The following is a 122,393-nucleotide window of genomic DNA, read 5'->3' on the forward strand; positions in this document are numbered from 1 at the left end:
TCGGCACATTCCCATCTGTGTGTGTGTGTGTGTGTGTGTGTGTGTGTGTGTGTGTGTGCACGCGCCTGCATCTGAGTCAGAGAATGTTTCCTGCACATTTTTTTGTGTGCACTTACTTGTACGGACATGAGTCTCCACATGCCTGTGTGCAAGAGAAGGTGTGTGTGTGTGTGTGTGTGTGTGTGTGTGTGTGTGTGTGTGTGTGTGTGTGTGTACACACAATGCGTTACATCACATGCTGTGTGTTTGCAGCGTTGAGCGCAGGTCTGTCTTCAGCATCCTCTCCATGTCACTCCAAGTCACTCTTTTAACTTCATCCAACATGTTCTGTTCGTCTTCTCCTCCGATTTCGAGAGAAGATGCCCCGCTCCTCTTTTCCATCAACACTGCAGTGTGTTTGTGTTTCGTGGGTGGCGGCAGGCTAACCTGAGGCCATGACAAATGTATACCAGTGTAAGGTGAGAGGAACATGTGGGAAGAAGACGTTCTGTGATATAGCACAGCCACCCTTACACCACGTGGGTAGCCTGAGTGTATATATATATCTGTGTGGCTCAACAGCTCCACCCGCAGGCTGTTGGTAGCAACACCCCGATGTTTTTGTCATTTAGCCCTCAGCCAAGGGGCCCATGTGTTGTGTTGTGTTGTGTTGTGTTGTGTTTAATTGGTTAGAAAGCTGCCCTTCAGTTCCTGAGTAGTAACATGTTTATGTTCTTTGTTCCAGAGCACAGCGTTGATCAGGTCCTCCCAGAGTCCATAGAGAAGAGAAGTGAGCCCAATTCATCTACCAGGTATTTACTATTTCCTTTTTATGTTGAAACACTAATACACAACTCAGTACCAGCCTCATAGCAATGGATATTAATCAAGGATGGATTATTTACTTGTTTAGTTGCTTCGTGTCTGTCTGCCTTTGTCTCAGATAGATAGGTCTATCTATCTATCTATCTATCTATCTATCTATCTATCTATCTATCTATCTATCTATCTATCTATCTATCTATCTATCTATCTATCTATCTATCTATCTATCTATCTATCTATCTATCTATCTATCTATCTATCGCCATGTATCTATCTAGCTATCTATCTATATGAAGTATATATGCATGTAGAGTAACGTATATATTTATTCACAGGTAATTTGCAACTCTGATATTGTTTTTTCATTGGGCAGATGTTGTGTTTGAATGCTCTTCTAAGTGGCCCTAGGAAATTGAAAATGTTGCCCATCAGAGGCAGTTACTCTCCATGAGTCCTCCATGAGGCTCCACATGAGTCCTTTGGACAGTGCTGGAATAGCAACACAGTCAGATGCACTACCACAAAAAAACGTCTGTTTTTCTAAGAGAATAATAAGAACAAGAAAACATGATAATTAGAATAACAACAGCACGGTAGTGGGAGACGTTGTTGTTGGAAGTGACGCTGCTGCTCTGCTGCAGTTCCACTAAAGGCCGCAGGGGGGCGGTGCAGGCTTTACAGTCATCACTGGTGATTGCCAGTGATTATAATCACTGGAAATATCACTGGTTCCACGGTGGAAAAGCCGTCACTTGGACAACATCAGTCACTCAGACCTCAACAGTTAATGGCTGAACCAAATGTGTGAAACGTCGTTTCCAGGCTTTCCTTGGGTTATTACCCATCATGCTGTATTCACGCTCTGTTACGAGGGCGTCCGTGGCCCCAGTAACATTATCTTCAGTAGCCGGTATGCAGGTACAAACCGCAGCTCACTTCTGTCTAATATAAGGTCACATAAAACTTGCCTGGCCGTAAGAGACGACAGCCGGGTCCAACAGAACGGGCTCGCCGAGCCGGGTGGCACATTCATAGACTAGTTGTTATGCCTGTGTGGTGGTTTCAGCACCGTGGTTTCTGGCCTTGGTTTTAGCATCAGTGGGTGGTCGTGGTCAGAGTATGTAGGAAATGGATGTTGCTGGCGGTGAAAGTGGTTGAAATCTACTCAAGTAAATTGTTTTCACTTAATCAGGGATTTGGCCAAAAGCATGGCAGCTGAAAGTCGTTTTGTACGCGTGTGCGTGTGTGTGTGTGTGTGTGTGTGTGTCTGACTTTCTGACCCTGATCTCACGGTTGCTTAATAGTTTTCTTTTCTTAGCTGACACAATTATCAAGTAAAAATAAAGTTCTTTAATCTATTTATGGAGCACCCTGACATTTTGAGCTTTAATTCCCTTTTGACAGACAGGGAAAATGTAAGCTCAGGAGAAAACGTTCGTCTGAGTTGGAATTTTTTTTTTTTGGTCCTTCGGGATGCTCAGCAAAATGATATGGTTAATTGATGTAATCACTCAGACTTATTAATTTTTCTTTCAAATCATTTGTGTCCTGGAGCTGATCCAGATGTGGATGCAGAGATCGTTGCCTAATAAATAAATATAAAACAGTTTTCTTCTGAAGCGTTGGCTTAACCGCTGATTTGTCACAGTGAGAAAGGGGATGTGACTGTAAAGTTGCTTTTTAATTGGGTTTAAATACCAGATGATAGATTAGACATTACAAAGGGAGCGACAGAAAACCAGCTACCTTGTGGGGACATATTATGGGTCCCCATGAGGAAAAGGGGTTTATTTAAGGGTTAGGATTTGGGTTTAGGGTTAAGGTTAGAATTAGGTTAAGGTAAGGGTAAGGGTAAGGGTTAAGGTTAGACATGTAGTAATGATGACTAAGGTTAGGGTTAAGGGTAGGGAATGAATGTAGACAATGAGGGGGTCCCCACAAGTATAGGGTGACATGGTGTGTGTGTGTGTGTGTGTGTGTGTCATTTGATTGCATTTGTTTGAGTGTGTAAAGAGAAGTAGTCTAGCACCCAACAGAAGTGCATGTGTGGGGGTCTTCGTTAAAGGCGAGACTGAGAGGTGACTTGGCGGCACGTCATTTTATGGCGTCGTTAGTGAAATTATCGAGTTTATTTTTATTTTTTTAAGCCCGTTGCAGTGTGATGGTATGGCTCTCAAACCGACAGGGGGGGTGAGAGTGCGAGAAAAGCCAGGGAGCCGTAAGAGACTGACGGGGAAAGGGGGTGGTGGGAGGAGACCGGAAGGGATCGTCGCCCGTTTATTTGACAGCCATTCATGCCACGCCTCCGCCACGGTCGACCGGCCGCCCCGCCCCGCCCCCACTCACTCACTCTGCCCCGCCCCCACTCACTCACTCAGCCCCGCCCCCACTCACTCACTTTGCCCCGCCCCCACTCACTCACTCTGCCCCGCCCTCCCTGCCCGCTTCCAAAGTTGTGAAGGGGAGGGTCCGCGTCTGCACTTAGCGCCGGGCTGCGAAGGTGGCTCTCGTCAGACCCTGCAGGCTCGCCTCGGGGACACGTCGCTTGTTTTCTCAACCCCCCTCCCCAAAAAACATGGCTTTGTTCTCGGACAGCTCGCGCACCACGGGGGCTTACTACTGCCTCATCCGGCGGAGGTTCAAGAGGAGGCGGAAGAAACGCTCCGAACGCAAAGGTACCCCCCCTCCCCCCTTAACCGCACATGTCTGAAGACTGCTTTGCTTCTTTAAAGCTTTGATTATGGATAAAAGAAAGAGAGAAAGAAAGAAAGAAAGAAGGGGGGGGGGTGACGGCGGCTTCAGTGATTTGCCTTGCAGACGGTTGTGTGAAATTGCTTTGCGTTGAAGTTGAAGCATTGTTGTTCCTGTTCTGTCAGACTGTGGGACGTGTGATGGACCCCAACAGGTTCTTACTGACCCAAACGGACTGATTCCGTCTTGCAGATGCACGTCTGTCATGTGGTCTTTGTATTGTGATCATCCTCCACCGCTTAAAAGTCAAGCTGCAGGAGACTGCAGGCAAATCTGTCACTTTGATGCCACCTGATATCATCTGTCGTTATACAGCAGTTAAAGCTAGCCTTGGTAGTCAGTGATTGATTAAGTGATTGGTTGATTGTTTGGTTGATTGATTGATTGGAAAACAGTTTGAAAAAGGATCCCATTGATTGCTTGAGGGTATACTTTTGAATACTGTGTTGCGCAGAGAATATTATATATCATCGGAGAGGCTTTAACTGTCCCCCATCATCACAATGAATAAACAGAGAGGGGTGGATCGACAGTCCCAGGAGGTTTTGCTGCTGGATTTGCAACCAAGTTTTTCTAAGGCTGTAACGAGAGACGGGGAAGGGGGTTAGGTTTTACTCTGGGCTTTGCTAACCTGTCATCAGATACCATCTTCTCATGACAACACCAATCACAGACCGGGTCTGAGAGCTTGGTGCAAAAAAAATAAAATAAATAAAAATCACTCAAAAATCGCTCTCAAGTCTCGTTTCAGTGATAAAATCGAAGGTGCCGACAACTTTTAATGCAAAGTGATTGATTTAGTTTGAGGTTTGTCATGCAAACCTCACATTCATTAACTGCCATCATCCAGCTTGCAAAACTAAGTCTTCACTCAGGTAAAATTACCTAAAATTACTCCGAAAGATGATCATTACACTACTAACACAGGTTTCTCAGTTTCGGATGAGCTTTAGACACGTCCAGATATGTTTTCACACATACGTATGAAGCAACAATCCAGATCTGATCCAATCCGGTGCTGTTGTGTCGAACAACAATGTGTGGCTGAATGTGAGTTGTAGTTGGTCAGATATGACACGCATCCTCTTTGACCAACAGCCTGGCATTGCCTTTACACTAAACAAACCACACTGAAGATTTCTATAAGTGCAATGATACTGATAAAAGCACAACCCACATGCAGTAAGCAGACATTAAAATAACAGCATCTTCTGCAACTTGGGCCAGTAATAAATAGTGTTATACTCCCATATGGAGACATTTACGACCATCAGTGCTTTCCACTTTGATATATTATTCGATATGCTACCGTCCTGCAACATAGCATATGGAGACGCAAACACGACGAAGGCATCGTTGCCGTTTTTGCAGACGTCTGTTGCACAGTGTTGAAAGATTAAAAGGGAAAGTTAGCACGCTCCCAGGATCACGTCTACAACCCAATTTGTGCAGCATTATAAATGCACGCTGCTAATGCCTGCAAAGTTTGCCAGAAAGCATGTTTAATGAACAAAGAATCGATATCGGTGTTAAATAAATGAGCGTCCTTAAAGCCATATGAGCCTTTGCATCCATCCGGAAAGACCCACAGCTTATCTCTTTCCATTTGTCTCTGCTGTATGTGAATAGACACAGCACCAAAGAAGAAGAAGAAAGAAGAAAGCCACTTTATTTGCTCGTTGTACAGGTTACAATGAATCTGTTCTCTGCATTTAACCCATCCTGTTGTATAGGAGCAGTGGGATGCTGCAGCGCCCGGGGACCAACTCCAGTTCTTCCTTCCATTGCCTTGCTCAGGGGCACAGGCAAGAGTATTAACCCTAACATGCATGTCTTTTTGATGGTGGGAGGAAACCTGAGCACGCGGAGGAAACCCACTTAGACACGGGGAGAACATGCAAACGCCACACAGAAAGGACCTGGGACGGCCTGGGGTTCGAAACCAGGACCTTCTTGCTGTGAGGCAACAGTGCTAACCACTGGGCCACTGTGCCGTCAAGTCGTCTCACTCCCTTAATGTCAGTCAAGCTCAACAAGTGAGCGAGTAGAAGGCATGAAATTAACATGCAGCAATGAAGAGATAATGTTTTCCAATCAGAGATGTAAGAGAAACTGAACAGTAATAATAACGGATAGTGAGCAAGACTTATACTAAGACATATCACTGTGTTGTGGAGGGCCGCAGGGGCTGCATCTGTCATGAGAAGGACCCAGTCAGGTTCCCCCTTCTGCTCCACGCATTCCCATTTGCCAGCCGCAACTCCACATAATCCCCTGGATTAAACGGATTAAACAGACCCGACAGCATTTCGGAGGAAAAAAAATGGATCCGACAGTCAACTGGCGGAGAGGCAACAGCAGGGCTGTCATGTGCGTTGCTAAAGATGCACTTAGATTCAGGTTCAGACGAGGCCACCGATTTTCTTGTATGCGCCAAATTCATCGGGAAATGGTTTGGATGTTGTGTCACAGTCACATGTTGCTGCAGTCGAGGGGAAAGAAGCCCGTCATGTGACATTATGTGAAGAGCATTTGTCTAGTTTTTATTGAACCACATGAGTTTGTAGTCCATTAGTAAGATTGCTATTGTGTTTTGCATGCTGTAATCCACATTAGCATGGCCGTGTGTAGCAAAAGGTTCCTAGCAGCGTTTACTGCTGGAGGTTAAATCAGTTGTGTCAGACCAGAAGATTGACTGGTGTCAGATGGGGCTTCCTGTGTTTTTAAAAGTATATGAGATGTTTTAGAAGATGCTCATTTGGACATGCTGTCAGACACTAAGAAGACTGAAACTAGGTCAGGTCAGTTTTCCCTCCTTTGGTCCAGCGGTGTACCCCCAAATAAATTGCCTGTTGTGTCTGTAGCGTCTAGATCCGACTGTGTGCTCGCCTCTTTGAGACTATGACAAGTCTAGATGGGGAACCATTTGGGTCTATTGATAAGAGCACCGTCTGTTTTATTAGATCTCCCATTTAGACTTCAGGTACCATAATGTGCACAAATATTCAGGTTGTCATCCACTACACCTTTTGCTTCAGGAAAACCAGACTGATAATAATGCTAACAACATCATCACTGGTAATGCTAATAATTTTAATGCTAATTCTAGTAATATTGATGAGATGACCAACACCGGGTGGCACGATGGCGCAGTGGTTAGCGCGGTCGCCTCACAGCAAGAAGGTCCTGGGTTCGAGCCCTGGGGTACTCCAACCTTGGGGGTCATCCCAGGTCGTCCTCTGTGTGGAGTTTGCATGTTCTCCCCGTGTCTGTGTGGGTTTCCTCCGGGTGCTCTGGTTTCCTCCCACAGTCCAAAGACATGTAGGTCAGGTGAATCAGCCGTACTAAATTGTCCCTAGGTGTGAATGTGTGTGTCTGTCTCGGCCCTGTGATGGCCTGGCAGCCTGTCCAGGGTGTCTCCCCGCCTGCCGCCCAATGACTGCTGGGATAGGCTCCAGCATCCCCGTGACCTTTAGAGCAGGATAAGCAGTTTGTATTATAGATGGATGGATGACCGATACCATTACCACTCTTCATCTGATATTGTTGCTGTCCGTGACCAGGCGTCAAAGTGCATGGAAGTTGACCACCCCTAAAATTGTCCTTTGACCACCAGTTAAACCGTCCCTCCTCCACATCTAATGACCTTAATCGTGAGCTTAAACCACTGCCTGGATTTACACAACACAACTTTTTGTGCAGTTTCAGACCCGAAGTATTCAAATCCGGTAGATGTAACATGATATTTGTAACTTTAATTTTGGGTTGTTTTCAGTGAAAAGTGTCCTAGTCTGAGCATTTGTTTTGCTGGTTCGATATCGTTGAGTTCCCCAGTCAGAGGCCTGGCGATACGCCGCCGCCGAAGTCATCTTCATCTTTATTTGTTGGGTTTGTGCACAGGTGCAAATGACCGCCAAATATTTTCACTGGCGGAAAAACTGAAGTGCACTTGATCCTCACATTGATTCAGATTTTCTCCATCCCAACAAAAAGCCAACTCAGCAGTCCCATCCACTAATATGCCCCCGACCCCCCCCCCACCCCCAATCTCTTCATTCTCTCCTGCTGGGAATATTCAATTCAGCCTGACTGTAATTCATGAAAAGCAGGGTAAACAATATTACCGAGGGACGTGTGGCCACTGTTCATACTTTGCACACGGCGGCGGGTAGAAAAACCCATCATCTCCGCTGTAGCCCTGCTTAGCGAGGTGCTGTGAGATGAACCCAAGTGTGAGTTTAATCTACTGGGAGCCAAAGTGAATTTCAGACAAGGTATAAGCGGATGTGCTCCGCCATGCGTGCACGCCACGCCACGCCACGCCGCGCCGCGTCCGGGAGATGTGTCCGTCGGCCCGTCGCCTCGCCAGCGGATGTCTGCCTGGCAAACAGCCTCTGCGTTGCGTGTGATTGGTGGGGTTGATACCGCCTGACGGTATCAACCCCCCCCACCCCCCAGCCAAACCCTCCACCACCACCAACCTGCAACCCAGCCAGCCGGGGCTTTGCCTGAGGCTCCGCTGATAACCGAAGTTTTAACCTTAGTCTCCGTGCCGAACCCCTGAGGCTTGGGGGTAGGCACACACACACACACACACACACACACACACACACACACACACACACACACACACACACACACACACACACACACACATAAATACATTGCAGCTCCCTCCCCCATCCCCCCTCTCTGTCCATCAAACTGACCTCTGAGATCAGTACAGAGGAATAGGTGCCCCCCCCCCCAACACCATCCCCATCATCACCCCCAACCTACCTGTCTGTCAGCCTCTGGTCTCGTTATCCCGAGGCCGTGGGGTGTGAAATTCAACATCAGCCCCCGGCTTGTGTTGCTCCTGCAGCCCCCCCCCACTCTCACTTTCTCTGCCCCCCAACCATCGGAGGAGACAGCCGAACACCTGGCCCGGCCTTGACTGGGTGGAGGCGATACAGCGATAGCCATCTGTTGTGAGCGGAGAGGCCAACGATGCGAAGAGAATAGGGTGGAGGTTGAGCTGCCGAGCACAGCGGGCACCTGAAGTCTCTCATGCAAGTTCCCGCTGAGCCCATGACGAGGGGTGGGGGGTTACATAGCCTTAACACACCTGCCTCTCGGTATACACTAGCCAAAATCTGTCCTCCCAAGTTTACACGGGGGGGGGGGGGGGGGGCAGTCGTCTTCATTTCAATATAAATAGAAACGATGTGAACAAGTTGGTGAGGCTGCTTTTTGACGCCTGCATTTGCATCTTCATCAAACAGACTCCGTCAGGTTGTGCTCGGCAGCTCAGAGGTACCAAACATTGTAGATTCACAACGTTAATATGCTCTATCTGTGCACAGCATTCACGCCGTCTAATTAAGGAATTACTCACTTTAATAGGGAATTAGACGAGAAACCTGCTAAATGCTGGAAACCCCAAACGCAATAACAATCAGTCAAGTGTCGAGTCCTTTATTAAGCAGGGGTTCGAGTTTTAGTTGGTTGCAAAATTGAACATTTAAACTTTTCCGTCACTGATAGTTCAGTGGTGTAGTAATCAACTGTTGCCTAAATGAGGTCCCATAAATCTGGAGTTCATTTGTCTTGGACCTGGTGATAGTGGCTGACAAATGAATAAATAAAGCATAACCTATTAATTATTCACCTATTATGTTTAACTTAGCTCCCTTATGTCTTGCAGCCTCCATGTGCCTCCCAGTGGACGGAGGACAGCAATTGTATAGTCACTATTATGGCCTCTATAGTCCTGATCCGTGTAGAAATATCGGTGAAAAAGAGACAGATAGACCCCCCCCCCCCGCAAGGAGCAATTATAGCGTTTAACTCTCTTCGGCGTACGTTTTCCTTTTGTCTTCCAGTTGGCCTGCCACATGGAAAGACTTCACCAGCATGCAGTCAGCTGCAATTTTCCACGTCCGGGGAAGCCGGGGCCTCTTAGACATCTGAAAGGAACATGAGGGCATGTCCCAGGAGAAGGACACGGAACAGGGGGAGTGAATTGTGCGGTGCTTGCACGGTAGACGGCGTCGTCCTCAGCAGTTTACAAGGATAGATTTGGACAGACGGTTCCCGTTTTCAGATCGCTTGTTGGATGTGGAGTGTTACTGAACCTTTAAAATTCAAGGGAGTTTAAGAAGTGGTGTACTAGGTAGTTGTGCAACTGTAGTCAAATACAGCAGAAACTGCACTTAACTGGTAATATTTTATAGGTGTATACATCCATTCCTTTTTTTTCACTGTGCACGTGCTCAAAACCACATAGTCTATTAATGTAACATATTGTGTTGTTGACATGTGTTGCATTATTAATTATGACCATAGAAAGATTCAGGGGAGGCGTCCGGGTGGCATGGTGGTCTATTCTGTTGCCTACCAACATGGGGATCGCCGGTTCGAATCCCCATGTTACCTCCGGTTCGGTCGGGTGTCCCTACAGACACAATTGGCTGTGCCTGCAGGTGGGAAGCCGGATGTGGGTATGTGTCCTGGTCGCTATACTAGCACCTCCTCTGGTCGGTCGGGGCACTTGTTCGGGGGTGGGGGTGGGGATAGCGTGATCCTCCCACGCGCTACGTCCCCCTGGTGAAACTCCTCACTGTCCGGTGAAAAGAAGCGGCTAGTGACTCCACATGTATCGGAGGAGACGTGGTAGTCTGCAGCCCTCCCCGGATCGGCAGAGGGGGTGGAGCAGCGACTGGGACGGCTCGGAAGGGTGGGGTAGTTGGCTGGATACAACTGGGGGGGAAAAGGGGGGGGGGGATCTAAAAGAAACAAAAAAGGTTCGGGGGAGGACACACAGTGAGAGGTTTTGTTCTGGTGGACAGTTTATTCAGCACAATAAACACATTTAACAAGCAGCCAGAAAAGCAATCGGGCAAAGTTCAGTCAGCAAGTTGTCCAAAGTCTTCAGAAGACTTTGCAGCATTTCAGTGTGCAGCCTCTTGCCGTTTCAGACAATAGATAATCCCCAGCAGTCATTGGGCGGCAGGCGGGGAGACACCCTGGACAGCATGCATACTTAAGCCATCATTCAGTCTTTTGTAGTTGCTCATTCTAATAGTTAACTATCGGGTATGCAATGTCCATGTAAACAAATACTCACCGGGTGTTGTTTCACGTGTTTACGTTAGTAGCAAAGACAGAAAAACTACAGTTGTTGTTGCAAAGGATCGGACATGACCGGCCAAGATGGCTGAAGACCTTTAAGAACAGATATTAAAGCATCCATAAGTAAAATGCAGGTTCAACCACTTCTTTTTTTTTGGTTGTGGCGTCTTGGTTTCCTATCCAATCAATCTCTGGAGTTTGGGATGGTCCAACCTGAAGTCCATTATTTCCCCCGATCTGTCCGTCCCTCGGGCCGTGAGAACTACAAAATAAGGTGCAGCAGCCATTGTGGCCACTGTGGCGTCAGCTCAGCAGTAAACAGTTCCCACCCTTGTAAAACCCCCATGCCAAAGCATCCTATGGGCAATAGGGTGGCCCAGTGGCTAGCACTTTTACCTCACAGCAAGAAGGTCCTAGGTTCGAACCCAAGGCCGTCCCAGGTCCTTTCTGTGAGGAGTTTGCACGTTCTCCCCGTGTCTGTGTGGGTTTCCTCCCACCATCAAAAAGACATGCATGTTAGGGTTAATACTCCTGTCTGTGCCCCTGAGCAAGGCAATGGAAAGAAGAACTGGAGTTAGTCTCCGACTCCCCGGATGCTGCACCGCGGCTGCCCATCACTTCTAGTGTGTGTTGGGATGGGTTAAATGCAGAGGATAAAGCACGACCACCATCAAAGCTAACACAGGCAAGCTAATGTATTGCAAAGTACATCAACCTACATGGGAACATTGTTAGACTTCATCATTGGTTGTAAATGTGGTAGATCTTCATCACGTCGTCATCATGTTTCAACCCTTGCACTGTGTTCGTCCTACCCAGTCTAAAATTTCAACATTGTCTCCAACCACGATAAAGCTGCCAGTTGGTATGATATAGCCTGACTCCACGAGTAAGGAGCGGTTATGGGTGTGTGGGTGCACACATGACCTCTGTTGGTCTTGGTCTTGTTGATCAGACCGGTCGGGGTTAGCTCAGAACTAACATGAAACACTTAATGGTGCAAATTAATTTGGGTTGACAGAGCTTAGCATATAATTGATTTCATAGCTGAATTTTATGGGCTTTCGTTGCAAGGCTTCGTTTGCAGACGCTCTCCCTCCGTCACCACCGCTGTTGTTGAACCCGCGGTCTGAAAATAGATAATCCATTTCAGTATTTACCACAGGCAGCGTATCCCGTGACTTGCAGCAGCACGGTTCTGCAGGGGGGTAGCGGGGTCAGTGGCGGTAAAATGGTGGTCTGCGGGGTGTCCGGGTAGCGTAGCGGTCTATTCCGTTGCCTACCAACACGGGGATCGGCGGTTCGAATCCCCGTGTTACCCCCGGCTTGGTCGGGTGTCCTTACAGACACAATTGGCCGTGTCTGCAGGTGGGAAGCCGGATGTGGGTATATGTCCTGGTTGCTGCAGTAGCGCCCGCTCTGGTCGGTCGGGGCCCCTATTTGGGGGGGGGAGAATAACATGATCCTCCCACATGCTACGTCCCCTGGCGAAACTCCTCACTGTCGGGTGAAAAGAAGCGACTTTCGACTCCACATGAATCGGAGGAGGCATGTGGTGGTCTGCATCCCTCCCCCGGATCGGCAGAGGGGGTGGATCAGAGACCGGTACGACTCAGAGAAGAGTGGGGTAATTGGCTGGATACAACTGGGGAGAAAAAGGTGGTGGTGGTGTTGGGGGGGGGGTGGTCTGCTGGGAGGGAGGTCGTGGTGGTTGAGTGGACTTTCATAGGCGTGTTGAATTGATAAGGTGTCCGCCCGGCCCCCTGAGCCGCCACCACCAGGGCCACACAATAAATTAGACCCGTCATAAAGATTTCACAGGGTCCTTGTGAAAATGCTAGGAAGATGGCCGACCCGCCAATTGTCCTTGAGAAACAGAGGAGCATTTTATTTTTCTGCCGAGCTGAGCAGCGGTGGCACAGCTGACCTATAGTGATGAGCCGTACTACTATCTCGGGAGTTTCGCTTGCACTTAGGTGGAAATTGAATTAGAAATCGAATGTGTCGCTTTCTCATGCAAGCTGTGGCCCGCTGGTTATTCATATGTATTTCCCTGTGCATATTGTAACTGATAAAAAAGTTTGGCAGATATGCTAAGTGGATTCATTCACTTAATTTCCACCCCGATCTGCGGCAAATGTCACATTTCCATTCACCGCAAAGTCCAGGAAAAGCAAATAAATTAATAAGTAAACTTCCCCAGACCTCCGGGTTAATAACCTTTCTATTTGTACCTGTCGCAGCCGAAAAGGTCAAGGAAGGAGCTTGTTGAATTCCCCGCCAGCGTCCCCGGTACGTCTCAACGCCTTTGTTCTCGCGCTCCCGGCCCCGTTTCGAACGCCGGGGCTTTATGCATTCGTTGACGAATCTCCAATTAGATTTACATTTTGGTGCAGCGCGGCGCCCCGGGCTTCATTATTCGATTTAGGCGAGTTTAATTACGGCATGTGCGCTCTATCAAGCGGTTATGACGGGCTGGAAAAACAAATTTGTGGTTTAACTTGTTTTTTTAAAAAGACGCCTTTACATCAAATCCGACTGTATGACACGGAGGCTTTCTTACCCACCCCACCCCACCCCCCGAAAACAACAACGCGGTCACTTTTCCCGGTCCGTTCCCGTGCACCGTTTCATCACTATTCCATATCAGTCTAGTACACCTTCGTCCATCAGCTCCTCTTGAAATGTCATGTCATGGGGAGAAAATGGAGTTGGTGCGTGGGACCCATGTAGTGCTGGTGGCAATGTTGGGGAAAGTGCTTTTCTTGCTTTTGCAAGGTGCTGGGTGGTGTATGTGTGTGTGTGTGTGTGTGTGTGTGTGTGTGTGGCATCTCATTCTTCTTCCCTCGCCTCTGGATCGATCCGTCTGCATTAGGGTGCTGAAAGAGTTCTCTTGACAGCTGTTTGCAGTTGTTTTCCCTCCCGGGCCGTGGTTAAAACCAGCCCTCCGGCATCAGAACAAGCCTCCGAGATCCATCCATCACTGTCGGCTCCGTCGCTGGTTACCGCTGACAGGCGGTGTCCGGACCCTCTCGCCCCCTCTCAGCGGCGTTTCCCCGAGGGCTGCGCGAGAGGCCGACACCGGCTGATGTCGCTGACGTGATGGAGGGGCGAGCGCCGGAGTCTTGAGATGTTCAGTGACCAAAGAATGGATGACATAATGTGTGTGTGTGTGTGTGGCCACACCAAAACAACCCCCCCTCCCCCTTCACCACCATCAACCAGCGACAGAAAGACATCAGGCTCCTTTTTGTGAAATTCATGAAGTCGCTGTTGCTTGATTTAGCAGCGCTGCTGTGGTTGTGTAGTCTTGTTCCGTGGTTTAACACTTCTTTCTTTCTTTTTCTTTTTTACCTCTGCAGGAGTCATCAGCAAAGCCATGACAGAAGGTATGTAGGCCACTGTCATGTTGTGTGTTTGTGTGGCGGTCTTTTTGTGTGAAGGCGCTCGGTGCCGAAGCGTGCCGGTGTCGGCACCTTGGAGCATGACCGGTGTGAACGTCAGCTGGAGGGTTGAAGCAGACAGCATCAATAGATTCTCATCTGTTTTGTCTTGGCTGTCTGATGTACTCATTCCAAACACGACATGGATGGCAGGCCACGGACTCCTTTAATATACATGCAACTCCACCCCCCCCCCCCCCCCGGCTTACTTGACTACTTATTCTCGGCAGTTTCATTTCATTGCAGATTTGTTGATGGACGCTTACAGATTTGCTTATAAAATACTGTTTATTTGGGCTTTTTGAATATAAAACATAACAACGAAATGTGGAGGATGAGCAGTCTCATTAATATCAAGCGGCACATTAGCGGGCATCCGGGTGGCGTGGCGGTCTATTCCGTTGCCTACCAATGCGGGGATCGCCGGTTCGAATCCTCGTGTTACCCCCGGCTTGGTCGGGCGTCCCTACAGACACAATTGGCCGTGTCTGCGGGTGGGAATCCGGACTTGGGTATGTGTCCTGGTTGGGGTGCCTGTTTGGGGGGGAGGGGGAACTGGGGGGGAATAGTGTGATCCTCCCACGCGCTACGTCCCCCTGGCGAAACTCCTCACTGTCAGGTGAAAAGAAGCGGCTGGCGACTCCACATGTATCGGGGGAGGCATGTGGTAGTCTGCAGCCCTCCCCGCATTGGCAGAGGGGGTGGAGCAGCGACCAGGACAGCTTGGGAGGTGGGGTAATTGGACGGATACAATTGGGAAGAAAAGGGGGCAGGGGGGACTGCAAATGAGCAAACTACATTTGAACAGTTAACAAAAGCAACTGTGAGATAAGAGTAATGTGCTTTACATAAAACATAAGGGGGGGAGGCCACCCACCCGTCACCCACATACATACAGCAAGTGGCAGCAAGTCACCCTGACTTGCATGTGAGCAGGATGGTAATATTCAACTTGTTTGTTTAAAATTCACTAAATAAAGTGAAACTTCAAAAAGTTTCACAAGTTTCTCTATTTTCTCCCATAGCGTAAATGACAAACCTTCCAGATAAGTGCGTTTTCTGCCATTTTTCACTTCCTTCCCCGGCTAATTTTCCTCTGCCATTATCTTTGCAACGGCGACCTAAGCCTCGTTCTCGCTCAAAACCCGGCTTTGCACAATAGAGCCAGTGAAACGCCGAGCCCGTTGTCCTGATAACATTGTCACGTATAATGTTTGGAGCGACACAGTTGAGTGGCAGCGGGGCAAGAGGCCATATCTACGCAAAGAGAAGCGATTATGGAGACCAAGCATGAGGCCTTCCCTGTCAATCCCATTGGTTTGGAGATGTGCTCTGTTCCACTGGCAGAGGAAAGCAGCTTAGCTGTTTCATTGTGTCTAATTAAGTTCTTGTCACTTGTAGCTGCGGCTACGAAAACACAGTGACGCATCGGCTCCTTTGTATCGGATTCCTCGCACAGGCAATAAACGCCACGCGACTGCTCTGGTCCGAATGCAGCATCCATAAAATGATACAGGAAGGTCCACACAGGCACTGCTTACCCTATGTAATATCATCAAGTCTGGAGCCGAGTCAAGACGGAGTAAAATTACTTTGAATTGATGGATGTCTCACAGCAAGAAGGTCCAGGGTTTGAGCCCCGATGTAGTCCAACCTTGGGGGTCGTCCACTGTGTGGAGTTTGCGTGTTCTCCCCGTGTCTGTGTGGGTTTCCTCCGGGTGCTCCGGTTTCCCCCCACAGTCCAAAGACATGTAGGTCAGGTGAATCGGCTGTACTAAATTTTCCCTAGGTGTGAATGTGTGTGTGTTGGCCCTGTGATGGCCTGGTGGCCTGTCCAGGATGTCTCCCCACCTGCCGCCCAATGACTGCTGGGATAGGCTCCAGCATCCCTGCGTCCCTATTTGGATAAGCAGCTTGGATAATGGGTGGATGGAAGTTTTCTTAAGTTTGTATCGGTGCAGCTGTCAGATTAAATTTAGTGATGCATAACATTTGGCTGTGTATTTGTGTGGGGGGGGTAATAAATAATTTCAGTTTGGTTAATCACACTCTGCAGTGTTGTTGAGGTTTGGATGAAAATTGAATTTTGCAGAAATTCAGCGATGCAAAAGGAGGGTGTGTTTCTTTCATTGCCAGTTAAAATCCCCAGGCCTGAGCTACAATACGTTTATGTCAGAGGAATCTCATGCAAAAAAAAGAAGTTTAGGAGCTGATGCTAACTGGGTGCACCACATTGATTGATTGATTGATTGATTGGGGTGCACCGCAGACATCTATTTCTCACTGATCAGTAACGTACAAGACCTGCCTATTTCTGCCGGTTTATCTTGATGAATGCTAAGTTGGACATTGCTCGCGGTGTGTATGAATTAGAAGATGTGGACCGGTCACTTTGCACAAATTAACAGGTTGTGCGTGGGGAGCGGGCAATGACCTGATATCCATTTAAACAACCAGAGGTGAGAGATCCTGCAGAGAACGGGGTTTTCCCCCCTCGGCACCTGATCTCATATCTTTTGCACCGGACGTGTGTTGTTCTTTTTGTTTCGCTGATCTTCTCTAATCTTCTCCCGGACCACGGTCGGTTTTGTAACATTAGATTTTCCTAGCCTCTTCAACAGTGCTTACATTTTTTTCCAGAGGGTCGATTTTCTTTTTAGATGGTTTTTTTCCCCTTCTGAGCTCTCCGTGGTTGAAAGCACAGACACAAAGCTCTTTTCATCGTCGGTTGTTGTTTTTCCACAGAATAACTCTCAAGTGTAGGAGGATTCTCCACAGCTGCAACTCTCACACACTTTGGCGTTTCTTATTTCAGATTTTTAGCAAATCGAACCCTAAGAGTTTGCATTCAGCTGAAGGCAATCCCTGCCGAGCTACATGATGCATTTTCTTTATTTTTTTTTACAACTTTATTGATCCCCGTGGGGCAATTCTTCCTCTGCATTTAACCCATCCTAGCTGTGTAACTGGGAGCAGTGGGCAGCTGCAGCGCCTGGGGACCAACTCCAGTTCTTCTTCCATTTCCTCGGTCAGGGGCACAGACAGGAGTATTAACCCTAACATGCATGTCTTTTTGATGGTGGGAGGAAACTGGAGCACCTGGAGAAAACCCACCGCAGACACGGGGAGAACATGCAAACTCCACACAGGAAGGACCTGGGATGACCTCCAAGGTTGGATGGACAACCCCCTGGTTTGAACCCAGGACCTCCTTGCTGTGAGGCGACGGCGCTAACCACCGGGCCACCGTGCCGCCCTATGTTATACTGAACATGCCTGCTTAGCTGTCATCATTGTTGAAGGGTCCTTCGCCACGTGGCAGGCTATTCAGCGGCTTTACGGCTAACATCTTAATGGACTTTTCCAGAACGGCATAACATGAATATAAACCACAAGTCAGTGTTATGAATACATAGTGAGGGAAGAGAGGAGAGGGGGTGGACGTGGAAGACTGTCTGATGAAGATGAAGAGTGACATTTACGTACAGATAGACCTGATGGTTTGTCTGGCACAGTTGAAACCAATCTCCAGTGTACCTGATCATGGAAAAATTAAGACTGTTCTGCAGATCACCTCACATGGTGATTAAAAACGTGCCGGGGTCAGATGAACTGAGATAGAGCAATATGCACGGTGCCTGATCCGAAAGCACCCGTGTTATCCACTTAACGTGGGCTGCTGATATGAGTTACACTGCCATCCATTTTCTTTCACATCACACTGCCAGTCCTTAACTTCTACTATACAAATGACTTTATTACCGCACCAGCAGCTATGGAGAATCTTAGCCATACCGGCACACCATGTTCATGGGCAGTCTTATATGACCCTGATGTGTGGCAAATCTCCCAGGACAAACATATATATCTCAGTGATTCATTGTCCTTGGACGTCAACATCATGGCGTAACAAATCTCATCTACTGTTTTGACCCCCCCCCCCCCACATACAGCTCTGTTACCCTGATAGTGAAACTGAAACGTGCAGTATACAACACGTCTTCCACGGCTGCAAATATTTATCTGAAAAGTCCTGGAAAATGTCCTTGAGAAGTTCTGGAAAATGATTTCCAAAAAAAAAAAAAAGTGGAGGGTGTTTTTGTCTGTGGTGCCCAGCCACTTTTCAATGTCACTCTATGCAGAGCCAAACTGAATGGGGTGCTGTCCATGGTGCTGAAATCTGCTCCGTTAACTTGCCACTCGTGAAAACTATTAAACAAGACAAGGTCAAAACCTAGTATATGGCTGGGCCGTGTACGGTCAGTGTTCGAGCTTGTGGCCAGTTTGTTACAGGGAAAGTCCGTGTTAGATGCTTTCCACTCGTATCTTGGGATGTTTGATTTGAAAGAGTACTTATCTGTTAACTTCCCCTCCTCTTTCATCTGTTTCTATCTGTGGATGTCTCTCGTTTTTCTAAGACTCGCTCTGTATTGAGTGTTTCGTCAGAGTGACTGTTATTTGGGGGGCTTTAACTGTGCCTCTCGATGCACGGAGAGCCGTTTTCTCTTCTTCTCTGCTCTTTGCCGGACTGTTACAGTGTGCAAACCGCTGTGGAAAGAGCAGCAAAATATTCCCCTCTTCGTGTTTCAGTAGTATACATTAGCAGCGATATATTCCTTTCGTTAGCATGCGATAAATGACGTGTGGCATGGGCTGGAACCGCTGTGCCGATTCATCTTGAAAGAGCAGTGGCCACGGCGTCCGGGTGGCGTGGCGGTCTATTCCGTTGCCTACCAACACGGGGATCGGTGGTTCAAATCCCCGTGTTACCTCCGGCTTGGTCGAGCGTCCCTACAGACACAATTGGCCGTGTCTGCGGGTGGGAAGCCGGATGTGGGTATGTGTCCTGGTGGCTGCGCTAGCGCCTCCTCTGGTCGGTCGGGGCGCCTGTTCGGGGGGGGGGGACTGAGGGGAATAGCGTGATCCTCCCACGCACTACATCCCCCTGGCAAAACTCCTCTGTCAGGTGAAAAGAAGCGGCTGGCGACTCCATTCACCGAATCATTCAGAGACTGCTTAGTCCTACTCACTGAACCGAAACACGGCCGAACGTCCGGTTCAGCTCGCCGACGAGCGACCTGAGAACGGTCGTTGGCAAAGGATGAGCCAGTGAGCTGGGAATTTTGTTGGATGAAGATACCGTTCGTTATAGCAGCTTTTAGTTCGCAAAAGTCCTACCCTATTATGTACAGCACGTATATTTTCGTGACAACTAATTATTAAATAAAATATTTGGTAGTACTTACCTGGAGACTTGAAGACATGAGAGGGAGGGGGCGGGCTCGAGCACCTCAGCGACTGTCTGTCACTCAGGGCTCGCGTTCTTATTCAATCTTTTTCTCATTCTGTATCTCCAATTTAACATCTATTTCAAGCTTTTCTGTAAAGCGGTTCAAATTACCCTCGAGGACGAAATGTGCCGTATAAATAAACTTGATTTGCCTTGTTGCTTTGGTTCGGCACTTTTCAAAACGTTGAGCCAACAGAGCAGACATTGGGGAAGGACTGAGGAGGCAAACCGAGGCACCTGGCTAGTGATACTTATTCAGTCCACAGTCCCCCTTATCCCTCCAAAGATAAGAGACCGGAGCTGGCCGGAGAAAAGTGACCCCCGCTCAGCCGGCCCGATCCCACATAATCCCCGACTCAGCCAGCCAGAGAGCCGAACCCTCGCCGCTGCTGCCACCGCCGCTGACAAAGTGGTGATAATTATCGCATAATTTCTCCTGGCCAGAGTTTGTTTATTTATGTCCACGGATGACATGCTGAGTGACAGTTTTCTGATTAGAGAGGAGGGGGAAATAACGTGCCTTATCGCCTCGAAAGGTGGTGTGAGGAGGGGTAGCTTAAGGCAGGTGGCGGGTCGGTGTGTGGGGGTGAATAAGGCGATGTCTCGTGTGACAGGTGAGCGGGGGAGGTGAGTGGTGGGGGGATTTGTTGGGGCAAGTTTATAGGAAATTATCCCCGTCTTAAACGTGCTCACTTTGACTCGTTCAAATTATCCAGCACATTTTTCCCCAAGACGCCATTTTGTCAGGATGAGGGAAGATGGCGTGGTAAGTGCATGTGTTCTTCGAGCCCGGTGAAACCACAACAGTAAGAGCCCTGCCAGCTTATACCGACGTCTCTCAGGTGTCCGAGGTCTTCACGTAAGCACATTCGCTTTCAAGTTATTTTTTTTACCCCCTTTTTCTCCCCAGTTGTATTTTTTGGCCAACTACCCCACTCTTCTGAGCCATCTCGGTCGCTGCTCCACCCCCTCTGCCAATCCGGGGAGGGCTGCGGACTACCACATGCCTCCTCCGATACATGTGGAGTCACCAGCCGCTTCTTTTCACCTGACAATGAGGAGTTTCGTCGGGGAGATGTAGCACGTGGGAGGATCACGCTATTCCCCCCCTGTTCCCCCTTCCCCCTGAACAGGCGCCCCAACCGACCAGAGGAGGCGCTAGTGCAGCAACCAGGACCACATACCCACATCCAGCTTCCCACCCGCAGACACGCCCGATTGTGTCTGTAGGGACGCCCGACCAAGCAGGAGGTAACACGGGGGATTCGAACCGGTGACCCCCGTGTTTTGTGGCAACGGAATAGACCACCACGCCACCCTAACGCCCCTCTGAAGTTATTTTTCAGGGGATTGTTGCAAAATGACAAAAGGACAAACAAAGTGTTTTCCCCCCCTCCGTCTCTTTATGCTGTCTGTTATTTGGATGCGTTCGCATCACACCTCTGCAGTTATTCCAAGTGATGCAGCCGGTGCATCTCTCCTGACGTGAGCACCCCCACCCATTTTTCCTGTGGTTTTGCTTATCAAATGCATCCACCTCAAAGAGTTGTCTCCGCAGGATCAGTGGGTGTATTCAGACAAATTGTGTGGGTCTGTTTGTGATGGAAGCGGCAAATATTTCCAACTCTCCTTTACGGAGGATTTCCTTATGTAATGTCAAATCAAACAAAAGCAGCGTAAAAATGTGCTTCCACGCTCCCATCATCTGCACATTAGAGAGAATGAGTGAATTAAAACGAGGGTCCCTTTGGACGATCTGTTGACAAATGAGGGTAAATGGGATGACGAAGTCACCAAAGATCGGTCTTGTCAGTCTTGGTGTTGTCAGCACAGAAGGGATTACGCCTCACCCCGAACTAAACGGATTGTGATAACGGATGTTGTCAGGCCAGGCTTTAAAGTTCTCCGACGTGAGTTTCGGAAAATGATATTTGTGGAAAATGGTTCGTTGTGCATTTCATTTCGAGGCACTTTGTCTCAAATGCTCACAAAAAAGGTTGGAGGTCCTCCTCACGTCACACATCCAACGTAGCTCTCCCCCTCCTGCATCATTAAAAACGAGGAAAAGAAAAGAGGAAAGCTGGTGTGTTAACCCCATCTGTCTTTTGGCCTATAGATTGAATAATACATCTCATTACACAGCTAGAAGAGAAACTGATATATGTAGGACTGCATTTGAAAAGTTCTGCAACATTGCCAATCCCCATCCTCCTCAGAGGTAAAACCGAGGCTCATCTTCATTATGCAACAGTAAGATACAGATGCAGATACATATATAGATATAGATATAAATACAGATGCAGATATATAGATATAAATACAGATGCAGATATATAGACACAAATATGGATGCAGATAGATATAGGAAATGTAGATTTATAGATGTAGCTATAGATAACTTTATTTTTCCATTAGTAACTGGTGTTACTAATGTGGGTATGTGGAAGGCGTATGCACAGGCAAATCAAACGCATACACAGGACAACCAGTGCAATAAAACAGTGACATAAATGGTAAATGAACTGCATTTATATAGCACTTTTCTAGTCTACCGACCATTCAAAGCGCTTTACAGTGTATGCCTCACATTCTCACACACACACACACACACACACACACACACACACATTCATACACTGATGGTGGAGGCTGCCATGCAAGGTGCCAACCTGCTCAGCAGGAGCAGTTAAGGGCTTCAGTGTCCTGCTCAAGGACACTTTGACATGCTCTCTGCAGGAGCAGAGGATCGAATCAGCGACCTTCTGATTACTAGATGACCTGCTCTACCTCCTGAGCCATGCCGCCCCACATAAGTGTAGTATGATAATAAATATCTTTTAAAAAAACCCTTAAAACACATCTTAAAAGACATAAAAGGGGTTTTCCCAAGTTGCCAGTCTAGGTTGAGTTCATGGTGGAGGATTGCAAAAAGCTATTGACAAAGGCTCGCTTAGTCCACGTTGTTAGTGATGAGAGACGCTTATACTGGTCATATTGTGTGTGTGTGTGTGTTTGTGTGTATTGTCCAAAACAATTTGCAACCCTGTATGATTCACATCAGTTAAGTTTACTTTTGTGTTAACTTCAGGTCGAGCCGGGGCGCGGCCACCTCGTAACCAGCAGAGGCTGCTCACCATAGACGGAGTTGAAGAGGAAACCATGAGTGAGTCACTTCCTACACTTCACGCTGAAACTAGTTTTTTTTTTTTTGTGTGCATAAACTGTGGGGTTTTGTGCTGTACACCATTGCATCAACTTGAACACTGTTTTTAAGGTCAGGTATGTTAGGCTAATGTCACATTTTGTTCATAGACTGTGATTAGAAAAAAAACATACCTTTAAACAAAGCTATTAAATACCTTTAAAAGTACCACTGTGCTTCTGGGTTTGGTTGGATGCATAGTAGAAAAGGAAATCCATCGCCTTAAGCTCGACTCTTTCTGGTACATGGTCTTACTCTCCTCGGTTGAGTATTGTCCTTGAAAATGTGGCGTTGAATTGTTCTTATCCCCCCCCCCCTCCCTTCAGCTCAGAAGGCAGGATCAGAGCTTAATCCCGGGGTCGGGGTGTATCTGCTGTGTTATTTCAGTCTGTTTTGATGACGGATTTCTAAACTTGACCCCATGCTCTCAAAAAGAAAGCTCCCTAAAGCCTCGAGGCTCAACCTCTGGATTTGGAGAGCAGGTCTATTCCAGCCTCAACCCACCTTACCCAAACTAAACCCCAACGTATTTTAAGGGAGAGAGAGAGAGAAAAAACCCCAGTATTAAGCATGTCTCTATGTAAGGTTAACATGTTGGACCATGCCACCAAAAAAAAAACAAAAATCCATTCATCTCTCAACATTCATAGATCAGCAAGTCCTTCCTCTGACAAAGCCCAAGTTTGTTTGGGAATTAAGAGGAAAAAGCCACAGTGCTTTGAAACTGGCGATTTATTTGGGAAAACGGCAATAACAAAAGCAACTAGATGACCAAGCATCAGGCGGAGAAGGCAGCCCCATTCTTTAAGCCCAAGCAGCTGGCTCTGACTCTGTCATAATTGACAGGAACCAGATAGTGAATTTGGCCAAGCGGTTTGGCTCGCCGCTGTCTTTACCCTGTTACTAACCGATGGACGGATGCCTTTTATACACTTCATTATTTGTGTTAGGACACCAGTAATCCCCTCCCGGTTCAGTGTAAACCAAACTGAACCCGGTCAGGAGGATGTGTGGATTATGCCTGACGGCATAGAGAGTTTCCGAATGACAGAAACAGTCAAGGTTGTCCAAAGGCTCTCAGATGCAACCGTACGCCTGATAAATCACGACACAATGAACCGCATCTTAGATTCCAGGTTACACGTTTGAATGCATTAGCAAATGACAGTTGTCCGCGTGATAATTGTGCATTATGTGACTCTCTGACACTTTTCCCTTTGTAGAGTTTCTCTGGACTTTTTAATTTTTTTTTAAGTGTATGGTTTTGGGGAATGTTATCTCCAGCCACGCTGCAGCAGTTAATGTTGCACTGGAGCCACGACAATACATTGCACTATTAAAGCTCTCTTTCTGTTTCCCTTTTTTCCTCCCTCTCCCTTCCCCAACAGGCTTATAATCACCCCACCACTGCCACCCCACCCTCCCCTTGTTGCTCAAGGCATTAACTGCTATTGTGTTTGCCTTGTTTGAATTTCCTCCCTCTTCCGCATGCTTGTTATTTATTTTGCAAACCGGCCTTCGACGACAAGCGATAGACACCACTGTCTGGCCACTGTGTGTACTCTGTCTCGGGCTGTGGCAACTCGCAGAGTGTATTGATTCTTGTGCGTGTATAGACCCTTTTACAGTTTGTAAACAACGATTGATGACGTACGTATGTGCGCACACGCAGTTTAGCAACGGAAGTATGGCGGAGTCTGATGTGTGTGCAAGGGCATTAACCACCGAAGATCGTGAGTGCTACCTACACAAATTGACTTTGACAAATGGTGAATACCTTCCAGATCCATGTGCTATTAGTTGAGTGGGTAGAAGACATTAGCATATGGCCCAATATTCAGTAGCCAGATATAGACATGTATTTGGTGGAGAAACCTAGCGTGTTGGAACAGTCGGTCCGGTAAATATACATGCAATGCCAAATAGCGCCACAGGGTGGCTCCTTCTTGTTTTGTTGCGACGCACCAGAGTAGAGCCGTTCTCGGTGCTGCTTCAACCGACGTCCACAAGAACGAGCTCCCACCTTAACAAGTTGGTGCAGGTTATAATTTTTATGTTTTACTGTTCATGTATGATCGGTGAACACAGTGCCTTGGAGACCTGGCATTGTATGGTCGATGTATGTACTACACAATAAAGTAGCAGTGTGGAAATCCCCATCTCGTCGTCTGTCGACTCTGGGCTAATCGGCGATCCCGGGGCTCTTGCTAATTAGCCACATCCTGCTAGCTCTCTCCACCTACACCAGCCCCATGTTACAGTGCACACCAGCCCCATGTTACAGTGCACACCAGCGATAAATTACGAGCACACAAGTCACTTGATGCTTACGACTACGTTATCTGTGGTCATGTACAGAACATCACCGTAACATCAGAAATCCTCCCCTGGCCAAAGGCAAGAGACCACTATGCATGAGGCTTGGGTTATAATGATCAAACCAGAAAACTACGCCCTAACAGCGACTATTCGTCTATGTAAACCAGACTTTTCCGTGAAATCAAACAGTAGACGGATAACTCTATCTGATATAAAATGGGTGCTACAAACACAAGCGTTTTTTATCCTCAGTGCGGTGTAATCAACACGTTTGATAGCTTGCAGCCATACAACAGTCGTGAAACGGTCGCGATCCTGTCGGAATCTGTAAAACTTGAGTCTGCAGTTGGAATATCGATTCTGACAACCCAACATTAAACAACCAGACATTTTGGTGCCGGTAACGGCTTTAATTCAATGTTTTAAGCTCGCTAACTCGTCTGGATGGCTGGGGCAAAACGTCACTTCCGTTGCCAACATGCGCGCGCGCATTTTTGATGACGTCGGCTGTAAAGGGATCTATATTTAAAATTATAGCGCTCATTGGTTATTGACGCACAAATATCTCATAAATAAATCATCTCATCTCATAACATCATAAATAAAGATTATTATTATTATATCTCAGTGTGCATAGGTTTAATGCGGTAGTGGAGCCCCACTACAGTACAGTGACTGCACGATTGTCAATTTATTGGCACACCAAAATCCCCCATCTGTCATCCACTTACTATGACACTATGACAACCCTGTAATCCTTGAGCAGTTTATACAGCATCATGTTGTTAATATGTGCCATGATTCATTGAAGCTTAGCTGCTGACTACGTATTTGAAACCATGACACTTGACCAAATGAATCTTAGATTACAGTGCAGCCTCCAACAGAGTCATTATTTCAAAGACTGAATCCATTTTTTGTTTTAAAGTGAAACCCTTGTTTGATACCCTCAACCCCCCAGCCCTCCCTTTTCCATCCCCACGACCTTCCTAAACCTGCATTTTATAGGATTACGTTTTGTCCTGAGCACCCAAAGGAGTAACCTATGGAGCTTTTGCTGGAGGATGTTATAAATGGAAATTTACATTAAGTTCCATCAGCTTTGTTAACAGGGCCTGATGATATGTGTTCCTATTGCACCGAGAGACTGTCCACAGCACGATGTCTCAAAACACCTTATTTAAGAATAGGGGATATATATATATAAATAACTGATCACCTATCTAACCCCAACAAATGAGCTGATTTAAACTGATATGATGTTACTTTGTTGATGTTAATGTAGCTCTCCATCATCCTCTTACTTTTGTAATGTTGGTATGAAAGTGTAAAATAATTATCATTTTAATAACCCAAATGAGTCTAAGCTGTTTACAATTTTCTGTTGGTAATGTAGTCGTGTTAATCAGGATTGTGTATTATTTTTGATGGAATTAATTAATGTCATAGGTTTAATGTTCCTAATTCATAATAACTACATTCGTACAAGTTAATGTCACAGTGTAATTAGATTATACATACCAAGGCCAGGATCAAAACACTGACAAAGGAACACACATCACTTGTTCAGTTGCAAAGAAAGATAAAGGAATCTTTAAATTTTACATTTACAAGATCCTGCAACGAAGGCGTTGTAAGTTACTCTTTCTGGGCACCGCAGGTTCATGCAGCACTGATGTTAAGGAAAACCGCAACTTGGACAACCTCTTCTCCAAAGAGGGGGCGGCAGCTGAGGCCACTCAGCTCCCCAACGGGAGTGCTGGGGGTGGGAGGAAGCGCCCCTTAGAGGAGGGCAATAATGGGCATGCACATTCCAAGTACAGGCCCAAGAAGCGTAAGAAAATCCCCGGGCCCATTCTGCCAAAGAATGCTCTCATGCAGCTGAATGAGATCAAGCCCGGGCTGCAGTACAAGCTGCTCTCGCAGACCGGGCCTGTCCACGCACCCGTCTTTGTGATGACTGTGGAGGTCAACGGGCAGCTGTTTGAGGGCTCGGGCCCGACCAAGAAGAAGGCCAAGCTGAATGCTGCGGAGAAGGCTCTGCGCTCTTTTGTCCAGTTCCCCAACGCATCCGAAGCCCACTTGGCCATGGGTCGGACGCTGTCTGTCCACACAGATTTCACCTCCGACCAGGCCGACTTCCCGGACATGCTCTTTAATGGCTTCGAAACGTCCCCTCCAGCAGACGACCCCTTTTACTTTGTTTCCAACAGCAACGGCTCGTTGGAAATAGAGTGCCCGTTGCTAGCCTCCCCCGTCTCCAGTTGCCTGGTCCAGGCACCACTACCTCCACCCCCATCTACCTTCATCTCCCCCATGAGCGGGAAGAACCCTGTCATGATCCTCAATGAGCTCCGCCCAGGCCTCAAGTACGATTTTGTGTCTGAGAGCGGTGAGAGCCACGCCAAGAACTTTGTCATGTCGGTGACTGTAGACACAAAGAACTTCCAGGGATCTGGGAGGAACAAGAAGCTGGCCAAGGCCCGCGCCGCCCAGGCTGCTCTCTCTGCTCTCTTTAACATGCAGCTGGATCAGGCGCCGTCGAGGCAGCCCATCCCGAGAGAAGGACTGCAGCTTCACTTACCGCAGGTAAGCATACTCCAGAAGGGGAGTTAAGGGGGGGATTATAAAAAATAAGGTTTGTCTAGTGTTGAGGTGAAATTGAGTTTTTCTTTAATTGAATTTTTCACTTTAGTGATACCGCATTATACCCCAAATCCAACGAATAATCAGTATCTAAAATATGCAAAAGCAAAATCCACCCTGATGGTACTGATACTTGCTTTCCTATTAAAGGGCACACCCATATGTACATAAATATCACCAAAATAAATACCAAAAACTGTCACTAATTACAGAATACATGAATATATACTACATACACTGTAAATTCAACAAAAAGTCTAGTTTACCTTCTTTTCCATTCTTTAAACGAGAAATTTGCCGTTTTAAACACCATGTTTAAACAGCCTCTCAATCGTCACACTTTCATCTGTCTATCCACTAATGTTCTCTTTTTTTTGCACAGCATCATACAATGAAGCTCTCAAGTCATGATATGAAGTATAGAAAAACATAAAACGCAACTAATTTTCAATGTCACCAAGGTCACATACAGGACAAACAGTACTCCCCATCAAATGCAGTTTTTCTACCCACTTCTATAGCTTACAGGGAAGGATGGGCACACCTCAGCTGAGCAGAAAGTGGCCCATCCCCTCTGCTTAGAAATGACGTTACACGAGATTGTACACCAGTCTCTCTTTGTCTGCATATATCTGTCAAGCTTTGGCTTTACACAGACCTCAAAAAGCCATTTCCTTTTTTATCATTATCCATCAGCTTCTCTCTAAATATTCTGACACTCCATCTTAGATAGTTCTTAAATGGATTTTGCTGCCAGCGAGGAGTATAATTTTCATGCTTTCACTACACTTAAAGGTGCTATGTGCAAGATTTCTAACATTAATATTCAATTCAATTCAATTCCCTTTATTGTCATTAAAAGCAATGTGCAGGCAAATGTTAAAAATGAAATGAACTAACCCAAATGAAATAATATAGCAGCAAACACCTATTTGCTATGTAAAGAGATGGTGGAGCAATGACGTCCTGTGCAGAGAATGAAGTCACACTCCCTTTGTGTGTGATGTAATCAGAGTTTCTCTGTTCTTTGTTTTGGAAGCCGGTCTGGCCGTGCATGCATGTCAGTAGTGCATACGAGGTAGCTAGCATTAGCAGCATAGCTAGCAAGCTATGCATTCAGGTGACTCAGCAGATCAAAGAAATAGCTCCTTACCCAGCTGAATACTTCACTAATGTTAATAAAATATCTATACTGTAAAAATCAACATTCAAACCAACAAAATAAAAGCCAAGAACGTGAAGGGAGAGGGTAGGTTTGTTATGGTATGGTCTGAGATGCGGGTGCTGAATATCATATATAGCATCTTTTAAATGTCTGTTTCAGCAGCTTTTTATGTGAGCAAATAGCATTATTTGAACAAACCATTCTGCCACCCATGCCAAGAGCAAGGTAGCCAATACTTGGGCAGCCATTATTTTCAATCAGTGGAAGGGGCGGGGCACAGGAGTTCAACCAGCCAATCAGAGTAGCAGCTCACGAATAATGCTGTTATTGTGTTTATGACTCCTCCAAACAGCCTGTTTGATTAAAGGTGTGTGTGGAGCACTGAAAACCCACAAAAAAGTCACAGAGGTGTTTTATAGACAGTCTATTTGTCTTGTTTTATAGACAGTTTGGTATTGTTAACTAATACCAATTTGTCAAGAAGCAAGAAATTACCCCCCCCCCATCTAAAAAACCATGCTTTTACTACTCAAATACTTCAGTCATTCAGTTTGGTTCCTGGATGTTGAGTTTTGTTGAAAGACCTGACCAAGATGGCGCACATGTCCAAAGTTAACATGCAAGTCAGATTCACAGCAAAGCCATTATCTCATGTTAAAGGAACGAATGCCGTCACTCAAGGGTTCGGTTAGCGATGAAATTCATTGCGGTGAGATGCAGTGGTGTTTTTTATGCAGTGGATGGTATGATGCGACTACCCCATCAAATTCCCCCAGAATGATGAAGGACTTCTCTATCGCAGTCATCTCATATGACAAACCTCTGACAGGGTCTGATTTGAGATGGAGAAGCCTTCAGGAAAGTGAAGCGTTAAATCCTGAAAGATTGCCGCTGGGAGTCTATTTACACATTACCTAATCCTTACCTGTAATCCTTGCGCACAAATAATAATAGGGTTCGAGCTATCTTAATTAACATCGGCTCCTGAGTGCTATTCAAACACAGCTATTGATTAAACAAATGTTTCTCTGTTTCATCTGTTTTAGTAGCAGATTTGTCAGTGTAGCAGAGCGATTTGTCGATTTGTCTTTCATTCTGTCATTCACACACGTGCAGCTTTTCTTAATTGAAATATTCAGTAGTAGTTTCAGTGAGGATAAAAAGGTCTCCCCAGTAGCCCCCTTAGTAACTCTTCACATTCCTACCTCTGCTTTACCATTTACTCATTTCAGGAGTCAGGGACACTTTGTCATGAAATATCGTTTCTCCCAGAACCACAGCAGTGCAACAGAAAGACAAAAACACATATCCAAAAACTACAAGAACACACATATCCAAACTAACACATATAGCCGAATTAAACAAAAACAAAAAATCCGAAGGGAACGAATGCCAGCCAGGATGACTGTTGGAACTGCCGGTTTACACGGGCTAGCAGTTAGCTTAGCCTTTAGCTTAGCATTTATATCAAGGGCAACATAAAAGCTGGTACTAACACTTTTCTTGTCATTTATGTTAGGCCATATTCATGTCCGATATCTTTACTTTTCACCTCAAATTTGAAATATAATGAAATCACAACACACAAAATAGCACCACATAATTAGTCGAGTCCTCCTCCAAAAATTTTTTTTTATACCGTCTCCCACCATCTTCCTTCCTCTAGTCAAGTCAGGTCAGGTTTATTTATTTATTTATTTATTTATTTGACATCTATGGTCACATAGGGAGAATTTTTGCTTGGTACGTTTAGTTACACACAACATATACACACAGAAGTGTAAATTGGGAAAGATAATAAGGTTGGAATTATATGTATAAGGTAATAGGTAAGGAATAAAAGTATAAGGTTAGATATACACAGCTAACATAAGTTTCAAACATAAAATTAAGTGTGACTGGGGCATCCAGGTAGCGTAGCGGTCTATTCCGTTGCCCACCAACACGGAGATTGCTGGTTTGAATCCCCCGTGTTACCTCCGGCTTGGTCGGGCGTCCCTACAGACACAATTGGCCCTGTCTGCGGGTGGAAAGCCGGATGTGGGTGTGTCCTGGTCGCTGCACTAGCACCTCCTCTGGTCGGTCAGGGCGCCTGTTCAGGGGGGAGGGAGAACTGGGGGGAATAGCATGATCCTCCCACGCACTATGTCCCGCTGGTGAAACTCCTTACTGTCAAGTGAAAAGAAGCGGCTGGCAACACCACATGTGTCGGAGGAGGCATGTAGTAGTCTGCAGCTCTCCTCGGATTGGCAGAGGGGGTGGAGCAGTGACCGGGGCGGCTCGGAAGAGTGGGGTGATTGGCCGGGTGCAATTGGGGAGAAAAGGGGGGGGTGCGTCCAGATATGTGTGAGTAATATTTGGAGGTGGAACAGGATAGGGCTGTGCTGTAAGTAGGCTATGATGAGATGAGGCATGTTGAACAATGTCGGACAGATCTGTAAATAAAATTGCACAGATCCCATCATACAGATCATTGCACGAGTAAGTTTTTGCACTTTGCTGGTGAAGGATTGCAAATTTGATGAAAAGTGTATAGGGCATGGCATTAAACAGTGGAAGTGAGCAACACAGGACACAATAGTGAATAATGTTAAATGACAATCTTGCTATATTATTATTAAATGCATCAGTATTAACTATTTATTGTTGTTTGTCCGTGGTGGCTGTCTCAGGTTCTTGCGGACGCCGTCTCCCGTGTCGTCGTGGACAAGTTTAGTGAGTTGACGGACAACTTCACATCCCCGCAGGCGAGAAGAAAAGTCCTGGCTGGTGTCGTGATGACAACAGGTACGAACAGCCAGTCTGCCTTTTGTTTTTCCTCTAATAAGTCATTACTTATCTCAGTTTGCAACAGTATTTTGAATTGAATTTTAATTTTGAGGTGATAAAACAGACACAGAATGATTTTACAAAGAAAACAGCATCAACATAGCTCAAATTAAATATTAACAAATGGAATTCTTAAAAACGTAATTAATTATATGTGCTGGTGAGAGATAAAAAGGGGCTCTACTAATATATTCAATTTCAAAGAAAACAACAACAAAGAAATAAGATCAGAGGCCTCAAATTTCAACCTAACTGCAAGTTTACCTGGAGTCAAATAACTAAGTTTTATTTGGTTTTTTTTTTCTTTAATAAAATCAGTCTCATTCCTCTCTTTACTTGATTTGTATGCCAGTTCAGACCCGATTTAGCTATCAGATCTGCAACTTAGAGTAAAATTAATACTAAAACCCTTGATATGCATAGTTATTATTCAATTTATTGAAACCTGTGGTAAAGTTGCGTCACCAGCCCTGTTAATTAATTATTCAATTAAGTTTCCTTTATTGATCCCTTTAGGGAAATTCAGTTACTGCAAATTAACCCATCCTAGCTGTGATCTGTGTAGCTAGGAGCAGTGGGCTGCCGCCTTCATGCTGCGCCCGGGGACCAACTTCAGTTCTTTTCCAATTGCCTTGTTCAGGGGCACAGACACGCATATAAACCCTAACATGCATGTTTCTTTTGATTATGTGACCATCTTCCCCATCACAAAAAAAAAGAAGGTTGAGTCTAATTTTTTATTTTTTTTGTAATTAAAGGTCCTCTGTGAGCTCGGGCTGCAGTATCTGCATGTAACGAAATAAAGATAAAATTTAAGCTTATGTTGAAAGATGGGAGAAATGTGTCAAAACGGGATGGCTGTTAAATATCATAAGACAATACATGCACTATACATGAATGTTCATAAATGTCTAAATGTGGATATAAGTATGAAGACTGTGTATATCATGTTATATTAAGTAGCTATGTTTATGCTGTATTGTTCATTTTGGTATGTCTTTTTTCTTTGTGATGTAGCCTATGGAGGTTTGGTTTTGTAATACAGAAAAAAAGATGTGAATTGTTACAGCCAATATAATTTTTCCCTATCCTACATGATATTAACTATTAATATGAGCAACTACAAATAAGAATCAGATGTGTGTGTGAATCTTTACAATTGCTGCTTTTAAAGGGAAGTTTGATCCCTGTTCTCGGACATGCAGGGAATCGTTGTGCCCCTACAAAACGTCTCCCTTTGTATTTTCTCACCAGGCACTGATGTGAAGGAGGCCCAGGTTATCTGTGTATCCACGGGGACGAAGTGCATAAACGGCGAGTACATGAGCGACCGTGGCCTGGCGCTCAATGACTGCCACGCCGAGATTGTGGCCCGCCGCTCGCTCATTAGGTACCTTTATTCCCAGCTGGAGCACTTCCTCAGGTGAGCAGGCATGTCATCACGGTTGGCGTTACTGAGATAGGCAAGGCCAATTTATTTGTACAGCACACTTCAGCAACAAGGCAATTTAAAGTGCTAAAACATGCAAGGCCAAAATGTAAAAGCAACACAAGGCAATAAAAAGACATTTAAAAAACAAATAAAAAGATAGAGTAAAAGTTACAGTGCAGTGTAAGATGATCATAAAAAGCATCAAATTGTATTTAATAAACAGTGCCAAACAGGAAAGTCTTCAGCTTTGATTTAAAAGGACTGAGATTTGCAGCAGAACTGCAGTTTTCTGGGAGTTTGTTGTAGATATGTGGTGCATAAAAACTGGTCTGGATGGTTCATAGTGTAACAAAAGATCAGAAATTTATTTTGGCCCTAAAACTATCCAGTGCTTTATAAACCAAGAGCAGACTTCTAAAATCAATTCTTTGACAGACAGGAAGCCAGTGTAAAGACCTCAGAACTGGAGTGATGTGATCCACTTTTTTGGTCTTAGTAAGGACTTGAGCAGCAGCGTTCTGAATCAGCTGCAGATGTTTGATCCAAATTGTTTTTTTCTTTTTTTTTTTTTTTTTAGAGAGACCTGTAAGGTTGCCATTACAGTAGTCAAGTCAACTGAAGATAAATGCATAGAAAAATTCATCCAAATCCTGCTGAGGCATAAATCATTTAATTCTTGATATATTCTTCAGGTGATGGTAAACTGACTTTGTAATTATCTTAATGTGGCTATATAAATTCAGGTCTGAGTCCATGACTACACCAAGATTTCTGGCTTGGTTTGTTGTTTTTAACATTACCGATTGTAGCTGTGCGCTGACTCTTAATCTTTCTACCTTGGCTCCAAAGAAAATTACTTCAGTTTTAACTTAATTTAATTGAAGAAATTTCTGGGACATCCAATCGTTGATTTGTTCAATTCACTTACTCAGTGCTTGTATGGGATTATAGTCCCCTGGTGATATGGTTATGTGAATGTGTGTGTCATCTGCATAATTATGGTAACAAGTTGCGTTATTTTCCATAATCTGAACTAGTGGAAACATATAGATGTTAAACAGAAGCGGCCCCAGAATTGAGCCTTGTGGAACTCCACATGTCATTTTTGTCCTTTCAGATTTGTAATTACCTATAGACACAAAGTAGTCCCTGTCCTTTAAGTAGGATTCAATCCAGTTTAGTGCTGTGCCAGAAAATCCCACCCAGTCTTCCAATCGGTCTAGCAATATGTTGTAGACGAGTGTGTCAAATGCAGCACTGAGATCCAATAATACCAGAACTGAGATTCTGCCACTGTCTGCATTTAAGTGGATGTCATTAAAGACCTTAACAAGAGCAGTCTCAGTGCTGTGGTGTGGTCAAATCCTGACTGGAAGACATTTAAACAAGTTGTTTAGTGCCAAGAATTTGTTCAGCTGCTGGAAAACAGCTTTTTTCAGTGGTTTTACTTAGAAACCTTGATCTGGCTCAATATGGACCTTTAATTGTTCATTAGTGAAGTGTCTAGATTGTTCTTTTTTAAGTCATACAAAGTCAACATCATAGAGCTTTCATTTTTCACAGAATAAATTTCCACAATTTCTGTATTAAGACCTTGTTAGACTGTTTGGTCAGAGATCATTTGCTATGACTTGCTGTGTGTATCTGCTCTCTCTATAAATGCATGTTTGATAAATATAAATATAACACATTTAACCACAAATCCAACCTGAGTGAAGACAAGAGTTTTTGTTCCGCGATATCCATACAGCAAACAAAATCCTGATCTAGAAAAGGTCATTTGACTTTTTCCCCATCTCTTGATATATGGCCAAATAATTACCTGTCAGCTCTCTATTTGACTCTATTCCTCCAGTAACAACAAAGAGGACCATCAGACGTCAGTCTTCACCAGGTGTGACAACAAAGCTGGATTTAAACTGAAGGAAAACGTCCAGTTCCACCTCTACATCAGCACATCGCCATGTGGGGATGCCCGCATCTTCTCACCACATGAAGCCGGAGTGGAGGGTTAGTGGAATATTTGTAAAAAAACAAACAAAAAAAAACACAGTTGGTGGATATTCAGTATGACTTAACTCGTGTGTAGTTTCATCAGATAATACATGTGGATATCTACAGAAGAAATGTTCATGTTTTTAATCAGGCTACACAGATCAATCAATCAATCATGCAATCCTTGTTTTTTTGCACATTTCATACAATTTGCTGCATTATAATGTTCTCCCCAAAACAACTTCTTAATATTTGCAAATATATATGGCCAATAAAGTTGATTCTGATGATTTACGGTAAAAAAAAAAAAGCAAAAAGAATTGAACATAAAATCCAATAACATAAAAGCATAAATTAGACTTAAGAATAAAATCAGAAAGCACAATGACAAAAACTGAACAGTAAAATGACCAAAAAACCAAAGAAGTAATGAGGAAGAAACTGTATTTAAAGTGCCTAGCAACTATCCAGCCATTATCCAAACTGCTTATCCTGCTCTCAGGGTCATAGGGATTCTGGAGCCTATCCCAGCAGTCATTGGGTGGCAGGCAGGGAGACACCCTGGACAGACTGCCAGGCCATCACAGGGCCCACACACACACACACACACACACACACACACACACACACACACACACACACACACACACACACATATACGTAGTTGCCTAGCAACTATTCCTATGTAAAGGCCAACGTGAAAAGATATGTTTAAGTCTTCTCTAGAAGGTATTGTCACTCTCACAGATGTTGCGGTCTTATTTTTGGGCAACTGAAAGTGCAACCAAAATATTAAATCATCGGACTAAGGTTGTTTTTGGCATTTCTTCTATCGAGGAAATCAAGCCTCATCAAATCTTAACTTACGTAAAATGGCCCATGTACTGACTTGGTGGTTTCTTTTCTTTCTTTTTTTTAACCCAGGACCTAATTTATGCACAGTTAGGCTATAGTATGAAATAGACTTTTGAATGACAACCAAATCTTCAGATGTTGTTCATTTTAAAGAACTTCAGGGTGTTAAACACCAAAGTCTGAAATCTGAATGCTGATACTTACATAGCTGGTATTATAATTCAACATGACCCTAACCCAGCCTGTTGATTTGATGTCTTTTTTAGTTTGCTCTTCCCTCATTGAATATCATTCAGTCATGTTTGAGCCATTGAGTGCATCAGTCCTCATGTGGCTGGTCGCTGCAAGTATAGCATGAAAAGTGCAGCGTATTGCATTGTAGGTCAATGGACAATCTTCAGAATGCCCATGTTTGCATTTGGTGTCCTGTCTATCTCAGACCAGGGAGACAGACATCCAAACAGGAAGGCCCGTGGGCAGCTACGCACTAAAATTGAGTCTGGGGAGGGAACGATCCCAGTACGCTCCAGTAACACCATTCAGACGTGGGACGGGGTTCTCCAGGGGGAGAGGCTGCTGACCATGTCCTGCAGTGACAAAATTGCCAGGTACGTATACCAGACACTTCTACTTCTGTTTGTTTGCTTTTGTTTTGCTTCGTTTTTTGTTTTGTTTTTTGCTTTCACTTTTTCCGCATAACATTTCCCTGTAGAAATGAGTGGCACACTGTTCAGAATCTCTAAGAGTGGAGAGGACTACTTCTGGCTTGGTCGGGTGTCCCTACAGACACAATTGGCTGTGTCTGCGGGTGGGAAACAGGATGTGGGTATGTGTCCTGATGGCCACACTAGTGCCTCCTCTGGTCGGTTGGGGCACCTGTTCAGGGGGGAGGAGGAACTGGGAGGGAATAGTATGATCCTCCCATGCACTATGTCCCCCTGGTGAAACTCCTCACTGTCAGGTGAAAAGAAGCGGCTGGCGACGCCACATGTATCGGAGGAAGCATGAGGTAGTCTGCAGCCCTCCCCGGATCAGCAGAGGGGGGTGGAGCAGTGACCAGGATGACTCGGAAGAGTGGGGTAATTGGCCAATTATCCAATATACAGATATTGGGTAATTGGCCAGATATTGGACCTCAGGAAGAGTAGCTGTTGCCTTGGTAACAGCTAATGGGGATCTAAATAAACATGAACATACAATTGGGGAGAAAAATACACACAAAAAAAAAGAGTGGCGAGGACTGGCTCAGTCCATGTACCCATTTAAACTGCTACAACCACCTTCGCAAAACTTTCCACAAGTCTACACATTTTCTTCAGGAAATGTACTGCCAGGGCCAAACAGCGGAATAAATAAAGCATAAAGGGGTTCATTATGGATGTGGGGTATTTTTTTGAGGGGAACCTCTGAGTACTCTTGTCTCATTTTGTTTGCGTGCCAGCAAGCTGAAGTAGCAAAACACTTGACAGACCATTTTGTTGCCTACTGACGTTTCCGTGTTGTGTTATTCTGTTATCAAACAAAATGCTTAAAGATTTCTGTGCGCTGCCAAGCGAGAGCTCCTAAACGGAACGTGTGACTCAAAAGAGCTGCAAATTTAGCTGTAACGTTTAGCTTCCTCCTCTGAAATGCAATTTAATACGGCTGCTTTTTGTTCAAGACCGTAGAGCCGTATTGGTTGCCTGGGGATGTTTTTGACACAAGTCAAATGAAATGATTTCTATTATGTGTGTTGGTGAAGAGACTTAATCATCTGGTTGCTGCGCTGCAGTCATTTGGTTTCTCTCCATCAGGAGCAGTGCTCCGGGAGTCACTTGGGTGCTAAAGCTTTGCTTGTGCTTTTCAAATACACGCCAGGGAGCCTTGAACTGCGTGGACCCCCCCTCCGACCCGAGTCGACTTTTGCGTTTTCAAGAGAGCCACGCTGAACAATAATGCTGATTTTTGAGCTTTGTTGTGCGCTCCCGTTGATTTACACATGTAATTGTTCAGCTCTCGTCGCACACTGCCACTGATGATCGTCCCTAACTGCAGGGTAGACTTTTACAGCAGACTATAACATGGCCCTCCAGCTGAAAGACAGTCTTGGTGTCTTGGCATCTTGTTTTTGATGAAATTTCAGTTCATATGCACCAAAATGAGCCAAACTAAAATCAACTGCAAAGGGGCGCTATACTGTTGTTTCACAGGCCTTACACAATTACTGGCATGCAAGACTTTAAAATTCTCACTCCAAGGGTGCTTGGGTGGCGTGGTGGTCTATTCCGTTGCACTACCAACACGGGGATCACCAGTTCGAATCCCCGTGTTACCTCCGGCTTGGTCAGCCCTCCCCGGATTGGCGGGGGTGGAGCAGCGGCTCCATGGCTCGGAAGAGTGGCTTAATTGGTCAAGTACAGTTGGGAGAAGAAAGGGGGGGGGATTCTCAATTCAAAATGATATAGCCTCAATTAATACATTACATGGGTAACATTATGTCCTTACTCCACATGGCCTGCTTTGTGGAAGGAACTTTAAAAGTGTCAAAGGGCATGCATATCCATGAATTATTCAGTCACAGGTGCAGGACTGAAACATGCACACTGTTATTTGCACCCATTAGTTACATTACTCATTTCACCATTGTAACATTTGGAGCTGCATACTCTACATCAGATGATGGATATGTCTGACGAAGAGTACGTAGCTCAAAACATTACTTTGCGGCCTGAGTACTTTCTTTTTCGTGGTTTTTCTCTGCCAGGTGGAACGTGGTGGGTTTCCAGGGCTCTCTAATGAGCTACTTCACTGAGCCTATCTACTTCTCCAGCATCATCCTGGGCAGCCTCTACCACTCCGACCACCTCTCCCGGGCCATGTACCAGAGGATTACAGAGATTGAGGACTTGCCGCAGTCATTCACCTTGAACCGACCACTTCTCAGCGGTGAGAGTCAGAGTGCACCTGCAGTAGACTTCTCCAGCCCAGTGATTTCCAGTGATTTGTACGGTCATTTCCGGCCAGACATTACCTGCAGAGTGGGGATTCTTTGACATTATTGGTCACAAATTTTCTGTATGTGTGATATACTTACCGGCTGAGGCAAAACTGACTCAGGGTTGGCAAGTTGAATCCTTTCTGCAATAACCATTGACATGAATGAATTGTACTCTTTCTTGTCGCTCATAATCGATGCAAACTAATTTTACATTTTGCCATTTCCTGCAGGAATAAGCAACGCAGAGGCTCGCCAGCCAGGGAAAGCGCCAAACTTCAGCGTGAATTGGACATTGGGAGACCAAGGACTCGAGGTGATCAACGCCACCACGGGAAAAGATGATCTGGGACGGCCCTCCAGACTCTGCAAACATGCTCTCTATAGCCGCTGGATTCGCCTACACAGCAAGGTACATGTAAATCAGACGGAAAACTCTGGCTGCATGTCCACTGGAGATGAAAAAAAGCATTATTTATATATTGTTATTATTTTCTGTGGAAAAGTCTTTTAGCTCTCTCATTGCTTTTTAGTCTCGAACCTTTTTAGCACTGCACACTGAAAGCGCTCTGGCTCTATCCAAAGTGCAGAACTCATCAATGTCAGTTGTAGTTCAACCAACCAATAGGGATGAAGGTGGGGTGGGACCAGAGAGGAAACAAAAGCTGAAGCCTTACAAAAGGAGGACAATAAATAGTACCTACAAATTATCAAAATATAAATGATAATAAATGGAGAAAGCATAGCGGAATAATAATTTTGTTGTGAAACGTCGCATTGTATAAATACTTTACTGTCCTACTAGAGGAGAGTTGTTTTCACCCTTTGTACAGAGCCTCACATACAGTAAATACTTGTACACATATACATACCACACAACATACATACAATAGGGAGACAACAATACATTAACACAAGAGTTTAGATGTTCAGTGAGCTTAAATCAATGAACTTCAATGGTGGAAAGAACAAAGTTCCTTTTAAAGCGGCCCGTCTCCAGGTGAGGGAAGTATACCTGAGACCAGATGGAAGCAGGTGAAGAATGTGTTAAGTGGGGTGAGTGGGATCCTGAGTTATGGTTGGTGCTCTGCGTATCATGGCTTTGCTATTGAGGTCTGATAGGTTGGGGTTGGGAAGGCCAAGCAGCAGCTTACAGCATCGTCTCCAAGCGCTCTAGTGTTGTTTCCCGAAAGTAAAGATCTCCGGTAGAGACGCCATAGCACTTTAATGAGGTTCAGAACAACGATAGCGGGGGGCATCCGGGTAACGTAGCGGTCTATTCTGTTGCCTACCAACACAGGGATCACTGGTTTGAATCCCCGTGTTACCTCCGGCTTAGTTGGGCGTCCCTACAGATACTATTGGCCATGTCTGTGGGTGGGAAGCCGGATGTGGGTATGTGTCCTGGTCACTGCACTAGCGCCTCTTCTGGTCGATCAGGGTGCCTGTTTGGGGGGGGGGGACTGGGGGGGAATAGAGTGATGATCCTCCTACATGCTATGCCCCCCTGGTGAAACTCCTCACTGTCAGGTGAAAAAGAAACGGCTGGCGACTCCACATGTCTCAGAGGAGGCATGTGGTAGTCTGCAGCCCTCCCCGGATCGGCAGATGGGGTGGCGCAGCGACCGGGGCCGCTCAGAAGAGTGGGGTAATTCGACGGGTGCAACTGGGGAGAAAAAGGGGGGAAATCCCCCCCCCCCCAAAAAATGATAGCGGAGCCAAGATCTCGTGCCCCCTCACTGCTGCTCAGAATCATGTTTGTACATCATGATGGAGTCGAAACTTGCACGCCGTTGTCATTGTGCTTTGTCGGATGGTAAAATGCGTCCTTAACTGTCTCTTTCTCTTCTGCCCACCTTAGCTTTGCTCAACTCTGAGGATCCAAACAGCCAAACCCAACTCATACCATGAGGCCAAGCAGGCAGCGGTAGAGTACCACTCAGCCAAGCAGGCGCTGATAAAGGCTTTCCACAAGGCCGGACTGGGAGCCTGGGTGAAGAAACCAATAGAGCAGGATCAGTTTGCCCCCACAAACTGAGTCACTTCCTTTTTTCTTTTCTTTTTTTTTGCGGGGGGGGCCGTATTTTAAATACTCCAGTATCAAACTGCTGGCTTCACCCTCCAGAACTGGATTAACACCTTGGAACGACTCAAATCTCCAGTAATTACAGTTGTGGAAATTTTTTTTCCTGATACTAGATTGTCTCGGAGATGGTCTCTGAGTCTGGGAATGTGTGTTACTGGGAAGAGAGGCACCAAATGCAAACTATACAGAATTCATGTTCCATGAATTTTGCATTCCACCTTGATTTTTACAGCCTCGTGCCACCTCTTTGCCAGCACCCATACTGTATAAAATGTCGCTTCAAACCAATTTTGATTTTAATTATTCTGTCAAATATGCAACTTTATAAGAAGGAAAAAACTGTAAATGTAAAAATAATCAGCGGGATGGAGAACGACGGTATTTTACATGTATGTAAGTTGGGTCATTTATTAATTTCACGAAATTCATGGGAAGCCAACAGTGCATACAAATTTTAATCTCATGTTGCATTGGATTATTTTCCTGTGTTGGATATATGTTGTAATAATTTGAGAATGTCCTCACGCAACTTTTAAGACGCAGAACTTTATTTTCACTGAAACTTTCACAGCGTGTTTGACGTAACAAAGGACACGGGCTTTTATCTTAGGTAAGGAGGAAGTCGAAAATATGTCATGTTTTCTAATTAAGAAAGCCCCCTAAAATCTACCCTGCCCCTTGTATGGTGAACTACTCTCACAGCACGCTAAAGAACGTGCTGCAATTGCAACGAGGTGTCTTATTTGCACACTGCAATGGCGAAAAATGGCTGAAAATGTGCAGCCGAGTTGTTAAAAGATAGTCATCCGTGGCTCCGTGGCTCTTTACCGTGCCAGCATAGCGATTACCCCTCCTGATGTCGCGCATAATAAGTACCCTTGAATCCCATTTTATGTATTTAAAACACGTTTTTCCCATATTTCCATGCATTTGAAACCGATGGTCGGTTTCGGTCGTTATGCCACTGTGTTGTTTATAAGGGTGGAGTCAGTTGAGACTGAAGAGGTCACTTAGATGAGTGATGAGATGTTTCCCTCCTCAGTAAACGTCGTGTCCAGAGGAGCTGATCCAACCTTCTGTGACGTTTTCCCATAGTTCACCTTGTTGCACTAGTAAAAGAAAGCCCCTATGCAATGAAACGAAGTCGACATTTCACGGTGTGTTGATGTTTCCTGTAGCTGGCGTCCGTTTGCAGTCGTCTGCAGTAGAGCCAAATGGCATCTGTGAGGCTGTTGAGCCGTGCCCGCACAACAGTACGCAGAATTCAGCCACAAACGGTGTTGATTGTTGTTGCAACCCATTTCTGTCTGTCACCATCTGCAACTACAACTCCTGGCATTGCTCGTTTCATTCTTCCCACCCATTAAAATCTCACCAAAGATGATGTCAACTCGCTGTCAAGCCATGTCTTTGTCTCCGAAGCATTTTGTTAACCTTGCAAGATTTTTCGCCCCATTCATTTTGGTGTGGTTACCATGTCGCACACATCACTACGAAGTAGTTTCTCTTTTTTTTAAATTAATTATCTGATTTAATTTCATGTTTCCCAAATGTTCTGGTGTAAGTGTTTGCTGATGTTTGTGATGCTGATGTTGGTTTGTGTATACATATAAGCACTGATGTTTGTAGATGTACATTTTAAATTCTCCTCTTTGGTGCCCTGTGTGTTGCTACATCTTTTATGAAAAACCCAACCTTTTTATACTCCTTTTTTTTTAAATTGTTATTTAACCTTAAGACCTCCGACTTCAGATTTGATCACACGTCGTGATCGTCACACTGTATTCGCACCCATTTCCTTTTCTCGTGCGCTGAAACGTTTTGAATGTCCTCTCTTCTGTCCGTCCTTAGTCGGTTCACCACAGCGTTTCTTAATTTGTGAGGATGTGCGAGTCTGTCCCGATCTTAACATACTTTGTTGTAGGTTGGCAACCCCGGGTTTTTATTATTTTTTTGGGGGGGGGGGGGTCAGCCTCTTATATTTTAACAAGATGGACCACTGGCGCTTTTTGAAAGGGGACCAATGATTGCCCCCCCACTGAACTTGGAAGTAAACTGGACATGAGTGAATGGGAAAGATGATGTCCTGTCAGTCTTCTCTGTCCGTGCGCTGGTGGTCGGTGTCCCTTCTGCAAGCCTGTATGAGTTCATGCACTTTTTGTTATCGACGTGCCCCATGCAGTATATTATGAATGTGGGGCCTAATGCATGAGCTTTCCCTGTGAAGCATGAAAAAATAAAAAGCATCAAATAAAATGAACATACAACAAACATGTAGAATATGAATGGCGTGGAATCTCTGACTTCGATTTAATAAAATGCTGATATAGCCATTTTGGTATGGTTGTCTTTTGTTTATGGATGGATGAGGTAATGGATGGATGTCTTTTATTTATTTATTTGCCCCGCCCCCTTTTCTCCCTAATTGTATCCGGCCAATTACCCCACTCTTTCGAGCCGTCCCGGTCGCCGCTCCACCCCCTCTGCCGATCCGGGGAGGGCTGCAGACTACCACATGCCTCCTCCGATACATGTGGAGTCACCAGCCGCTTCTTTTCACCCGACTGAGGAGTTTCGCCAGGGGGACGTAGTGCGTGGGAGGATCACGCTATTCTCATAGTGACCAGAGCGGGCGCTAGTGCACCTACCGGGACACATACCCACATCCGGCTTTCCACCCGCAGTCACGGCCTATTGTGTCTGTAGGGGCGCCCGACCAAGCCGGAGGTAACGCGGGGGATTCGAACCGGCGATCCACGTGTTGCTAGGCAACGGAACAGACCCGCCTCGCCACCGGGACGTCCGGTATGGCTGTCTTTGCCGGGCTGTTCGCGCTGACGTTTTGAAATGAGTATTCACGACCGGATCTGGAGGAGCTGTATTGAACCTGGGACGGCGCGTGCCGTCGACATGTTAAACGTCCCCCCCCCCCCCCCCCAGTAGCGAGGGGATAGCGAGGAGGTTTGCGACGCTTTCGTTGTAATAATGGCAGCAGGCTGCTTTTTATTTGCAGCTATCTGAAGCTTTCCTGGCCGCCGTCTCTACATGGGGTGTTAGGGGCCCATTACTTTGTGCCGTATCAGCCACCGGCACCTGTGCAACAGGAGCGGTCGAGATAATCTGGCTGTGGATTACCTGTCCTCGCTACATCCCCAGCAAAAAGCCAAACCCCTGCAAAAAAAGACACCTTTCACTAATATTTCTTTCCACATCAGTTGCTAGCCCTGTTCCCCCAAGCTAAAACCTTGGGGGAGCCTAAAACCACATGCAGCTTCTTTTGTGTGTGTGTGTGTGTGTGTGTGTGTGTGTGTGTGTGTGTGTGTGTGTGTGTGTGTGTGTGTGTGTGTGTGTGTGTGTGTGTGTGAATTCAGGGTCTTTGGGTTTTAGCAGACGGGTTTAAACTCACGAAAATAGTCAGAAGTCAAGTGGCTCCAAGGTGAAGTGGGATTACTGAAAAGACGTCTCTTTTTACTCTCCCCCCGCTTTTCCGGATTTATCTGCAAATTATGTTTCTTGGGTAAGTCTCTGAAAGGTGAAACTTCAAATGGACCTTGTCCTCCACAAAACCCAGGCAGTCCTTCACAGGCATCTCGATATAGTTTCTATCCCGGCCTTGGTATGCAAACGTGCCGTGCATCATAACCACACCTATGTCGTGTGCTCGGCTGTGGTGGGCGCCACAGTTCACTATTTCTTCCTACTTCTCGTGCAAGATTCTGCATATATTTGGTATATTTAACTGCTTATTTACCCCCCTTCAGCTGTGTCCTTGCACATTTTTGCGAGCACAGATAGCAAATTAGGGAAATTTCTCGTTTTTACCACTCAAGTCGTCGTGAGAGTATCAAAGCAAATGTATAAGTAAGCATGTGGACACAATTTCTACCACGACTCACTGGGTAAAGAAGATCACATCTCAGTTTTGTTCTTAGGCAGTATGGTGGCACACTGGTTAGCGCGGTCGCCTCACAGCAAGATGGTCCTGAGTTCGAGCCCCGGGGTAGTCCAACCTTAGGCGTCGTCTCGGGTCATCCTCTGTGTGGAGTTTGCATGTTCTCCCCGGTTTCCTCCCACAGTCCAAAGACATGTAGGTCAGGTGACTCGGCCATACTGAATTGTCTCTAGGTGTGAATGTGTGTGTATCGGCCCTGTGGTGGCCTGGCGGCCTGTCCAGGGTGTCTCCCCACCTGCTGCCCAGTGACTGCTGGGATAGGCCCCAGCATCCCCGTGACCCTGAGAGCAGGATAAGCGGTTTGGATAAAGGAATGGAGTTTTGTTCTTCATGGCACTGAATGCAAAAATAAATAAATAATGAATACACACCGGCCATTAAGTTAGTGTTGATGTGTTTGGTGTGTGTGTTAGCATCAACTCGTGTCATGTGAGAGGATGGCTGTATAATAAAAGCTGACAGAGAGAGGACAGGTTTTGTCATGGCCCTTGCTGTGATGGGGAAAAAAAGGTGAGTTTTATTGTCCCTTACTTGTGACTGCTTAGTTCTGAAATCACTTGCATGCTCATTCTGGATGCAGTTGGTATATGTGTTGCTTTTAAAAGCAGCAACTTCTTCCTGCCTGGAAATATCTCAAAACAAATTGCAGACCAATTCACATTACACTTGCATTAAGAAGACGGGGTTTTAGGATGTTTCAAGCAGAATGTCTTGGCTTGCACAGCCTGTTTTATGTTCAGGAGCATAGCAACTCTGAAAGGTTCATATTCTACCCATCATGTTAAATCTCTCCTCTGGGTAATATGGTCCTTCATGTAAATTAAAGATGCTTTGACTCAACTGGCAGTGCATTTCTTCCTGGCATACGGTTGAATAGGATTTAAACCTGGGAAGAGGTTATTATGCATCGCTTCTGCTTGCCTAACCCCAGGTGTTTCTTTTCTTGGCCTTTGCAGCCGGGTTGTAAAAATTGCAGCCTGAAAGAAAGGAAGATTGGCTATTCATGAAAAAGACTTCACGTCTTTGATGGCGTTTCAAATTTTATAAGCTGCAACTTTAGAGTATTTATCAACACATCCCACATTGCAGCAAATGACTTTGGTGTGTCTCAGTAAGGGAAATGGAACAGATAAGTGTACTGATCAGTGTTTTCTTCTTGAGAGCTTAGTCCATCAGTTTCAAAAGGGAGAATAGCCTGAATCCACTGAGGACAAAGATTGCTCCTTTGTCTCCTGTTTGCTTCCATCAGGCGTCCTGGCGGGTTTCCTGAGGTTGTTCATCCATTAGGACGTCCCTTCATTTGCCACGGCTCGTTTCCCCAGCAATCAAACCCCATTACCCACCTAATGGGCCACTGTGTAGACTCAATGTACATACAGTACGATGATAGTCTGCGGCTGGAAAAAAAACCAAAAACCATTGTTTCAATTAGTGTTTATTTGCTTTTCGTCTCCGAAACAGACATTTTCCAAACACAAGCACAACAAGCTTCAACGTCTGAGAATATTATAATGTGCACATCTGGTGGAGGAGACGTGAGACGTTGTCAAATTTGCTTCCCTGAATTTGAATGAGAATGTTTTTATGTCATAGAATTAGTGGAACTGAATGAGAGCTGCATTGTTTTTGACAAAGTTGGGCAGCAACAAGTGGCGAGCAATACTTTTACAAAAAATCTGCACAAACTTCACCGTCTCTACACAATGTCAACTAATAAACATCCATTTCCTTACAGCAAAGATGGTCACAGTTGGCAGACAAAATATTTTGCATCAGAAGCATTTTGTGCAGCGTTAAATGACGAGGAGCAGATGCGGAAGTTAAAGGCGGCGACAATTAAAGGCCTTGATGTCATTGTGTGTGTGTGAGAGAGAGAGAGAGAGAGAGAGAGAGAGAGAGAGAGAGAGAGAGAGAGAGAGAGAGAGAGAGAGAGAGAGCAAGAGCGAGAGGTCCTGGTAAAGTTTAAGCGTTTGTGATTGCCTGCATTTTGGTCTGTTGCTCTCTCATACACTGTCACGTGACTAATGACAGACTAATGACGTTCCTTGGCTGAAATCAATCAAAAGTCTGCTTCGCTCATTTATTAAACATACATTGCGGAGGTTTTGTCTCCCCCTTCTGGCAGCGAGAGTAATTACTTATCATCTTTCAGCGTTCTCCAGCGAGGCAAAGCTACATCAATGGTTATCCGTGTTTGTGCTCGCCGTCAATCGCTTCCTATTTTATGCTTTAATCCTTCCTCCGAACGCGGATGTTCTTCTTCTCTTATTTTTTTTCCTTTGGCGCATCAGAAACTGTTGTTGGACACTTCTCAAGTTTTTCCGCCATAGTTTCCAATACCGGAAACGTTCTGGCGGAAAGCCCTGAAGGGTAGCCAATCAGAGGCATGTGAACGCCTTCGTCACACGGAGGCCTTCCGCCCCTGGCAAAGCAGTCATTGGTGGACCGCGACCGGTGGACGATGACCGGCTACATGGCTCCTGCGACGGTTCGGGAAAAGTCAAGTCTTTGCTGAAAATGAGCTCGTGTTGATGGGTTATAACTGGCTCTGTCTCTGAAACGGCGGCGACCACCACTTCTTTTAGCTGAAGTTTCGCTAGCGGACGTTAGCCAGGAAAGTCGTTTAACATACCGAGAGGAAGGAAGCAAGGAAAGGGGCCAAGTAAGTCTGCTGCACACCACCGTTTAGGCGAAGCCGACACCTTTTTTTCTGGACTTACACCGAGAACGGTAATCTCTCCCATAAACCCTCCAAGAAGCCGAGCACGTATTTTGTTAAAAAGATATGTGGCTAGTTGGCGTAGCTAGCGGTCAACACCCACGGTCTGCCTGGATAGCTTTGCGGCTAGCACGCTAGCTAGCAGTTTTCGTAGACGTTGCGTTGTGTAAGTCGGGTGCGACGCTAGTTAGCTAACAGTTTCAATTCTCTTGGCGCCTCTGTGTCTGGGTCATTATATAAACACTACACTCAGTTTCTTTCTCCTTGAGCCGTTTGTACAACGAGGTGGCGTAAAATCAACATGGCCTCAGACGTGATTGAAAGTGAAGTGGTGCTGAAGGGTCTAAGTGACACAAGTCTGAACAATAATAGCCCAAATCTTGACAAACCCAGAAGGACTCCCGGGGATCTGGGGAATAGAGAGACGTCAAGTCCCTTATCCTCCGGAGTGTCGGGAGAGGGTGATGGGGAAGAATTGGACGAAATACAATATAGCGCCGTTTCAACGGTGGAAAATGGCAAAGAGGCACATGAGAGTCACACTAAAAAAGGAGGTTCGCCACAGGAAAGGACGACCCCAGAAAATGGACATAAACAACCACAGGCAAGGACCTCTTCTCCAGTGGGTTTTCCCCAGTCTCACCCAACCTCTGGACCCAATGGAAGGCCCCTGCCTGAGGAAGAGGAGTTTGATGAAGAGCTTTTTGTTGGACCTTCTTGTGAAAGAGAACCAGGCTATACAGTCAACCATGGAAAGAAAGCCAAAAAGAAGCTTTTAGCCCCAGACATCAGCCTGAACCTTGACTGCAGTGAGGGCTCACTTCTCTCTGATGAGCTGGACAAAAGCACAGAGCTGGACCTAGATGACATAGACACACCATCAGACAACAGGAGTGAGTTTGAATGGAAAGGCTATGTAGTCAACCATGGAAAGAAAGCCAAAAAGAAGCTTGCAGCTCCAGACATCAAGCTGAACCTTGACTGCAGTGAGGGCTCACTTCTCTCTGATGAGCTGGACGAAAGCACAGAGCTGGACCTAGATGACATAGACGCACCCTCAGATAACAGCATCGAGTTTGAATGGGAAGATGATTTACCCAAGCCAAAAACCACAGCGCTACTGCAGAAGGGTGTTGAGTCTGTCCAGGAGTACTCTGCCTTGGAGGAAAAGGAGGAGGGACGGCGCTGGAGGGTATTTCGTATCGGTGATCAAGAGCACAGAGTAGACATGAAGGCTATAGAGCCCTACAAGAGGGTTATCAGTCATGGAGGTTATTATGGAGATGGGTTAAATGCTATAATCGTATTTGCTGTGTGTTTTATGCCTGAGAGCAATCAACCAAATTACAGTTACATAATGGACAATCTCTTCAAGTATGTCACTGGCACTCTGGAGCTTTTGGTTGCTGAAAACTATATGATAGTGTATTTGAACGGTGCTACATCAAGAAAAAAGATGCCAACTGTCGGCTGGCTAAGGAAGTGTTATCAACAGATTGACAGAAGGTTACGGAAGAACTTGAAGTCACTGATAATTGTCTATCCCTCTTGGTTTATTCGCACCCTTTTGGCACTCACAAAACCCTTCATAAGCTCCAAATTTAGCCAGAAAATCAAATACGTGTATAGCCTGACAGACCTGGCAGAGTTGGTTCCTATGGCGTATGTGTCTATACCAGATTGTATTAAACAAATTGATCAGGGCATGCATGGCAAGGTGGAGATTGCAGCCGCCGCTGTTCCAGAGTCAATCTGCCAGCACTCTGGGGCGAACAGGAGGAAGATTTTGTAGAACCACAGCCACTCATAAACCTGTGTTATGTAATGAACCGAAATTGAAAAGTTCATATTTTCTAACATCACTTATCACTTTAATTGTCATCGATTGTATACTGTCCCTTTATACTGAAAATAAATAAATAGAAGCATTAAAAACAAAAAATAAAATAAAAAGCAATCATTGGTGGTTGACATAATACGCATCACTACTCATCACTTAAGTCACCCCAGACAGCAGATTTAAAACTCTGGTAAACTGTGAAATACAGAGATTTACCTGGCGGTTATACGCGTAATCAGCATTATGTGAACTCGTTTGGTAAGGGCTTGAACGTCACAGACATTTATTTCTATGTAAAGGTCCTGCACTCTAGCTTTAACAAGTGGATAGGGACGCCACCTTGTCTTAGTGATGTTGCATTGCATGGGAAAGGGGTCATGGAATCGCTGAGCCCGACTGAAGAGTTTAAATGTCTCTAGGTAACATCAGAGCGTAGGTTCACAGAGTCTAAAGATATGTTGGTAAAGACTGTTACACCAAATGTGTCAGCAGGGTGCAAATGAAAACGGAGAGAGGCAGTTCAACAGGATATTGTAGGGCAAGTGTAACATGGGAGAGGTGACAGGGTTGGGCAAAGGGAAACCATTATGGAGCAAGTCGCACATGGACATACACAACCAAGCGTGAAGGTGGCCAGCAGCAGCGACAATGGAGAGTTAAGGCGTGTGGGAGTGAATTTATCATCTGACTGGGGAAAAAAATTATACTGGCATTGGTTTTGTCAAACGAAAACAAATTAGGAGAGATACGTTTTGGAAGGTTTCAGAAGACGATTGGTGATCAGCATATCACCGTAATTGTTGAAACAGATCAACAGGAAATTGGCCAACATTTGTCTGATAGTGGTGGCATGTCGGGTGCAGCGCTGCACTGGCCTGTATTTTCTTTGCTGATGGATGTTGTGTTGACTAAGACAGTGACAAGAAATAATAGAAATGTGTCACAGAGTTGGTCGGCACACGTTTTTATTTATTTTTTTACATTTGGACCAGCTCTGCTTGTTATTCTTCATTTTCCCCTGCAGACTGCTGGCTGTGAGAGCAGTGATGGATGTGGGAGGAATGGAGCGCGTGCAGACCCTCTGTGTCTCTGACGAGGCAGAGGGGACCTGCTGTTGTAGAGATGAAACAATCTTGAAAAATTAAACCTGGCAAAAAAGATGTTTAGCCTCATTAATACCGAGAGATGCCTCATTGACATAGGCATTAGCAGACCCTTATCGGCTAATACGCTTCATGACCCTCCGAAGTCCCTCAGCCCCTGTTGCTGTGAGTGATTTATTAGCTTTTTTTTGTTCTTCTTCAAAATTCACTCTTATTATTTTAATTGTGCTTTGTCACTACTTTGCAATGCTTGTTTATTTCTCATCATTCTGCCTTTCATGTCCCCATGTTATCCATGGATTATGGCATAATACTGTTTCCAGAAATGATGGACTGGTCCCATCCTCCAGCAATAACCTCTCTAAGTCTCATGAGTCCCTCTCGGATGTGAACTCTCATAGATGTGAGACTGTCCTCCACCAGACTATGGGGACAAGGGGTGGGGGGAAAGTCTGTGGTCTCGGTTCTCATTCCACGATTTCTACCACGTCACCCCTCTCCATCACTACGTCCACTAGCTGCCCTTCACTGCTCACATCCGATTCGACAACCACAGTGGCTTCTTGCACGGCTGCGGTGGATCCATACCCCGGTTTGTATTTGGCCACCGCTGGAGTCACGCTATATCTGCTGCCATTGGCTAAAGTACGTCACATTAACTTTCCCCTCATCAAATCTCTCATTTCCTCTCCTCCGGTCTAATTAATCTCAAGATGTCTCCAGCTCTTATCTTATTTCGTTTTTTTTATCGCTTACATAATCGTTCTTCGGAGAAATGTTACGAGGGCACCGTGGTTTTGACCTCCACATTAATGGCTGCTTTTAATTAGCGGGTCAGTTTCGGCTTATCGTACTGTTAGTCTATTTGAAAATAATTTGATTGAGCTCATTTCTCCAACACACACACATCTAAATCTGCTTACACCACTTTTTAAAACAATCTGTCTGTGATGGTAATGACATGTCGATGATATGTTGGGGATAAAGATTAGTATTTTAAGGAACTAATCTATGCTAAGCAATAACAATACAGTGTGAGGTTCTAAACACATCACCTTGTTCAGAAGGACAATCTAAATACGAAGAAACCAGTGGTTTTTCGTAGTACCATCCAACAAGCACAGCTGGCTAGGCACCATCAGCAAGAGGAGAGATCACCTCACATAAATCTTACAGCCCAGGTCAATGGGGCCCACCGCTTCGTTCAAGGCCTAAATTACCATTTTAATTTTCTGCTCAGTAGAGCTGATGTATGCAGGGACACAGTGAGTAGCCAGGCTCTTCAGCCTGTTCTGTCCCAGTGCTATTATTAAATGACGATAACCTTTCCTTTCTGGATCCAGGAGCACCAGACTCTCTTGCAAGGATGCGTGCAAAAGTGCCCACGACACCGAAGTCGGAAGTCTCCACCGTGCAGAGAGACGTCCGAAGAGCTGCAGTGTGAGTTTTGAAGTCCCATTTTAAAATGCCGCTGCTAATTGATGATGTTGTGTTACTGCACAAAACATGGTTTCAGTTTTAGCGGCATTTCAAAATTAGGTATCCGTAAACATCGGACAACTGCTGGAATATTATTTGAACGTCACGTAAGATTACTTTGGTTTCCAAATCTGGGGGCAGTTTAGAATATGATCCTTTGCATTTTGTGCCTGCATATTATCCGATGAGAGGGAACAATTACAGCAGAAAAACAATGTATCATCTCCTGTTGGAAGACTATACTCCTGCAAAATATTAATCTTTAGAAAAGTTATACAGAGAATATTAATGCAAAATTCAGTGGGCATGGGGGCTGGCCCATTTGATTTAGGTGTAGCAGTGAGCATTGGAAAAAAACCATTGACTAGTCAATGCTTGCTCATTGGCACAAAATCAAACAGACCGTTAATGTTCTTATCTGCAGCTGTGTTTATCCTGCTATGCTAACATCACTTGGAACCAAGATCAGCCCAACATTTAGACGGGTTTTCACCTTTAGATGGTAACAAACTCAATAAAGTGAGTTTGACTCTGAGCAGACATATGCAGTAAGGACTATGTTCTGCACAGCGGATAAAAAGCAGTTCTAGTTCAAGTTATTTTTGGAAAATGCACAAAATCTGGTAATGCACATGCACACACACACACACACACACACACACACACACACACACACACACACACACACACACACACACACACACACATATATATATATATATATATATATATATATAAATAAATCCTCTGAAACAGGGACATAAAATGCTGGTGAATCGTGTCTGCCATCATGTGGTTAGCAGTGTTCAGTGCAGCATTCATGCATTAATATTTTGGGCTACATTGTCTGTTTGGGACAGGATAGTATAGGTGGAAGTCAAAATAGTGATCACCTGAACTCAGAATTAACGCTGTGTCTAACACAATCACTTGAACCCAGCCACTGGGGATGCACAAGTCAGTGCATTCTTAGTGCCGGCCCCAAGCCGGGATAAACGGGGAGGGTTGTGTTAGGAAGGGCATCTGGTGTAAAATCTTTGCTAAATCAAATATGCGGATCATAAATCAGATTTCCATACCGGATCAGTCGAGGCCCGGGTTACCAACGACCGCCACTGGTACTGTTGGCCAGCAGGGTGCCGGTAGAAACCATGCTACTGTTGGGCGAAGGAGAAGGTGAAAAGGAAGGCGTGTCCAGAGGCAGCAGGAGAGGAGGAAGGGTAGGAGTGAATGTTGGCACTATGACTGGTAAAGGAAGAGAGCTCGCTGATGGCCAGGAGCATCGGAGGTGAGTTCAAACTCTTCAACCATTGTGCAGATGGGAGGAGAAATGGGGTAGGGGTAATTCTGAAGGAAGAGTATATCAAGCGTGTGTTGGAGGTTAAGAGAGTGTCGGACAGAGTGATGAGTATGAAGCTGGAAATCGAAGGTGTATTGATGAATGTCCATTCCATCCATCCATTATCCAAGCCGCTTATCCGAATACGGGTAGCGGGATGCTGGGGCCTATCCCAGCAGTCACTGGGCGGCAGGTGGGGAGACACCCTGGACAGGCCGCCAGTCCATGACAGAATGAATGGAATGGATGGATTGATGAATGTTAGCAGTGCCTGTGCCCCGCAAGTTGGGTGTGCGATGGAAGAGAATCTGTTTGCATTTTTTAACAGATTCTTGGGGGGGGGGGGGGCTACTTGAGGAGGTTATGTAGCCCACTGAGGACAACAATTCACAGGTATGTCCTAAATTTAGCAGATCGATGCTGTCGGTGCAGTGAGAGGTGTAAAGCCACACAGACAGGATTTCAAAGTCTGGAGATCCATCCATCCATTATCCAAACCGCTTATCCTGCTCTCAGGGTCGTGGGGATGCTGGAGCCTAACCCAAGCAGTCACTGGGTGGCAGGCGGGGAGGCACCCTGGACAGGCCGCCAGGCCATCACAGGGCATATATAGATATATGTTTTAGTTCCTTCCTTTACAAATATAGTCAGATTTCTGAAGATCATCAATTTTAATACAGCGAACTAAATGAGTAATGCCAACCCTATACAATACCAACTCAAACAATCGTGCACTTCAACATTATCTCTCTCTCTCTGTCCCCCTCTCTTGTGCTACACACACACACACACGCACACACACACACACGTATAAAGCCAGTGACATCACTGGTGGACAATCTGTGAATCACCGTCTTGATATACTATTTGATGGCATTTTCAACAGCAGCTCTATGTAGGCTGTTATTGGTGTTTTCCTATACAATGTCATCATATTTCGCTGTAGCCCCCAAGCTAGTGGCAAACCAGGAGGTAGAATGGTAGTGTGCGGAAGTGCATGTGCCTCCTCCCTTCCCTGTGGACTCCTTCAATAGACCTTACACAGCATCTCCTCAGCCGACTTGCCCCAACAAACAGGGGTGAGAAAAGTTCTTACTAGTACTGGGTGAGCTTCAGCAGTTTGTTGTTATTGCTGATGGGGTAGTGCTCCTCCAGGTGGACCAGCTTCTCCAGGGCTTCATAGATGCAGATGAAGGTGGTGAAGATGAGCGAACTGGCGTCTGAGGCCACCAGAAGCAGACACAGGAAGGCCGTCCACAGGCCAGTAAAGGCTCTGGTGTAACTGAATGTGTTCTGGCACAGCTAGGGTCCCTGGGAACCAGACGACTGTGCGAGCTCATGGTTTTCATTTGCTCTGGTGTAGTTAGCATTTGTGAATTCATCTGGTTCCCAGGCTATAGCATCCCTGTAACCATCACACACTATGCCAGATGCACAACCTAAGAGACAACACTGAAACTAGAGAAATGCATAAGTACTGCATCGTCAGTTTAAAATAAAAGATCATTTATATGTATTTTAGTTTGATTTCATATTACATTATCCTATTCTACACTGTAATGCCCCAATAATAGAGCAGGAAGGGTGTCTGCAGAACCGTAGTGCTGTGTGAAGGCCTTGTGCCTGGCCTGCAATCCTGCCTGGCCGCCTGGCCATCCCAACACACACACACACATTCATACCCAGGGTCAATTTTAGTACAGCCAATTCACCTGACCTACATGTCTTTGGACTGTGGGAGGAAACCGGAGCCCACGGAGGAAACCCACACAGACAAGGGGAGAACATGCAAACTCCACACAGAAGATGACCCACCAAGGTTGGACTACCCCAGGACTCGAACCCAGGACCTTCTTGCTGTGAGGCGACCGTGTAACCACTGCACCACCGTGCTGCCAAAATGAAATACCTGTGTGTCAACTGCATTTTGCGTAGTCAAGGTCACATGAAAAAAATCTAACAAATTATTCAGGTTTTTCATTTTTGATAAGCCACTGCTAGGACGCTGGATAAATTTGTCAAGACTTAAAGAGATGTGGTGACTAGCTCTATGCACGTGACTATGACCGTAGGCAACGTGTAATGACCAGTCTGAAAAACCATCCAAAGTCTGAACGAAATAGACCTCATCGTCTCGTCTCATCTCATCTCATCTCATCATCACCCGGGGTCAGGTCGCGGTGGCAGCAAGCCAAGTAAAAATAAATAAAGTGAAATAGGCCTGAAATTGTCTGTGAATGTTCTCATTCATCCTGTTCTCATTCATCATTCAGACTTGAAATTGTGACATACTGTCATACTTCAACATGCCAAAATAAAGTGACAGCTGAGCTGACTTGATGATGTAAAGCCAGTAGTTTGAGTTGATTTTTTTCCTTTGAAAGGTTATAACAAAAGTCATAGCTGAGACTATGCAAGATGATGCTGTATGATGCTGCTGCTGTGTGTGTGTGTGTGTGTGTGAGAGAGAGAGAATGAGAGATGTAGAGATACTGTAGTTTATACCCCTATCTCCACATTAACACCTCAGTCCTCTAGTGTATTGTGAATTTAACCGCTTTTCCCGAACCCTAACCTTAAATCTACTGCGCATGCGCTAAAATTTGCACGTGTACAGCGCATTTGTAGAACGGATCGGACACAAACATGAATCCAATGAACGCTGACACGGAATGCTGAATATTCAAACGCTTCAGTCCGGGGGAGAATGACCAATCAGAGCCTTGTACGGGCGTTAAAGCCACTTCCTATTGGTGTACATTCACGACGCCATCACGTTGTCGTCTGAAAGACGGAAGAGACGTGCGATAGGCTGAGAGACGCTTGTGATGGGAACTGCTCGGCGGGTATTACGTCTGTGTTTGTGAGGGTGGACACTTGCAGATCTTCAGACTTTATTCGTTATTCTGTGTTCTTCAGTCGGACTAACGTGATAACGTGATGGAGCAGGTAACCTTGCAACCCTTGACAGGAAAATGTCCCTGTGTGTGTGTGTGTGTGTGTGGGGGGGGGGGGGGGTGAGCGAGAGAGAGAGTGACTATAGCCATACCTGGGGGTCGTCTTTCACTTATTGCCATGGTAGTTGGTCCTGCTGGAGTAACTCGATATTTCTAGTGTTTGAGGCGAGTCAGCTCATTCAATTCAAGGACGGCCCCCAGAGATGATCTACCAACATTATAGAAAAATGCCAAGCCAGCTCGTCATATTTTTGACCTAGTGATCTGAATTTTTTATGTAGTAATAGTGAGTTATCTAGCATAGTGCAGAGACTTTCAGGAGTGGCAATGGACAGGAAGAGTTCAAATTCAGTTTTACGCTCAGGAGACCAAAAATACGTTTATCTGTGGACCCACAGACAGTTTCAGGTAGAGTTCAAATCACATTTATTTATTTATTGTTGAGTTCACGCGTTCTAACTGAAAGATGCTCTGGTTTTATTCGAGTGACATTCAAAGTATTTGCGCCATTGTTCTTGCTTGTTTTGCAGCTGGAGCAGACAGAGTGGGATTGTGTGAATAAACTTCTCCAGCACCATGGCTTTAAACCAGTGCACTTTGCTGATCCTGTTGAGAATAAGAACCTTTCAGGTAGGGCTGTGGAATCATTAATGACCTTGCCATGTTATCTGAAGTATGCTCACTTTAAGTTAAGATATCTGACATAAATTGTTAATGGAATTATTAGTCCGCAGTGTACTGTTGATCTCCAAAAACTTCATAATGTCTCAGCTATGTATGGCACCTGTTTCTTGTGTTTGTCTACAGCTCTGACCTGTCTCAGATTCACAAAGAATTTATGTGGACAGCTACTCGGAAAAGGATTGGCAATGTTATTACTGATTACTGATTTTATATCCTGTTTCTCTGTATGACTTAAGATCTGGTTCTGCTGGACAAGAGGGCAGCTGCTGAGATCAGGAGTACGTTCAGGACGATGCTCACAGATTCTGGGAGGAGACAAGCTCTCATTCAGGAGTTCATCCAATCCAACAAACAACTCAAGTAAGTCAGGCAGTCAACGAATGAATTCAAGTAACATTATTTCGTTGTGAGAGCAATATATTTGAGCACACTAGTAATTACTGGAAGGAAAAAAAGGTGTTTCTTAATTGAAGTGATTTACATAAAGAATTTGTAGTTTTTTTTTGGACCCCCCCCTCCTTTTCTCACCAATTATATCTGACCAATTAGCCCACTCTTCCAAGCCATCCTGGACGTGCTCCACCGCCTCTGCCAATCCAGGGAGGGCTGCAGACTACCACATGCCTCCTCTGATACATGTGGAGTCACCAGCCGCTTCTTTTCACCTGAGAATGAGGAGTTTCGCCAGGGGGACGTAGCGTGTGGGAGGATCACGCTATTCCCCCCAGTTCCCCCTCCCCGCTGAACAGGCTCCACGACCGACCAGAGGAGGCGCCAGTGCAGCGACCAGGACACATAACCCACATCCGGCTTTCCACTTGCAGACACGGCCAATTGTGTCTGTAAGGATGCCTGACCAAGCCGGAAGTAACACAGGGATTTGAACCAGCGATCCCCGTCTTGGTAGACAACGGAATAGACCACTACGCTACCCAGACGCCCCTAGAATTTGTAGTCGTGATTGTCCTGAAGCGGCAGGGGAGCAATAATTTAACCGAGTCAGCTGAAACGTCACCTTTTTAATCCAGTCTGTTGTCATAATTTACCCACGGCTCGGTATTTGAATAATTTTATCAGTGCTGTGAAACATATCTGGCAAGCTGTCACTGCTGCCCACCCTATTGAATAATGTAGAGGTGTTGTGGGCTTACTGACCACCTGTCGTCATGTCATCCAATCGTCGGCATGAGTAACACAGCGATACGCTTCCCCCGCCTCATAGCACAGCGTAGCAATAAGGTCTGAAGATGAGGCGGCTCAGCTTATCATGTCTACCATGATGTGGAGCAGACCACCTGTCACTTTTATCTATATCAATATTATAGCAGCATGTTACCCAGCTCTACTCTGTTGCCCTGGCAGAATAATTAATTACAGGAGATAAAACTTCACTTCTGGCAAAAAGTTAGAGCATGTCTGACGGGGACAACTGTGTCAACAGAGTTAGATTATTCATTATTTGCAGGATGAGTGATTGTGTTTCTTTTAGCATAACTGTACATTTCACAGTGCATTGCTGTCCATCTGGAGAGGGTCGTTCCACCATGCAAAATTAACTATTTGAAAAAAGTGGGTCCTAGTCTCTAGCCTAGCCTAGTTTCCTCTCTGTGAATCTGTAGTAGGTTGGGCTGAAATGTTCCTTGATTTGTCCCCAGAGAGGAGGCTCGGGTGCAAATGAGTCGGGCAGCCTGTCAGTCCCAGAGGGCCACAGAGCTCGAGGGGTTGTTGGATGGTGTGAAGAGAAAAGTCCAGGAGCTGGAGGACAAGTACCTCAGCAAGGCAGCCCAGCAGCACGGCAAAGCATACCAACTCCAGCAGGAGAAGGAAGATGCGCAGGTACAGCATGTCAACAGCTGCATCTTTGGGTGAACTCTAATAAAGGGTCACTTTACCTCCTATTTAAAACAAGTTATGATTCAGTTCAATGTAGACTCAATGTTAACACATTATTTAGTATAACTTCTCTTGCGAAATCATTTTTGGCTCGAAACATCTTTAACATTCAGTCTTTTTATGTTTGCAAATGTAATTTTACTCAAGATAGGTGCAGTTTCCAGCACGGGGATCTTCAGTTCGAATCCCCGTGTTACCTCCGGCTTGGTCAGGCATCCCTAGACACAATTGGCCGTGTCTGCAGGTGGGAGGCCGGGTTTGGGAATGTGTCCTGGTCGCTGCGTTAGCGCCTCCTCTGGTTGGCGAGGGCACCTGTTCGGGGGGGGGGGGACTGGAGGGAATAGCGTGATCCTCCCACGCACTATGTCCCCCCCTGGTGAAACTCATCACTGTCAGGTGAAAATAAGCGGCTGGCGAGTCCACATGTATCAGAGGAGGCATGTGGTAGTCTGCAGCCCTCCCCGGATCAGCAGAGGGGGTGGAGCAGCGACCGGGACGGCTTGGAAGAGTGGGGTAATTGGCCAAGTACAATTCGGAGAAAAATAGAAAAAAAAATCCAAAAAGATAGGTGCAGTTTTTATTTTCTACATCAGCAGTACACCATGAATGGTGTAGTCTTAAATGAGCCACCATATTTTGTGGGCTAAGTCTTGACTTGAGCTCACAGGCATCTTTATAGGAACCTTTTTAATGCATTTCTTGTATACTTAACAATTGATTTAATTTTTTCCCTGGTGTTTGTCTTTGCCTGTTTTTTTTTGTCCCCCTAATGACTAGAAGCAATGCCAGGCTCTTGAGCAGAAGCTATCTAAAGAGAGAAAGGCCATGGCCCAGGTTCAAAAAAAGCTCCATTTTGCTGTCAAGGAGAAAGAGAGGCGAATGGCCCAGCAGACTCGAATGTTTCAGCAGATCTACAAACGAACCGCTCGGCAACACTCCCCTGTGGACCAGCAGTGAGACCATGAGTCTGGTTGTTTTTTGGGGGGTGGTTAAATCTAAGATTCACTACTAAGCATTCGTAGTGATGGGAGAGATCTTACTTTTTGACTGTTCTCATATACAGGCTCTCGTATACAATCCTATGGGATGCATTTTTGTCGGGTGCTGTGCTGAACTGTGTCCCCGTCTTTTGCTGTATCTGGTATTGATAGATGCATACAAATTGTGCGTACTGCATTGCTGTAATTGTTTCCTGTAGTATGCTGCCTGGAGAATGCCCCTTGAGGGCTTTTAGGCAATTCTCCTTCAGTCTGTTTCCAATTATATATTATATCTTTTAATTTTTTCATATGTGTAAAAAAAAAAGTAATGGAAAAAAGATGACGTGTTCGTTGGTGCGCTAAGGGAGTTGACGTAGCCTATGCCTTTTGTTGTGTCCACAGGGTGTTAGACGTGATTGACTTCTACGAGACTCAAATTGCTCAGCTGCACGATGAGCTTAAGTAAGTATGAAATTCACATTTATCACGAGGGTCACAATGAGATATCGTAGATGAATCATCAGTGCGGGGTGGTGCAGTAGTTAGCGCGGTCGCCTCACAGCAAGAAGGTCCGGGGTTCGAACCCCGGGGTAGTCCAACCTTGGGGGTCATCCCAGGTCGTCCTTGGTGTGGAGTTTGCATGTTCTCCCCGTGTCTGCGTGGGTTTCGTCCGGGTGCTCCGGTTTCCTCCCACAGTCCAAAGACATGTAGGTCAGGTGAATCAGCAATACTAAATTATCCCTAGGTGTGTGTGTGTGTGTGTGTGTGTGTGTGTGTGTGTGTGTGTGTGTGTCGGCCCTGTGATGGACTGGCGGCATGTCCAGGGTGTCTCCCCGCCTGTCGCCCAATGACTGCTGGGATAGGCTCCAGCATCCCACAACCCGAATTCGGATAATCGGCTTGGGTAATTAATGAATGAATAATTGTGCATATGCTGCTTTACCAGGAAATTGTATACATGATATGGTGACCCCTAACGGGAGCAGTCAATAGTAGTAGTAGTATGAGTTATGACGCCGCCATATTAATCAAAGCTTACCAATGCTAATGTGTTTTAGTTCCTTCCTTTCAATTTTCACTTCACCCTGTTCCCAGATCCCTCAAAGGAGATTCAGAAGTGTGTGATCCCACAAGTTGTAGTAGAGTGTCCAGTGTCATTACCCCAGCCTTCAAAACCATTCTCGAGGTATCTAATATACTCATACAACTTGTGTGCATACCCTTTTCATTTCTTTTCAAGGCATACCATGTTACATTAGGCGTAGTCTCGCATAGCCAGACCCGTCTCCACACTTTGTTGTAGCACTGTGCCAGCGCTGGAGAGAGAGGCGTAATATGGTTACTCAAATTGAAGGTGCAACTCTTACATAGTCTGCCTTTAAGTCTTATCAGGAACAGCTGAAAGAGAGCAAATCTCAGAGGGAAGAGCTCAAGAGTGAAGTTCAGCGCCTGAAACAAGACTTGGAGACAAGGTTGTTGCACATGAGCACATCCTTTTTTTTTTCTTCAGCCTAGCAAACCCATGAATATATTTGTTTTCTGTTATACTGAAGATACACCTCGCTGTTGTCCTTCTCTGCAGGCCCACACTAAAAGAACTGAAGTCCTACAAACACCAGCTACGTTGCATGGAAAGGTTGAATAAACAGAATAACAAGAAGTAAGGGGAGAGCTTGGCTGTTTCTGCACTGACTTTGTGATTACTTCACTGTTAGACCAACGACCAGCAATATGGTCATTTTTTTTCATGACTTAGCATGAAAGAAAATGACTAGCTGATCCATATACAAACTACTGAAGGTTTACTGTATGCACTATTTCAGCTGGCCCAAAGAGGATAACAAAACTCAAGCAAGCCATTCGGAAGTGGAAAATGTTCGTCAACAAGTCATGGAAGCCGATTCATGTGCCCAACATCGCCATGTGAGCATTTTTTTTGGATGCTGCAAAATGCCGTGCCAGATTAATTCACATGCTTTGTCAGAGGTCAACATTCGTGGCATTTTTGACAGCATTTGATATAGCTGACAAGATTTTTCATTTCCCACTTCATTTCGAATTTCAGTTATTGAATGAGGTCCGTGCCATCTTGACTGGTCCCAGGGCTCCGCTGCGGCTGCACCGGCAGAGACCTGCCGGCAGTGATATGGAGGGGTCCGAGTATCGGGCGGTCCTCCCTACACTGAACAGCTGGTCTGAACAACTGAATTCACTGAAGGTGAGGGCCACACCTTGTCCCGTTATCCTGTCCTAGACTAGACATCTTACAGGGCCTAAAGAATTGTCTACATTCCTGCAACAAGTTGACCTTAACTGCTTTTTAGTCCCTCATTTTTAGGGAGATTGCAGATTTGTTTAGCCATATTTTTAGCTGATGAGGTTGCACATCGGTGTATGAAGTTTAGTGTGTATGTTCAGTGAGCAGCTGAAAGTTACACAGTCCATTTAGAGACTGTTGAGGCTTCAACTGATAGTTAATACTGAGTATTACAGTTTTCTGTCAACAATTTCTGTCATGTATATCCAAGCAAAAGTCCTGGGAAATGATTTCTAAAATGAGCAGGAACCCTGTTTTTTGGATATTTTAACCTCTTGGATAATCGGTTTATCCAAGACAGTAGTAAGGCTCAGGGCTTTCAAATCACAACACAAATTTCAGTGAATCTAAGAGCAACTGCAAACTGTAGATGTTAGTTTATAGTTGCTCTTGGATTCTCTGAATTTGTGTTGTGATTTGAAACCCCTGACCCTTTTGAAATGCCAGCAATAGAAAGTATCAGACGACATTTGTTTGCATGTAAATTTCCAAACTTGATGCTTTAAATGCCCTTGCTTGCTATGGCCTCCATGTTGGCCGTGATAATGGATGCAGCGAGCTGATTTTTTTTGTACCCTTTCTTGCTGCTGTGTTTAGGAGCTGCACCATGCCCTGAGTAAGTTGAGCATGAGACTGATGCCGTGGCAGCCGTCCAACAACGACCAGAACCTGCCAGAGTCTGTGAGGGTGGAGGACCTGATGCTGCTGGTAGACACCATGCTGGAAGACACCTCCATCGATGATGAGAGGGTAAAATGTTTTGCTTGAGTCCATGTAGTGCTACTCTCTCTGCATTCACCATCATGAGAAGATAGCACTCAAGACTGTAAAGACACTCAGCTAATGCTTTAAGAGGCCATTAGCTAACTTGCTTTCAAGTCAATTGAAATATTTGAACTTCTTCTGTGAGTAGACCTAAATGTTGCCAGTAGCAGAAGAATCACATTTTTTTTCTAGCTAATGTTCAGCGAAAGTTCAGTTGACTGGATTTAATAATATCAATTGTGAAATAAGTCAATTATGTTAACAATTCCAACATGCTCACCCTTGCTCTGAATACTTTAATTTAAGATCCTCAGAAGTCCCACGAGGTACACCCTGGAGTCCATGGTATCACACTTTCAGAAGCTGTTTGATGTGCATTCTCTCAGCGGGGTCTTCCCACGTATGAATGAGGTCTACACCAGGCTGGGAGAGATGACCAACGCCATGAGGAATCTCAGGGACATCCTTGATCTAGGTGGCTGCCGGGGGGGGGGGGGTTCTTACTATGAAGTAAAACCGGCAACGTCATTGATCATTGTTTTCATGACTATTGTGCATGTCCAATTTTCTACAACTGGGCTCCACTGCACATCCACCGGTAGAGAGGGGGGAAATTGACCTACGTACATTAGGTTTCCCCAGAGAGATCTGCAGCTTCACCCCACATCAGCTGGTGGAGTCGAGTCAATTTGTTATTTGTATAGCCCAATATCACAAATTACAAATTTGCCGGGAGGGGCTTTACAGCAACACAACCATTGCCACCATTTAATCATGAAGACTCCACAAGTTGAAACTAGTGGAGCTGCCATGACAGCCGCAGATTTCTCTAGGTAAACTTAACGTGCACACATCAAGTTCCCCAGATCCATCGTCGGCTGGACGGCTTCCTAGCTACACCCTACCCCCACCCCAACCCCACTCCAAATGTAGATTAATTGCAACGACCGGCCCACCACCCAGCATTGGGAAACTAGTGTTTTAGTCTGCTTTGCCAACCAAGCAATGCAACATAATCAGTGTTGGTTAGTTAATTGATAGTTCTTAGTCAATTTTCACCAGTGTATACACAGAACTATGAATTAAACACTGATTGAATACAAGCTTGGGATGGCACAGAGGAGTAAAACGTTAGGTGTTTGATGCTGAAGTTCATGATTCAAATCCTGGTGTTGCATCTGACTTGGTTTAGTAATACTTGAATTTGTGCACGTTTGTGTTTTTTGTGTCAGATGACAGGGGTTCTCCTGGTGAGGTGGTGAACCAAGTAGCAAGAGTGGTCTCCTCCACTGAAGACTCAGTGGTAATGCAGCTCCGCAAACTGCTGGCAGAGGGCGACATTGACAGGTTCATACGTGGTGATAGCCGCCATTCATCCTTCACAATAACCCTTTTAGAAACAAACACATTCACCTTAGCTCGAGTCCATCAACCTCTGACAAATGATACTTTAAAAAACCAGATTGTTGTGTTCACTGTGTGTGTGTGTTTTTTTTAAGTGTCATTCACAAGCTGAAGGAACACAATGAGTTCTTCCCCGCTTTTCATTCTGTGGTTCTGGAATTGATGGAAACTTTGGGTAAGTACAATGACTAATATGAGCCTGTTTTTTTTGTACACTTCTATAGTGGCCTTTTTTTGGCAGACTATATTCAGACTGTTTTGTCGGTTTTGTTTTCTTTGTCCTTTTTTTTTTTCTTCTTTGTCTTAAGTATTTGGATGTCCTTAAATGATGAAATAAATGATAGCGGACAACAGTGAAAGGGTTAGGATGACGCGACTCATTTCGGCTGTTGTGTTCTTCCAGGAGTCAGTGTCCTGGATGACATTTTGCCTGCTCTGCGGTTACTGAAGCTGAGGACACAGTGACACGCAGATGGGATTGTGTGCTGTGAATTTTGATAAGTCTACCGTCTACCCGCTGACTGAGGTTTTTTTTTTTTAGGACATTTTTCCACCAATAAAAAGTAGCTACTTAACTCAGATTCAATACTTTTCGTTTTGAATCACCAGCCACAAAAAGGTCAAGTTTTATATATACGTATATATATATATATATATGAAAAAAGCTCTTAAGACAAATTTAGTAGAGAATTCAAAAATAACTTGAGAGGTTCATGTTGCAAAGTCATGCTTTAATTGCTGCTGTATTAAAAACCCATCATATTGGATACTGCTTTGCCGTTATCCACCTATTCTAGGTTAAATATAGACTTAGTTTATAAAGTGTACCAAAAATATTGTAAAAAATTGCTCAAACTTTGTTAGAAAAAAAAAAGTAAATGATAGCAAAGAATAGGCCCGGCCCCTCATAACAGCAAAGGATCAACAAGGCACTTGGAAGATGAGCAAGGCACAAATATGATTATCTCCTTCAGAAAGTGCATATGGTGACTGGACTGGAAGAAGTGCTGTGAAAACAATAGTGGCAAAGGATTCATGAAAGAAATCCACCAGTGACGTACAGAGGGAGAGACAAAACAATGAGTGCAACCTCCATAAGAACTGATACTATACCACATGCACACGACTACAGGACGACAGAACTCTTGAGAACTAAAGAAAAACAGAGGTAATCTATAATGCCATCCAACATTAGTACAAGCCCAAATGTTCTGAGCCAAATTGGACCTTTTGGCTGTTTTAACACAATTGGTCAAAAATAGATGTACAGTATGAAGCAGGAGTGCTGATTTTATATAACTCGTTACTTCAAGTATACTTATGATAAAAAGATAACTGATTCAGTAAAGATGCTGAAACTTTGGCACTCTAGCTGCAGAAGTGATACATATACAGTAAAAATGGTTACAGGGAAGCGTTTCGTTTAATATATCATATACATACGGGTGAAGAAGGCAATGTTAAAGGAAATGATTGTATAATACTTTATCTCAGGAATTTAATACTTTATCTCAGGAATTTTGGTCCTCTTTATCTCTTCACATAAACCCGGCACTACAGGAAAGGAAAAAAATAAAATCAAACAGGATGTAAAAAAATAACTGTGAGGAAAAATATTAAAGATCAAGATCACACAAGATATAACAATCTACAACTAGTTGGGGGACTCAGGCTAGTTTTTCTGTGCCAATGTTACACAACAAATTTTTACCAAATAGGCTCTCTGGTCAACTTGCTACCAAAGAAGAGGGTGCCATCACTTTAACCAGCGTTTTTTAGTTTTCTATTGAGTGTAATAATGATTAAGTCCTCTGGTGGATACATAGTGGATGGCATGAGCTAAATTTACATTATCTCTAAAGCACAATAGCTCACTGAATGAGAAATGGGGGTAAAACTGCTTCTTATTCATTTCTACTCATTTTCCTATCATTAATTTCTCTTTGAATAAGTCTTATCCCACAGCCGAATTAATTCGGGATGCCTTTTCAAACTGAGTCTAGAATACATTTAAAGAGTAATGTTTTCTGAGGACTTAGATTACGCTGAAGAGGCTTAAATGGTTTTGTAATCTACAGATAGTCACAGGTCATAACCTTGAGACTACTGTATCGTATCACAGTGTGCAACTTTACTGTCATTTGATCATTTTGCAGCACACAAGGGACAGTAATATAGACAGGAGATGGAGAAGGTTAATGTAAGGTCATCGCTTACTTCTTGCGGTCCTTGTCCTTCTTGAGGTTGCTGTTGGCGTTGAAGGGGTGCCCTTGGAGCAGCTCGGCGGCGGCCTTCTTGTTGCTGAAGGTGTTGATCTCGTCCTCCAGCATCCTCCTCTTCTCATCCAGCTTGGCTTTCTCCTCCTGGTGCATCCGCTTCAGCTGCTCAAACTTGCTCTGCAGCTGGCATGCAAAATAGACACCGAATTTGTTTAGGTGTTTTTTTTTTTTGTAGCCCAAAACTAAATGAAAAATTAATACCACAATCGAATCAATAAGCATCATGTGTCAAACCAAGCAACAACTGGCAGGACGGCAGGACACAGGCAATTTTCCCCACTCTTCTGAGCCATCCCAGTCTCTGCCCCACCGATCTGGGGAGGGCTGGAGACTACCATATGCCTCCTCCGATACATGTGGAGTTGCCAGCCGCTTCTTTTCAACTGACGGTGAGGAGTTTCACCAGGGGGATGTAGCGCGTGGGAGGATCACGCTATTCCCTCCAGTTCCCCCTCCCCTCCGAACAGGCACCCCGACCGACCAGAGGAGGCGCTAGTGCAGCGACCAGGACACATACCCACATCCTGCTTCCCACCCACAGACACGGCCAATTGTGTCTGTTTGACGCCCGACCAAGCCGGAGGTAACACGGGGATTCGAACCGGCAGTCCCCGTGTTGGTAGACAACGGAATAGACCGCTACGCTACCCAGACGCCCCACTCCTTATTCTTGACTGAACTGGATTGGAAGTATTCAGTTTGATGTATGCATACACTGGCAAAACAGCAGAACTGTCAACGGGGCTGATAGTCTTAACACCCTCGCTAAACATTATCATCATACTGTATCGCTGATCTATCTCTACAGCTCATATTTAGTAGCTGTTGAAGGTGTTTTGTAGTTTTAGGGGGAGTGAGGTGTGTGTTGTGCAAGGTGTTTTTACCTCCCTCTCCTTCTCTTTCAACTCAGTCTCCTTTTCCTTTACCCGCTGGACAAACGACTGCCTCATCTCCTCTTCTCGCCGCTGCAGCTCTCCCTGAAACTCTAGCCGCTTGGACTCGTAGGTCTCCTGGAGGCTGGTCGACAAAGAGACACACACAAGCACGCACAAATGTAGGTTCAGGTGATGATGACAAGATAAAAAAATTTCACAATTTCAGACTCTAAATGGGAACATAAAGCTAGACCTTCATGATATTAAGACATATAATTGGTGCTATTGTAAATGTACATTATAGTTAGACTATTAATATGTTGTGCAATCGGGTCCTTTCACTGGGTGGCAGCCAGCTCTCAGGATTAAGCTTGAACTTGACTTACGAAGGTTTTTATTCAGTCAAAGAAAAGCAAGATGCTCCTCGTATGATGACTTTTGATGGACTGATGAATGGTAACCGAGTATGTAGTCTATGTTAATAAGATGTAGGATATATGTGGATACTTTTAATGTTTGGAGTCCCACGGTGTAATGAAACATTTAGTTTGTCTAAAACAATATCAGTGAGAACGTATCTAAAACAAAGATTCTTCTGTATCGAATATTACAAATCTGTGTGTCTGTACTGAGTAGACTTTTCTTGGTGCATATAAAAAGGGAGTGGAACGTAATCATCTCTTAAGATGAAGGAGAACCTGTTTGCAGGGCAGGGCTAATGGTACTGCCGGGACTGGTTTAGCTAGTACCTGACTGGTTTGCTCTCTGGGTCTGTGTCTCTGAAGCCCATCTCCTCCAGCTTGCAGCGGCGATACAGCTCGTAGTGACGGGTGTGGGTCTGCTCTCGCAGGTCCTCCATGTTGACGCAGATCAGCATCTCTCTCAGCTTCACAAAGTCGCAGTGGTTCTCGTTCTCCACTGGGGTTAAAAAAACAAAACAAAAAAAAGATTTTGTTGTTTTGCCTAACTGTGTTGTGTCAGTGCCAGTAATACTCTTGGGGTTGTGTTACAACCAGTTTACCTTGCACGACGCCCCAGGGGTACTGGCGCGCTTTCACCATTTTATTTCCAATCTTCACCTCCTCTGTGCTCCCAACAACAGCGAACGGCAGGATGCCCTTGAAAGGGTTAAAAAAAAGGAGGTTGAGAAGTGCTTTCATTCCATTCAAAAAGCACTGGAGCCTGTGAGCTGGTTTTTGCAATATTAGATTAGAGTTAACTGTGTTTTGACAGGGAGTCCCCATATAGTAATAATACAATGGGTCTTCAAAAATGCTAAACAAAAAAATATCACAGACAAATTCTTTTAATGCTTTACCCCCTCATTGACCACTGACAACAATCAGACTTGTTTATCTGCAAAGTAAGCATTCAGATACCTGGAAACTTGACTGTAGAATGCTTAGTGCATCTGATTCAACAGTCTGTGCCACCATTTTGATATTTAATTCTTACCTACAGTGATTCTTTAGTCCAGTATTCATCATCTTAATGAGAGCCATTTCTTGACTATGATTTAAGTTCAGCTTTGGCTCAGATGAATAATAAAAAAATAAAAAAAACATATAATTCGTTTGTCTTTATGCATGCTCAATAACGCAGGTTTTTTTAAAAAAAATTACTTTAATGATCCCCGTAGGGAAATTATGCTCTGCATTTAACCCATCCTAGTTGTGTAGCTAGGAGCAGTGGGCAGCTGCCGCGCACCACCTGGGGACCAACTCCAGTTCGTTCTGCCATGCTTCGGTCAAGGGCACAGACAGGAGTATTAACCCTAACATGCATGTCTTTCTGATGGTGGGGAAACCGGAGCACCCGGTTTCTCCACCCTTATAAACAATACAGTGGCATAACGATCCGGTTTCCTATGCAAATTGCCGGGACCATTGACTAGGTTACAATGGCCATGTGTACTACTCACAGAGGACTTGATAATGGTTGAAATCACAGCACTGGTAATTGATCACCCATCTACAGGCCAGTGGCCACTCTTTCAAGGATGAGGATGTGCACATCCTTGATAGGGAGGAACGCTGATTTGAATGGGGAGTCTTAAGAGGCCATTGATGTGAAGAGGGAACGACCATCCCTCAACTGGGGGGGGGCTAAGAGTACATTTGTCACCGTCTTACAATGCTGTGACTGCAAACATTTCCAAATAGGCTGTGAATAGTACACATGGCCATTGAAACTCTAGTTTATGGTCACAGCACCTTGCATATAAAACTGATCGTTGGTTTCGGTTATGCCACTGTATTGTTTATAAGGGTGGGGATACCTGCAGTCAGTTTAGACTGAAGAGGTCACTTAGATGAGTGATGAAACGTTTATCTCTCAATAAACGCTGTGTCCGGATGAACTGATTCACCTTTCTGTGACGTATAATTCATTTACTGGTACTCACATTCATGGCAGAGTTGATGCTGGACACGGTCTCATCATCTGTGGGAAACTGGTAGATTTGGACACCATTGCTGACCAGCTCGCTCATGATCTTCAGTTTGAACTTGTGGAGCTCGCTCTTGGATATGGCGTCTGCTTTGGCAATGACTGGTATTATGTTCACCTTTTGAGGAGGGAAAAAACGGCTCTGTCAGTTTCTTTATAGAAGTAACGTGTGAAAGATAACTCCAAAGCACTGAGGCAGAAGTTAATTCATATAATAAAAAGGGGCTCGTGTGTTGCAAAACAGGGTATTTGGTCACAAGTTGTAAACCAGTTGAGTTGGCCCTGCAATTGAAAACTGGCTCACGGGGTAAATGAGGTGCTCGCAGTGAACTCTAGTCAAAACAAATAGAACTGACTGGAACATTACACAGTAGACGCCTAACTTCTAAAGAACCACAATACTGCTATTTCTCAACTCAAAACCACAAAATAACCAGAACTATACGCCCTTTTTTTTTATCCTTAAACTCTGATCCTTAAATTTCCATTTCTGGAAGCACAAGAAAATCTGACTTTGACATCCTACAAGTATGTTTCAGTGCAATAATGTGCTCTTCACAGAGGGGGAATCAAAAGGTATTGGAAGCAAGCGGCCCCTTGGGACACAAAGAGCCATGGACATCTATAGCTCTGACAACGACTCCAAGAGGATAAATTCTGAGTCTCATCACCAGCCAGTCAGACTAGCTTGGTCTAGTCAGAAAGGCACGAACCGAGGAAGCCTCTTGGATGAGAGACGAAACGTCTTCATGGCTATATACCAAGTCCAGTTGCACTTGATTCAACTCCTTTGGATAACCATGACCTGGATGAATGAGAACATTCACAGACAAGCGGTCCCTTGTTTTCTTTTTGCTTTTCAAGATAAGTGACGTGTCATATGCCCTTATGTGAGTGCTGATGACACAAAACCTCAAGCTGCTTTATTTTCCCAAGAAGTGTCGGCGAAAAAGCAAACTAAAACTTTGGGAGGGACTTCTTCTTAAGTGCTAAGATGCCGGGGCTGACTCGGCTCATTGCTATGTCAGACTTGTTCAGTCCTGTTTCTCTAACACTCATCATTACCGGGCAAACTAATGCCGTGATCTTAAAAAAAATCCACTCCAATGACTCAACATAATATATTTACGATGATATGAGCACCGATGGCAGTTGCTACTCTGAATTTTGTAAATCAAATCTTTTCAGTAATACATATTTACTCATCAATTTAACACTAACTGAAGATCAGAATGGCGTCACTGCTTTCAGTGTTGAAATCATCTGTCAGTCCTACTTTCCCCTGGTTTTATCAGTAAATTTGTGTTTAAATAACATGATTTTTAAGAATTAAAGAAGTAGAAAGACACTTCTCACTCTGCAGTATAGACACTCACTTAAAGGTTCCTTCAGTGATGCTCAGAGCTGATGGTTGAGAAGGGGCCATGGAGAGCGTTTGACTTTGAACTGATCCTAAAACCACACTTGAATTCGTGCAACAGGCGGATCTAGCTTTGCATATTGGAACTTCAGAAGGACACCATTTTCACACCGCGAGATTCACCTTGAATTTTATGATGCCCTCATAAACACTGGGCATGATGAATCCCACAAATTTTGATTAACTATACCATTACTGATTCGCTCTGTTAGACAACTGCAAAGGAGTATCGGGGGTTCAAGGGCTCCTTGGGGCTTTCTCATATCATACAACCCATTCGGGTTTTGAGGAAAATGGGTAAAAGATGACTTAGTGAACCACATTACTTTTATCCATTCTATTACACACAAGTGAACGGTGGCCCTGCTATCACTATCAGCTATCATCATATACAGTGCTTGCATACAGTATGGGACAGTCTTAGTGGCCCCAATCACGGTCCATGTCCTGCCTGAATGTCCATACACATACATACATACTACATACATATATGCTTGGCCCTTACCCTAACTGGGGTTTTTAATCAGTCACACACACACACATACACACACACACACAATTGTGCGTCTATCTTTGTGATGACCCCCTCATTGACTACATTCATTCCCTAGCCCTTGACACTCACCTAAACCATCAGCTCTACATGCCTAACCCTAAACCCAAGTCTTAACACTAAAATCTGCCCTTAAAGAAGTGAGGACCAGCCAAAGTCTTCACTTTGCAAAAATGTCCTCACTCTGATGGTTAAAAACTCAACCTGGTCCTCACAAAGATAAGATGTATGAGTACACACACACACACACACACACACACACACACACACTGTTATCCCATGTATAGGTAAATGATTGCCTTTATTCTCCATACTTTTAATTGGCTTGAATGTGAAGTTCACTGCAAAGTATATTTGCATTACAAATTAGCTGTATGAATTAAGTTTGATTGATTTGTGTTTAGCAATTGTCCTACAGCTAAACAAGAGAATCAATTGTCAAGCCTGTTTGTATAGCCCTCTATCACAGTTGCGGTCTCAGAAGGCTTTACATTCATACAATGGAAAACTTGAGATAAAGTGACAACGGACTGACCGTTTATTCCTACTAGTGAGCTTTTGATCATTGTTTCTCCTTACAGATCAGTTCATCTGTATTTGCCATTACGTTTTCAAGATGACAAAAGCTGTTTCCCTTGCAACACGAAAAAAATTAGTTATGTGACTGATAAACCTTTAATCCAGGCAACAACTATTTGGCCTCTTCACATATGGAAGTGGTGATTTTAAGACTTTTTCAAAAGCTGACTGGTACTCCAAATATGTCTGCAGCTTATTGGGGCTTTTCTGTGTGGTTACCTTTGTAAAAGGGATTTAGTGTCTCCAAAGTTAAACGCCCTTTTGACTTGGTGTTTTCTTTTATGACGGAGTGGAGAAAAAATGCCCAACTGCGCTTGTAAAAAAAGGGAGGGTAAACAGTTGTGGATGTGGATAAAGCAGAACATGTAATTTTGATGCGTTGACAATTCACCTTGCTGTCCAGTTTTTTCATGGTCACCAGGTCCAGAGATTTGAGGGAGTGTCCTGAAGGGGCAATGAAGTAAAGGCAGGCGTGGATACGCGAGTCATGGTAGTTGTGCAGGGACCTCTTGATCTTCAGTTCTTCTTGCAGATATGACTCGAATTGGGTGTCTATGTAGTCCACAATGTGTTGGTAACTGGACACACACACACACACACACACACACACACACACACAATTATTAATAGTCAAAATTTTAATTCTGGATATTTAAATCTTCATATTTGCTGTTATAACTACTAAAAACATTCAATTTGAATATTTATAAATATGCTTAATTACAACTAGTCATTCTAGATAATCATTATTGTTTACTTCTTTTCAAGCTCCTCTTTCATTCAACCTCCAAATTTAATTGATTAGCCACATTAAGAGAGTATTGACAGTTTTATATGCCAAATATTGACCGTTAGGTTTTCACAAATACAGCTGATATGTTTTGATCTACATTGCCCAGCTTTATGTTGTCCAATGAGTATTTAATGCTTCGATGCAAAAGGAGTGGAGCCTTCGTTTCATTACTTTACTTTCACAATTTCGAGCTGAAAAATAATCATTACAATCAGGCCACACGTATACAAATAGCTTGTTAAAAGCTATGTAGTCATTGCAGAGAAAACACTAGCGTGTATTACACCGCTCCGCATCTTGTAACAACATCCCCATCCTGCACGAACTTTGTTCAGTTATTGAACTCAAATCTGCCCTCCCTTTACTGAACACTGATTCTTTTTTAAAAGAATCATATCTCAACAACAAAAGCAGTGTCATTGACACAAAGCAGTGTTAATGACAAATCTATTTACCTTTCCTGTTTATTCATTTGATCCCCGAAGCCCACCGTGTTCACGATGGTCAGCTTGAGACGCACATTGCCCTCCTGCAGGTCGTACGTCTTCGCGGAAAGCTTCACGTTGGGCTCAAAGTGGGACGACTCAAAGTTCTCAAAGTTCGTGTTAAACAGCGTGTCCATCAGGGTTGATTTGCCAATGCCTGTTTCACCTGTAGGTTTGGGCGGATGAATAATTGGGTAAATTTAGTTTGTGATGCACAGAGAGAGCCACCTTTCACAGCAGTTCTTATTCTACGAATGCATTCAATTTCTGCAGGCCTTCATGCCAGTCCGTGGTAGAAAACAGTGATGATACTCACCGATACAGAGGATGTTGAAACAGAATCCTTGACATGTTGATTTGTTGACCAGCTGATGGGGGAGGCCGTCGAAGCCCACATGACCCGATAATGACAGAGGGCGGACGGGTTTGTCCTGTACACAAAACAAATCACGATATGTGAGAAGTATGTTACTTTAGGAGGGTGTTTTTTTTATATGTTTAGGTGTGTTTAATGTTTCTGTTGCCATATATTCCTATATGTTTCGTGTTCTTACTTTGTTTTTTCAGAATCAGAAATTCTTTTATCTTTTATTGTCATGTGCATTACATGCACTAGGAATTTACCTTGGCGTTTGTTGGTACAACCAGAGTGCAAGAAAAATACCGTCTTAAATAAAATAAGTATGTGATATATTTACAAATGCACACACACACACACACACACATACATACATACATATATATATATATATATATATATATATATATATATATATATATATATACACACACACACATATATATATACATACATATATACACACACATATGCATAAAACAGTTATGTGCATATATATATATATATATGAAGCTTATGTATGTGTGTGTGTGTGTGTCTGTGTGTATATACATAAACCTATCTATAATGTACCCAGTGGTTCTCAACCCAGTCCTCAGGCCCCCATACTGCTGGTTTTCTATTCTAGCGGGTAGTTGATTACATTCGACTGTTGTGTCAGGTATTCCAGCCACCTAATCACAACAGGTGAGTGTAATTAACCACCTGGTGGAACAGAAAAACAGCAGTATGGGGGCTCCCTTAGGACTGCGTTGAGAACCACGGAGCTACACCGCTCCACATCTTTCAACACCCCATCCCGCACGCTCATTTTCGTTTCCTCGTATGCCGACGGAATGTCACAAAGGTAAACTAATGAATAATCTTGTCTTATTGGTTCAGGTTCGAATTAGGGTTGGGGTTATGATTTGGGTGGGGCATCTATTGGTTATGGCTAAGCTTCGGGAACGGGTGTAGGGACAGAATGCGAGTCAATCAGTTCTTCTGTCGCCACCCTGGGAAACGGAAACTCGCATCCCACACGAACTTTGATCACTGTCCTGTCTGTTCCCCCCTTTACTGACCAGACGTATGACCATGAAATGGTTATTATGTGTCATTTCCGTTAAAGAAGGCTTTAACTGTTTCTGTGAACTGTCGTTGAAGATGTTATGTATGAGTGAGCGAGCTAACGCTAGATGGCTAACAGCTAATTAGTGCTAGAACTCTTGGCTCCGGGTTGCTAAGGCAAATTGCAAAAAATATAGGTTAACAACATGCAAATATTTACCCCTTGGCCCGGTGCAGGATCTGATGAGATCATCACGGCTAACAAGAAGAAAGAATGACTAACGCTGTTTAAATCTTAAACGCAAGAAAAAAAACGGCAATATATCAGTAGTAAATTTTCACCCAAATCAACTTTCCGTGAATGAACCTAAACTTCTAGGACTCGTTGACAACGGTTAGCTTTCGCAGGTTGTAGGAGAAAAGTAACCACTCGAACAGCTGCATAAATCCTAAATATGTTCCGATACTCTAACGTAGTTTTTCCATTGTATTGACATATCAGTGGGTAAAGGTTTCAAATTGAACAATATTCTGTAATGTAGTACAAAAACGACTAATTGTAAACTACATTACCCCCATACAGTGAATGGTATGGTCTAATTTGGGGTTTCGAAACTAACACCATTTTGGCTCCGAAATGAAGCCTGACTTCGATGACGTAAAACGTACTTTGACCGAAAATGGCGACTCATGTAGTCACAGTTTCCTACAGTGAGGTTGCTAGGCGGCGGGGAACGCCTGGGAGATAGAAATAAAACACCGAGATCGGTAAATCCCGCTATCCTCCAATTTAAAGTACATTAACTTTGATTATTTTCTTCATTTTGCTATTTTTTTTACATTAATTTGTCTGTTGGAATATTTTCCTTATCTTGTATGTCCAAGTGTTTTTTTGGGGGGGGGTTTCTTTGTTTTTGACTGATTGTAAAGCACTTTTAAACATTATTTTCTCTCTGTGATTGGTTTGTCTGTTTCTAATGTAAGCACTTTGAGCTGCATTTCATGTATGAAAAACTCTACATAAACAAAGTTTATTATTATTAGTGGTAGTAGTGATGGTGGTGGTAGCGTATAGCCCTCACACAAACCATTCCGCTATAACGTGCATTTTCTATCATATTTATTTCTATGTCGTGGGATAATTCGTTGGTATAAGCGGTGGTGCAAAGTTCGCTGCGGGACAGGACGGGTCGAAACCGTGTTTATATTGTTTATTTCAACATGACTCCCTTCAGTCGGTGACTGAGGATCCTACCCAGACGCATTTATGGTTTTCCCAAGCGAGGCTCTTCGTACCATGGCGACCGAGTGCACACAAGAGGTGATTCTGGACTTTCTAACGGAACGAGGGGGGAGAGTAAAAAACGTGGATCTGATTGATTATTTTAAGCCGATGTTTCCGGAAGACCCCGAGACGAAGGCAACCATGAAGAAGAAATTCAAGCGCCTCGTCGACAACGTTGCCTTCGTCAGAGTGGATAGCGGCGTTAAATTTGTCTGTCTGAAGAAAAGGTACAGGGGCTTAGCGGAGTGTGGCGAGATAGGCGGCGTGTGCGTTGGCAACGGGGCAAGTGAGGCAGGTAGGGGGCCAATTTTAGAGGGACACATAATCCCCTCCGCTGTCCAGAATAGCCGGTCCTCAAACTCACAGGAAACCACTGCGGTAAACGGGGAGGCGTTGGACGCATTGCAGCCGTGCGTCGGGGACGGGCACACCTGTGAGGCGAGCGCCGCACGCCCTGATGCGCAGCCAGAAATCTCACCTGGATCAGGTTGCGGAAGTGCCAGCGAGGTGAGCGCACAGCAAGTTTCCCCTACAACCATTTTGTCGACCCGAAACGACGGGGAATCCCACAATCTAGCGTTTGCCCAGACGGTAGAGGAAATCGCAAAAAGCACAAGCGAGATCGGCATGGGGAACTCGGGTAGTTCGAGATGTGGCGGTGAACCAAACGATTTGTGCGTTCAGACAACGCCGGAGCCAGCGCCTGACATCCCGAGGATTGCTGTGATTGAAGCCTCGCCTCTCCCGGCAGCGGCAGACGGATCCATGTTTGACCTGCCTGGATATCAGGGCAGATCTGTGCAAAGTGGCCCCACCGGACAGGTAGACACATGTACTGGGCTAAATCCTAAAGCTGGAAGTTATGAAAGAGGTGGTGATTTTGTGCTAGATGAATTAAGTGAGCCACAGCTGAGCAACAAGGCAAACCAGAGCAGTGATGATGCGGTGACTAGGTGCCGTAACTCGATGCGAGTCCATCAGCCCAGTTTACCGTCTGGCCACCTACAGGATGATGGGATTGACGAGACACATTTGGATTTGCACAGTTTATCTGAGAGTGAAGGGAGCAGCACCCCGAGGAGCAGCCGTAAAAACTTTATTGAGGTCATGATGAACAGCTCGCCCCAGGTGAGACGCAGCATGGTGTTGCGAAACTCCCTCTACCTGTCCGCCAGGAACAGGGACTTGGCCAGGAGCGACAGCGACTCTGCCTCGGTGGCATCCTCCAATCCTGACGAGGATGGGACCCCCATTACCTTGGACCCACTGGAACACGAATGGATGATGTGCACTTCCGATGGCGAGTGGGACAGCCTGCGCCGCCTCCTCGCCTGCGAGCCCAGCCTGATTTTGAAGAAAGATTTTGTCACTGGTTTCACATGTCTGCACTGGGCAGCAAAGCAGGGCAAGCCCGAGCTGCTGGCATTGATTGTGAATTTTGCAAAACGGCACACCCTGCCCATTAATATCAACACCCGATCAAGTGCCGGCTACACACCTCTCCACCTGGCTGCCATGCACAACCACATGGAGGTGGTGAAGCTCCTGGTGGGAGCTTATGATGCAGATGTGGAGTTAAGAGACTACAGTGGGAAGAAAGCCTGTCAGTACCTCACCAACAGCGTGGGTGTGGACATACGAGACATTGTCGGGGCGTACGAGAACTCCGCCTCAGAGAACACTGACAATGAGGACAAGGGTCGATGGAGGTTCTCCAAAGTTCTTCATTCAAACCTGAGGCCCCTCAAACTCCTCCCCCACAGCGAGGATGACTCAGTGGACGGGGAGGTCCGTTTGAGGCAGAAACCCGTCAGAAGGATGTCTTCCCTCAGCAAGATGGGACCCAAACTCCAGAAGATCCGCTTTCGGACATCGCAGCTTGTTCACAGCAGCTCGTTCCATGGGACGGAGGAGACCGAGAGGTCGTGGCGGGGCTCTTTTAAATCCAGACCCAAGTCAAACTTTTTTGGCTGAGACACAGAGACACACTAGTACAAGAATGCTGTTAAAAGTAGACTGCAGAGCAGTATCACACACCAACGCAATTTCACATATCTTACAGATTGTCTGCAAACTGTCAGGCTGCATTAATTCAGTCAGTGAGCCAAAATATGGGGTGACCATAATTTCAATTCTAGATTTGGTTGGAGCTGCCTGTTAATATGAGTATTACATACATTTGATGACATTTTAGAAGGCACAATTGGGTTTTCTTTGTTGTTTAAAGCCCATACAAGATATTGTTGTAGTTTAATGGACTTTATAAGGCTAAAACATCCACTTGGGACCTGTTGTGTTTTATAACCATCTAGATTAGGATCAATGATTGCTAAGAATGATCCACCCCCAAATTCCTTTTAACCTTCTTATTCAGGTACCTTTTATGTCTTAACTTAAAATGTAAGTTTGACGGTGCAACACGAGTACAGACTGGTCATATGAGAGAGAATTTACACAAGTGCTGCACATTATCCTCCATGTATGTCACTGACAGAATGCCCCCTCGTCGTCTGACCGATCCCTATTGAAAGAAAACAAACAAAACATGGAGAGATAAGTCAAATCTTGGCTGCCGGCGTCTCTGTAGGGAATGTAGCTATGCCTGCTTTCCTGTATCTACACTTGTTTTGGACAGCTGGCTGACGTTAAAGCCTCTCGTCCTTGTAAAACCCGTAATCTGGATCAACATAGGCAGCTTTCTGTCACAAGGTTCTAGGTTGGTGCCAAGTGCAAGGTATTTATTGCTCTGCGGTCTCACAAAAAACTATATTGATTGAAACTGGAGAACATGCTGTTACTCGTTGTTTGTTATGAACTGATCCACCAGAATATTCTGCAGAGAGGCTTGTTGGGACGCAGGTAGATGACTCTGTACAATGTTTTGTACATTTTAAAAGCTGTTCTCATGATGCCTTAGCAAATATTTCCCTATGGCATGATAGTTCAGATGTTATTGTTTGGTAACATGGTCACTCATTTTACTTGCAGCAAAAGGATCCTATTGTTGTTGATGGTGTTTTGAGGGGGGGGGGGCTTGAATCTCCCGAGTGTTTCCATATGAAGAAACATCACCCCATCGTTAGGGAACACCTTTCATTTCCATGTACTATCAAGTGTAACCCTCGAACATGAGCGGAGTAGAAAAAGGTTGGACTTTGCTCATTTGCACAGATTCCCTATAAACCACCAATATTAATGCCTAACCATTTGAGACTGAAAGTATCAAATCAAAATTTGTGTGGCACAGTGGTTAAAGTGATCGCCTCACAGCAAGAAGGTCCTGGGTTCAAGCCCCGGGGTCGTCCTCTGTGTGGAGTTTGCATGTTCTCCCCGTGTCTGTGTGGCTTTCCTCCGGGTGCTCCGGTTTCCTCCCACAGTCCAAAGACATGTAGGTCAGGTGAATCGGCCGTACTAAGTTGTCCCTAGGTATGAATGTGTGTGTGTCGGCCCTGTGATGGATTGGCAGCCTGTCTTGGGTGTCTCCCCGCCTGCTGCCCAATGACTGCTGGGATAGGCTCCAGCGACCTGAGTAAAGATAAGCGGTTTGGATAATGGATGGATAGTATCAAATCTTAATAGGTCTCCATCAATTATCTGGGCATCTGAAATGACCTCCTTGCTTCTGTAATCTAAATGCATTCTCATTTTGGTGCTTCTGTGCCGCACTTCTACATCGCCCAATTGTCCCTCGGTGTCATTGGTTTGGATAGACTGCTGTCTACTGTCAAATCAATAAGGCCCCTTTTCACCTCACACTAATGTAGTCTCAATAGTGCACAAAGACAATTTCCGTGATAGATAGACATCACATGAATAGATGTGTGCAGTTGTTGTAGACTGTGCCTAGGTACTAACATTAATACCTAAAAATGTACTACATATACAGCAACAAATGCAATAGTCATGTTCATATAGTCTAACTCAGTTACTCTTTCATTTCCATGTATTTGTTTTTTGTCGATTTGTCTTAGAATGAGCACCTTTTTTTTATTATTATTATGTCAGCAGTAGGTCTCACAGGGACGTTCTAGTTCTTCCTGGAATCTCTTTTTAACTTACATTCTTTCTAGTTTACAAGATCGCTGAATTTGATCGTAACTAACATTTAGTGCATTGCAATTTCTCACATGGCATGTAGGACTCTAGGATAAGGGCCAAAGAGTAAAATTAATATATTTGTTTTCTTTTTCTTTTTTTTCATGGATGTTTTTGCATTTGCCATAATAGTGAATTTGGGTTGTTTATGCAAACTTTTTTTTTCTTTATATTGCTGGATAAACGATACCCCCATTATATTCATGTATGGCACCCACGTTTTGTTTTTAGCTGCACCCGAGTGATTTACTTCAGGTAGTGACTTCATATAAAGCATTGTGTCAAACGTCTCTCTGTCTGTTTGGTGTCTCAGGATGCCCTCGGTGATTCATGGCAAAACCTTTCAAGCTCACCAGACAATAAGAAGTGGCGGTTGGGGTTCAGGCAGGAGTGTGCCACCCGCACCTGCTCGCCCAATCTGTAAATTCGCTTTGGGTCCACGAAAACTTTAACAGATTCAATCCAACCTGTTTTGGAGACTAGATGGATTCCTAGTGCCAATCCAAGCCGTCCCGAAACATGACCAAGGTCATCTTATGCGTGTGCTCAATTCATCAGTTTGATTTAACCTGACAGCCGGCTGCTGTGAAAAAAGGGGGGACGGTGCAAACAGAAAGTGTAGGCAGCTCAACAGGCAGACACCATTTTCTCCCATCTCTCGGTTTTATTTGCCCGCTAGTGATATTGTTTGGCTAGCGAAAGCAGAAAATAGCACAAAGGGTCACCAGGGTATCTAATATAGTCTGTTAGCATACCTAATAGTGTAGTTGCAGAGTCTTATATAGCCTAGCCGTCATAGACTTCAGAGTCATCCTAGATAATAAAAAAGGATCTCAGATGATGTTGTTGTGTAATTTAAATTGGCCTGAGCCGTCTTGTCAGGGCAGGTAGTTTAATCTGAGGGATTTCAAAACTCGACGTTACGCTCCCGTTATTGTGCAACTGTTGGCTCAGGGGCTTGACATGACTCCAGTCACACAAGTGTTGACAAGGTAAGCAACTTTTCAGAAACTCCAACGTGACAGGATCAATTCTGTTCAGTCAGCCATTTAGGTCTGAGCCAAGAACTGCCTGTTCAGTAGATGGCGATAGTGACACCCATAATCGAAATTAACTGCTGCTGTGAATGCTCTCTCTCATTGTGGCTGTGAGATTAAATGAGGCTGTTTTTTTGACCTTTCACAACATTCCTCTAAAACCCACTTAAGCTATCCATGGGTGTCTTTGGACCCCATTGACTCCAAGCACAGGGCCCGGGGCACTTGCAAAACAGCATCAGCATTGTAAACGTTTGGTGTGCTCATCAGTTGACCACTAGATGGCGCAGAAGATCAGGAATCATCACAAATCTCCCTTGTGTGTGGTTTGGACCCTTCGGGGGGCCCATTCCTACTATACTGCCATGGATGAATCATCAGAGCTGAATCACACATTGTGGATTCTCCATGGGTGTAAAAGGAAGTGATGTGCACGTTCACAAGAGCCGATGGCCGCTGCACACTGAGCGCTACCCAGAGTCACGTCGCGTCCTCTGAAGGTCAAGGGTGCGCTCTTGCAAAAAAGGGGCCTCGGTTGTCGGCGTTTCCTCTTGACTTGAAGGAAAGGAATTGTAATTTCAAGCCTATTTGCTGAAGGTTGTCCACGTAACCCGTCTGCAATCTCGTGTGTGATTTGTGAAGGCGTGAGTGTGAAGAGAACCTGCTTTGACTCGTAATTATCAATGTTTATTTTGTTGCCGTTTGGAGCGGATCACAAATGGCATTAGTGGGACTACTAACAAATCCTCCACTGTCACACGTAATGAAGCTATCCACCTCCGGCAACCAACCGCCTCCGTGCTCAACTCCTCTCTTTCCCCTCCCTGTCTGGCGAGTTGCCTCAAGATGTCCACTGGGACAGACGCTCGATTTGGAGATGAGAGAGGCGTTGATTTGTCCCGTTTATACCTCAGGACAGCGCCATCAGTTGAGAAGTATCTGTCTGCGGACTGCGAGATGGGCAAAGGGGTTTAACAGGACTCCCCATCACTTGCCCTAACCTTAATCTCCCAACCTTAATTTCAGCCGGGGGGGGGGGTTGTTCTTGCACTGTGGGGGCATGTCTTGTACGTTACACCCAGTCCACAGATCAGCTTACTGTCTGGTATGACTTTGTTGTCTTCTGTAACTTCATAAAAAACAGAATCATCCCTTTTTTAAAATGTTACGTTCCATCAGGGAACGTCAAACGATATCTTTAATCTTTATTTTTTGCACAAGTTTAATTCGGCATGTAAGTTATTCTGTCGTATATGCCACTTTACATCAACGGGCCCTGGTTTTAATGAACCGTAAGGACTAATCACACTTCAGCACTATTATGCTTCTGACGTCTACCGCGGCAGAGCCGGAGACGCCGAGTGCCTTCGAGTGTTAGGTGCACAGATTGTGTGCGCACTTCTAAAGCCGTTCGAGTGCTCCTCTACGACGGCGTTGACACTCGTAGCGAGCCCCCACACCCATCACGTCATTTAGCATGTGACGGTGCGACTCTGACGCAAACAAAACGATCACTGCACCACCACCCCACTCCTTTTTTACAAAACACAGCGGCTAATGACAATCAACCAGGACAGAATGGGGTCAAAGGGGTCACCCGTCTCAGTTTAATATCATGTCACAGGAAAGAAGAGGAGGCCCATTGGTGGCTCTTTGGGGCCCCGTAGAAATGTAATCACTGTAATCCAGCACTCTTAACCTGCAATGGCTTCGTTTTGTTATACGGTAAAAGGTAGCTATTCGACTTTGGGAGCGGCGTGTTATAGCTCGTCCAATTAGCTGCTCAATCAAACAAACTGTCCAATTCGGTGTTGTGAGACGAGGCAATGCAATTTGCTATTGATCCGTGATTAAACCCTAAATGACATTTACTGAGCCGTAGATGTCTGGATTGCTTTTCTACCCAATGAAGACTATCAATACTGGGCACGAGTTCAACACTGGCCGAGAAAACTTCACCAAACCTTTCCACGGGGGGGCAATTGCCTCTTTCAGTTGACATTTTCCACCCATACTACACTGCCGGTGTTGCAGGAAAATCTATAACCGGACAGATTATGTGACCCTTCCACTGAAACTCTCCCTTACGGCCGTTTAGATAACATTAAGTTTAGGCCGAAAGTTTGAGATGGTTAAATCTAGGTACTGGGCTGGAGATATGTGGGCTTGGTGTGGTTAAGATTAGGATAAGCATCTGGGGGGGGGACAAAATAGAGCATTTTAAGGGCAGGGTCACATAATCTGATGGGCCACAGAATTTGAGATAACACCGGCTATACCTCGATTGATGATGTCATTACCAAAGATTTTGAGGTAGTCTGATGTCAGTGGGCAGAAACTAAAATAAAAAGAAAAAAACCGTCAAGAGTGTGAAGTGCATCTAAACATGGCCTATCGATAGAGATACAAACACCCTGCCCCCCATCTCGCTCGCCACCCCACAAATGACATGACGGAGACATGATGAAACCATGTATTACATCCTCCTTTAATTGGCACGTTCCAGACATAAGTGGTACATCTTTCACAGTCCGTCGTGTCAGACTCGACATAACTGACATAAGTAGATTCAGTTTACAGCGCACAACAAATCGAGGGACTTGCGAGGCAAAATAAGAAATCGTTCACAGTGATCATGGTATGCAACATAATCGACAATACATGGTAGGACTTTCTCAAGGTACACTTTTCTATAGGCAAGTTTACATCTTACTCGGTAGCACTGACGACTCATTAACAACAACAGATCAGGGTACGTGTTTTAGACATTCAATTTTTCCCCCACGCAAACAACTCGAAATGTAAAAAAATTAGGTCAATATGCCGGTGCTTCCGGACAACACAGTCAGCAAAGCTCAAATACATGAACGGAAGTGCAAAGATCGGTTTGCGGTGGTTCGATTCCCAAATGACGAGAAATGGCTTTTCTCCCATCCGGGTAATCCTTGAACCACGGCCATCGAGGCTGCTCGTGGTACATGAACTGTACGGTGCCTCTGGGCCACATGATGCAGATATGAAACCCACTGTAAACATCTGAAAAAATACTCACCAACTGAAAATGCCTGAGAAACATTATGCACATTAATGTTGCAGTCGAAGATGATTTGGAGCCACACTGAGATTTTAATGAAACTGAAGTTTTTGCCAATCACAGCCAATAAGAAATGGTGCAAATCCCTTTGGGTTTGCTAGCCAAAGCAAGTGCTAATCTCCACAGCGGGGCTCTTTTTACTAATAAGCTACATAATACTGCAATGCAAATAGGAAGAAGAGAAGTAAAAGAAGAAGAGGGCCAGAAATGGGGCAAATGCTGTGTTGTTATTGAAGAAAATATCGACCGTGAAACTCAAGCTACCTCTGTGATCTTGGACGGTCCAGCCTCCCTAAGTGAGCAATTAGAGACTCATGATGATTTCATGCATCTCGGGGCGCATGCATGATTTCATGAAACACAAGACCGGAAGCGGTTTTGCAGCGTGAACAACACGAAGCTCGCCTGGATGCATCGGGAGAGCAGCTCCAGAGATATTCCTCTGAGAAACTCGATTCTCGGGTTTCTGTTTTTCCAGAAGGTGCGCTGCATTTTATCACCGTAACCTGTATGAACTCTGCAGTTGTGTGAATTTCCACTTCAAGCCCTTTACTGAGTGCTCACTGACACTAAAACAAGACCGCACCATGAGGTGATACAAGACAATCAGATACTGAATAATGACAAACTTGGAAAACAGAACAGGGGAGGCAGGTACCGCAAAGGCATTTAGAAGCTGCTCAGATTAACTACGATCGGCATCTTCAAAATCAGAAAAGCTGCACTTTGAGAGCATCCTAGTAGGCCACCGACGAAAATGTGAGAGAACGCAAGTTCACCAACACAGCATCTCATCATAAAAACTATATTTGGCACATGAAGAACTGAGTGTATCTGATGTGAGAATGTTTTTTCTCCTGCTATCTGCTGTTGCAAGTGTCGCAAAAAAAAGACTACGTTTCAAGAATCTGCCCCGCTGAAGGGTCCATGAGCAAGATATTGACTCTGGTTGCATTCGCTGTGCAGATGGGCCAGTTTTAGGTTTGTGCAGTGTGCACACTATGGGATGGATTTATGTGTATTCCTGTTAATTACACTTTTAGATAATTCTAAGCTCGTTAGTCTGCCTAAGATCAAATTTTCAAGCCCATCACCATGACTTACAACATACATGACTGTCAATGCTCTTGAAAAACAAGGAAACGGTATTGCTGACAGAAACACTGGAGGAGGTTTGGCAACGCTCGCCATTTACCTGAGCCCCACAAGAGCCCGTGATGGAACAGGAGAATGCACTACAGACATGATTTCAAGTTTGATATGGTTTTGGATGGTCTGTGATGCTGGATGGCCGGGTGGTTGAGCCTCTACAATCAAAATGGCTCCTCATGAAAAACTCACAACAGTTGCAATAAAAACTCCACAAGTTTGCAGTTTCGTTGCGGCCAAATTAACACAAGGTGTCAATTCCAGACCTCGTTCCTTAAACACCTCTGAGGAATGTGGACTTGTTTTGCTAGCCGGGGGGTCTCCGCCCGGGGCTGTCAGGCCTCTTTCAGGCCCACAAGCGCACAGCTTCGCCTCCAGAGGTCAGCTTGTACGTCGGCCTTGTAGGTAATGTCGGCCGACTGCATCCTCTTGCCGTTGTACAGGTAGCAGCCGCCCACGCCCTCCATTTCAGAGGCTGCAGCGGCGTAGACAGCTGTGGACGCCCCCTCAGCTGGTGTCTAATGGAGACACAGAATGAGGAAAAACTCAGAATCAAATCACTGTTTATCGTAGCCCTTTGAATTCAGTCTCCAAGAATGTTATGGTCAAACACAGATGGAAGTGTCAATACATATTTCATTGTTGTTTCTTTCTTTTTCTCTCTGGCACTGAGCTAGCCTGACTTCTACAAGTTAGCCTGAAGGAAGAAAAAAAAAAAGGCTGAGAAATTATCTTATGAATTATTCTGAATACTCTGATTTATTTATTTTTTTGTGGCTTTCCCCCCTCTTTTTATCCCCAATTGTACTTGGCCAATAGCCCCACTCTTCCGAGCTGTCCCGGTCGCTGCTTCACCTCCTCTGCCGATCCGGGGAGGGGTGCAGACTACCACATGCCTCCTCTGATACATGTGGAGTCGCCAGCTGCTTCTTTTCACCTGATGGGGAGGAGTTTCGCCAGGGGGATGTAGCGCGTGGGAGGATCACGCTATTCCCCCTCCCCCCTGAACAAACACCCTGATTGACCAGAGGAGGTGCAAGTGCAGCGACTAGGAAACCTACCCACCCACATCCAGCTCCCCACCGGCAGACACGGCCAATTTGTGTCTGTAGGGATGCCTGACCAAGCCGGAGGTAACACGGGGATTTGAACCGGCGATCCCTGTGTTAGTAGGCAACGGAATAGACCACTACGCCACCCAGATGCCCTGAATAATTTGATTTTTGTCAAGTAAAACCGAGACAACGACGATGAACATAAGTGCTCAGATAATTTGAACAGTAGTGCATGGGGAATTCAGTTTAGTTTCCCACCTAAAGGATCATCGGGGAGGGTTTTAATCCTTTAATTTGGGAGTGCAATTAAAAATTACATCTAATCAGAAGTGTAATTACTCAGGGAATAATGTGCAGCTTTTCAATTCCTGACAAGCAATCAGTAATGCAGCCAAATACATAACCATCTAGAAGAGTCTGCATGACAGCCTACTATAAAAACGACTGTTGGAGTTCCCTGATGGGGGACTATAGATTTAACTGGATAAAGCATCTCATAGGGAGTCGTTGCAATCAAGTGAAATCAAGTCATAGTCGACGACACTCGCCTTTCTTGGCAGAAAAACTTTTACCCAGAAAATTAATTTCAGCTGCCAAACCAAGACAGTGAGTTTGAAATCGGTTTATTTGGGGACATCTAACAAGGCTACAGATTCAAAGCCACACTAGAATGAAATCAATTAAACTCAACAAAATGTTGCTGCAATCATTTGATGCCCGCGGCCCCAGCTTAATCTCACGAGAGTCTTTGTGGCGAGTGAAAATTGAAATTTAGAGGGCTTCCTCTGAGGCCTTCCTGCTCACCTCTTTTTTTTCTAATTATGCACAGACTACAAGTCTATTAGCATATCTTTGATGCAAGTTTGTTTGAAAGTGAAAGTTCACAATCAGCGAAGGTCTGAATAATTATGATCTGTGTTTTTAAAACTGTGCTGCGATGGGGATCAGATGGCGATATGAAGCCTTGGCAAATGCAAAGGGTTTCTTCCACGCCGGGCTTGGCGAGTTGACAGCCTAGCGAGAGAAAATCCCTGAAGCATCTCAGAAGTTACTGACACGCCACCGAGGGCATCTGACCAGATTCTGAGCCGGGTCTCAAAATCACTCGGGCTCATTTGCAGTATGCTAACCAATTTGCTACAGCTTAACGACACATTAGCAAGACAGAGAAAGACCGGAAGAGAGGACGGATTTTTCAAGTCACTTCCTGTGATCACTAGACGTAAGCAGGGACGTGCAGCGATATTGTGACTGACTTCCTACTGTGGAGAGCGCTACGTTGGTGTGACGCAGTGTTGTAACCCAACCGTAAACGTGTCAACACAGTCCGGAATATCGACCAAAAGTGCCTTTTCCACATTAATGTTCAGTATTCCTCGTGATGATCGAGCATTGTAGTTTCAGCAAACAGTCCACCTGATGGCTTTGTAAAACTTGCTTTTTGGTGCGAGCAGCTCTACTTGGTGACTTTCATTACAATGAGCAGCAATTTAAGTGAGTTACTTAAAGGAGCAGAGCGGCGTTGTTCGGCGGAAAATTTTAGAAAATGATCTTGCATCAGGCACTTTCCTCCACACAGTGGCCTGCCGGGATTATCAAACCTATCAAATACCCCGCATTTCAGCGTCTTTCGATGTTTGACTCGTGTGGCAGTGATCTTGAATGAAGCGTACCCTGAAGAGGAGTTTGGCCACTGGTTTCTTGGCGATCTGTGCCGGACCGCAGAGTCTGTCATACAGTGCGGTGTCCACCATGCCAGGGTCCACGGCACTGGCCATGACCGGGAAGCCTCCGGCTGTCAGCTGCTCCTGCAGGTAATAGGTGAAGAGGACTATTGCCACTTTACTCTGGGCGTAGGCGCCGTGGGCACTGTAGGATTTCCTGGGAGGAAGAGAGAGGATGGGATGATATGAAGGAAGTTTACTTGTATCGGCCAGTACATTATAAAACCATGCAGTAACTGGAAGGGGTTACAGGGTTTTCCACTCTTTTTGGAAATCATTTTCCAGTTTTTTCAAGGACTTTTTTTAGGGGGGGGGGGTTCCCCCTTTTCTCCCAAATTTGAATCCGGCCAATCACCCAACTCTGAGCCATCCTGGTTGCTGCTCCACCCAACTTCTGCCGATCCAGGGAGGGCTGCAGACTACCACATGCCTCCTCCGATACACATGGAGTCACCAGCTGCTTCTTTTCACCTGACAGTGAGGAGTTTCACCAGGGGGACATAGCACGTGGGAGGATCATGCTATCCCCCGCCCTAACAGGTGCCCCGACCAACCAGAGGAGGCGCTAGTGCAGCGACCAGGACACATACCCATATCCGGCTTCCCAACCCTAGACACAGCCAATTGTGTCTGTAAGGACGCCCGACCAAGCCGGAGGTAACACTGGGATTCGAACTGGCGATCCCTGTGTTGGTAGGCAACGGAATAGACTGCTATGCTACCCGGGCGCTTAGGTCATTCAGTATTAACCATAAGTGGAAACCTCAACAGTCTCTGAATGAAACAAATAAATGGTAAGTGGACTGCATTTATATAGCGCTTTACAGTGTACGCCTCACATCCACCCATTCACACACACATTCCTAAACTGTTGGTGGAGGCTGCCACGCAAGGCACCAACCTGCTCATTAGGAGCAGTGTCTTGCTCAGGGACACTTCAACACACTCTCTGGAGGAGCTGGGATTGAAACAGCAACCTTCCGATTACTAGACAACCTGCTCTACCTCCTGAGCCATGGTGCCCCTTTAAATTTCCAGGTTTTCCAGGATATGCTGGAACCTTGGGTCAGCGCACACAGTCAGTTGAATAAAATTTAGATTCTGTTTGGTTTAATACAGATCTCATGGGCATAAATTACTTGACTCTCCAGAAGTGCCATTTTCAGAAGAAGTTTATTTTTAACATCGTTTTCTTCTCCACACTGAGCACTCGTGAGAATACGTTATGTGAATGAAACCTACCCCCGAAATAAAGACATAAAGGCTGACAGCGAGGCTCACCCCATGCCCTCATCACTCTCCAAACCATCAGACACTGAAGCGACTAATCTATCATGCACAACCCCCCCCCAAGCAGACTTCTCCCCTTGAGATTGGTCTCTGAATTCACAATTGCACTCACTGGCTGGCATCTGCTCATTTCCTGAGACGTGGAGATGCCATCGATCAGATCTCAAACTGCGGACGAGACACGCCGCTGTGTTGCCCTTGATCAAGGACCCGAGCCTCTTTAATCGCTCTTACCATTGTGGCTGATATCGCTGTCAGAACCAATAACGATGTTGGCATGAGTAAAGCGGGGCGGTTGTCATTTCGTTCGGTAAGCCGTTTCATAAGAAATTATCAAATTTGTTTTTCTCATTAGGATGAGAGAATAATGATTCCCACGCAGCTGATGTTGACTGACTGCTCTTAAGGGACAATCAGCTCGGCGACAACTGGCTAAGGTGCTTCTCTGCGACCTGTTATGACGGATGGCCGAGCAGTTTGAGTTCAGTGTTTCTAAAAATTATCTGGATCCATTCCCAAAAAAGAGAGGTTAACAGTATGGGCTTCCTTGCAACTTGCATGGAAAAAAAAAAGATGAAATGTGTTGTCGCTTGCAGGTGAGGGAAAACTCCACTTTCCCTCTGTCTCCTAAGTCAGTGGTTCTCAGTCCGGCCTGCATGTCCCAGCAGAACCTTCAGGCAGTTCATCACATTCACCTGTTGTTTCAGGAGGCTGGAATAACCGGAACAACAGCTGAATGTAATGAACTGCCTGGTCGAAGAGAAAACCAGCCGTACTGGTGTAGTGCCTGAGGACCTGATTGAGAATCACTGTCCTGAGTGAGTACATCAGTAATACTCAGCCATGCGCTCTGGAGTGTCGTTTGTATGCGGGCTTTGTTTTTGACCTCACGGCGCTGCAGTTCATTTCTCTATTCAGCACAACTTCAGCCAGTCAGGGGAGGACTTACAAATGAACTCGGATGATGCAAACCTGCACAAACATGGCTTCACATGCACCGATATGTTTAATGATGCAACCACATTTATCTTATCTATTTTAACTCCAGTGTATGGCAGAGAATTTCTAATATCCACTGTTGGGGTAGACTGGCGTATAAGCCCAATGCCAAGAGCGAAGCGTAAATTTGATCTGGCAAAACACACAGTTTGAGTGTAAGGCGGCCAAACTGGCAAAAACTACAGCCAGACTGCAGTGGAAAAGTAAATTACTCTCCACCAAACGCAAGCTTTAATAGCGGAGGCCTTTCATCAGACGTCTCATTGGTTCTCTTTTTTTGGGGATTTTTTTTTTAATACCCTTTTTCTCCCCAATTGTACTTGGCCAATTACCCCCACTCTTTTGAGCCATCCTGGTCGCTGCTCCACCCCCTCTGCTGGTCCGGGGAGGGCCGCAGACTACCACATGCCTCCTCCGATACATGTGGCGTCACCAGCCACTTCTTTTCACCTGACAGTGAGGAGTTTCACCAGGAGGATGTAGTGCGTGGGAGGATCATGCTATTCCCCCCAGTTCCCCTTCCCCCTGAACAGGCGCCCCGACTGACCAGAGGAGGTGTTAGTGCAGCGACCAGGACCACATACCCACATCCGGCTTCCCACCCGCAGACACGGCCAATTGTGTCTGTAGGGATGCCTGACCAAGTCAGAAGTAACAAGGGGATTTGAACCGGTGATCCCCGTGTTGGTAGGCAATGGAATAGACTGCTACACTATCCGGACGCCCCTTCTCATTGGTTCTCTTACCTGCTCTGCAAGTCGTCCATGTTCAGAGTGGCTCCATAGTGCGTGGCGGAGGCCATGTTGATGATGCGAGAGCAGCAGCCCTGCTCGCCAGACTTCTTCATTACATCCAGTAAGAGGTTGGTCAGCAGAAAGTGGCTAAGGTAGTTGATCCCAAAGTGTGACTCAAAGCCATCCTCTGTCTTCCTTTGAGGAACCAGCATAATGCCCGCTAAAAGAACAGAACCACAGACAACACAAGAAGAACCTCTTCATATGGTCCTTCCCCCTGATATACCAATCTGAAGTTATGGAACTGAATAACCCAAATGTATGTGAGAAAACAACATGGCCGTTCTTCAGCTGTGTAGGCTGTTGCACAATGATGACTTACTTCGTTAAGTGTTAAACATTTCTGACCTCAAATTATTTTCCACTTAATAAAGCCACAGAAAAAGTAGTACCCTGCCAACTCGGTATATGCAAAACTGCATAAATCAAGGTACTACTACTGCTGTTGATGAGCGTAAATGATGGCCGACCGAGTCATCATTTCCATCAACAGCAAAAGCCAGTATGAGATTGTGGACCATTAAGTGGATGAACTGCAACAAATGATCCTTGATCATGCGATGCCAAAGAGATCAAATTTCTTATTCACATATCTAAAAAAAAAATATAAAGCCTCGACTGATGTTTGAACCCAGGACAAATTTTGTTGTGACACGATGTGCGACACATGAGGTGCAGCACAACACAATCACCACTCTGTTTAACACAGGCGGGCAAGAAGGGACTACTGATGAGGTGCAGAGTGACAGAGCAGCCCCCCCCCCACCACCACCTCCCACCCGATCTCTCTCTCTTTCTGTCTCTCACACACACATATAATGTACTCCTTGCGGAGGAGGGGTGCACAAACATCTGCGTCCTTTAGCATCCATTAACTGCTCCTAAAATTTGACGGGGGGGAGCGCTGCTCATGGAATCGGTAAATTGTTAATCGAGATGTTAAAAGGAGCGAGGCAGGCTTGATGAGTGCAGCGCTCCCCTCGTCTCCTCCCTTCGCTCGGGGGCATCTTTCACCCGGGGCTGCGGGGTGAAAAACTGCTCTGGAGAGCACAGAGATGGAAAAACAGACCCAAACAGACTAGCGATGAAGATGTGGCGATAAGGAGTGGATCTACCACCCGACTAAATTACCACCAGCCTATTCATAGCAAGAACAGATAACAATCCGTGAGCTTTATGCATTGAATTTTTATTTTATTTTATTTTTTGCAAAGCTCATATCAGGTTGGAAATCAGATAATAAACATTGTGGAAACAGTTTTTTTCGGCGGGGGGGGGGGGGGTTCCCCCCTTTTGCTCCCAAATTGTACTTGGCCAATTACCCTACTCTTCCGAGCTGTTCCGGTCGCTGCGCCACCCCCTCTGCCGATCCGGAGAGGGCTGCAGACTACCACATGCCTCCTTTGATACATGTGGAGTCGCCAGCCACTTCTTTTCACCTGAGGGTGAGCAGTTTCACCAGGGGGCTGTGGTGCATGAGAGGATCAGGCGCCCCGACCGACCAGAGGAGGTGCTCATGCAGCGACCAGGACACATATCCACATCCCATCCACACCCCACTCACAGACACTGCCAATTGTGTCTGTAGGGACCCCCAACCAAGCCGGAGGTAACACGGGGGATTTTTACTTCTCTTGAGTGGGTTAGCTCATGTATGGGCAAAACAGGAAGCAGCCTACCGTTGTTAACCAGGACGTGAAGCGGGAGACCCCGGTTTTTGAACTTCTGAACAAACTGTCGGACAGATTTCAGGGAGGCCAGGTCCATGAAGACAAACTCCGCTGTGAAATTCAAGAAAAACAATCATTTTACTTGTTTGATTGGGCAGTATCAATGCACATGCAGTTTGGTTAGACTCATCAGGCTTAGTTTAAGAACACGTCATACCCAGACAGCATCCGAATGTGGGCCACTTCAGGCAATGATGCGACACTGATGGCCTTCTCCTGGCCCTGACAAAATGGACGTGAGCCTGAAGTGGCCCACGTGTACAATAGCAAATATAGCCCAAATATGCTAAATCAAATGTGGGCCTTTTTTGGAAAAGATACGGTGCTCTCAGCAACATGTAATCTGGATGTGACCCTGAAGTGGCCCGTGTGGTAAATGGTGAATATGGCCCAAATATCACAAAACAAATATAGACCACCTCTGGCAAATATGTGGCACATGCGGCATTGCTATGGCTTGGTTCTGGCCCAGATCTGGCAAACAGGAGTGGACTGCCCAAGTGCCATCATTCCACGCAGTATGCGGGCCGGATGAAAGTGTCGGGTGTGGGACGGGTCCGGGCCACAGCAATTTTACTATCTGGGTAGAGAGGTGACGCAATCAATGGGTACGAGAGGTCCGAAAGTGATTACGATGCCTTAGAAGAGTGGCTAATTTAGGTGAACGGCTACGAAACCCGATTTGAACTCCAACAAGCTGTGGCACAACACGTCCTGCGACCGACAATGGGCGGTGTTACTTGGGACTCACATGGCGGCGATTGTGGCTTTTGTGAATAGAGTGCTCGAACATAATTAACAACAATTAATGTCCGAAATTCAGACTATACCCTGTTATAGTAATTATGTGATGCTTCACAAGGGAAGGCAAGTGAACTGTCGAGCTGCACAACACCCATGAAATGCAGCACATGCAGAGAGTCTCATTAGAATTCAGCAAGCCAGTCAACTGTGCAATTAGGGATGTTTCCAATCAACGCAGACCGGTTGGGGAAAAAAAACCCAAAACTGATTTTCGTGTCTTGGAGGCAAGATTATTGTCATTAGGGCAGCCATATGTTTTGAGACAAACTGGTTTTTGCAGCATTCCGGGCGTTTAAAAAGGGCTGAGGTATTAAGCAGATTATTTCACATTGAGATATTTCATTTTGGTTGAATATGATCCGTTTTATGCCAACTTGGCCACCTACGGTTCATCAGCAGTTGACCTCCAGCATTTCTTTTCATCTCTTATCGTCAACAGCAAACAGGGAAAATTGCCTCTTGCGAACTACGTCTATGAGCAGTAACACAAAAAACAAAAAACATGTTTACTGTCTATGCAACTGGTGTTGTGAAGTTTAAACAAGGTCATTCAAAATTAAGGCTATTAACCTTGATTTGCTGTGATTAACCAGGCAGCCAATGTTGTCAGCTGACAGTTCATTAACTCATTGAGGGGATGGGGGTTATAAGGCTGCATGCTGAGATCCTAGCCAAACTGACCCATGACTGGAGGTCAAATGACACCAGAATTGTGGAAACATGAAAATGTTCAGCCAGTAACGGGGGTTTGTCTCAGTGATGCACAGCCAGAACACCGACAGCGGGTTGGTTTGTGTTTAATTTGCCAACATCCGGGGGCGTCTGGGTAGCGTAGCGGTCTATTCCGTTGCCTACCACCACGGGGCTCGCCGGTTTGAATCCCCGTGTTACCTCCAGGTAGGTCAGGTGCCCCTACAGACACAATTGGCCATTTCTGCGGGTGGGAAGCCGGCTGTGGGTATGTGTCCTGGTCACTGCACTAGCGCCACTTCTGGTCGGTCGGGGCGCCTGTTCAGGGGGGAGGGGGAAGTGGGGGGGAATGGCATGATCCTCCCACGTGTTTCGTGCCCCTGATGAAACTCCTCACTGCCAGGTGAAAAGAAGCAGCTGGCGACTCCACATGCAGAGGAGGAGGCATGTGGTAGTTTGCAGCCCTCCCTGGATCAGCAGAGGGGGTGGAGCAGCGACCAGGTCGGCTCGGAAGAGTGGGCTAATTGGCCGAGTACTGTTGGGGAGGGAAAAAAAGGGGGAGGGTGGAATTTGTCAACATCCACTGTGGTTTCAGCCAAGAATCTCGAGTGACAGGAGTGCAAATTGCTCCCGAGTCCTTACTTGACAACAAGGTAAAGCACATGGGTGACAAAATGTTTCCGGAAAGGTTTTCATTCAGCATACGTCTGCGCTTTAAGAAGTGCAGTCTTCTTCCTTTCCACGCATGAGCATTTATAAACTGGCAGAATTTTAGAAAAACCAAAAAACTGGATTTCGTAGCGCGCACTAAATAGCAGATAAAAATCGAAATGCCAGCGGTCAGAAAACTGGATTTCTAACTAGTCGACCCGGCACATACAGAGAGCAAATGGGAAAACCATTTGCACTTTGCCTGAGATAAATTTGGTCCATCAAATGTCAGCGTTTAGTGCAAGGGCCAGACAATGAGCCCCACTAAGGGGAGGATGGAAACGTAACGGTGCCAGGGAGCCAGTTTGATGGTAAACACAGCTAGGCTTAATGCCATCTGGAAGCCACACATGTGCACCCACACGCACAGTTGCTGAAAAGATGGCACACTTCTGCATGCAAATCTGGGCAGTGGAGAGTTTTAAACTGTACCATGCACAACCTCTCATATTACACAGAGGCGACTATGCACACCAACAGCACCACCCATCTAAGAGGAGATATGAGTCATCTTATGGAAAAAAGTGGAAGCACAACAGTTGGGCATACTTTACAAAGGGTCTAGAAGAGGGTACTAGTTATTTTATTGATGGCTAATGATTCATTTATTAATCATCATAAATCAGTAATGAGATGTTATACCGCCTTAATGGAAAGACTTTTTGGGTTGCAAAGTTGGAGGTCCACTCAGGGACAGACTCCATCGACATTCTCTCCTAAACTACGTCATTAAACAAAAATAGTCTAACCACTCTGCAGCCACGTCATCCAACCACGACCTAACCTTAACCCTTAACTTAACCATGACCTAACCTTAACCCTTAACCACGACCTAACCTTAACCCTTAACTTAACCACGACCTAACCTTAACCCTTAACTTAACCACAACCTAACCTTAACCCTTAACCACGACCTAACCTTAACCCTTAACCACGACCTAACCTTAACCACGACCTAAACTTAACCCTTAACTTAACCACGACCTAACCTTAACCCTTAACTTAACCACGACCTAACCTTAACCCTTAACTTAACCATGACCTTAACTTAACCACAACCTAACCTTAACCCTTAACTTAACCACGACCTAACCTTAACCCTTAACTTAACCATGACCTAACCTTAACCCTTAACTTAACCACACCTAACCTTAACCCTTAACTTAACCACGACCTAACCTTAACCCTTAACTTAACCACGACCTAACCTTAACCCTTAACTTAACCACGACCTAAACTTAACCCTTAACTTAACCACAACCTAAACTTAACCCTTAACTTAATCACAACCTAACCTTAACCCTTATTAACTTAACTTAACCTAACCTAAACTTAACCACAACCTAACCTTAACCCTTAACTACAACCTAACCTTAACTACTACATAACATTAACCCTTAACTTAACCACAACCTAACCTTACTTAACCCATATAACTGTAGTTGTTTTCACTACTACACAAGAATCAGCTTTCAGTTTTAAAGCTGTGTTGTTTATACGACACTTGCTGAGGATGTGAATTGGCAGTCCTCGCCAGTCCATTTGTTTGAGACAGGATGTCTATGGAGACTCTCCCGTACTGACAGAATCCTAGCTCCCAACCTCTCTTTATTGATATGTTATACCTACATCTTATTACTGATTTATAACACATTAACTAGCAAATTACATTAAAAAGTCAATTAGAACCACTTATTAGTAGCCACTTTATTTTATTAAGTATGACTTAATGTAAAAGTAGCACAAAAAAAACTATGTGGGGCTAGAAAGAACAAATACTGCTTTCAAAGAGCACTAGGTTATACTAGGAACAGACAGCTGAATGCCATCTTGGGGATTCCTGTACGCTTAGTCACATCCGTTGTTTCGATATCCCGCCGAGTACAAGCACAAGTTTGCAGCGAGCTCCCGATGTACCAGTTGGTGCAGCCGTCTTTACAGCCGGGTTTAACAGTTTCGAGTTAGTGTGGGAGTATCAATCCAGGCCCCGCCTGAATAAACAGACGGTCCCGAATAGAAGAGCGCGGTATGATGTTTAACAGAAACCGAGGTCACCGTCTGTTGGGACTGCGGTACTCCTGCAACATCCGCTCGGTGAATGAGCACATGCAATCTGACAAGACAGAAACAAGACTCTCCCTGCCGCCTCATGTCGACGATGATGAGTCACAGATTGAAGGTGGTGTCGGTGATGGGGGGCATGAGCCTGCACGATTCAGTGATTCACATCTGTCTCACTAGACTTTAATTCAATCTGAACACGGGTTACAAAGTGCCAAGTTTGAGCTATAATTAATAATGATCATGGTGACACAATATCAGCAAAGGAGACAGGTGTGGTTATGGCACAAGGTGTTTTACACTTCTCTCAAAATCTCTTCACAACTACCAGAAAAAAAAGCCAAAAATAATAGACAGCCTCTGTTTAACCTTGGCACTGTTTGGCTCAAGTGCTAAAAACCAGTTTGTCACCAGTTAATCCAGTAAACATTGGAGGGGGAAGTCCCTCATTTCATCGTTCAAGCATCTCAAGAGCATCAGGTATTTATGGGGCGTCAGTATTTCAGGACCATAGTTTATTGCTTTTTCAGTGAATGCAATTGTCACAAGTCCCAGAGTGACAGAGCATGCAACAGTCTCCCCCCCGCTTAGGGCAGGACATGACAATGACACATAACCCTATTTGACTGTGCAGCATTCAGAATTCATTCCTGGAAAAACAAACGAGGGCGGGCAGGCGTTGCCCCGGCTCAAGTACCGAGGACCTAGCACGCCTGGCATGACGACGCAATCACTGCTGCCATGATCACTGGCAAGTCTGGACGTCAGTTACCGTCAACTCTGAAGACCGCTATAATTTTCACTCTTAACTACGTGTGGCTATTAGCACTGGCGTTTTGCAATGAGGCTCGTTTGCATAGAAAGGGGCCAAATGTATGCATATTACCTTACATGTGCAAATGGCACCGGCGCACCGAGACGCCATTTGCTTGGCAGCACAAATAGGGATGCTCTGAGAATTGCACGGTTTCGTTTTGTGTTATTTATGCAGGTTTAGCAGCTGCAAAAGCCATACAATCTTTTCCTGATATCGCCATTGAGTGTTTTTTGTCAGAGTGAGTTATTTGGGGTGCTTTATATGTGCTCCCTCACTTGTGCCTCTCGGCGCTCAGCCGACCAATCGTTTAACTTCAGTGACGTCGTTGATCACCTGATCCAGCGGCCCAATCGTGTAACTTGATCACTCACCTGTAAGTCAGTGACATTCGCGTTTTCAATACAGTCCAATGATTTCAATTCAGTCGGACAGGTTTTGTTACAGAATGTAAATGTTAGGAGTGTCTTTTTCAGCTTCGGAAGTATCATTTGATTTGTTTTAACTAGTTTAGCACAAAGTCTCTGAGCACAGGAGGTTGAGGGGACATGGACCTGATTTCACACAACCCTTCTTTACTGATCGCTAGCTATCCGTTTGTCCGATCAAATCAGGGTATTAGATGATGGTGTTTATTACCAACAGCAGATTGGTTTTGTGAAACGGTTTAATCATGCTGGCAAACAGGAGGCGAGTTTCTCGTGGGGCTTTAGTCATATTTTCACAACAGCAGCAGTTCTAACATGTTGGGTAACGACATTAACAAACCCTCTGTCAAAAAAAAATGTGAAATTGGAAAACGTGGCTTTTACTGGACTGGATTTTTTAAATTTTGAGTCAAGGGATAAGATTTAACAAATGTATTTTCAAACTTTTCAACCTTGCCCCAATTTTAAATTGCCTGCCATGGAAGAACACCTTTTCACCCTTAACAAAACCCAGAATACCTACCGGGAGATGAAAAATGTAATGTGCTACTGGGGAAAATGAGAGAGAGAGAGAGAGAGAGAGAGAGAGAGAGAGAGAAATAGTTACTGCACCTTTCCCCTCATTGCCTTCTTCGTGGATCTTCCTCACAGCTGCCAGGCCTTCTTCTTCCTCGTTCCCAGCTGGAGAAGATGGAAATGAGAGAGGCTCGGTGGGCAGACTTCAAGCAGATAACAGCAGTGTGTCAAATCTACCAGACCCTGAACTCATTGGTAACACTGACACCCCGAGTGTTGGGAATTTGAAAAGGTTTGAACAATTCTGCACCCTGAATACAAACCAACTACACACGATAACAAGACACGTATTTGCAAACCATCTAAAAACTAAGAGATAGCTGAAAAGTAGAAGTATGAACAAGAAAAAGGAGCAGTCCTCATCTCCATTACTCTGCAAGCTACATTTTCAGGAATTGTTGTACTCTTAAAGAGCAACAAGAGATAACCGAGGACAGATAAAGTTGATATATTGATAGATGACATTACAAAAAAAGAAGAATCAGAACAACCAAACAACAATACTCATCAATGCACAGCCAAAAAATTGAGTCGTCTTTTATATATATATATATATATATATATATATATATATATATATACAATTGCATACCTATTACAACATGCATGCCAAGGTTTGCCAGATGTCTTGCAGTCTCAAAGCCCATTCCTCGGACACCCCCTGTCACTATTGCAACCCTTCCATTTTGCTTGGGCAGGACTGTGTAAGAGGAGAGAGGAAAAGTGTCCAAAAGATACCTTTAACGACATGACAAAGCAACCCAAATGATCACTTTTAGCAATATTTACCATCACAGAAAATAAAAAAAAGCTTCTATTTGACTTGAATTCTCCAAACCACTGTTGTACTAATCAGTCTCTGTTTTGGAATTAAGGGTGGTTGTGAGTTCTGTATACCAGACGAACGGGGATGACAACACATTTCACTGAATCACGGACAGGTCATTCGGTCCTATCGATTCCAATCCCGACCTTGCGGGGAGGAAGGAGCCCTTCACACCTTGTTCGCTTTAAAAACAACTGCATCCATCAGATAAGGCTGCCCTGTTAAGACGGCTGGCTGCCAGACAGCTTTTAGACCCACACTTAATATGGAAGCCCAAGCAGACCAAAAGCTTTAAAATCTTTATACGCCACGCAACATTTAATAGTCACCTTTTCAGTGCTGGTTTAAAATGAAATTTCAACTAGGACAGTTTTAATAGTGCAAGTCTTGCCGTTACAAAACAAGATTGTACAAAACAAGATTGTAATAACGTTAAAAATAATATCGAAATACAGTTTCCACATCAGCCAACCAGACAAATTGTTGAATAAAAGTTTTTTTTATAGTTTAAAATTATTTTTACAACATAACAATGTTCTAAGTCCTCAACACTGAGCGTTGAGATATCAGAACTGAAAAAAAATCTTTTTGATTTACTTGAGGTTTTGAGAGTACAACCGGAAAGACCAGGAAAGGCAAATTTGTAATTTGTGATAATGGGCTGTACAAATAAAATTGAATTGACTGTAACTCTAGATTCATCTGATCTGTTTGAAGGGGGCCTGCTGTAACAACAATGAATAAAGGATGATTAAGGATTTAATGGACAATATACAAGATTAATATTGTATTGTTCACTCATTCTTTTTGCTTGTGATTGATGTTCTGTACAAAGATCACTTGGATCTTTTAAAGACACGACAGCACTGTTTTTAGTTAGTCCCATATGTTTCATGAGTCCCATTTATGGCATTGAGTATTCACAAATTTTATACTTTGAATTCAAGTTTCTGATTAACAATGGCATAATCAAATTCAAGTTTCTGATTAACAATGGCATAATCCTATTTTACGCAATTATACCAAAACACTCAGGCAAAAAAAACAACAAAACAAAAACAAACAAAAAAAAACCTCTACAGAAGAGAATTTAAAAAAAAGTCAAAGACATTCATGTTTTTCTGAGCCTCATAATGTTTTGTATACCCAAGAATGCTACACACACCTCAAACATTTGATTTTAATGTCTGAATGAGTCCTGCCTGTAGGCTATGCAAGATAAATGACAGAAAATCTCAATTCGCTTGTCAGTATACTTTCAGCCATCACAGGTCCTGGGCTGTTCCAGTGGCATGTGGACACTGCTTGCCACCATCCTCATCGTATTCTTCATATATTTTATAATTCCATTACAATTCTGTTATCCACTTTCAATGTTGTATTCTGTAAATTGTGTACAAACAACATCCATTGCATGCTGTCCGTCTTGGGAGAGAGATCCCTCCTCTGTTGCTCTCCCTGAGGTTTCTTCCTATTTTTTCTCCCTGTTCAAGGCTTTTTTTTTTTTTTTTTTTTTTTAGAGAGAGTTGTTCCTTATCTGATACGAGGGTCAAAGGGTAGGATGTTGTGTTGCTGTAAAGCCCCTTGAGGCAATTTTGTAATTTGTGATACTGGGCTATACAAATAAAACTGACTTGACTTGACAGATAGGCACAGTCACTCCAGGGGCTGACCCAGAGAACAGTTATTTTCCCACATGCCTTCTTCCAAATCATCTTCATTGGGCTCAGGATCGTAATAGCTTCGTGAGTTTTCGTACAGGAAGACCTGTTGATCCACCAGTGATGGATCTATGCGGTTCCTCTTGCCACAGAGAATGGTGCCCGAGGAGCTAAACAGTCTGTGACAGGGAACACTTGTAGCGGGAACGCACCAGTACTTCTGGAGCACCTTGGGAAGCGTGGGGAACAAGGCAGCACGATTCGACCACCAAAGCAAAGGGTCTTCGTTCAAACCTAGGATTCTTTGTGACTTGTAGTTGCTCAGCTCTTCAACCACCTGAGCGTGCAACTCTTCCTGGCTCAAATCTGAGTCTGACTGGTAAAATATGGCAGCCAAAGGGTTGTCTTGGTGTGCACTGCTTCCTCGGCGTTCAGTTAGGGATGTCTGTTTTTTTCGAGGGGGCTCATCAGATGCCAGGGAGAAATCATCAGGGCAGGGTCTCTCTGCGCTCTGTTTCTCCAGTATTGCCTTTGCCTCCTCAAGGATGCTGTTCTCAACTTGGGAGCGTTCCTCAGTGGAGAGGAAGGGCAGTCTTTTGTAACGGGGATCCAGAAATGTAGCAACGTTCAGAAATGTTGAAATCTCCTGTGTTTGTGAATAGGTGCTAGACAGAACCTTGGAGATGACCTCTTTGGTCATGCTGATCTCTTTGAGGTCCCCCTCTTTAGCCTTGAGAGTAGTGTTCAAGAGCATGTGAAGCACAGGCCTCACCATGCTAATGGTTGGATACCTGCAAGATGTCATCATGTCCGCTACAACTTTAAAGGGCTGAAGGACTTCGATCAAGCCCTCCACCATGCCCCAGTCAATGCCATCAAAGCTCAAATGATGGTTGCTGGAATTCTCCACAAGAGTTGCAGTTATAGCAAGCTGTTGCTCTTTGAGCCTTTGAAGCATTGCCAGTGTAGCCAGCCAAGATCTCCTCCTGTCCCTGATGAGTGTACACTGGGATAGGTCATGCTGCTTCTGCTTCTCTCTCAGCAAATATAATGCCATTGCTGTTTCTTGGAAAAAATCAACAAGCTTGCGGCAACAACCTAGAAAGCTGTCTATTCGAGGCAGCTGGAAGGCTTCATCCATTCCTCGATTGATGGTGTGTCCAAGGCAAGGCATTTTCACTGACAGTTCTAGGAGTGAGCATGCTTTCACAATATCCAGTGAACCATTAGTGGTGGCACCACTTACTTTGTGAGTTATCCCCCATTCAGCAAAGGCTTCATAAATTGATCTTGTGATGTTTTCAGCTGTGTTTTCCTCCTGCACCTCAAAGGTTTTGAGGCACCTGTTGGTCATAGTTAAGCCAGTTGCGCTGCTGTGATTAACAGAATGCATGGCAAGTGAAATGTAAGTTCTACTCTGGGTTGGGCTCTGCCAAAGGTCTGTGGTAACACCACAATTCACAACCCCAGCTAGCTCAGTTAGGACAACCTCACGAATGTGACTGTACATCTGTGGAAGCATTTTAATGGCAAGGTCAGTTTTGCTGGGTGGCAAATATCTTGGATCAGCAGTTCTCAGTAAGTTCTTAAAGGTTGGCTCTTCAACAACAGACACTGGATACATCCCCTCACAGATGAAGTTGATCACAGCTAGTGTCAGGTCATTGTGTCGTCTGTTCTCATAGCCTGAGCTCTGCCTCGGGTGTGTGTCTTGGGACTGCTGAAGATGTGGGCCCAAAGGCTCAAGATTGACCCTTGAGGATGCTGTCGTGAACGTCTCGTGCATCTGATCTGTATTGCTCTTCACAAACTCACTGAACTCCACAGGGTGGTTCTTTTCTAGGTGGTAGGACAGATTGGAGGTGTTTCCAGAGTAAGCAATTTGGCTCATACATACACGACAGTATATCCTTTTCCAGTGCAATATGCAACCATCTGCATCAGTATCAAAACCAAAGTATCTCCACACTTTGCTTTTTGCCCGCGGGTGCGCAACAAGATTGAGACCAGAGAATGAGCCTCCTGGTCCTCTACCATCCATTGGTTCCTTTGGTAAGCAATCCATTTTGATGCCTTCGCTCATTATTGAGTACCTAACAAGAATAGTGAAATAAACATTTAAGATGATGAAATCATTACAAGTTTGAGTAGCTTATAATGATGCTATGAGAATACTACTAAAAAGATCTAGATGGTGTAGTGCAAGTGAAATGTTTGTGGCTGCAGGAGTCAATACCGTTGAGGCTCTTCTAAGAAATCTCATGTATAAATTTATTTGCTGGCTCAATGACTCTGATAATGTAATCATCAAGGGTTTAACTAATATAAGATTGCCACACGCTACCAATCCTGGCAGTGGGACCACGGGTATAGCTGCCTTCTTATAAGACACTGATTTGTTCCATTTATATTTTATTGTGTTTACTCTTTGTACTGTCTGGGGTTTGTCTTTTACCTATTTGTCTTTGTCTTTGTTATGGACCCTGAGTCTGCAATAAAGTTTTGAATTGAATTACAACTTTCTGTGAACGATAGACTGGGATGAGATTTTAAATGATTGGTATAGGTTAGATCTTGAATGACTCCAAACTTGGTAAGATGCCAATTTTCTCCAATTCCAAAGGTTTTTTTTTTGTATTCTTTGACTTTTTATTTTTAGAATATAACATTGTTAGTGTAGCCTACTCATGAAATTTAAATCAGCATAAATGACCCGGTGATAGTCATCAAGTGGGAATTTCGATGCCCCCCCCCCCATTAATGACTGTGGTGTTGTATTAAAAATCCTGTGATAGTCAGGCCTTACCCTTTTGTTATGGTCAAGCCACTCCCACAAAACAGCGGCTTAAACTGATGCGCTTACACTGACTTAATAACAGGCTTTCTTTTCAAGATTACATGCATAGCTAAGAGAATAGCCCTTGCACTCTTAGGGAATAGAACGCAGTTCATTGTATGTGAGTGTAACGTTGACATAACTACTCTATGCATCACATGTTTTAACAAATGTTAGTCTCATGTTTTTCAAGAATATCACAAATTTATGTTTTCAATTGAATGCCAGGCACTATGGTTTAGTCACATGTCCAAGTATCTCTACAGAAACATTTGATGGGGTGGGGGCAGGGGAATGATTTAAAAGGTGGTGGTGGTGGTAGGAGAAAGTTTTGGCAAACCGAGCAGCAATTAGTTACAGTACAACTGAATTGAAAGTTTCAAGAATACCAGCTTTTTTTCTGGTTGTGACTGCTGTTGTGGAGATGACTTCTAATGATGCAATTTTGTTGAAGTTTTATGCACTGCCTATAGGTTAAAAAAAAATTATGACAATGTTATACTATCCGAGTAAAATAGGCCTATCCTTTTGTAGCAGAATAACACATCAAAAATTCCTAGCACACTCCAATCTGTATTTTGACAAAACTAAATTTCTTCCAAAAGCAGATCTGTGATCATATACAGATGGATGCATGTCCAACTGGTTTTGAAAATGTGCAGAACATCTTCATTCCCAATCACCCTATTGCCTCTTACGTCAATATTAACTTATAAATCAGACTGTGTATTTTTAACACTAAAACTATGTCATAGTCTCCTGTAGGGTGATCATATACAGATGGATGCACGTCCAACTGGTTTTGAAAATGTGCAGAACATCTTCATTCCCAATCAACCTATTGCCTCTTATGTCAGTATTAACTTATAAATCAGACTGTGTATTTTTAACACTAAAACTGTCGGTCTCCCGTAGGGTCTAGAGGTTCAAGTTATGTGATGTGCTTGAAGACAGCCATGTGTCTTGGCTGAAGGTCAATGGCCGCAGTAGGTGTCTGAAACTTGCCCAGTTCAATTTACACGTCATTCAAAACCTTGTAACGACAGCCTGAGTGGCCCGCATCAGAGATAACTCAACTTGGTCTACATCTTTTTCATTCTGTAATAAGGCAAGAAACTGCACAGTGCTCGCTGATAAGGGTAAGTTGTTATCCTATGTCCAAAAGGGCCATTTTGGTCGTTTTTCTAATTAACGCTTTCTATAGTTGTTATTCTGCATAAATTTACATAATTTTTCCAGCTGGGGTCCCTCGGTTGGCTAGCTGTCATCGTCTAATCGGGTGTTAAAAGCTAACGTGACCATACAAAGCTGTGTTTTAAAAAAGAAAAGAAAAGTGCACGACACATTCATAAAGTCTACAGGAAAACTAGAAAATAATAGAAATGGGGGGGGGGGAAGAGGCGAGTCCAACCTGGTAAGGTAAAGGATCTGTTGAAGAGCTGATAGAAGAGGACTCGGATCCCACACAGGTAAACCCTCACCATGGCCGGCAGAACCGACAACAGCCACATCATCCTCCGTTTCCCAGTACCGTCCGACTGCGCTGTGCAACACACCGCGCGTTCCGTGGGGACACGGCAACGCTGTTCCTCCGTTCCGCCCTCGAGAAGCGAGCCTATCGAAACGCCGTGAACGCGTGGCGGCGACGCTGTGTTCAGAGCAGGACGAGCAGATGAGCGGGTTTAAAGAGACTCCTGCTGAATATGCATGCTAGATCCTCACGTTAATGTGCTTTCCTCCTTTTGCCACTGCCTTCTTTTAATCCCTGCGATCTCGTTCGGTGTAAAGCGGACTGCACTAAGGATATTTCTAAAGCACACTTAAGCACAAAGGGATATTTTAAGGATATGTTTAAGTACGACTAAATCTAAAAAGCACAGTGCCGATTCATGGCATAGAAAAGCACAAACAGGCTGACTCTGATTTGGAGGAAATGTCGTGTATAAAGTGTAAAAAGTACGAGTTTAATTTAAAGGACATAAATCAACCAATTCTATTGTCACTCCCCGAAGTATAAAGTACCGAATAAGTGTAAAAATACAAGTTTAAAAAAAAGTACACTTGCTTATTTTTAGTTTAAAAGGAGTACACTAAACGTGCACAAAAAGTAAATGTCTTTGCTCTAAGGGAACCAGTGTGCTACATAAATAGTTTGATAGATTGATTGATTGACAACATGGGCAGTACACCATATAAATTAATATCCATTGTTTCCTTTTATAGGCAAAATAAATAAACGGACGATTAAACGCCAGACAAATAGGAAAATGGATTAATAACTAAAAACACCTCCATAGAATTGGAGGAGAGATGGAGGGGCTGCAACAGCATGCAACGTGATTTTCTTCAACTATTGTTTTATACTTCCTGTTCTGGAAATGATGGCCCTCTCACAGGCCTGTAAAATTAATTGAGGGAATATAAATGTAAGGGGGGGGTCACAAAGCAAGAGTGCTGTTGTGTCTGCGGGATAGTGAGCCTTTTGAAAGCGTTTCACTTGACATGTCAGTGAATGTACTTTTTGCAGCTAAATTCCCCTTTGCTAAACTCCTTAACAGTGGGGGCTATTCTCCCTTACGTTTCCCACTGAAGCAGGTTGTGCAACCACTGGAATGTGTTAAACCTATTGAAAGCTTATAAGCAGTTTACCTTTGTTTACAATTCTCTTAAGTAAACATGCTGACAAAGCCTTGTTGGGGAGACGTCTGCCGTCATCAATAGAGTCCATTATTTGAGACCCAGTTTGATTGCATGTGGCCCTTTCTTTAGATTTGGAACATATCTATTTTGGTACTTTGTTTGGCGTCATGCTTTCTAATGAACAACAACTAAAAGGCAGAAGTTTATTTTACTTTCAGGTTCACATATCTTACCCGTGTAGTATACAGAGCACTTCCGTTTTCGAAATGCATGGTGAGCTATCACATACATATGAAGGATTAGCTATCGAGTGATAGATAGATATAGACTGCATAGACTATCTGGTACAAACCACACCATTTTGGATTTCTCACCACATATTATTTGTTGGTATAACCCCCCCTTTTTTCCCTTTTTGGTTGCTCCCCAATTGTACTTGGCCAATTACCCCGCTCTTCCAAGCCGTCCCGGTCGCTACTCCACCCCCTCTGCTGATCCGGGGAGGGCTGCAGACTACCACATGCCTCCTCCCATACATGTGGAGTCACCAGCTGCTTCTTTTCACCTGACAGTGAGGAGTTTCACCAGGGGGGCGTAGCGCGTGGGAGGATCACGCTATCCCGTGAACTGGCCCCCAGATGGTTCCCTCTCAATAAACGCTGTGTCCGGATGAACTGATCCAACTTTCTCTGATCACCTTATATTTTCCGTCAAAAACTTCCCTGGACAGACCCTCCAGGTACACCTATGCAAAAAGCCAAACCTAGTTCGTGCAAATAATGGGACATTTCTTTCGCGAAGAATATAATTTCAGCACAATGCTGGAAATGTTGGCTTCTTTTCTGTCCGCTGTAGATTTAACATAACTGTGTTTGCAAGCTTTGGCTGTCAGTGTACATTTACTCATTTAGCAGACGGTTTTATCCGACGCAGTTTACAAAAGAGTCCTCATTTAGCCGTTATGTCCATGTGTCAACCTACAGGCATCTTAGAATATTGAGTAGTAATCATATCATAGGCAGGAATGCACGTCATGTCTGTTGGTGTTCGTGTGCAACGAGTGGTGCACCAATAGTAATGCGAGTTATAGGGGGTTTCTGATACGTTGCACAACGCCCCAAATCAGTATCACAGTCGTGCTTGGAGACCATCCATGGATTGAGGGAGGCCAGGAAAATGAAAGTCTCTCTTGAATGGAGTGAGTGAGTCAGTAGTTCTGATTTAAGACAGGCGTTCATTCAACCATTTTGGGGCAAAGTGGAAGAAAAGTCTGGACCTAGAGCTCACCACCGCTGAAGTGTGACTAGACGACAGCCTTCCAGAATAAGCAAGATACACAGGAGTGTACATGTTTTAGTGGGTTTTGCAGGTAAGTCGGTGCAGTTCTGGAAAACAACCAGCAAGGTTTTGACCATTTTTTGGGGGGGGGGTTCCCCGTTTTTCTCCCCAGTTGTACCCCACTCTTCCGAGCCATCCTGGTTGCTGCTCCACCCCCTGTGCCGAGCCGGGGAGGGCTGCAGACTACCTCCTCTGATACATGTGGAGTCGCCAGCTGCTTCTTTTCACCTGACAGTGAGGAGTTTCGCCAGGGGGATGTAGCGCATGGGATGATCATGCTACCCCCCTCCCCCAAACAGAGGCCCCAACCGACTGACCAGAGGAGGCGCTAGTGCAGCGACCAGGACACATACCCACATCCAGCTTCCCACCCGCAGACATGACCAATTGTATCTGCAGGGGCGCCCGACCAAGTTGGAGGCAAAACAGGGATTTGAACTGGTGATCCCCGTGTTGGTAGGCAACGGAATAGACCGCTACACTACCCCGACGCTCCAAGCTCATCACTGCTGAAGTGTGAATAGATGCAGCCTTCCAGAATAAAGAAGATGCGCAGGAGTGGGCACGTTTAGTGGGTTTTGCTGGTAAGTCAGTGCAGTTCTGGAAAACAACCAGCAAGGTTTTGACCTTTATGTGGGCTGCAACCGGGAGCCAGCGTAAGGATACACAAAGGGGTGAGAGATGTGTGAATCTCGGCAGGTTAAAATCCATGTGTGCAGCTTGCATTGCGATAGTCTAATGAGGGCCTGGGCCAGATGTGGTGAAGTACGGCATGACAGACTGGTGATGGTGTGGAGAGGGCTGTGGGCTTTGTCAGCCGTGACCACTCTCTGGTGGTATTGGGAAATCTAGAGGCTACCGCAGGGTGCGCCTGACAGACGTCTCAAAACCAGAAGAAATGACCTCGGGAATGCCAAGCGTTGCTGGCAACGCGCAGGTGCTGGTTGTTTATGAGGACAGACACCCAGTGATCAATGCCAGCTATGAGCTTAACATCAGCTGAGGGCCTCATGGAAGCCAGCATGGAAACAATTAACACTGAAGTCTTGCGGGGCGGCAGTATGGTGTGAATTGTCAGTGGTGAGGTTTGGCCCAAAATAGTTGGCAGCTCAAATCCCTGCTGACATCGGAGAGGCTGACTCGGTACTTTCCTTCAAATCTACTCTTTTTTTCCATTCTGTGAAGTGAAGCCTTCCTAGGCTGCAACTGCGTTTTAGGACATTACAAATAAACTAGACATGACATATGCTCGCATGAGTTCAAATGTGACAAAACCCCAATAGGCATAATTTGATCTTCTGGTTATAATGTTCATATTTTTCATTTCCTTCCGTTCCAACTCGACAGTGAGAGGTTTTCAGATGGAAACATTTTGAAAATGTCAGGTTGAAATAAAGCATTTCTGTTAGATGAAGACTGGCTTCTCTGTGAGGCTCAGCAGCAGTGATGAGACTGATCAAAGTATCAAGAGTATGGAGACCTCACAGTGGCAGTTCCAGGGGAGGGGGGGCAGCTGCCTTCCCAGAAAAAGGCTTGCCAACCCAGTTCCCACCAGCAGCGCCGTAGTGGGGGGGGGCCTACCAGGGCTCAGAAGGGAGGGGGGGGCCTCGGGAAGCCTGGAATTAAAATTTTATTTCTAACTAATTAGTGTCATAACGTCAGTTAAAATTAGCTCAATACATTGGTTGAGGTACTTAAAGAAAATAGTGGAGGCTCTCTGAGGCCCCCCTCACCCCTTACAAACGGTGCAAAACGGTTTAGTTCGCCCCTGACGAGCATCTGTCAATGCAGCTCATCTAGTCCTGTCGTGACTGACAAGCAGTCATTTTTGCAATCACTGCAACATAGTTAAGTTAGGTTAAGGTTAGGTTAAAATAGATTAATGTACGGTGGTTGTAAATAATATACAGTATGCTAGAACTAAGCCAAAAAGGTGATGCGTGAGAGACAAAAGAGGAAAGGGGCCCACAGAGACTGCTTATGTATATAGGGCCCAGAATTTTTTGCTACACCCCTGGTTGCCACCCTATTTGTTGGCAATTAATATCCAAAAATATGTGGGGTTCATGATATTTCTCCATAGTTGGTATAACCTTATAGAAGTACACTAAAAACTTTCTTACTCAGCAGTTTAGAATGTACCTTGCCACCAGGACTAAAGGGGGGGGGTGGTTGCGCCCACCACCCGACCCAGGAAAACCCAACAATCGGCATCACCGCTATTCCGTTTTATCTCAATCCTTGCGTGCCTATATTGACATCCCGTAGTCCAGTGATGCTGCTGCCCCTGGTGCCATGTGACATGCAAGGGGTTTTCATTTGTTTATCATTGCTCTATGTTTAAATTGTCTTTACAAGAATTCGACAGTGTGAAATATGGGTGACCCTGCTCAACTGCATGTCTCATGCTCAGTGCGTGAACAACAGCCCCGCGTGTACAAAATCCACCTCACAAAACCCACCTCATGGCCTAGCTACAGCTCCTAGCCTGCTAGTTTATCTCTTTTAACCTACACATTATCCCCACAGCGCATGCGCAACCGCTGCCGTGGGCTAAACGTCGCACATTGTGGTCACGCACTCAGTCATGGACGACTTGAGAGGGACGCTTAGCAGGATGCGCTTGCAACTGCTCATGCGCAGCACAGGTGCGCCTGGCTGCAGCCTGCAGAATGGGGCAGGGTTCACCGTCGCACGTTTAATCCCACCCACCTATCCCAAACCCCCAACCCTTTTTAACCCCGCCCAAACTCAAGCCCAAACCAATGAAATCGACATTTAACCCCGCCCAAAATCGACAGTTAAACCAACCAAATTAAAATGGTGGGTGGGATTAAATGTTCGACGTTGAACGCTGCCCCGTTCTGCAGGCTGCAGGCAGGTGTACTTGCGTGGGTCTGGACGGTTTCGTGCTTGTTTTTCATCTTGAATACTGGTCAGAGTAGTAAATATTTGGGGGGGGGGGGGTGAAAAGGAGGGAGAAAAGTGGTGGGATAGCCAGCTTTTTCAACAGAAAAAAGCAAGGACAGAAGACCATATGATGTTAGAAATAAATGCAATTCAAGATTTTGTGTGGGGGGGTGTAGAGGGGGTGAGAAGGGATTATTATTGCTGTAGTATTGTTTTCTCTTTAGAAATAAATTAAGTGTTGAACATAAAAGTTGATTTTACGTCGTCTCATTATTATTCTGTGATTCACATGTGCGTAAAAAATCACAAGAATGCAGGACACGAAGTCTCTGAAACTCAAAATTTTCTGGGGGGAGATAACGCCCCCCTCCCCACCAGCTGGAACCTCATGCCACCCTTTTGCCACCCCGGGTAAAACTTGCTAAAACCGCCACTGCTGCCTCGGGCCCCTGAAGTAGGTTTTCGTCAAGGCTTTACACGACACTTCAAAAGAGGCAGGATTCAGGAATACCCAGGGGAACGTTGCTTTCATAAACATTTTCCAAAGCTGAGGCCTTGATAGCATGATGTTTTGTTTTGTTTTTGGCTGTCTTCACCATCCTTTTAATTTGTCAATACACAAGTGCCACGTGAGAAATGCATGATCTCTGACGGCCACATCATGGCATTGAGGTCTCACCTTGATGTAAAAGATGGCGAAAACAACTTCTATCCACCCAAAGAAACTAGCTAGCACATAATGTCGTGTGTATCAGGGATCTAGCCAAGCCATGGGAGGAACTTCAAAATCCAATAATCGAAAGGATACTGTAAACTACTAATAAGACACGTTAGCCCGTAGCAAACGGGTCTGACCCTTTAGCTTAGCGGTTAGTGATGTCGCCTTGTGGTGCAGTACACTCCGTATCGAATCCCGCACCGGGCAAAAAAACAACCGGTTACATTGGTGGCAGCGGTGGGATCCGGAAGTGTGCAGATCTTCAGAAGTCTCTTCGGAGCGCGGGAAGAACAAGCGCGAGGGCGCGCTTCCGGGGAGGGTGACGACTGTAAACTACCAATAAGACACGTTAGCCCCTAGCTAGCGGGTCTGACCCTTTAGCCGAGCAGTTAGTGATGTCGCCTTGTGGTGCAGTACACCCGTATCGAATCCCGCACCGGGCAAGAAAATAACCGGTTACAATACCCTCAACCAAAAACAAATGTTTAAAAAGTGAATATCCCCCAAATTCCCCCAAACAATAAGCTTTTATACCACGAGAAAAGCGGACTTCATTTATCAGACTGTAATAGTTTCACACGATAAACTTGGTTTTGTTAGATTTTCCAGAGGTTGCGTCATCCTCCGGGGAGGAGAGACCTGTGACTGCATGGGTGGAAGTACATCTGCGTTTTCAGCTTCCTCACAGGGGACTGTCTGAGATGGATCAAGGCTGACAAGGATAAAGTCCCATCCGGTTCACTTGGCTACACACAAAAAAAGGTGTAAATTATTCCAGGATCTCTTCCGCTGTAGTATATTTTGCAGTTTCTGACTCTCCATTAGGTGCAAATAACTCAAAGCTTAGGCCGACGACGTCACAGTCACGGGATTTAAATAAGCCTCTGCCTTGTATGAAGCTTTGCAACCGCAATATATCAAACTGTAGTAAGACTGAATAATTGCCTTGAATTATGCAAATGTATTCGGTTAAACTGATATTAAGCCCCCCAAGTTGTCAAACTCTGCCACGCTGTCATGCCAACGTGTGGTGACCGGTAGAAATGTGCTACTTAAGTTACTTTAATGCCATACGTCAGCAATTATGAAAGGTGGTGCGAAACATTTTAAATCTGCCCTTATCTCCATGAATGTGTTTCCTCTTATCCACTTTCTTCCTCGCCACACGCTGGCGAGCACTGCCTCCTGGGCAAAACTCTACAAACTTCGCAAAGGTTCGCCATGAAGGTCGTGCAGATGTTGCTGGGGGTGGGGGCAGAAGTCCAATTAGTCTCTCTCTCTGTTTGCAGACGCGGCACCTTCCGAGTCGTCCGGAGAAAGGGCAGCAAACACGCAGGTGAGGGAATCTCTCTGAAAGGTCGCTGGCGGAGAGGTTGAGAAATTCAAAGAAAAATGGAAAAATCAGCTAAGCCAGGCAAACTGGTTGGCCGTTGTGCACACAGAGGGTGCCAAGTGATGAAAAGGAGCTTCTTCGCCCCGCCCCCCCCCGACATGTTGCAGAGGTAACCGATGACGTCAGTATGGATGCCCAGGTGTGGTTTTTTGAATGCAATCTGCAAGCTTTTGGCTGAAACTAAAGTTTGCATGCAAAGTAGCATGAGAATGAATGCTAGCTGAGATTCATCTTTCTTAGAAGTGGACAAAGGTTCGGCACAGGTAGGGAAACCGAGTTACAGGTGTTATACCAGTGCTGGGGAGGCTGGCTTCCGGGTCGTCTGATGCGCCACTGCGCTTCGTTTGGCAGCGGAGGACACAAACGAAAAGAAGTACGTGTCCGTGTCAGACTCAGATCTGCTCCCACGAGCCACACAGGAGCCGGTGAGGGGGTTTCTTTGAGACCATGGTTCAAGGTGATCGAGACACCCTTTTTCAACGAATACAGCCTCGGGAATGAGGGAGGCATAGCACAGGAGAACGGCTCTGCGATAACAACAGCGCTGCAGCAGACGAGGGTGTGATGCAGCCATCTTGGAGGAAAGTAAATTATAAGCCATCGATATTAAGAATGAAATGGGGGGGGGGGAGGAGAACGGCAGAGTTGTTATGGGTAACAAAGACTTTTCTATATGCTGATGTGTAAGTGAGGTTATCAGTCTGTGAACTCTGGAATAATAAGTAAAATGTGTCCGTCGCCAATGGACAATCTTGCTTTATTCTTACAGAAACAATGGCGGGGCGAGGCTTTCTTGACTGGAGCAGTTTTTTCTGCAGCTTATTTAAACACTAAAGTCCCCGAGAGCGGGGAGTTTCGCCAGGGGGACGTAGCGCGTGGGAGGATCCCCCCAGTCCAGGCGCCCCGACCGACCCGAGGAGGCACTAGTGCAGCGACCAGGACACATACCCACCCAGGACACATACCCAGTTGTGTCTGTAGGGACGCCCGACCAAGCCGCAACACCGGGATTCGAACCGACGATCCCCGCGTTGGAAGGCAACGGTGTAGACCGCCACGCTACCCGGACACCCACGAAGCAAGTTTGAGCTCAACTGCTTGACAAGAGAGAGTAAATGCTACACTAAAATCCCAAAACAACACAAACACAAAGAAAGGCCAGTGAATTAAAATGTGTTTCGAGATCAGCTTGTGAAATGCTCCACAGACCGGGCGGGTCTGGCGAGGTTCCTCCATCATGTTGGCGCAACCACCGCAGCAAAATCCCTCTCGTATGGTTTTGAATCGGGCCCTTCAGGAGCCCCTGGCTGGCACAGCTGAGGGACCCGATGGGATTCGTGAGGTCATAATGAGACGGAATCGCGTCACGTTATCCGTTGCGTTCACGCGGTTGTAGCCATGTGACGCTCCAACCGTCCATGACGAATAGCTCAAAGCTCGCGGCCTCTTTGCGGCCATAGATCAAATCTACAGGATGCGGTGCCAAGACGCCACAAAGCTCAACACCTGAACAAAATCCAGGAAACAAGCTGTGAAAATGCAAATGTCAAACGCTACACGCAGCCGCGGTGACGTCACTGGAGGGCAGCGGCGTTTCAGAGCCATATACAGAAGACGGCTCGGTATGATGGCAGCCAATCTTGTTTCAAACACACACAAAAAAGAGGAGCGACAACTGCGGATGGCTCTGACGTAAACGGGGCCCTCGGAGCCCTCGTCTCCGCCCCCCTAACGTGGATGCAGAAGTCCGACAAATCCATTTCCCTCTTAATGACTGTACTCGCCACCCTCCCAGACCTCCCTGTTTTGGGCATCCCCAGGTCAGGACTACTTGTAAGGTAACCCTGGCTGATAAAACGCAGGCAAGTGCAGACAGCGAGCCCATTAATCACACAAGCCGGCGAGCTGTGTCCGCCCCCGACGAACGTTCCGGAATCTGATATCCAAGCACCCCTGCGGGGGGTTTAAATTTGCAATCTCTGCTACGCTGGTTCACCCGGGGATGACGGTAAGGCTCAGTTCAGGAGGTTTGAGGGGAAAGGGGGGAGGGGGGGGGCGTGAGGAGAGTCAACTTAGGTACCCGGCAAATGGGATGAAGGGAGAAGGAAGACAGGCGGAAGGGAACGATGATGAAAACAGAACTTAAAACTCATTACTGGGTTTGTCATCATGAGAAGACAGCTGGTATAGGTTGTTGAATTATAATATGACCTCTGCTTCCGGGGAATTGTCGGGAGTGTGTGTGTGTGTGTGTGTGTGTGTCAGGTTTTTCTATCCTAATGGGGACCAAATAGCCCCACTAGGATAGAAAAACCTGAAACCACCTGATGCGGACGTTTTATGGGTCCCCATGAGGAAATGGTTTATTTTAGGGTTAGGATTTGGGTTTAGGGTTAAGGTTAGAATTAAGATTAGTTTAAGGTAAGGGTGAAGGTTAGGGAGCGTCGAGGTAGCGTAGCGGTCTATTCCGTTGCCTACCAGCACGGGGGCCGCCGGTTCGAATCCCCGTGTTACCTCCGGCTTGGTCGGGCGTCCCTACAGCCACAATTGGCCGTATCTGCGGGTGGGAAGCCGGATGTGGGTATGTGTCCTGGTCGCTGCACTAGCACCTCCTCTGGTCGGGGTGGGGGGCACCTGTTCAGGGAGGAGGGGAAACTAGGGGGAATAGCGTGATCCTCCCATGCGCTACGTCCCCCTGGCGAAACTCCTCACTGTCAGGTGAAAAGAAGCGGCTGGCGACTCCACATGTATCGGAGGAGGCATGTGGTAGTCTGCAGCCCTCCCCGGATCGGCAGAGGGGGTGGAGCAGAGACCGGGACGGCTAAGAGTGTGTGGTGATTGGCCGGGTACAATCGGGGGGAAAGGGGGGGGGGGGTTAGGCATGTAGCTATGATGGTTAAGGGTAGGGAATGAATGTAGTCAATGAGGGGGTCTCCACAAGTATAGGGTGATGGATGTGTGTGTGTGTGTGTGTGTGTGTGTGTGTATCCCATGCAGAAGAACTAGCCTTTACTGCCATCCACCGTCACTGACCCGTGATAAGCTGCGAGGACGGACGCCTAAGGAGCACATGTTTTACACTGACTCAAATCACACAAGAGAGCAAGGGCGAAACGATCCAATAAGAAAAAGATGTAAACAGTATCCTCAACCAATCGTAACTGTTAATAAGCAGAGAAAGAGGGAAGGAAAGAAAATGTCTTGGCCAAACGTGCTGCACAGACAGCGGAGTTTCGATGTGCTGGATGGGAAGAAACAGGCGGACTGCGCTTATTGCCGGAGCATCAGGGCCCGTTCACGTCACTTGGCAGCATGCAACGAACAATGGAGATTCTCGTCAAAACATTATTTGGGCTGCCGTTCAGACAACTGGGTTTTTTTCCAACCCAAACTCTGCATCTTGATGATGCGCATTGACTGGATCCCCACTTGGCGCGGTGATTCTCCCTGTAGAGGACTGATACGACATCTTGTGCCCACCGGATAACTTCTATTGTGGCGTTTGGCTGTAGTTGAAAAGTCTGTAGGTTAAAACCATGCGCATCCAGCCACGTCGAGACCAATATGCAACGCGCGCGCACGCGCACACTCACACAAACATGGACGCGCGCGCACGCACACAAATCTATCATCTGTCAAATCTGCCTCCCTCCCTCCTTCCCTCCCTCCCTCCTTCCATCTCCCAATTTGCAGTCCAGCGGGCGCTCAACACGTTGAACGTGAATGTGAATGAAATATGAAATATGAATATAATCGCAATGTTACAACAACACACACAAAAAAAACCACACGAGCCGGCGCGTTCGTGCATGCCATGCGGTGCAGTCAGAAGAGGGTCACCTTAATGTGCGTGCCAAAAGACGCACGGATGAGGGTCACCCTGTCTCCCCCAAACGGCGAGCGGCGCTCCTCCGTGTGGTCACGATCCCAAAGTCTTGTCGTTCGGCGTGTCAGATGCCGTGGTCGCAGTCCACGTCTCGGCATATGTACCACAGGATCACGTAGAGGATGAGCAGGATGGCGAAGATGAACAGAGCCACCAGGATCGCCTTGGACACGGGCGATATGAAGGACTGCATCTCAGCAGTGGAGAGGCTGCCCGCGATGGTGAACGACACCGGAGACGGACGCTGCGCTCAACAGGAGCCGGCCAGTCCTCCCTGACGTCCGCATTGGTGCGTGTCAACTTAGCCCGGTGTCTATGTCTGGGATCAAACCCAGAAAGAAACAAGGGGAGGGGGGGGGGCAACCACTTGGCCGCGTAAATAAATAAATAAATAAAGTGTTCACAGGTTATCCGTGAATTCGAGTGTGGAACTTTCTCCTTTCTTTCTGTCTCCCCCCCCTCCCTCCTATGATGCTCCCTCCTGGGGTTTCCTCCATCTCTCCCCCCTCCCATAACTTTTCCGTCCCTGCGGAGTTTTGAATCGAATCTAATTCATCTGAATCGAGGATGCGGTTAAGGACCCTGCACTGATTCCTATGCAGAAGCGAGTTTGAAGCAGATGAACAAAATATGCTGCTTAATTACCCAAATGTGACACGTGCACAATTCGTGTCAGTTGCAGAAGGTAACGCGATAAACAAATCGTCACCGAGCTATTAGCTGGGGGCCATACGAACAAAATTTGACTTGACTTTCTTATTTTCTTGGTTTTTTCTTTTCTCTCTCTCTTTCTTTCTTGGATGCTTGCTGTCTCTCACCTCCACCGCCATCATCACCATCGTCATCATCACCACCACCTAACTACGCCATTATCCAGAAGACCCATGAAACACACGGAGCAAGCTTCTTCTCCCCCTCAGGCGTTATTTAGAGAGAGGGGGGAATCACCGACATGAAATGTGACCTAGTCAACACTAGATGGCACACGCAACTCAAAAGCGCCCTCTATACTGGGCCAAGGGTGTTGGCCCTGAGCTGGGCGACCACGATAACGCAACTTGGTCTATCGGCCCTGCACCCTATCATGTTAACGAGTGCGTTGATTGTATTGCCACATGTTAAAATGACGTCTCCTAGACTGGAATAGAATAGAATTATTTTTTCCCAAGGCAAGACGTGCGGATAAATGACACAAATAACAACAAAGTAAACTTACCATAATGGTTCATACGCGTAAAATTATAGTTATAGTAATACATTATACTAATTTACTAATACTATGATACTTTTATACTAAAAATATAATAATTTACAGTGCAACTAGCATGATGGTAATAATGCCCTGATCATGCAGTATTACTATCATTACTAATTATTAATTATATATAATTATTACTACTTTACTGATGCTATTAGACTACACTGTTTACACTCTATTCGCTAACACTAGAGGCTATGGAGCTATGTACAAACCAGTTGGTGTTGCACCTTTACCAGTAGAGAGACACTGCAAGTACATGTATATATGTATTTATATATATATATATGTATGTATGTATATAAAATACACCCCTCCCCCCTCCCCCTTTCCCATCCCGGTCTGCCACACCCATTCCTGTGTATGGCAAGTTGACATGCAACCAGACACCGCGCTGTGTTCGTCCGCGGCCGCTGCCTGAGCACGCGCCGTCTTTTTCTTTTCTTTCTTTTCTTTTCTTTTTTCTTTAACGGCTTGGACGAATTATGAGTCGTAGGTAGCCGAAGCTGCGGCGATAGCTACCGGTGTTTCAGTGTTTTCGGGAGTGGCCACGCAGGAAAGTGAACATTCTCCAGTCGCCATGAAGTTTTGCCCGGTCAACGTTTGGCTCCTTCTGTTTGTGGCCGGGAGCCTCGCGCAGGGTGAGTCCCCCTCGCCATTCGCGGTCCGTTGCTGTGCCGCTCCGAGAGAGAGACAGAGAGAGAGAGAGTGAGAGTGTGAGAGTGAGAGAGTGAGAGCGAGAGAGAGAGAGAGAGTTTTACAGACGGTCCAGACCTGTTTGATTCAGACCCGGGCGGTTTGACGGTCTCTTGGGGGGGGGGGGGTCTCTGATCCTGTTCAGCCAGTATACAAACTACAGCCCCTTTAAAGGCCTTTAAGACTTGACATGGTTAGAAGTCAGTGGCGGCTGAACATTTCGGTGACGTCATGACGTGTAAAATAACCGTAATTCCCAAATAGACGCGAAGTATGTATGTGTGTCTGTATGTAAAGTAAAGCAGGCGAGTCAAAGAAAACGGTAAAGCGGGGGAGGTGTAGTACTTCATCCTCGTGATTAAAATGGTAGCCAAAACGATTGATTGATTGATTGATTGATTATTGATTGATTGATTAAATCAAGAAAAAAAACATGCAACTTCTTCACAGAATAAAATGTCCAAAAAAGACCAGGACACTTACTCACTCCTACCTATTTTTCTACCCCCTCGCCTATTTCACGTGTAAACTAACACGTATTTAGTACAATGAGTCACTATCCATAGCCATGCTAACTCCATGGCTTTCACACCTTGGCATCCACTTGATGAAGAACAAATTAATCTTGACTTTCGATCATGATAATGGGAGGTAGTTGTACTTCCTCTGCAAGGGCTGCATGAGACTGGGTACATCCAACCACAGCTATGCAAAGACTCAGCCGAATGGCATGCACTGCAAAAATTCTGGAAAAGCAGACTTACCCAGCTGAAAGACGACTTAACTATCTGGCCTGTAACGTCAAGGTCTTACACGCTAAGTCAACATCAACATTTGACAAAAATGCAACAAAAACAAACAACCAAAACAAGTTTTACCATAACTTTAATGTAACACAGTGATTACAACGAAGCAAAACAAACAAATGGCATGTTTGATGCCACATATGGAATACTTTTGTCAGCTCCGTAGATATTACCTACATATCGTGAGATCCATTCAAAATGCCTGCGCATGAAAGATCATCTGCTAGGCCCACGCCTTTTCCATTTGCAATGTGATATCATTTGGCCAGCCTTTCACAATGTGTCCTCTCCAGCTTTGTCACTTTTTGAGGATTTCACAGTCTCTCGGACAAAGGGTGTTGGCATAGACTTTGTTTTGGGGGAGACATGTCGCTGGTGTCTGCTGTGACTCATGCCAGCCAACCAAGCTCTTGAAAGTATGTCCGCAGGATGTAGTAACTGGCAGATACACTTCCCTAACAACCTGCAAATCTGCAAATGCTGCACACATGTCTCTCTTTTATGCAGCTACAATATGGAACATTTCGTGACTGGTGGTGTTTTGCTGCGGTTTTGAGAGGCTCCCATAGCCCTTGATGGAAAAACATCGGCTAAAACTAGCTCAGAATCAGAGATCATCAAAATGCCTCGGGCCCAGTGTGCAAAACTAACTACGGTTCACTGGGTAGCTCTTTTACCGTGGTGTGTTTCAGTCAGTGATTCGGACTATATGTATTACTTATGATATTATTGCACTTAACACGCTGCTGTTGTTGTTGTTGCTGTAAAAGCTGCACTGGCCTGTATTAACATATTACTATCTTTCTTATGCAGAATTAGACCTACTTGATGCCTTTGGTAAGTCAACTTTATTAGCCGTTATTGAGCATGACATTTTGGACAAACATGAGTTGTTGTTTTTTTTTGCCATAACCAATTTTATCATTGTGATGCAGATACAAATGAAGAGTTGATCAACCGATGGTAAATAATAATTCGCTCTTCTTTATTTCTTGGACCTAGACCTGACGCCACCTCCAAAGGCCGCAGAGCCAAAGCCCACAAGGAAGCCCAAAGCTAATGGTTTGCATCTCGTTCATCTGTCATATGAGTTAGTCCACTGGCTACAATAACACGAATAAGGACAATAACATCATTGCTTCATCATCGGTCTTATCTAGAGATAGCTAGATTTTCTTTTTGTGCAACTCTAATGGCTCTCAAACAAAAGATTGGCCATGGAAACACAGCACAATGCATTGGGCACAAGGAACAAAATAAGAAAACAAAGACGGTCTTTGTGTCTTTTTTCAAGAAGCCATGTACTTACAGTCATTTCTGTGTGTAATGTCCGAAATCAATATAGTATTTAACTAGGAATATATGTTACACTAAAGTTTAGAGATAATGTGCTTTGTTTACATCATGATACATGTTTTTACAGCAATTATACAACCTTTCCTTTCTCCTCCAGATGACGACTTAAACCTTTCGATGCCCTTGGACCAGGTAAGTCTCTCATTGTACTGGGTGATTTGGAAAATATTATGTTTATGTATGGCAAAAATATTTAAGAATCCAACTGAGGTTCATCAGAATGAACTGTGCGGAATTGTAAACTATAATATCAAAAAACCAAAGCTAGTTTTCAAATTATACTCTCTCAAATGTTTCAGGCCTCATTTCGTGAGAAATTTTAATCAACATATTCTTTGTTATCGTCAGTTTAGACAACGCCACTAAGTATCACTTTATGACACTATCCGAATTTCATCTCAATACAATACCATTGAAGATGATAAATGATAATATTGAGTCATTGCCCAGTTCCACGTACTCTATGAGTGTATGTGTATGTATGTCTATGAGTATATGTTGGTTTCTTCTCAGCCTTGATTTATTCAATTTCACTCAGATCCAGAACCAAAGAAGCC

The 122,393-nt window shown here is 45.1% G+C and overlaps 7 protein-coding genes across 7 annotated transcripts; 4 read left to right on the forward strand and 3 right to left on the reverse strand.

Moving 5' to 3' along the window:
* Positions 1-3,379: 3,379 nt before the first annotated feature.
* adarb1a (adenosine deaminase RNA specific B1a) lies at positions 3,380-41,108 on the forward strand. The gene is made up of 11 exons (XM_056301361.1): positions 3,380-3,479; positions 14,031-14,057; positions 22,490-22,564; positions 26,583-27,511; positions 31,406-31,520; positions 32,817-32,985; positions 34,850-35,004; positions 36,284-36,452; positions 38,588-38,769; positions 39,052-39,230; positions 40,680-41,108. The coding sequence occupies exons 1-11, from the start codon at positions 3,380-3,382 to the stop codon at positions 40,854-40,856; spliced, it is 2,277 nt and encodes a 758-aa protein (XP_056157336.1). The 3' UTR covers positions 40,857-41,108.
* Positions 41,109-47,876: 6,768 nt separating this feature from the next.
* Positions 47,877-49,367, forward strand: LOC130131396 (BCL2/adenovirus E1B 19 kDa protein-interacting protein 2-like). Its single transcript, XM_056301075.1, has 2 exons — positions 47,877-48,309; positions 48,487-49,367. Exons 1-2 carry the CDS (start codon positions 47,877-47,879, stop codon positions 49,365-49,367), a joined length of 1,314 nt encoding a protein of 437 aa, XP_056157050.1.
* A 6,779-nt stretch (positions 49,368-56,146) lies between these two features.
* Positions 56,147-64,881, forward strand: cep70 (centrosomal protein 70). Its single transcript, XM_056301478.1, has 16 exons — positions 56,147-56,285; positions 56,824-56,923; positions 57,214-57,337; positions 58,633-58,813; positions 59,648-59,823; positions 60,253-60,312; positions 60,946-61,036; positions 61,234-61,322; positions 61,433-61,510; positions 61,674-61,773; positions 61,916-62,068; positions 62,765-62,917; positions 63,239-63,407; positions 64,165-64,279; positions 64,432-64,511; positions 64,740-64,881. Exons 1-16 carry the CDS (start codon positions 56,277-56,279, stop codon positions 64,799-64,801), a joined length of 1,740 nt encoding a protein of 579 aa, XP_056157453.1. The 5' UTR covers positions 56,147-56,276; the 3' UTR covers positions 64,802-64,881.
* A 175-nt stretch (positions 64,882-65,056) lies between these two features.
* LOC130131826 (septin-10-like) lies at positions 65,057-75,533 on the reverse strand. Its single transcript, XM_056301604.1, has 10 exons — positions 75,397-75,533; positions 74,085-74,199; positions 73,739-73,934; positions 72,882-73,068; positions 69,895-70,056; positions 68,512-68,608; positions 68,240-68,408; positions 67,500-67,632; positions 66,554-66,738; positions 65,057-65,890 (listed from the first exon to the last, which is right to left on the reverse strand). Exons 1-10 carry the CDS (start codon positions 75,427-75,429, stop codon positions 65,875-65,877), a joined length of 1,293 nt encoding a protein of 430 aa, XP_056157579.1. The 5' UTR covers positions 75,430-75,533; the 3' UTR covers positions 65,057-65,874.
* A 940-nt stretch (positions 75,534-76,473) lies between these two features.
* LOC130131825 (ankyrin repeat domain-containing protein SOWAHC-like) lies at positions 76,474-78,626 on the forward strand. The gene has a single exon (XM_056301603.1). It carries the CDS (start codon positions 76,474-76,476, stop codon positions 78,433-78,435), a length of 1,962 nt encoding a protein of 653 aa, XP_056157578.1. The 3' UTR covers positions 78,436-78,626.
* A 5,454-nt stretch (positions 78,627-84,080) lies between these two features.
* Positions 84,081-106,346, reverse strand: dhrsx (dehydrogenase/reductase (SDR family) X-linked). The gene is made up of 7 exons (XM_056301183.1): positions 106,247-106,346; positions 100,105-100,212; positions 99,549-99,617; positions 93,378-93,479; positions 91,651-91,858; positions 88,565-88,772; positions 84,081-86,354 (listed from the first exon to the last, which is right to left on the reverse strand). Exons 1-7 carry the CDS (start codon positions 106,344-106,346, stop codon positions 86,172-86,174), a joined length of 978 nt encoding a protein of 325 aa, XP_056157158.1. The 3' UTR covers positions 84,081-86,171.
* On the reverse strand, positions 100,349-106,344 carry LOC130131487 (E3 SUMO-protein ligase ZBED1-like). Its single transcript, XM_056301181.1, has 2 exons — positions 106,247-106,344; positions 100,349-104,092 (listed from the first exon to the last, which is right to left on the reverse strand). Exon 2 carries the CDS (start codon positions 104,080-104,082, stop codon positions 101,995-101,997), a length of 2,088 nt encoding a protein of 695 aa, XP_056157156.1. The 5' UTR covers positions 104,083-104,092; positions 106,247-106,344; the 3' UTR covers positions 100,349-101,994.
* Positions 106,347-122,393: the final 16,047 nt, after the last annotated feature.

The sequence above is a fragment of the Lampris incognitus genome, chromosome 21 (assembly GCF_029633865.1).
Source record: "Lampris incognitus isolate fLamInc1 chromosome 21, fLamInc1.hap2, whole genome shotgun sequence".
Lineage (NCBI taxonomy): Eukaryota > Metazoa > Chordata > Actinopteri > Lampriformes > Lampridae > Lampris > Lampris incognitus.

What these genes read in the sequence shown, in the direction of transcription:
- adarb1a (XM_056301361.1), top strand. Translation starts at nt 3,380, where the DNA reads ATGGCTTTGTTCTCGGACAGCTCGCGCACCACGGGGGCTTACTACTGC. An exon ending in AGTTGAAGAGGAAACCATGA is followed by an intron (nt 22,565 to 26,582) that starts GTGAGTCACTTC and finishes TGGGCACCGCAG; the next exon opens with GTTCATGCAGCACTGATGTT. An exon ending in TGCAGTGACAAAATTGCCAG is followed by an intron (nt 36,453 to 38,587) that starts GTACGTATACCA and finishes TTTCTCTGCCAG; the next exon opens with GTGGAACGTGGTGGGTTTCC.
- LOC130131396 (XM_056301075.1), top strand. Translation starts at nt 47,877, where the DNA reads ATGGCCTCAGACGTGATTGAAAGTGAAGTGGTGCTGAAGGGTCTAAGT. An exon ending in TTCTTGTGAAAGAGAACCAG is followed by an intron (nt 48,310 to 48,486) that starts GCTATACAGTCA and finishes TTGAATGGAAAG; the next exon opens with GCTATGTAGTCAACCATGGA.
- cep70 (XM_056301478.1), top strand. An exon ending in CCTTCAAAACCATTCTCGAG is followed by an intron (nt 61,037 to 61,233) that starts GTATCTAATATA and finishes TCTGCCTTTAAG; the next exon opens with TCTTATCAGGAACAGCTGAA. An exon ending in AACAACTGAATTCACTGAAG is followed by an intron (nt 62,069 to 62,764) that starts GTGAGGGCCACA and finishes TGCTGTGTTTAG; the next exon opens with GAGCTGCACCATGCCCTGAG.
- LOC130131826 (XM_056301604.1), bottom strand. Translation starts at nt 75,429, where the DNA reads ATGATCTCATCAGATCCTGCACCGGGCCAAGGG. An exon ending in TTTCAACATCCTCTGTATCG is followed by an intron (nt 73,935 to 74,084) that starts GTGAGTATCATC and finishes CCAAACCTACAG; the next exon opens with GTGAAACAGGCATTGGCAAA. An exon ending in TGAAAAAACTGGACAGCAAG is followed by an intron (nt 70,057 to 72,881) that starts GTGAATTGTCAA and finishes CCTCCTCAAAAG; the next exon opens with GTGAACATAATACCAGTCAT.
- LOC130131825 (XM_056301603.1), top strand. Translation starts at nt 76,474, where the DNA reads ATGGCGACCGAGTGCACACAAGAGGTGATTCTGGACTTTCTAACGGAA.
- LOC130131487 (XM_056301181.1), bottom strand. Translation starts at nt 104,082, where the DNA reads ATGAGCGAAGGCATCAAAATGGATTGCTTACCAAAGGAACCAATGGAT.
- dhrsx (XM_056301183.1), bottom strand. Translation starts at nt 106,346, where the DNA reads ATGTGGCTGTTGTCGGTTCTGCCGGCCATGGTGAGGGTTTACCTGTGT. An exon ending in TGGCATGCATGTTGTAATAG is followed by an intron (nt 99,618 to 100,104) that starts GTATGCAATTGT and finishes CATCTTCTCCAG; the next exon opens with CTGGGAACGAGGAAGAAGAA. An exon ending in ATGGACGACTTGCAGAGCAG is followed by an intron (nt 88,773 to 91,650) that starts GTAAGAGAACCA and finishes TCTTCCTCCCAG; the next exon opens with GAAATCCTACAGTGCCCACG.